A 102,500-nucleotide genomic window follows, 5' to 3' on the forward strand; every position below is an offset into this window, starting at 1 on the left:
TATATCATATATATAATATAATGTATTATACTGTATATCATATATATAATATAATGTATTATACTGTATATCAAAGCTACATTTGCAGTCTCTCCTAGTACCTTAAAGGTATAATCCATCATTATTATTATTATTATTATTATCTTGCTGAAAGCAACATGAATAAGTGCCAACAACCTCAACTATTTCATCATTTCCACTGAAATGTCTTTTTGCATTCTAGTAGCACCTGTCAATATACAGTAAGTACAGTATTTACTTTATTGATCAAGTAGCACCTGTCAATATACAGTAAGTACAGTATCTACTTTATTGATCAAGTAGCACCTGTCACGTACAGTAAGTACAGTAGCTACTTTATTGATCAAGCATTGCCAGAGTCTCTTGAGGTCTCAAACAAATCCACTTTGACTTTGAATTGTTGAGAGAAGGAAGAGAAGAGAAAGAGCTTTGAAAGTAAATGTTTGTTGTTGTTGTTGTTGAAAGTCAATAAGAAATAAAGTCTGAGCCCAAAGAGGAGTTTGTTGTTTTGCTTAGTGACCTAGTAAATGTCATCTGACCTAGTAAATGTCATCTGACCTTGTTTGTCCTTGACCTGCACCTGGCCAACAGCTGTTCTCACTGTTGCAGACTCCGACTTTAAGGCCTTCACCAGCTGACCTGACCTCGCCTCACCTTGGCCACCTGGGTAAAGTGCACACCTTTCTTGCCTCTGCTTCTCACTCACACATGGCCTTTCTGCTCCTGCAGGTCAGAGGTCATTACCCATGATGCACCATGTTACACCAGTGCAGTGTTTATGTCCGTGAAGGAGGGGAAATGACTTTACGCATCTCTGAATCTTATTTTGTGAGAGAAATAAAACCTTGTACAGGCTGTGAGAAAATGATCAACTAGTAAGAGAACATATTGTAACTCCAGGGAAATAAAGTATTTCCTTCAGACTTGGACCGTCTTCTTGTCCTCTTTGTTGAGAACAGACACGTCACCATCATGTCTGTGTGGAGTTGAACTTCCTGTCCACGACTCTTATTTTGTAGCTGTACTTCCCCTGCCTGTCAACCGAGTACTAGTTCCTGCACCTGTCACTGATTGGCACAGTTGTGTCTTGGTTGCCAATCAGTCTCCTGGTTCAGTCCGGCTCTGTCAGGAAGCTCCGACGCCTCCAGTGGGTCCAACACCACCTCTGCATCCAGTGGGTCCTCTGATGACGCCACCTTAAGGTCCGACGCATCCAGTGGGTCCAACACCACCTCTGCTTCCAGTGGGTCCTCTGATGACGCCACCTTAAGGTCCAACGCCTCCAGTGGGTCCAACACCACCTCTGCTTCCAGTGGGTCCTCTGATGACGCCACCTTAAGGTCCGACGCCTCCAGTGGGTCCAACACCACCTCTGCTTCCAGTGGGTCCTCTGATGACGGCACCTTAAGGTCCGACGCCTCCAGTGGGTCCAACACCACCTCTGCTTCCGGTGGGTCCTCTGATGACGCCACCTTAAGGTCCGACGCCTCCAGTGGGTCCAACACCACCTTCACCTCCTCCCCAGCAGCACCTTCGCCAGCCGCAGAGGCGCCCGTGCTCCTCGTCCTGGTTGGCGCTCAGACGGCCTGCAGGCCAGCAGCAACTACCACCTGGGACTTGCGTGGACTCCTGCAGCTGCTCCTGCACTGGCCTGAATCCCCCTGGGCAGCTGCAGCGGCACTGGACTCCTCCTCGCTGGCTTCGGGGTCACCGGCCAAGGAACGTTTTTTGTGCTCTTAACCATCTCCATCACGGGACATAATTTGTTGAAATTGGTAAGTGCGTCTCTGACTAAATGGCCATGACCTGTGGGGTTCCTCAGGGCTCGAGTCTGGTACCCCCGTAATTCAACTTGTACATTCTGCCACTACACAGCTTTGATGTGTCCTAGCACAACTATGCAGACGACATTCAGATCTACTGACACCTAGATCGAGATTGTTAAATGACCAGGAGGTGGTTGATCAACAATTTATTACCGTCCAACATAAAACAGTCAAGAAAACTCTTTAAAGCACCATAGGGGTATTGGACCACGAGCGCCCCCTAGAGGTTCCCCAATTTTTTTTATTTCTCAGCTGTGGTCTGTATGGGCCGCAGTGGGACTCAGTTGTGCTGTAATACACTTTTCCACCACTTGTGGCAGTAATGACAATATCAAACAAACAGAAGAAGTTAGAAGAGAAAGTCAGAGAGAAGTTTAAGCGCAAAAAAATATGACTAAATTAGAGAAGCTGTATTTTTATTTCCACTTTAATTTAATTACGGTTTATTTATGGATGTATTATTAACTTTATATTTTTAGCATCAAAATGTACATTTATTTGTCATCATTGTATGTTTGATTAGAATTTATTTTTCTTAATCAGCCTGACCTAATCCTTGATAATTAACACAAGCTCTCATATCATGTAACCGTCATGATCCGTGGTCGGATCATGTTTTGTGTTATCGGTTTGTTTTGGACTCCTTTTAGTTCCTGGTTATGCACTTCCTGAGTTTAGTCACCATGGTTACTTATGATTTTCACCTGCCTTTTCGCGCACCTGTTGCTCATCAGAGACTCTATTTAGTTCTGCCTTTTCCGGTCACTCGGTGTAGCTTCTTCATTGTTTGCGCCACACCTATGCCACGTAAGTTTTGTTTATTCCATGTCCTAGTCTATGCTAAGTCTTAGCTTCATGTGTTTTAGGCACGCTTGCCTTTTTGTTGTTTTGCCTGCATTTTGGTAGTTTGGTGATTGATGTTGAATAAACCATATCCTACCTTCACGCTGTCGTCCGGAGCCGTCCATTGTTGCATTGAGAGAACGAACCGCAGCAAGCGTAAACCTCTCCATGACAGTAACAAGGTTGTAAACTTATTTATAATTATTGAATAGGTTAAAAAATCTGCTAAATCATTGTTAATGTTTGAGCGGGCCCCGGGTTCCTGTGTAGTGGACGTGTAGTGCTGCTCGACTAAGCTACTGAAAAAAGACTCAAAAATAATTTTTGCTGCGTCACATCACAACATTTATTTCTCAAGTCAAAAATACATTTTTTATAGCCATTTTATCTTTTTGCTACATGAAATAAATCTGGGAGGAGTATTTACATGAATGATGTTCAAAGTACTCCAGGGACACAAACATGGACACAATCCCAACTTGACAACCCACACAAGACAAAAAAGCAAAGTTGTGTCTCTTTTACGGCTTGTGACCTTTTGACACGTTTATTCAGGTTGGGGCCAAACATTTAACAGATGAAAATGTAAATGATAAGGTGTGGCGTTCAAGTGACGATTCACTGCGGCAAAGCCTTCAAGATGGCGTTCACCTCCTCGGCCACGGCTGTCAGCGCAAACTCAAACTGGTCCTGAGTGGGAGAAGACACCATGAGAAGGAGATCTGGATTGGCACCTACTGGTACTGGTACCTTGGTGCGGACAAGGCCCGGTCTCTGGTCTCTGATGTGCTCCAGTGTGGCAGCAATGTCGATCTCCTTCACGCCTAAAAACAGCAGCAGCAATATTTCATCACATTTCATATTTCATCACATTTACACCGCATGATTCTGACAAAGGTCAGAACGCATGTCCGGCCCCTAGCACGTCATGGGGGCCCAAAGAGGAAAACACTCAACTGTGCCAGACTCTCCAGCATCGACAACTTCAGTCGCTCCCTAGCTGAGAAGCTGGAAAACATTGAGCGGCTGATCACCTCAGAGTATGGATGAGAAGTGGACCTCTCTACCCACCATCCTCTTTGACACTGCAGCCCGAGCCATTGGTTTCAAAACCAAGAAACACCAGGACTGGTTTGACCAGAATGCTGGAGAGATCTCCACCCTCCTGGACAGAATGCATAAGGCACACAGAGCCACCCTGAACAACCCACAATCCCAATCCCATAAAAAGCAATGGCAAGCCCTTCTTTCTGAGGCCCAAACAACTCTCAGAAAACTGCAAGATGAGTGGTGGATCTCAAAGGCCAATGAAATCCATGTCTCACGCTGATAGAAATGACATGCACAGTTTCAGATGCAGTGAAAACCATCTACGGCCCCAGAAACTTCTCCCTGGCACCTGTTAGATCTGCTGATGGAACATCTCTAAATCAAGGATCAGGCTATGATAGTGGAGCGGTGGGCTGAACATTTTAACACCGTGCTCAACCAGCCCACCCCAGTGGACCCAACTGTCCTTGCAGAGCTCCCTGAACATCCTAGCTTGCCAGATCTCGACCTCCCCCCAACCTTCAAAGAAATCCTGCATGCGGTCAAAACCCTGAAAAACAATAAATCCCCTGGACCTGACAGCATCCCGGCTGAACTTCTCAAGGATGGAGGCTACCTCTGAACATTGACACTGCATCTCTACATGTCAGAGGTGTGGAGACGAGAGTGTGTCCTGCAACAGTGGAAAGATGCCAACATTGTGACCATCTACAAGAACAAAGGAGACACATCCATCTGCTCTAATAGTAAGGGTATCTCTCTGTTGGCCATTGCTGGAAAAGTCCTTGCCATGGTCATGCTCCTCAGACTCATCCCCGCAATATCAGAACGGGTCACCCCAGAGTCGCAGTGTGGTTTTCGGAAGGACAGGGGGACAGTTGACATGATCTTTGTGACACGTCAGCTCCAAGAGAAATGCCGGGAGCAGCACAAGGACTTGTTCATTGCCTTTGTTGACCATTCAAAGGCATTTGACACAGTGAACAGGGACCTACTGTGGCAAGTCCTGAAGAGATTCGGGTGCCCACCCAAGTTTCTCACCATCCTTGCGCAGTTCCATTCTGGGATGATGGCCCGAGTGGTAGTGGGAAGACACAGCTCAGAGCACTTTGGTGTGAAAACTGGAGTGAGGCAGGGCTGTGTGCTGGCTCCAGTTCTCTTCGACATCCTACTCGTCTGTGTCACAACACTGCTACGCAGGAGGAACAGGCTGGAGTTACCATAGACTTCAAGGCTTGATGGTAGCCTGTTTAACAATAGGAGGCTACAGGCTGACCTCGGAGACCATCATTGAGCTGCAATACGCCGATGACTGTGCCCTGGTTGCCCATACACCAGAGGCTCTGCAAAACATCCTCTCTGCAGTTGTAAGTGCATATACCAGACTGGGACTGACAATCAGAAGACAGAGATACTCTGTCAGTCCAGTGCTGACCTCCCACAATAACCCTCACAGCAGTGGGGTAACAGCTGCTCACGGTGCCCACCTTCAAATACCTGGGGAGCATAATGTCTGACACCTGCTCAATGGATGACTAGATCCAGAACCGCCTCAAGCAAGCATCTGCATCTTTTGGTCGTCTAAAGAGAAGGGTTTTTCAGAACAGCAACTTCAAACTCCACACCAAAGTGCTGGTCTACAGAGCAGTATGCATCACTGCGTTACTGTACGGATGTGAGGCATGGACTATTGAGAAGCCTGGAGACTTTCCATGTAAGATGTCTCCAGAAGATCCTTGGCATCACATGGAAGGACAGAGTGCCGCACACAGAAGTGCTAGAGAGGGCAAGCAGCTGCAGCGTGGAGTCCATCATGACCCAACATCAACTCAGGTGGTTGGGGCATGTCATCCGAATGCCCAGCCATAGACTCCCACGCAGAATCCTCTATGGTCAGTTACACCTAGGCCAACGCAGTGCTGGTGGGCAGAAGAAGCGGTTCAAAGAATGAAAACCACCCTGGAGAGATGCCAGATCAACACCTCTTCACTGAAGGAACTTGCTTCCTGCCGAGACCTCTGGCGCTCCCACTCCTCACAGGGAGTGGATTACAGGTAAAAGCCAGTAAATTAGAATATTTTGAAAAACTTGATTTATTTCAGTAATTGCATTCAAAAGGTGTAACTTGTACATTATATTTATTCATTGCACACAGACTGATGCATTCAAATGTTTATTTCATTTAATTTTGATGATTTGAAGTGGCAACAAATGAAAATCCAAAATTCCGTGTGTCACAAAATTAGAATATTACTTAAGGCTAATACAAAAAAGGGATTTTTAGAAATGTTGGCCAACTGAAAAGTATGAAAATGAAAAATATGAGCATGTACAATACTCAATACTTGGTTGGAGCTCCTTTTGCCTCAATTACTGCGTTAATGCGGCGTGGCATGGAGTCGATGAGTTTCTGGCACTGCTCAGGTGTTATGAGAGCCCAGGTTGCTCTGATAGTGGCCTTCAACTCTTCTGCGTTTTTGGGGCTGGCATTCTGCATCTTCCTTTTCACAATACCCCACAGATTTTCTATGGGGCTAAGGTCAGGGGAGTTGGCGGGCCAATTTAGAACAGAAATACCATGGTCCGTAAACCAGGCACGGGTAGATTTTGCGCTGTGTGCAGGCGCCAAGTCCTGTTGGAACTTGAAATCTCCATCTCCATAGAGCAGGTCAGCAGCAGGAAGCATGAAGTGCTCTAAAACTTGCTGGTAGACGGCTGCGTTGACCCTGGATCTCAGGAAACAGAGTGGACCGACACCAGCAGATGACATGGCACCCCAAACCATCACTGATGGTGGAAACTTTACACTAGACTTCAGGCAACGTGGATCCTGTGCCTCTCCTGTCTTCCTCCAGACTCTGGGACCTCGATTTCCAAAGGAAATGCAAAATTTGCATGGTTGGGTGATGGTTTGGGGTGCCATGTCATCTGCTGGTGTCGGTCCACTCTGTTTCCTGAGATCCAGGGTCAACGCAGCCGTCTACCAGCAAGTTTTAGAGCACTTCATGCTTCCTGCTGCTGACCTGCTCTATGGAGATGGAGATTTCAAGTTCCAACAGGACTTGGCGCCTGCACACAGCGCAAAATCTACCCGTGCCTGGTTTACGGACCATGGTATTTCTGTTCTAAATTGGCCCGCCAACTCCCCTGACCTTAGCCCCATAGAAAATCTGTGGGGTATTGTGAAAAGGAAGATGCAGAATGCCAGACCCAAAAACGCAGAAGAGTTGAAGGCCACTATCAGAGCAACCTGGGCTCTCATAACACCTGAGCAGTGCCAGAAACTCATCGACTCCATGCCACGCCGCATTAACGCAGTAATTGAGGCAAAAGGAGCTCCAACCAAGTATTGAGTATTGTACATGCTCATATTTTTCATTTTCATACTTTTCAGTTGGCCAACATTTCTAAAAATCCCTTTTTTGTATTAGCCTTAAGTAATATTCTAATTTTGTGACACACGGAATTTTGGATTTTCATTTGTTGCCACTTCAAATCATCAAAATTAAATGAAATAAACATTTGAATGCATCAGTCTGTGTGCAATGAATAAATATAATGTACAAGTTACACCTTTTGAATGCAATTACTGAAATAAATCAAGTTTTTCAAAACATTCTAATTTACTGGCTTTTACCTGTATATGGAGGAACAGCGCACACAACACCGTGCGAAGAGGCATGCTCACCAACCCCACCCCGCTTCACTTGCCCGGTCTCTAACCACATCTGTGGATCCAGCCAAGCCACCCCTGCTCCCACCAGCACCCGCTTCACTTTCCCGGTCTCTAACCACATCTGTGGATCCAGGATCGGACTGTTTAGACGTCAACAGACTCACAAATAAAAGAAGATGGTCATCATCAAATCGATGGACAACCATAAACAAGTAAGTGTGTGTGTGTGTGTGTGTGTGTGTGTGTGTGTGTGTGTGTGTGTGTGTGTGTGTGTGTGTGTGAGACTCACATTTGGCCATGCGGTTGAGCACCATGTCAATGAGGATGTAAGTGCCAGTCCTGCCAGTGCCGTCGCTGTGGTTAGCACACAACACACAACATGTGTTACATACAGTAAAAGTACAGTTGTATGCTTCCTCTCATTCCTGTGAGAATCCTGCCTATGACTGACGCATTTAGGTGTGGGACTCGTCTTTGTCTTATCAGGTCGGTAGCGCATTCTTCATGTATTCTACACTCACGCTTTAAAGGGGAACTGCACTTTTTTTTTGAGGATTTTGCCTGTCGTTCACAATCTTTATGAGAGACAAGAACACACTTTTTTTAAAGGATTTTAAAAATGAGAAAATCGAGAATCGATTCGGAATCAAATTGTCACCCCAGGAATCGGATTGAATTGTTAGGTGCCCAGAGATTCAACCCCTTAAAGTAAATGCTGTAGAGATGCGCGGATAGGCAAATATTTCATCCGCAACCGCATCAGAAAGTCGTCAACCATCCGCCATCCACCCGATGTAACGTTTGAATAGAACTGCATCCGCCCGCCATCCGCCCGCACCCGCCCGTTATATCTAATATAGACGATGCAAGGCATTAGTGAGGCACCTGCCAACTACTCCGGTTTTCCCGTAATTCGTACGGTTTTCATCAACCTATTCCGGGTTACGGGTGCAGTGATATAAAATACGGTTTTTCATTAATTAAAAAAAAAAAACTACGCGAATTGCACCTTGTGCAGACAAGATTTTTCGATCGGACACGGAGGAATTAGCGATGTAAAAGACCACGTTGGGACAAAAAAACACAAGTCTAATGCGGTTGCTAGCGATACAAGTGGAAAACTTTCAACGTTTTTCGTCGCCCAAACAGATTCTTTGGATGTGATGAATGCCGAAGTTTTATTTACGGAGGCAATAATTGAGCATGGACTTCCAATCGCACTGGCTGATCACATGGGACAGTTAAATGTTTGTAATGCAACCTTTAAAAATCATTACGCGGTGATCGCGGTCCCAAAAATAAACTTTTCTTGCATGATAATGTCCAGAAAAACTCGCTTTATATTACTATAGAGTCCTTTTAACGAATGAGTTTGATGGTTTATCACAAACCTTAAATGAAAGAAGTCCTTTGTTCGCACCATGCACCATGTTCGATGTCCCGGTTTTATGACTGTCGTAGACGTACACAGCGTCGCAGCTCTTGCAACTCACGTAGCCAGCATTGCTGTCATCCTGATTTACAACCTCATAAAAACGAGTCCACGCTGAACTTTTCTGGCCTTTTTTTCCCCTGGTCTTTAGTATTCCCTTTTTTTAGTTTGTCGCGTACCACGTTTGCTGCCGGTGTTGCCATTTTTTCTTTTCTTCTTCTGATGTGGCGTGCTGCAGGTGCCTGCTGATAAATAATTGCCTGTTTCAAAGAGTGCTGCTCGTTTTTCGTATGTGGCTAATAGAGATGCGCGGTTTGCGGACACAACCGCGGAGTCCGCAGATTATCCGCGGATCGGGCGGATGAAATTAAAAAAACTAAGATTTTATCCACTCGCGGGTCGGGTCGGGCGGATTAATTTTTTTTTTTTTTTTTTTTTTTGCGGGTGGCAGTTAAACCAATTCGGTACATAGTTAAATGTTGTTACCCACATACGAAAAACGAGCAGGCACCTGCAGCATATGCCACAACAGAAGAAGAAAAAAGAAAAGAGATGGACACTTTTACGGAGCGGAGAAGGGACGCCTCGCCGGGGTCCGGGACCGAGGCCCCTTCCCCCGAGAGGGCCCCACCGGGAGCCGTAGCTGAGGCGATCCGCGAGAAGGGCCCGACGCACGTCCAGGGTCACTACCGCGCCCACCGCACCGACACCCCGCCTCGTCCGCTTTCGCCGCGGCCGGCGTCACGCGCAGCAGGTAAGCAGCTTACCTGCCCGCCACCCCCGTGGCCGGGGGCTCGTAACATGGGTCACTCCGCGCGCTCCGCCCGCGCAGCTTACCTGCTTGCCACCCCTGTGGCCGGGGGCGCGTAACAGGGGTCACTCCGCGCGTAGTGCGCTCATGAAAGGGGTGGGGCTCACCCTGGTTGATATAGAGAGCAGGACGGTGGCCATGGAAGTTGGAACCCGCTAAGGAGTGTGTAACAACCCACCTGCCGAATCAACTAGCCCTGAAAATGAATGGCGCTGGAGCGTGGGCCCATATCTGGCCGTCGCCGGCAGCGAGACGCGCTTGGAGGTGCGCTCAGCGCGGCTCCCATATGATTGCGCACTGGTGTGCGTCTGGGTCGTGACAGCGTGGCACGTGAATGTCTGTGCTGCATTGGATCAGTCTCCTTTCTTTAACAGGCAAAAGCTTTATAACCTCACCATACCTGCCAACTTTTAAATCAGAAAAACCTAGTAGCCAGGGTCCAAGGGCCGCAGGCCCCGGTAGGTCCAGGACAAAGTCCTGGTGGAGGGTTCAGGGCTTCGCCCCCCGACGCAAAATGACTATTAGCATTCAGACAGGTTAAAATGTTGCTAAAACCATCACTTTTCTATCAGTCACAGTGACTTTTCAAAACAAAAATATTACAGCAAAAATCATATGGGTTGATTGACATGTTTATTCTGTAAGCTAACTTCAATAGTTTGAAATTATTTTGACAGTTAATGCCAGTTATCCTGTCAACCTTTCACAAGACTTCAATTTGTTAATTGAAAGTATAAATAGTATAAACACTTTTTACAGTATGTCGTGCTGTGAAATACAGCCGACAGGATTGTGCATGCATGGTGCAGGAGAACAAAGGACTTCTTTTATTTAAGGTTTGTGATAAACCATCAAACTCATTCGTTAAAAGGACTCTATAGTAATATAAAGCGAATTTTTCTGGACATTATCATGCAAGAAAAGTTTATTTTTGGGACCGCGATCACCGCGTAATGATTTTTAAAGGTTGCATTACAAACATTTAACTGTCCCATGTGATCAGCCAGTGCGATTGGAAGTCCATGCTCAATTATTGCCTCCGTAAATAAAACTTCGGCATTTATCACATCCAAAGAATCTGTTTGGGCGACGAAAAACGTTGAAAGTTTTCCACTTGTATCGCTAGCAACGGCATTAGACTTGTGTTTTTTTGTCCCAACGTGGTCTTTTACATCGCTAATTCCTCCGTGTCCGATCGAAAAATCTTGTCTGCACAAGGTGCAATTCGCGTAGTTTTCACCCTTTTTTTTATTTTTTTATTAATATTAGATATATAACAACGGGCGGATGGTGGGCGGGTGCAGTTCTGATCAAACGTTACATCGGGTGGATGGCGGATGGTTGACGACTTTCTGACGCGGTTGCGGATGAAATAATTGCCTATCCGCGCATCTCTAGTGGCTAACAACATTTAACTATGTATATATATTTCCCAATTGGTTTAACTGCCACCCGCAAAAAAAAAAAAAATTAAATAAAAAATATCTCATTAATCCGCCCGACCCGACCCGCGGCGCGGAGAAAATCTTATTTATTTAAATTTCATCCGCCCGATCCGCGGATAATCCGCCGAATCCGCGGTTGTGTCCGCAAACCGCGCATCTCCAAAATGCTGCTAAAAACTGTTTTTTTTTATGCAGACTTTGAAGGAAATGGGCAGGTGTACCTAATGTTGTGACCGGGTGAATCTATAAAATGTTTATTTTTGACAATTTCTGGGGAAAAAAATATAGTGGTGACCAGGGCCGGCCCGTGGCATAGGCCGTATAGGCAAATGCTAAGGGCGCCGTCCATCAGGGGGCGCCACGCCAGTGCCACAAATGTTGGAGGAAAAAAAAAAAAAAAAAGTTGTTACTATTATTTCTAAATACAAAAAATAATCCCACGTTAATTAAAATGCAAAGTAAAGCCTATTTAATAGAAATATTATTTGTTACAACATTACGCCCCCCCCTCCCCCCGCACGGTGCGCCCCCTCCCTTCCCGTATCATGACTCTTTTTGGACGTCACCACATCAAAAAATCAACACAAGATGTCAAAACTGTCAGGTGCCCAGGGAAGAAAAAAGAGAAAAGAAGAGGAGGAGAAACGAGAAAAAGACAGAGGTAGCAGGTAGGTAACGTTAGCCTACATGAAATTATTTGTCCGTTACAGAATGTGATAGTAACCTGGCTTTTTAGCATTAAGCTAATGTTACATGATTCGGCAATTGCTAATCAATAAATAGCTAGTTCTGTTTTAACGTCGGGTTAATATTGTGGAGGGGGCTAAATTGTTATGGAAAATAATAATGTAACGTTAGGTAATTACAGTACTCCCACCTTACATTCCTCAGGGACATTTGTATTAGATCTTTTAAGCAGGTGTTTTTTGTTTACATTGTTATTGCCTTCTGGTTAGCTAATGTTTGCCCTGCAGGTAATCGTCACTTTTCCACCCCTTTATATATTAGGTATAGTTGCAAGTAAAAAAAAAGGTCAAAGACAAAGCTATTCGGGTTCTTGTGAGTATATACACTTCACTGCCGATGTGGGGGGGGGGGGGCGCCACCTAAAATCTTGCCTAGGGCGCCAGATTGGTTAGGACGACATCAAGATATATATTTGAACATGGTACATTTTTAAAAGTACAATAGTACAATAATAATTATTTATAATGCACTTTTCGTTTGACATCAAATCTCAAAGTGCTAAATATCAATAGACGTAACAAATAAAAGAAGAATTGGATACAAGTCTGAATACTTTTGGAGAGGGTGGGGCGTGGTTTCATTTGCAGTCTGGGAACGCCTCACAGGCGGCACAAAAAATGAATGAATGAATGAATCGTTTGTCCACCGAGACATGCGTCGCACATTTGGCTCCATCCAAAGGTTTGCAAACTGAGACGTTCCCAAATTTGTAAATGGAGGTTGCACCGTATACTAACGCTGCCTGAGGCTCAGCCAATCAGTGGCCACGATACTGAACAGCGCGCCAATTCTTCTTTTCACTTGATTTAGACATTTGTGTGCTTACTTTAGACCAGGAGTGTCCAATATATATATATATATATATATATATATATATATATATATATATATATATGATTACATAGTATTATAATAATATAATAGTTATATAATTAATAATATAATTGGATATTAAGAGTATGTGAAAGTTGGACCTTGTTTACTTCCGTGACGACCTGCTTAAAGTTTTGTAATCAATCAAACATATCAGGCAGCTAAAATGTGCCAAACATGGATAAGTGCATTTTGCATTTTTCCCATCATGCATTGTAATGGGTGTAGTTTATGCTGATTGTGGATCAATGAGCACGATGTGTTGTGTGTGTGACCGTGTTTGTTGATGTTTTTGTGCTGGTTATTATTTTCTTTTTTTTTTTTGCACCATGACTAGGGAAGGTTGTTTGGATAGGGCCATACAAGTAATGTTAATATAATGGCCACCCCACTTGAGCTACTTTTGCTGGGGACAAGATGGCAGACACCAAATTGCTTATTAGACTGGTGTGACTCGCGGGCCAAATTTATAGACATTGTTTGAATACGGCTCATTTAGGCCCAAGACATTGAAGAATGAAAAAGTAGTTTGATGAGGATTTTCTGGTGAAAAGTGATGTTACCTGCAGTGGACTATGATTGGACAGGAGCGTCCTCGGTAGCATTTGTTCACCTTCCTGAAAAGCAGAAGCCAGAGCAAATAGGAGCAGGAGAGAAAAAGTCAACATGAAAAGAATAGACTTTAACAAGGGGATGTGATGGAATGGCGGGACATGAAGGAGGCGGGACTTAAGGGAGAAGATGTGGTCCCTCCTGCAGTAGCCAGTCACACCTGCCAATGCTCATTTTTGTGACTATGCAACTGGAGGCAGAGTACTAGCTGCAAACCACAAAAATGACACTGGGAGATGCTGGAGTGTCCACTGGGACAGAGGGAGGGAGAGAGAGAGGGAGTGGGCGGGCGAGCGAGCGATGGACGACACAGATAATAATGAAGCTGTCCATCTTGACCATGGACCAGTCTTTTCAGCCACGTGGAAGCATGGACATTGTTGTATTTCCATAAAGAAATCCACAGAGGCGCAACAATTCAGAGTTATAAAAGCATGTTGCTTAAACGCTCATGCTAATTAGCTCGTGGCCAACCACTCCAAAGCAGCAGGTGATTTTTTTTCAGATTGGAACAAGAATGTAACATATTTAGTCAAAATAACAATATTTAGTCAAAATAACAATATTTAGTCAAAATAATAATACTTAGTCAAAATAACAATAGTTAGTCAAAATAACAATATTTAGTAAAATAACATATTTAGTCAAAATAACAATACTTAGTCAAAATAACAATATTTAGTCAAAATAACATTTAGTAAAAATAATATTTAGTCAAAATAACATACTTAGTCAAAATAACAATATTTAGTCAAAATAACATATTTAGTCAAAATAACAATATTTAGTCAAAATAATAATACTTAGTCATAATAACAATAGTTAGTCAAAATAACAATATTTAGTCAAAATAACATATTTAGTCAAAATAACAATATTTAGTCAAAATAACAATATATAGTCAAAATAACAATACTTAGTCAAAATAACAATATTTAGTCAAAATAACATTTAGTAAAAATAATATTTAGTCAAAATAACATAGTCAAAATAACAATATTTAGTCAAAATAACATATTTAGTCAAAATAACATATTTAGTCAAAATAACAATATTTAGTCAAAATAACATTTGGTCAAAATAATATTTAGTCAAAATAACATACTTAGTCAAAATAACAACATTTAGTCAAAATAACATTTAGTCAAAATAACAATATTTAGTCAAAATAACAATACTTAGTCAAAATAACAATATTTAGTCTAAATAACAATATTTAGTCTAAATAACAATACTTAGTCAAAATAACATATTTAGTCAAAATAACATTTAGTCAAAATAATATTTAGTCAAAATAATATTTAGTCAAAATAACAACATTTAGTCAAAATAACATTTAGTCAAAATAACATTTAGTAAAAATAACATACTTAGTCAAAATAACAATATTTAGTCAAAATAACATATTTAGTCAAAATAACAATATTTAGTCAAAATAAAATTTGGTCAAAATAATATTTAGTCAAAATAACATACTTAGTCAAAATAACAATATTTAGTCAAATAACATATTTAGTCAAAATAACATTTAGTCAAAATAATATTTAGTCAAAATAACATACTTAGTCAAAATAACAACATTTAGTCAAAATAACATTTAGTCAAAATAACAATATTTAGTCAAAATAACAATACTTAGTCAAAATAACAATATTTAGTCAAAATAACATTTAGTAAAAATAATATTTAGTCAAAATAACATACTTAGTCAAAATAACAATATTTAGTCAAAATAACATATTTAGTCAAAATAACAATATTTAGTCAAAATAACATTTGGTCAAAATAATATTTAGTCAAAATAACATACTTAGTCAAAATAACAACATTTAGTCAAAATAACATTTAGTCAAAATAACAATATTTAGTCAAAATAACAATACTTAGTCAAAATAACAATATTTAGTCTAAATAACAATATTTAGTCTAAATAACAATACTTAGTCAAAATAACATATTTAGTCAAAATAACAATATTTAGTCAAAATAACATTTAGTCAAAATAACAATATTTAGTCAAAATAACAATACCTAGTCAAAATAACAATATTTAGTCAAAATAACATTTAGTCAAAATAATATTTAGTTAAAATAACATATTTAGTCAAAATAACAATATTTAGTCAAAATAACATTTAGTCAAAATAATATTTAGTCAAAATAACAATATTTAGTCAAAATTAACAATATTCAGTCAAAATAATATTTAGTCAAAATAACATTTAGTAAAAATAACATCCATCCATCCATTTTCTACCGCTTGTCCCTTTTGGGGTCGCGGGGGGTGCTGGAGCCTATCTCAGCTGCATTTGGGCGGAAGGCGGGGTACACCCTGGACAAGTCACCACCTCATACTTTATGTGGAATATTGCTGTGTTGATGTACTTTATGTGGAATATTGTTGTGTTGATGTACTTTATGTGAAATATTGTTGTGTTGAGGTACTTTATGTGGAATATTGTTGTGTGGATGTGCTTTATGTGAAATATTGTTGTGTTGATGTGCTTTATGTGGAATATTGTTATGTTGATGTACTTCATGTGGAATATTGTTGTGTTGATGTACTTTATGTGGAATATTGTTATGTTGATGTACTTTATGTGGAATATTGTTGTGTTGATGTGCTTTATGTGGAATATTGTTGTGTTGATGTGCTTTATGTGGAATATTGTTGTGTTGATGTGCTTTATGTGAAATATTGTTGTGTTGATGTACTTTTTGTGGACTATTGTTGTGTTGATGTACTTTATGCGGAATATTGTTGTGTTGATGTACTTAATGTGGAATATTTTTGTGTTGATGTACTTTATGTGGAATATTGTTGTGTTGGTGTACTTTGTGTGGAATATTGTTGTGTTGATGTGCTTTATGTGGAATGTTGTTGTGTTGATGTGCTTTATGTGGAATATTGTTGTGTTGATGTGCTTTATGTGGAATATTGTTGTGTTGATGTGTTTTATGTGGAATATTGTTGTGTTGATGTACTTTATGTGGAATATTGTTGTGTTGATGTACTTTATGTGGAATGTTGTTGTGTTAATGTACATTTATGTGGAATATCGTTGTGTTGATGTGCTTTATGTGGAATGTTGTTGTGTTGATGTGCTTTATGTGGACTATTGTTGTGTTGATGTGCTTTATGTGGAATATTGTTGTGTTGGTGTGCTTTATGTGCAATATTGTTGTGTTGGTGTGCTTTATGTGGAATATTGTTGTGTTGATGTACTTTATGTGGAATATTGTTGTGTTGATGTGCTTTATGTGGAATATTGTTGTGTTGATGTGCTTTATGTGCAATATTGTTGTGTTGGTGTGCTTTATGTGGAATATTGTTGTGTTGATGTACTTTATGTGGAATATTGTTGTGTTGACGTGCTTTATGTGGAATATTGTTGTGTTGATGTGCTTTATGTGCAATATTGTTGTGTTGGTGTGCTTTATGTGGAATATTGTTGTGTTGATGTACTTTATGTGGAATATTGTTGTGTTGACGTGCTTTATGTGGAATATTGTTGTGTTGATGTGCTTTATGTGGAATATTGTTGTGTTGATGTACTTTATGTGGAATATTGTTGTGTTGATGTACTTTGTGTGGAATATTGTTGTGTTGATGTGCTTTATGTGGAATGTTGTTGTGTTGATGTGCTTTATGTGGAATATTGTTGTGTTGATGTGCTTTATGTGGAATATTGTTGTGTTGATGTGTTTTATGTGGAATATTGTTGTGTTGATGTACTTTATGTGGAATATTGTTGTGTTGATGTACTTTATGTGGAATGTTGTTGTGTTAATGTACATTTATGTGGAATATCGTTGTGTTGATGTGCTTTATGTGGAATGTTGTTGTGTTGATGTGCTTTATGTGGACTATTGTTGTGTTGATGTGCTTTATGTGGAATATTGTTGTGTTGGTGTGCTTTATGTGCAATATTGTTGTGTTGGTGTGCTTTATGTGGAATATTGTTGTGTTGATGTACTTTATGTGGAATATTGTTGTGTTGATGTGCTTTATGTGGAATATTGTTGTGTTGATGTGCTTTATGTGCAATATTGTTGTGTTGGTGTGCTTTATGTGGAATATTGTTGTGTTGATGTACTTTATGTGGAATATTGTTGTGTTGACGTGCTTTATGTGGAATATTGTTGTGTTGATGTGCTTTATGTGCAATATTGTTGTGTTGGTGTGCTTTATGTGGAATATTGTTGTGTTGATGTACTTTATGTGGAATATTGTTGTGTTGACGTGCTTTATGTGGAATATTGTTGTGTTGATGTGCTTTATGTGGAATATTGTTGTGTTGATGTACTTTATGTGGAATATTGTTGTGTTGATGTACTTTGTGTGGAATATTGTTGTGTTGATGTGCTTTATGTGGAATGTTGTTGTGTTGATGTGCTTTATGTGGAATGTTGTTGTGTTGATGTGCTTTATGTGGAATATTGTTGTGTTGATGTGCTTTATGTGGAATATTGTTGTGTTGATGTGTTTTATGTGGAATATTGTTGTGTTGATGTACTTTATGTGGAATATTGTTGTGTTGATGTACTTTATGTGGAATGTTGTTGTGTTAATGTACATTTATGTGGAATATCGTTGTGTTGATGTGCTTTATGTGGAATGTTGTTGTGTTGATGTGCTTTATGTGGACTATTGTTGTGTTGATGTGCTTTATGTGGAATATTGTTGTGTTGGTGTGCTTTATGTGCAATATTGTTGTGTTGGTGTGCTTTATGTGGAATATTGTTGTGTTGATGTACTTTATGTGGAATATTGTTGTGTTGACGTGCTTTATGTGGAATATTGTTGTGTTGATGTGCTTTATGTGCAATATTGTTGTGTTGGTGTGCTTTATGTGGAATATTGTTGTGTTGATGTACTTTATGTGGAATATTGTTGTGTTGACGTGCTTTATGTGGAATATTGTTGTGTTGATGTGCTTTATGTGCAATATTGTTGTGTTGGTGTGCTTTATGTGGAATATTGTTGTGTTGCTGTACTTTATGTGGAATATTGTTGTGTTGACGTGCTTTATGTGGAATATTGTTGTGTTGATGTGCTTTATGTGGAATATTGTTGTGTTGATGTACTTTATGTGGAATATTGTTGTGTTGATGTACTTTGTGTGGAATATTGTTGTGTTGATGTGCTTTATGTGGAATATTGTTGTGTTGATGTACTTTATGTGGAATATTGTTGTGTTGATGTGCTTTATGTGGAATATTGTTGTGTTGATGTGCTTTATGTGGAATGTTGTTGTGTTGATGTGCTTTATGTGGACTATTGTTGTGTTGATGTGCTTTATGTGGAATATTGTTGTGTTGGTGTGCTTTATGTGCAATATTGTTGTGTTGGTGTGCTTTATGTGGAATATTGTTGTGTTGATGTACTTTATGTGGAATATTGTTGTGTTGACGTGCTTTATGTGGAATATTGTTGTGTTGATGTGCTTTATGTGCAATATTGTTGTGTTGGTGTGCTTTATGTGGAATATTGTTGTGTTGATGTACTTTATGTGGAATATTGTTGTGTTGACGTGCTTTATGTGGAATATTGTTGTGTTGATGTGCTTTATGTGCAATATTGTTGTGTTGGTGTGCTTTATGTGGAATATTGTTGTGTTGATGTACTTTATGTGGAATATTGTTGTGTTGACGTGCTTTATGTGGAATATTGTTGTGTTGATGTGCTTTATGTGGAATATTGTTGTGTTGATGTACTTTATGTGGAATATTGTTGTGTTGATGTGCTTTGTGTGGAATATTGTTGTGTTGATGTGCTTTATGTGGAATATTGTTGTGTTGATGTACTTTATGCGGAATATTGTTGTGTGGATGTGCTTTATGTGGAATGCTGTCTTGTTGATGTACTTTATGTGGAATAATGTTGTGTTGATGTGCTTTATGTGGAATATTGTTGTGTTGATGTGCTTTATGTGGAATATTGTTGTGTTGATGTGCTTTATTTGGAATATTGTTGTGTTGATGTGCTTTATGTGGAATATTGTTGTGTTGATGTGCTTTATGTGGAATATTGTTGTGTTGATGTGCTTTATGTGGAATATTGTTGTGTTGATGTACTTTATGTGGAATGCTGTCTTGTTGATGTACTTTATGTGGAATAATGTTGTGTTGATGTGCTTTATGTGGAATATTGTTGTGTTGATGTGCTTTATGTGGAATATTGTTGTGTTGATGTGCTTTATTTGGAATATTGTTGTGTTGATGTGCTTTATGTGGAATATTGTTGTGTTGATGTACTTTATGTGGAATATTGTTGTTGTTTCCCACCTGCGGAAGTCCAGCAGGGGGCGTGTGGAGGTGGGTATGCCGTCAGCTGGCCAGCTCAGGAAGTGGAATTGGGTCAGGGTTCTAGTTTCTTGTGTCTGCAGGTTCTTGAGGTAGAAGCTGCGCACCAGGAAGTCCTTGCACCAGATATGCTCTGACACCAGGTTGACCTGGAGGAGGAATAACCGGACGGGAAGGTCAGAACAACTGACTCAAGTCTCACTTTGCACTCTCACACACATTTTGAATCGTCCAATCAGCAGCCAGGGCACATTCACGGCCTCACAGACGGCCAACAATCATAGAACTCTTTAAAAGTGCTCAAGTATCTTCTAACTGGTCTTTTATTTGCTATAATTATTATATTACAACTTTTCAACACAGGTTGGAAAAACTCTCTCTGGTTGCAAAAAGCAGTTTTAAAAATGAATTCCTACAAAAATAAATATTTATATTTATTTTATCCAATGAACTCACCAAGATTGGGAGAGTTCTCATAATTGGTGCCGTGACCCGGATTCTTTGACTGGCTTGCCGTGTATTTTTTTTCTGTTTTTTTTAAATTATTATTTAGAATGGAGATGAATAAGAATGGAATGTGAATAAATGTTTTTGTGCAGCCTTAAAGATAAGAACTAGGGTTAGGGTTAGGGTTTGGAATTGCCCACAAACCCTCTACATCCCACTTCAACGGGCCGGCACATCGCTCGCCACCCATTGCTCCGACACTCCTTCACAAGCTGAGAGTACTTTGCGCTCTTCCTCTCATTGGCCTCCTCCATACGGTCCTTCCAAGGCACTGTGAGCTCCAGGAGGATTACCTGCTTGGAGGCCACTGAGGTAAGCACAATATCTGGCCTTAGTGTTGCTTTGGCAACCACGTCAGGGAACTTCAACTGCTTGCCCAGATCAACTGACAGCTCCCAGTCGCGTGCTGTTGCCAACAGACCAGAAGAGGTGTTCCGGGCAGCCGGTGTTGACTTCTCCCCAGCTCTGATGAAAGCGGTGCTCTTCACTGGGCGGAAGCTCTTGCTGTGACTGACTCCCCTGCAGATGGTATCGGCTATGGCTTTCAGGACCTGGTCATGTCGCCAGCGGTACTGCTCTTCACCCAGGGCTTTTGGACAACAGCATAGGATGTGCTCCAAGGTTCCTCTCCTCTGGCAGAGAAAGCACGCTGGTGTCTTCACCTTCCCCCAGGTGAAGAGGTTGGATGGACTTGGCAGCACGTCGTAGACCGCCTGGATCAAGAACTTTATCCGATGGGGTTCTGCTTTCCAGAGCTCGGTCCATGTGACCTTGCGCTCTGCTGCTTGTTCCCATCTGGTCCAGGCTCCCTGTTGCCGCATTCCCGCCATCTGGCAGGCTCGCCTTTCCTCAACTCCTGCTCGCACCTCCTCGAGGATCAGTGACCTCTTCTCTTTCCCCTGCGCCTTATCATAGCAAGGTGTTCTTCTGCTACCTAAGCCAGATCTCCCCTGCGCCACTGTTCCCACCAACACCCTTTGCCGTAGCCTTGCCTCTGCGACATCCACAGCCTCGGAAGCTATCCACTTCTACCCCGTTCTGACTTCAATCCCAGCCTGGGCAACCTTTGGGTCACTGGACTCCCGATATTGTAGGAGCTCCCTGGACCATGTCACCATGAACTCCTCGCTCAGGCTGCTGATGGGGAGCTTCAGCTTGTTATTGTGCCAGTATAGAGCAATGCTGCTCAGGCTTCGCGGCAGTCCCAGCCACCTGCGCAGGAACCTACTGACCCTCATCTCAAAGCCTTCCACCGTTGAAATGGGGACTTCGTAGACCATGAGGGGCCAGAGGATCCGAGGGAGAATCCCGTGCTGGTAAATCCAGGCCTTGAACTTGCCAGGAAGGCCAGACTTGTCCACCACGGTCAACCAGGTCTCCAGGTCTTGGTTGGTCGATTTTGTGGAGGCTGCGTCTCTCAGGCTGCAATTGAACACCTTTCCCAAGCTCTTCACAGGTTCTTCGGTGAGTGATGGTATTTTGGTGGTGCCAAGTGAGAAGCAGAACTTGCCAGTAACCTTCCCTTTCTTTAGCACAAGGGAACTCGACTTGGCCGGCTTGAAGCTCATGCGAGCCCAGGAAATCACCTCCTGAAGGCCAGTCAAGATCCACCTGCAGCCTGGGACAGATGTAGTGGTCACTGTCAGGTCGTCCATGAAGGCTCGGATGGGTGGCTGTCGGACTCCAGACATGGAGAGGGTCCCTTTGCACTGAACTTCCGCAGACTTCACCAGCATGTTCAAGGCGAGTGCAAAGAGGATGACTGAGATTGTACAGCCAGTGATGATCCCATTTTCAAGCCTGTGCCAGTCGGAGGTTGTTTTTCCGGAGGAGACTCTCCGAAGGAGACTCTCATTCTGGCATAGTAGTCCAGAATGAGGTCTCTCAACTTCTTTGGGATGTGATGCCGGTTCAGTGCCTCTTCGACCAGCTTGTGGGGTATGGATCCATAGGCATTTGCGAGGTCCAGCCACAGAACAGCCAAGTCCCCCTTGTTCTCCCTGGCTTCCCTGATGAGCTGAGTGACCACAACTGTGTGCTCCAGACATCCAGATACCTCTGGGATCCCTCCTATCTGGACTGATGTATCAATGTAGGAGTTCGTCAGGAGGTAGTCTGGCAATGAGGCTTAAGAAGATCTTCCCTTGAACACTCAGCAACGAGATGGTTCGGAACTGGTTGATGCTCTGAGACTTCTCCTCCTTTGGGATCCACACACCCTCTGCCTGTCTCCACTGGTCTGCTACCTTGCCCCTCCTCCAGATCACCTTCAGGATTTTCCAGAGTCTGCGGAGTAGTCTTGGACAGTTCTTATAGACCTTGTAAAGTACTCCACTGGGCCCTGGAGCAGAGCTCATCCTTGCCCTTCGGACCACCTCCTGGATCTCCTTACAGCCAGGCTCCTTCCCATCGAAGTCTAGCGTTGGTGTTGGTGGATTGATCAAGGACCTGCAGGGGCCTAGGTCTTGCTCTCTACATCCATCGCTGTAGGTTTGCTTGAGGTGGTGGTCGACCTCAGCTTTGGAGCAGGCCAGTTTACCGCTTCACTTCTGTCCTAGCAGCTGTTTTGTGACTTCAAATGGATTTGCCAGAAAGGCAGCTCTCCTCCTGGACCTTTCCTTCCTCCTCCTTCTATGCCACTCCGGTCTTCTCAAGGTCATCAGCTTCTTGCGGATTATACAACGTAGCTCCGCAAGAGGCCCCCTATCCTCTTCACTTGCAACCTTGAACTGCTGCCTTAAACTCTTCAGTTCCTGCCTGAGCTGCTGGATTTTACTCGCTCTATTGTTCATGATGTAGGGGGGCTTCGCCGCCCGCTTCTCCTCAAGTCCAAACCGCTCTGCAGCGAGGCTGATGATGATCGTGGTCATCGTCTTGAGGCGTCGATCAGCTTCCCCTTTGGCTGTTGTTTCCAAGATGGTATCAGCATCTTCATCAAACTGGAGCTACTCTTTCTCCTTGCTAGCTTGGGACCACTTTACCCGACGATGTTCTGATGTCCTGTGTGCATCTGGTGGTTGCATCACCTGGAGGCTCCGGGCACTGTGGGGTGACTCCGGGCCTGGCTCCTCCTGCGCCTCACCAGGTGTAGTTCCTGTGCGCTGTGATTCTACCACCTTCTGCATACACTTCATCCTGGCCTGGTGGATCCGCAGGCCATGTCGGTTCTTGCATACCTTCCCACATATGCATTCCATAGTCATTGTCGTGTTTCCATTGCAATATGTCGTCGTCCTTTGATCCGTCCAGTTGGACTCTCTTCCGCCCCCCTTCTCGGGAATCCCTGGGTGTATATTTCCTGTAGGTCGATTCGTAGCTTGTTGTGGGTTCCTTCCTCGCAGAAGGTGCAGCTCGGGATGCTACCCCTCATAGCCCCGGTGCCGTCTTTCCGGGCTGTCCGCTGTCTCTCCAGCTGTCATGTCTATGTATATATGTACAGTATATATGTATATATACACGTGTATATATGTATGTTTATGTGTATATATATATATGTGTACAGTATGTATGTATATGTGTATATACACACACGTATATATATATATATATATATATATATATATATATATATATATATATATATATACACACACACAACTTGGAACAATTGCCAGTTTAAAAAAATGCAATACCAGAGTTTGACACCAGGGGGAGACATTTTACCAAAGAACATCATGACTATTTAGGTGCCACCATGTGGTGCATTAAAGTGCAGGAAACACACCTCATAGATGTAGTACAGGGAGGAACCCTCGTCAGGCCAGTACCTGGCACTTTGTTTCTGTCCGTCCTCCACCAAAGCGGACATCATCACGATCACCGTGCAGCCGTTCTCCCACACCATCTGCAGAGTGGTGACAAATAGCCCATATAGAGCATTATAGCCCATATAGAGCATTAATATCCCATAATGGCATATAGAGCATAATATCCCATAATGGCATATAGAGCATAATAGCCCATAATGGCATATAGAGCATTATAGTCCATAATGACATATAGAGCATAATAGCCCATAATGGCATATAGAGCATAATAACCCATAATGGCATATAGGGCATAATAACCCATATTGGCATATAGAGCATAATAACCCATAATGGCATATAGGGCATAATAACCCATATTGGCATATAGAGCATAATAACCCATAATGGCATATAGGGCATAATAACCCATAATGGCATATAGAGCATAATAACCCATAATGGTATATAGGGCATAATAACCCATAATGGCATATAGAGCATAATAACCCATAATGGCATATAGGGCATAATAACCCTTATAGAGTATATAGAGCATAATAACCCATATTGGCATATAGAGCATAATAACCCATAATGGCATATAGGGCATAATAACCCATATTGGCATATAGAGCATTATAACCCATAATGGCATATAGGGCATAATAACCCATATTGGCATATAGGGCATAATAACCCATAATGGCATATAGAGCATAATAACCCATAATGGCATATAGGGCATAATAACCCATATTGGCATATAGAGCATAATAACCCATAATGGCATATAGGGAATAATAACCCATAATGGCATATAGAGCATAATAACCCATAATGGCATATAGGGCATAATAACCCATAATGGCATATAGAGCATAATAACCCATAATGGCATATAGGGCATAATAACCCATATTGGCATATAGAGCATAATAACCCATATTGGCATATAGAGCATAATAACCCATAATGGCATAAAGGGCATAATAACCCATATTGGCATATAGAGCATAATAACCCATAATGGCATATAGGGAATAATAACCCATAATGGCATATAGAGCATAATAACCCATAATGGCATATAGGGCATAATAACCCATAATGGCATATAGAGCATAATAACCCATAATGGCATATAGGGAATAATAACCCATAATGGCATATAGAGCATAATAACCCATAATGGCATATAGGGCATAATAACCCATAATGGCATATAAAGCATAATAACCCATAATGGCATATAGGGCATAATAACCCATATTGGCATATAGAGCATAATAACCCATAATGGCATATAGGGCATAATAACCCATATTGGCATATAGAGCATAATAACCCATAATGGCATATAGGGAATAATAACCCATAATGGCATATAGAGCATAATAACCCATAATGGCATATAGGGCATAATAACCCACAATGGCATATAGAGCATAATAACCCATAATGGCATATAGGGCATAATAACCCATATTGGCATATAGAGCATAATAACCCATAATGGCATATAGAGCATAATAACCCATAATGGCATATAGGGCATAATAACCCATATTGGCATATAGAGCATAATAACCCATAATGGCATATAGGGAATAATAACCCATAATGGCATATAGAGCATAATAACCCATAATGGCATATAGAGCATAATAACCCATAATGGCATATAGGGCATAATAACCCTTATAGAGTATATAGAGCATAATAACCCATAATGGCATATAGGGCATAATAACCCATATTGGCATATAGAGCATAATAACCCATAATGGCATATAGGGAATAATAACCCATAATGGCATATAGAGCATAATAACCCATAATGGCATATAGAGCATAATAACCCATAATGGCATATAGGGCATAATAACCCATAATGGCATATAGGGCATAATAACCCATATTGGCATATAGAGCATAATAACCCATAATGGCATATAGGGCATAATAACCCATATTGGCATATAGAGCATAATAACCCATAATGGCATATAGGGCATAATAACCCATAATGGCATATAGGGCATAATAACCCATATTGGCATATAGAGCATAATAACCCATAATGGCATATAGGGCATAATAACCCATATTGGCATATAGAGCATAATAACCCATAATGGCATATAGGGCATAATAACCCATATTGGCATATAGAGCATAATAACCCATAATGGCATATAGGGCATAATAACCCATAATGGCATATAGAGCATAATAACCCATAATGGCATATAGGGCATAATAACCCTTATAGAGTATATAGAGCATAATAACCCATATTGGCATATAGAGCATAATAACCCATAATGGCATATAGGGCATAATAACCCATAATGGCATATAGAGCATAATAACCCATAATGGCATATAGGGCATAATAACCCATAATGGCATATAGGGCATAATAACCCATAATGGCATATAGAGCATAATAACCCATAATGGCATATAGGGCATAATAACCCATATTGGCATATAGAGCATAATAACCCATAATGGCATATAGGGCATAATAACCCATATTGACATATAGAGCATAATAACCCATATTGGCATATAGAGCATAATAACCCATAATGGCATATAGGGCATAATAACCCATATTGGCATATAGAGCATAATAACCCATAATGGCATATAGGGAATAATAACCCATATTGGCATATAGAGCATAATAACCCATAATGGCATATAGGGCATAATAACCCATAATGGCATATAGGGCATAATAACCCATAATGGCATATAGGGCATAATAACCCATAATGGCATATAGGGCATAATAACCCATATTGGCATATAGAGCATAATAACCCATAATGGCATATAGGGCATAATAACCCATATTGGCATATAGAGCATAATAACCCATAATGGCATATAGGGCATAATAACCCTTATAGAGTATATAGAGCATCATATCCCATATAGAGCATATAGAGCATAATGGCATGTAGAGCAGACTTGAATGGTATGATGGGGTCTAAAAGGTGTGTCCTGACTGACCTGCCAGAAGTCTGCCACGGTGTGAGTCAGAGGTCCCTGGGTGGCGATGTAAGATGGCTGCCGAGGGTCATGGTCAAACTGCAGGTGGGAAAATGAGATCAATGTTATATTGGAAGGAGACTAGTAGATTATATTAGAAGGAGACTAGTAGATTATATTGGAAGGAGACCAGTAGATTATATTGGAAGGAGACTAGTAGACATTGGGATGGAAAGTTCCAGAGTCCTGGACGTGGTCATCACTCATCAATTCCTAGTCTGCATGCAAGTATTTACCACAAAGCTGGCGTTGATGTAATCTTGTTTTTTGGGGTTGACGTCCTTTTTCAGCTTCACCCGTGAGTGATCATCTGGGGACAAACAGATTAAAATACAAAAAGGTTTCTTCTATTTTCAATTTGTCGCACTTTTATTATTTCATTATTTTTATCTTGTAATTTTACTTTTTATCCGAACCCTTTCACGTATTTCTTCTTTAGTTTATGCATTGTTTATGTTCTTTGTTTTTTAAAGGTGCTATATAAATAAATACATTGTTGTAAACGTGCTATATAAATAAATACATTGTTGTAAATGTGCTATATAAATAAATACATTGTTGTAAACGTGCTATATATAAATAAATAAATTGTTGTAAATGTGCTATATATTGTTTTTAATATTGTTTTTAATGTTGTTGTGCAGCACTTTGGAAACATTGTTGTTGTTTAAATGTGCTATATAAATAAAGTGGATTGGATTGGATTGGATGTATAAATAAATTGTTGTAAACGTGCTATATAAATAAATTGTTGTAAACGTGCTATATAAATAAATTGCTGTAAACGTGCTATATAAATAAATAAATTGTTGTAAACGTGCTATATAAATAAATACGTTGTTGTAAACGTGTTATATAAATAGAATAAATTGTTGTAAACGTGCTATATAAATAAATAGTTGTCAACGTGCTATATAAATAAATACATTGTTGTAAACGTGCTATATAAATAAATTGTTGTAAACGTGCTTTATAAATAAATAACTTGTTGTAAACGTGCTATATAAATAAATACATTGTTGTAAACCTGCTACATAAATAAATTGTTGTAAACGTGCTATATAAATAAATACATTGTTGTAAACGTGCTACATGAATAAATACATTGTTGTAAACGTGCTACATGAATAAATACATTGTTGTAAACGTGCTGTATAAATAAATAAATAGTTGTAAACGTGCTACATAAATAAATTGTTGTAAACGTGCTATATAAATAAATACATTGTTGTAAACGTGCTATATAAATAAATTGTTGTAAATGTGTTATATAAATAAAAAGATTGTTGTAAACGTGCTATATAAATAAATAGTTGTAAACGTGCTTTATAAATAAATAACTTGTTGTAAACGTGCTATATAAATAAATAAATAGTTGTAAACGTGCTTTATAAATAAATAACTTGTAAACGTGCTATATAAATAAATACATTGTTGTAAACCTGCTACATAAATAAATTGTTGTAAACGTGCTGTATAAATAAATTGTTGTAAACGTTCTATATAAATAAATAAATTGTTGTAAATGTGCTATATAAATAAATTGTTGTAAACGTTCTATATAAATAAATACATTGTTGTAAACGTGCTATATAAATAAATACATTGTTGTAAACGTGCTATATAAAAAACAATTGTTGTAAACGTGCTAAATAAATAAATTGTTGTAAACTTGCTATATAAATAAATAAATTGTTGTAAACGTGCTATGTAAATAAATAAATTGTAAACTTGCTACATAAATAAATTGTTGTATAGGTGCTGTATAAATAAATTGTTGTAAACATGCTAAATAAATAAATAAATTGTTGTAAACGTGCTATATAAATAAATAAATAGTTGTAAACGTGCAATATAAATAAATTGTTGTAAACGTGCTATTTAAATAAATACATTGTTGTAAACTTGCTATATAAATAAATAAATTGTTGTAAACGTGCTACATATATAAATAAATTGTTGTCAATGTGCTACATAAATAAATAAATTGTTGTAAATGTGCTATATAAATAAATTGTTGTAAACGTGCTATATAAATAAATTGTTGTAAACGTGCTATATAAATAAATAAATTGTTGTAAACGTGCTATATAAATAAATAAATTGTTGTAAACGTGCTGTATAAATAAATAACTTGTTGTAAATGTGCTATTTAAATACATTGTTGTAAACTTGCTATATAAATAAATAAATTGTTGTAAACGTGCTACATATATAAATAAATTGTTGTCAACGTGCTACATAAATAAATAAATTGTTGTAAATGTGCTATATAAATAAATTGTTGTAAACGTGCTATATAAATAAATTGTTGTAAATGTGCTATATAAATAAATAACTTGTTGTAAACGTGCTATATAAAAAATACATTGTTGTAAACGTGCTGTATAAATAAATAAATTGTTGTAAACGTGCTTTATAAAAAAATACATTGTTGTAAACGTGCTATATAAATCAATCAATTGTTGTAAACATGCTACATAAATAAATAAATTGTTGTAAACGTGCTATGTAAATAAATAAATTGTTGTAAATGTGCTACATAAATAAATACATTGTTGTAAACGTGCTATATAAATAAATAAATTGTTGTAAATGTGCTTTATAAATAAATAAATTGTTGTAAACGTGCTACATAAAAAAATAGTTGTAAACGTGCTACATAAATAAATAGTTGTAAACGTGCTTTATCTGTTGTAAACGTGCTATATAAATAAATAAATTGTTGTACACATGTTACATAAATAAATATATTGTTGTTAACGTGCTTTATAAATAAATACATTTTTGTAAATGTGTTATGTAAATAAATTGTTGTAAACGTGCTAAATAAATAAATAAATTGTTGTAAACGTGCTATATAAATAAATACATTGTTGTAAATGTGCTATATAAATAAATAAATCGTTGTAAACGTGCTATGTAAATAAATAAATTGTTGTAAATGTGCTATATAAATAAATACATTGTTGGAAACGTGCTATATAAATAAATAACTTGTTGTAAATGTGCTACATAAATACATTGTTGTAAAGGTGCTACATAAATAAATAAATTGTTGTAAATGTGCTACATAAATAAATAAATTGTTGTAAACGTGTTATATAAATAAATACATTTTTGTAAACGTGTTATATAAATAAATTGTTGTAAACGTGCTAAATAAATAAATAGTTGTAAACATGCTATTTAAATAAATAAATAGTTGTAAACGTGCTATATAAATAAATAAATAGTTGTAAATGTGCTATATAAATAAAAAAATTGTTGTAAACATGCTATATAAATAAATACATTTTTGTAAACGTGCTATATAAATAAATAGTTGTAAACGTGCTATATAAATAAATACATTTTTGTAAACGTGCTATATAAATAAATAAACAGTTGTAAACGTGCTATATAAATAAATAAATAGTTGTAAACGTGCTATATAAATAAATAAATAGTTGTAAATGTGCTATGTAAATAAATAAATTGTTGTAAACGTGCAATATAAATAAATAAATTGTTGTAAACGTGCTATACAAACAAATGGTTGTAAACGTGCTATATAAATAAATAAATGTTTGTAAACGTGCTATATAAATAAATAAATAATTGTAAACGTGCTATATAAATAAATACAATGCTGTAAACGTGCTATATAAATAAATAAATTGTAAACGTGCTATATAAATAAATACATTGTAAACGTGCTATATAAATAAATACATTGTTGTAAAATGGACATGCTTTTGTCATGGTGGGTTTCGACCTATTCTATTGTCTAAGGCAGGGGTCCCCAAACTTTTTGACTCGGGGGGCCGCATTGGGTTAAAAAAAATTTGGCCGGGGGCCAGGCTGTATATATATATATATATATATATATATATATATATATATATATATATATATATATATATATATATATATATATATAGATATATATATATTGTCTTTATAATCCGTTTTGTCATTTAACATCAATTAACATTGATGTTCATCAACATTTAACATTGTCACATTATCGATGGGGAAATTAATTTTTAGACAATATGATTTGCCTGAGCGGCTAGGAGACACCGAGAGTAACAAACGGTAGAAAATGGATTAGAAAGGACAGATTTAAAACGATGAGGTGGCGACTTGTCCAGGGTGTACACCGCCTTCCGCCCGATTGTAGCTGAGATAGGCTCTAGCGCCCCCCGCGACCCCAAAGGGAATAAGCAGTAGAAAATGGATGGATGGATGGATTTTAAAAAAATAAAATAAATAAATAAAAATAAAAAAATTCTTGGGACTTCCTGTGGTACATATATAAATAAATTATTGTCAACGTGCTACATAAATAAATAAATTGTTGTAAACGTGCTATATAAATAAATAACTTGTTGTAATAAATAATAAATAAGTAAACATGCTATATAAATAAATACATTTTTGTAAATGTGCTATATAAATACATAAATAGTTGTAAACGTGCTATATAAATAAATACATTTTTGTAAACGTGCTATATAAATAAATAAATAGTTGTAAACGTGCTATATAAATAAATAAATAGTTGTAAATGTGCTATGTAAATAAATAAATTGTTGCAAACGTGCAATATAAATAAATAAATTGTTGTAAACGTGCAATATAAATAAATAAATTGTTGTAAACGTGCTATACAAACAAATGGTTGTAAACGTGCTATATAAATAAATAAATGTTTGTAAACGTGCTATATAAATAAATAAATAATTGTAAACGTGCTATATAAATAAATACAATGTTGTAAACGTGCTATATAAATAAATAAATTGTAAACGTGCTATATAAATAAATACATTGTTGTAAAATGGACATGCTTTTGTCATGGTGGGTTTCGACCTATTCTATTGTCTAAGGCAGAGGTCCCCAAACTTTTTGACTCGGGGGGCCGCATTGGGTTAAAAAAAATTTGGCCGGGGGCCAGGCTGTATATATATATATATATATATATATATATATATATATATATATATATATATATATATATATATATATATATATATATTGTCTTTATAATCCGTTTTGTCATTTAACATCAATTAACATTGATGTTCATCAACATTTAACATTGTCACATTATCGATGGGGAAATTAATTTTTAGACAATATGATTTGCCTGAGCGGCTAGGAGACACCGAGAGTAACAAACGGTAGAAAATGGATTAGAAAGGACAGATTTAAAAAAAATAAAATAAATAAATAAAAATAAAAAAATTCTTGGGACTTCCTGTGGGCCGGATTTTGGATGCTGGGGGTCCGGATCCGGCCCGCGGGCCGTAGTTTGGGTACCCCTGGTGTAAGGTAATAAAATGACTAAGTTGACTAAAACCATGAATGAAATAAGGCGTGTGCAGAGTCAAGAAGGAAGAAATGGAGGAACTGACATGGCAGCGATTCTGCTTGTCTGTTTTTGTCCACGTTGGCGGGAGTTTGTGCCAGCGCCACTGAACTGGGCTCGGCCTGGTAGGAGCACAGGGCCTCCCACTCCTTCTGGAGGCGGTCCTTGTTACGAAGGTGGTCCTCCATGTAGGTCTGCCGGGTCACAAGACGTTAATGCTTCCTTCCGGCCTCGGCGCCGACGGCTCCACTCACCAGAATCATGTGACCGGTGGAGATGTCCATGTTGGACTGGGCGGGCTCCTCGCTCCAGGACGGCGTGGAGCTGTGCGTGGACGAGGGACTGTGCTGCGGCCCGTCGCTGAACTGGGACGAGACGCTGCTCACGCGGGACGTGTCCGTTCCTCGCCGACCGCCGGCGGCGCCGCTTGCCACCCCGCTGGTGCCGGCGCCCACGCAGTCCTGGCGGCACAGAGAGGATTTGGACGCCATGTGCTGGCGACATAGCTCCTGGGTGTGCCACACAGACAGAGGACATCAAAATAAATCAATAGCAGGAGCTCCTTGGAAAGTGGGTGTGGCTTCTAGAAAATGCCGCAAAGTGGATAATCACGTCTCCCTAAAGGACTCAGTGATGACTCGGCTCTCATCTGGTTTGGTACTTTGTACTTGCTTTAAGACCATGACACGCCGTGATGTCGCATTGCAAACAAACACTTCTCCACAAAGACTTCAAGGCTTCCTTTTTCCTACCATTCAGTCCTTACCTTTTTTTTATGGAGCACGACTGCAGCATAACACACCGTGTCGCCTGCGACAGGAACTAAAAAAACAAATACTAGAGTCCGTGAACATTGCGCCAAAGTACGGATTTTGCCTGGTTTTCTGCATGTAAAACTGTAATTATTGTCCACAACAGGGGTCGCCAACCCCTTCGTCTTTGGGACCCTAACCGTCGATGGAGAGAATATTAGAAACAAAAAGTATTCTTATGAGATCTGGAGAATGACCGACAGACCCACAAACAGCCTCTGGTCTCGCAAACGCACACAAATCATGGCACAGCGACAATGCAGTCAGGCTGACTGTTTACACACTTTGGACATTTTCGAGCATCCAACTTCAAACAACTCTTCCCTCGACCATCATCGCTCGCCTGCGACAGGAACTAACAAGCCAAATACTAGAGTCCGTGAACATTGATCCAAAGTACGGATTTTGCATGGTTTTTTGCATGTAAAACTAAGTATTGTCTCCAACAGGGGTCGCCAACCCCTCCATCTTAGGACCCTAACCGTCGATGTAGAGAATATTAGAAACAAAAAGTATTCTTATGAGATCTGGAGAATGACCGACAGACCCACAAACAGCCTCTGGTCTCGCAAACGCACATAAATCATGGCACTGCAAGAATGAAGTCAGGCTGACTATTTACACACTTTGGACATTTTCTAGCATCCAACATCAAACAACTCTTCCCTCGACCATCATCGCTCGCCTGCGACAGGAACTAACAAGCCAAATACTAGAGTCCGTGAACATTGCTCCAAAGTACGGATTTTGCATGGTTTTTTGCATGTAAAACTGTAATTATTGTCTCCAACAGGGGTCGCCAACCCCTCCATCTTAGGACCCTAACCGTCGATGGAGAGAATATTAAAAACAAAAAGTATTCTTATGAGATCTGGAGAATGACCGACAGACCCACAAACAGCCTCTGGTCTTGCAAACGCACACAAATCATGGCACTGCAACAATGCAGTCAGGCTGACTGTTGCAATACGTCGGGCATTTTGTAGCATCCAACTTCAAACGACTCTTCCCTCGACCATCATCGCTCGCCTGCGACAGGAACCAACAAGACAAATACTAGAGTCCGTGAACATTGATCCAAAGTACGGATTTTGCCTGGTTTTCTGCATGTAAAACTGTAATTATTGTCCACAACAGGGGTCGCCAACCCCCTTCGTCTTTGGGACCCTAACCGTCGATGGAGAGAATATTAGAAACAAAAAGTATTCTTATGAGATCTGGAGAATGACCAACAGACCCACAAACAGCCTCTGGTCTCGCAAACGCACACAAATCATGGCACTGCAACAATGCAGTCAGGCTGACTGTTTACACACTTTGGACATTTTCTAGCATCCAACATCAAACAACTCTTCCCTCGACCATCATCGCTCGCCTGCGACAGGAACTAACAAGACAAATACTAGAGTCCGTGAACACTGATCCAAAGTACGGATTTTGCCTGGTTTTCTGCATGTAAAACTGTAATTATTGTCCACAACAGGGGTCGCCAACCCCTTCGTCTTTGGGACCCTAACAGTCGATGGAGAGAATATTAGAAACAAAAAGTATTCTTATGAGATCTGGAGAATGACCAACAGACCCACAAACAGCCTCTGGTCTTGCAAACGCACACAAATCATGGCACTGCAACAATGCAGTCAGGCTGACTGTTTACACACTTTGGACATTTTCTAGCATCCAACATCAAACAGCTCTTCCCTCAACCATCATCGCTCGCCTGCGACAGGAACCAACAAGACAAATACTAGAGTCCGTGAACATTGCTCCAAAGTACGGATTTTGCCTGGTTTTCTGCATGTAAAACTGTAATTATTGTCCACAACAGGGGTTGCCAACCCCTCCATCTTAGGACCCTAACAGTCGATGGAGAGAATATTAGAAACAAAAAGTATTCTTATGAGATCTGGAGAATGACCGACAGACCCACAAACAGCCTCTGGTCTTGCAAACGCACACAAATCATGGCACTGCAACAATGCAGTCAGGCTGACTGTTTACACACTTTGGACATTTTCTAGCATCCAACATCAAACAACTCTTCCCTTGACCATCATCGCTCGCCTGCGACAGGAACTAACAAGACAAATACTAGAGTCCGTGAACATTGCTCCAAAGTACGGATTTTGCCTGGTTTTCTGCATGTAAAACTTAGTATTGTCCCCAACAGGGGTCGCCAACCCCTCCATCTTAGGACCCTAACAGTCGATGGAGAGAATATTAGAAACAAAAAGTATTCTTATGAGATCTGGAGAATGACCAACAGACCCACAAACAGCCTCTGGTCTTGCAAACGCACACAAATCATGGCACTGCAACAATGCAGTCAGGCTGACTGTTGCAATACGTCGGGCATTTTGTAGCATCCAACTTCAAACAACTCTTCCCTCGACCATCATCGCTCGCCTGCGACAGGAACCAACAAGACAAATACTAGAGTCCGTGAACATTGATCCAAAGTACGGATTTTGCCTGGTTTTCTGCATGTAAAACTGTAATTATTGTCCACAACAGGGGTCGCCAACCCCTTCGTCTTTGGGACCCTAACCGTCGATGGAGAGAATATTAGAAACAAAAAGTATTCTTATGAGATCTGGAGAATGACCGACAGACCCACAAACAGCCTCTGGTCTTGCAAACGCACACAAATCATGGCACAGCAACAATGCAGTCAGGCTGATTGTTGCAATACGTTGGGCATTTTGTAGCATCCAACATCAAAAAACTCTTCCCTCAACCATCATCGCTCGCCTGCAACAGGAACTAACAAGACAAATACTAGAGTCCGTGAACATTGCTCCAAAGTACGGATTTTGCATGGTTTTTTGCATGTAAAACTAAGTATTGTCTCCAACAGGGGTCGCCAACCCCTCTGTCTTAGGACCCTAACAGTCGATGGAGAGAATATTAGAAACAAAAAGTATTCTTATGAGATCTGGAGAATGACCGACAGACCCACAAACAGCCTCTGGTCTTGCAAACGCACACAAATCATGGCACTGCAACAATGCAGTCAGGCTGATTGTTGCAATACGTTGGGCATTTTGTAGCATCCAACTTCAAATGACTCTTCCCTCGACCATCATCGCTCGCCTGCGACAGGAACCAACAAGACAAATACTAGAGTCCGTGAACATTGATCCAAAGTACGGATTTTGCATGGTTTTTTGCATGTAAAACTTAGTATTGTCCCCAACAGGGGTCGCCAACCCCTCCATCTTAGGACCCTAACAGTCGATGGAGAGAATATTAGAAACAAAAAGTATTCTTATGAGATCTGGAGAATGACCAACAGACCCACAAACAGCCTCTGGTCTCGCAAACGCACACAAATCATGGCACTGCAACAATGCAGTCAGGCTGACTGTTTACACACTTTGGACATTTTCTAACATCCAACATCAAACAACTCTTCCCTCGACCATCATCGCTCGCCTGCGACAGGAACTAACAAGACAAATACTAGAGTCCGTGAACATTGCTCCAAAGTACGGATTTTGCCTGGTTTTCTGCATGTAAAACTGTAATTATTGTCCACAACAGGGGTCGCCAACCCCTCCGTCTTTGGGACCCTAACAGTCGATTTAGAAAATATTAGGGAAAAAAAGGTATTATGAGATCAGTGACACCCGGAGAATGACCAACAGACCCACAAACAGCCTCTCGACACTGTGGCCACACCCCCGCTGGTCTCGCAAACGCACCTTGCGTGAGGCGCACACAAATCATGGCACTGCAACAATGCAGTCAGGCTGACTGTTCACACACGTCGGGCATTTAGCATCCAACATCAAACAACTCTTCCCTCGCCTGCGACAGGAACTAACAAGCCAAATACTAGAGTCCGTGAACATTGCTCCAAAGTATGGATTTTGTGTTGATGCCATCCATCCAGACCAGCTAAAGAAGGTCTTCCCCTTTTTATTACCCAGCTGATTTCACTACATAAGACAACCACGTGACTCGTATGTAGTGTCGGAGGCAGATATTTACATATATCCGTATTTAAGTATTACTTCTTTAATTTCATAATCATATTACAAAACAGCTAGTGTTTTTCTTCCAATTGTGGTATTTTGGTTGTCTGCAAATACTGTGTGCTAACCTTGAGTGTGGAATGTAAGAAAGAGAGATACTCCTTCCTCTTATCTATTCTTATGTCCAGGTGCGGAGGACAATGGGCATGTGTTTGGGCTGGAGGGACAAGACTGTGAGGGTGGGAGGGAGAGAGACTTGATAGAGGAGAGGGTTTTTCATTGTAGGGGGCAGACCATCTTAGCAGCGCGATTGAATATTCTATGTTGGACTGGTCTCAGTATATTTGCAAAGCTTTGCAAATATATTACAAAATACCTATTCTGTCTCTGGTGGGTCTTCTACTCAGCTTTAAGTGTCGTAAAGAGCTTGGGAGCGACCTGCGACTTGAATTCCCTGGGAGGAACAACTGGTCCAAACGCAACAGTAGGATGAACTAATCTACTACAGCACTGGGACTATTCAATGTGCGGCACAGGGGCCTTCTGTGGCCCTCGGCACATTACATAAAAACACCAAAAGGGGACAAGCGGTAGAAAATGGATGGACGGCAACAACTAGCATTAACTATGGCATAGAACAAACACGAAACTGTGGCATGAAACAACTAGCATTAACTATGGCATAGGACAAACACGAAACTGTGGCATGAAACAACTAGCATTAACTATGGCATAGGACAAACACAAAACTGTGGCATGAAACAACTAGCATTAACTATGGCATAGAACAAACAGGAAACTGTGGCATGAAACAACTAGCATTAACTATGGCATAGGACAAACACAAAACTGTGGCATGAAACAACTAGCATTAACTATGGCATAGAACAAACACAAAACTGTGGCATGAAACAACTAGCATTAACCATGGCATAGAACAAACACGAAACTGTGGCATGAAACAACTAGCATTAACCATGGCATAGAACAAACACGAAACTGTGGCATGAAACAACTAGCATTAACTATGGCATAGAACAAACACGAAACTGTGGCATGAAACAACTAGCATTAACTATGGCATAGGACAAACACAAAACTGTGGCATGAAACAACTAGCATTAACTATGGCATAGAACAAACAGGAAACTGTGGCATGAAACAACTAGCATTAACTATGGCATAGGACAAACACAAAACTGTGGCATGAAACAACTAGCATTAACTATGGCATAGAACAAACACAAAACTGTGGCATGAAACAACTAGCATTAACTATGGCATAGAACAAATAGGAAACTGTGGCATGAAACCAATAATGACGCCAGCACGACTGACTGGCAAAGGCAGGCTTAAATAGTCCTCTGATTAGAAGCAGGTCTGGTCCTGATCACCCGAAACAAACTCAGGTGTCAAACAGGAACTAAAAGAGTCCAAAACGAACAGAACAGAACAAAAACATGATCCGGACCACGGATCATGACAAATACAATAGCCAATGGACAGCTCTTATCTGAAAACCCTCTTAAGTGGAGGTAGCACTGTAATGACTCTTGCATTGTGAGCAACGTCACCTTACCTGATAGTCAAAGTGTGTTTCGGCTCCTCCCTCTGGCCCCAGACCAAGCTTGCCATTGGCCAGGTGGTGAGCGTAGTGTCTGAGGCAGGCGAAGGCCACCGCCACCATCAGCACCCCTCCCACCGCTGCCATGGAAACCAGCGTGATGACCGTCCCACTGGACCCCTGGGAAACCCTGGTCACCTGAGGGAGACCCCGTGCATTTGTCCTCTGGAAGGAAGGAAAACAAGAAGGGAGAATGATAGTAGACAAAGACCACACGACATCATCCTCTCACTGAGGCCCCTCCCCCTTTTAGGGACAAGCAGCAAAAAGGTCACTCTTGTCACTATTTACTTAACACAAGGCAGCGTTCTATAATCCTATTAAAGGGCAACTACACATTTTTAAGATGCTTGTTTATCATTTAAAAGAACACATGGGTTTTTTTCTTTTTGTATGCATTCTAACTCGTAAACACATGCTAACAAGAGTCAGCTAAAAAAGGTGGTAATGGGAGCGCTCTACAAAAACTTCAATGTTTTATATACACACTAAATATATATGTAATGTAGTAACATTCATAATAACATGTAATTTATGCATGATGTAAGTATATATGTCATGTAGTAACATTCATAATAACATATAATATATACATGATGTAAGTATATATGTAGTATCTAGTAACATTCATAATAACAAGTAATATATACATGATGTAAGTATATATGTCATTTAGTAACATTCATAATAACATGTAATATATGCATGATGTAAGTATATATGTCATGTAGTAACATTCATAATAACATGTAATATATACATGATGTAAGTATATATGTAGTATCTAGTAACATTCATAATAACAAGTAATATATACATGATGTAAGTATATATGTCATGTAGTAACATTCATAATAACATGTAATATATACATGCTGTAAGTATATGTGTAGTATCTAGTAACATTCATAATAACAAGTAATATATACATGATGTAAGTATATATGTCATGTAGTAACATTCATTATAACATGTAATATATACATGATGTAAATATATATGTCATGTAGTAACATTCATAATAACATATAATACATACATGATGTAAGTATATATGTCATGTAGTAACATTCATAATAACATGTAATATATACATGATGTAAGTATATATGTCATGTAGTAACATTCATAATAACATGTAATATATACATGATGTAAGTATATGTCATATAGTAACATTCATAATAACATGTAATATATACATGATGTAAGTATATATGTCATGTAGTAACATTCATAATAACATATAATATATACATGATGTAAGTATATATGTCATGTAGTAACATTCATAATAATATGTAATATATACATGATGTAAGTATACATGTCATGTAGTAACATTCATAATAACATGTAATATATACATGATGTAAGTATATATGTCATGTAGTAACATTCATAATAACATGTAATATATACATGATGTAAGTATATATGTCATGTAGTAACATTCATAATAACATGTAATATATACATGATGTAAGTATATATGTAGTGTAGTAACATGCATAATATGTAATATATACATGATGTAAGTATATATGTCATGTAGTAACATTCATAATAACATGTAATATATACATGATGTAAGTATATATGTCATGTAGTAACATTCATAATAACATGTAATATATGCATGATGTAAGTATATATGTCATGTAGTAACATTCATAATAACATGTAATATATGCATGATGTAAGTATATATATGTCATGTAGTAACATTCATAATAACATGTAATATATACATGATGTAAGTATATATGTAGTATCTAGTAACATTCATAATAACAAGTAATATATACATGATGTAAGTATATATGTCATGTAGTAACATTCATAATAACATGTAATATATACATGATGTAAGTAGATATGTCATGTAGTAACATTCATTATAACATGTAATATATACATGATGTAAGTATGTATGTCATGTAGTAACATTCATAATAACATGTAATATATACATGATGTAAGTATATATGTCATATAGTAACATTCATAATAACATGTGATATATACATGATGTAAGTATATATGTAGTGTAGTAACATGCATAATATGTAATATATACATGATGTAAGTATATATGTCATGTAGTAACATTCATAATAACATGTAATATATACATGATGTAAGTATATATGTAGTATCTAGTAACATTCATAATAACATGTAACATATACATGATGTAAGTATATATGTCATGTAGTAACATTCATAATAACATGTAATATATACATGATGTAAGTATATATGTCATGTAGTAACATTCATAATAACATGTGATATATACATGATGTAAGTATATATGTCATGTAGTAACATTCATAATAACATGTAATATATACATGATGTAAGTATATATGTCATGTAGTAACATTCATAATAACATGTAATGTATACATGATGTAAGTATATATGTCATGTAGTAACATTCATAATAACATGTAATATATACATGATGTAAGTATATATGTCATGCAGTAACATTCATAATAACATGTAATATATACATGATGTAAGTATATATGTAGTATCTAGTAACATTCATAATAACAAGTAATATATACATGATGTAAGTATATATGTCATGTAGTAACATTCATAATAACATGTAATATATACATTATGTAAGTATGTATGTCATGTAGTAACATTCATAATAACATGTAATATATACATGATGTAAGTATATATGTAGTATCTAGCAACATTCATAATAACATGTAATATATACATGATGTAAGTATATATGTCATGAAGTAACATTCATAATAACATGTAATATATACATGATGTAAGTATATATGTAGTATCTTGTAACATTCATAATAACATGTAATATATACATGATGTAAGTATATGTCATATAGTAACATTCATAATAACATGTAATGTATACATGATGTAAGTATATATGTCATGTAGTAACATTCATAATAACATATAATATATACATGATGTAAGTATATATGTCATGTAGTAACATTCATAATAACATGTAATACATACATGATGTAAGTATATATGTCATGTAGTAACATTCATAATAACATGTAATATATACATGATGTAAGTATATATGTCATGTAGTAACATTCATAATAACATGTAATATATACAAAATGTAAGTACATATGTCATGTAGTACCATTCATAATAACATGTAATATATACATGATGTAAGTAGATATGTAGTATCTAGTAACATTCATAATAACATGTAATATATACATGATGTAAATATATATGTCATGTAGTAACATTCATAATAACATGTAATATATGCATGATGTAAGTATATATGTCATGTAGTAACATTCATAATAACAAGTAATATATACATGATGTAAGTATATATGTCATGTAGTAACATTCATAATAACATGTAATATGTAAGTATTAATTTCACAGACTTATCACAATGTTCACAACAACAATAACAAGACTACTAATTATGGCAGACTTAACAGTATTAATAATTTTTTAGGAGTAATCTAGTGAATTACTTTTAGGTCCATTATGATGCTGTTAGCGATAGCTTGATGTAACGTGGCACGCTACTTTTGATGTGGTTTTATGTGGACAACAAGACAGCCTCATAAGTGCAGCAAGTTCAATGCAGGAAATATCATTTTACTGGCGACAGCAACCAGCAGTATCGCACTAAAATGAACTTGATATCACACAGGAAGAGGCAACATCACACTGTGACACAGCAGACAACAACAACATACGCACACGTACACGATGGGAATATTGGACAACAAATCAATGAGTGAAGTGACAAAACTGGCCATCCAAACAATACCCCGTTTGTTGACAAGAAGACATGGCAGCCATGGAAGTACATTCAGTCTCTTTATCTAGCAGAGAAAACACAATCTGGGGAAAAGGTTAAAAAAAAGCCAACACAATACCGCTGCTAACAGCTAAAGCTCCATTGAAACATTCGATGATGTCAACCGTCACTTGGCAACAAGCCCCGCCTTTTAAAATCACAGACACAGACAAACTGTATGGAACGTCTATCAACTGCCTTTGTTTTGTTTTTTAAGTAACACGTTAATTACTTAATAATTCCAGTAGTAATTCAGTTACTTTTTTGCTAATATATAACTTTTTCAAAGTAACTTTTTAGAAAACTGTTCATGAGAGACAACTAAGACTACTTTGATGATCCAGAAACTTCTATTTTTGAGGCTGAATATAAAGAGGATGATGTACAAGTTTTAGAAGCTAAACAGATGCAGCTTGAGTCAAACACTAAGCATCATGTAGCAGTATTGCTAAGTGCTAAACAAGATATACAAACATAATAAAACAACCACTTACTGTACAATGTCTGCTCTCACTGGGATAAAGACTGATGGCATGTTTATATCTTCCACTTTACAGCAACAATTCACTCACGAATGGTTAGTGGGGTTTTTTTTTTCCTGTTTTTCTGACCATCTCCGGGTCTAAGTTGGATGTCAAAGTTGACCAACTTGTGGGATTATGTCCACAACCTTCTACTATCTATCATCTAGAATTAACTTTCGCCAACTCAGAGGCCATGCAGCAGCTCAATATGTCAATATAGCAACATAAGCTAGGTGATTACTCTGTGATTACGACTTTACTAAAAATAGTCTGTCTGTGTTAGCACTTATAATAACAATATTGCTAATACTTGTTAATATTCAGGTCACCACATGTAAATGGAGAATTGTTGCTGCTTTTTGGATGTTTTTAGAGAGTTTAATGGGCACAATACTACTCCCTTTAGCTGCGTTGTTAGCCACCTCATACTAGCCATATTTTACGACTTACAATGCATAAAAGAATGTGATATAGATATGATATTGATAGGAGAATACACCATGTCCACATATAGATATGATATTGATTGGAGAATACACAATGTCCACATATAGATATGATATTGATTGGAGAATACACCATGTCCACATATAGGTATGATATTGATAGGAGAATACACCATGTCCACATATAGATATGATATTGATTGGAGAATACACCATGTCCACATATAGATATGATATTGATTGGAGAATACACCATGTCCACATATAGATATGATATTGATTGGAGAATACACCATGTCCACATATAGATATGATATTGATTGGAGAATACACCATGTCCACATATAGATATGATATTGATTGGAGAATACACCATGGCCACATATAGATATGATATTGATTGGAGAATACACCATGTCCACATATAGATATGATATTGATTGGAGAATACACCATGTCCACATATAGATATGATATTGATTGGAGAATACACCATGTCCACATATAGATATGATATTGATTGGAGAATACACCATGTCCACATATAGATATGATATTGATTGGAGAATACACCATGTCCACATATAGATATGATATTGATTGGAGAATACACCATGTCCACATATAGATATGATATTGATTGGAGAATACACCATGTCCACATATAGATATGATATTGATTGGAGAATACACCATGGCCACATATAGATATGATATTGATTGGAGAATACACCATGTCCACATATAGATATGATATTGATTGGAGAATACACCATGTCCACATATAGATATGATATTGATTGGAGAATACACCATGTCCACATATAGATATGATATTGATTGGAGAATACACCATGTCCACATATAGATATGATATTGATTGGAGAATACACCATGTCCACATATAGATATGATACTGATTGGAGAATACACCATGTCCACATATAGATATGATACTGATTGGAGAATACACCATGTCCACATTTAGATATGATACTGATTGGAGAATACACCATGTCCACATATAGATATGATATTGATTGGAGAATACACCATGTCCACATATAGATATGATATTGATTGGAGAATACACCATGGCCACATATAGATATGATATTGATTGGAAAATACACCATGTCCACATATAGATATGATATTGATTGGAGAATACACCATGTCCACATATAGATATGATATTGATAGGAGAATACACCATGTCCACATATAGATATGATATTGATAGGAGAATACACCACGTCCACATATAGATATGATATTGATTGGAGAATACACCATGTCCACATATAGATATGATATTGATTGGAGAATACACCATGTCCACATATAGATATGATATTGATTGGAGAATACACCATGGCCACATATAGATATGATATTGATTGGAGAATACACCATGTCCACATATAGATATGATATTGATTGGAGAATACACCATGTCCACATATAGATATGATATTGATTGGAGAATACACCATGTCCACATATAGATATGATATTGATTGGAGAATACACCATGTCCACATATAGATATGATATTGATTGGAGAATACACCATGTCCACATATAGATATGATACTGATTGGAGAATACACCATGTCCACATATAGATATGATACTGATTGGAGAATACACCATGTCCACATATAGATATGATATTGATTGGAGAATACACCATGTCCACATATAGATATGATATTGATTGGAGAATACACCATGTCCACATATAGATATGATATTGATAGGAGAATACACCACGTCCACATATAGATATGATATTGATTGGAGAATACACCACGTCCACATATAGATATGATATTGATTGGAGAATACACCATGTCCACATATAGATATGATATTGATAGGAGAATACACCATGTCCACATATAGATATGATATTGATAGGAGAATACACCACGTCCACATATAGATATGATATTGATTGGAGAATACACCATGTCCACATATAGATATGATATTGATTGGAGAATACACCATGTCCACATATAGATATGATATTGATTGGAGAATACACCATGTCCACATATAGATATGATATTGATTGGAGAATACACCATGTCCACATATAGATATGATATTGATTGGAGAATACACCATGTCCACATATAGATATGATATTGATTGGAGAATACACCATGTCTACATATAGATATGATATTGATTGGAGAATACACCATGTCCACATATAGATATGATATTGATTGGAGAATACACCATGTCTACATATAGATATGATATTGATTGGAGAATACACCATGTCCACATATAGATATGATATTGATTGGAGAATACACCATGTCTACATATAGATATGATATTGATTGGAGAATACACCATGTCCACATATAGATATGATATTGATTGGAGAATACACCATGTCTACATATAGATATGATATTGAAATGACATGTTGATTATTTAAGGAAGGAAACATGTCATGACAGGGGAGGACTCAGGCAAAGGTGGTGTGTGGGAACAGGTTGACGACACCTGTTGTCATAGCACCTGTTGTCATAGCACCTGGGGTCTGGGCGCCACAGTGGGGGGAGGAGACAAATCACCATGGCAACAAGTAAGACGGTGCTTGATGGCTTCTGCCTCACACACACAATACGAGGTGGGCTGCATCTTCATTACTCTTGCATTTTCACTTTCATCCAACTCAAAGTGTACACATGCTGCTGTATATGTATATATATATATATATATATATATATATATATATATACATATATATATATATATATATATATATATATATATATATATATATATATATATATATATATATATATATATATATATATATATATATATATATATATATATATATATATGTATGTGTGGGAAAAAAATCACAAGACTATTTCATCTCTACAGGCCTGTTTCATGAGGGGGGGTTCCCTCAATCATCAGGAGATTTTAATGGGAGCATTCACATACCATGGTTTATATAGGGCACAGAGTGGGTGGGTACAGGCTGGCGTAGGGGCGTGGTGATTGGCTCATGTGTTACCTAGGAGGTGTTTCCGTCTGTGGCGGCATGCTGTTACAATTTCGCTGCGCTTGTTGAGGGATGACAGGTCTGGACGGTAAATAATAAACAGTTTCTCTTTCAAGCATAGGTTGCATCTTTTATTACCACTATTGTAAGGTGTGCTGGATGCAAGAATTTGCCATGTTATTGAATATTCAACATTATTGTCTTTGAGGTCCCAAATGTGTTTGCTGAGTTCTGTGGTATTTCGCAGGTTTTGGTTCCTGAAAGAAGCCTTGTGATTGTTCCATCTGGTTTTGAATTCTCCCTCGGTTAATCCTACATATGTGTCGGATGTGTTAATGTCCTTGCGTACTACCTTAGATTGGTAGACAACTGATGTTTGTAAGCACCCCCCGTTGAGAGGGCAATCAGGTTTCTTTCGACAGTTACAGCCTTTGTTGGTTTTGGAGTCGCTCTGTCCGGGGGCCGACGGCTCATTTGCAATTGTTTTGTTGTGGTTTGAGATGATTTGTCGTATATTGTTCATGCAGCTGTAGCTCAATTTAATGTTGTTCTTGTTGAATACTTTTCTTAGGGTGTTGTCTTTGGGAAAGTGTTTGTCAATCAGATTGAGGAATTTGTGTCCAATGTTCGTTGAGACGTTTTTGCTGTATGGGGGGTTGTACCAGATGATGTCGTTTCGTTTTCTGTTCTTTTTTGGCTGGTTTCCTGGCGTGGGTTCATAGGTGAGGGTGAAATCGTATCCGCTTTCATCAAGGGCTTTTTGGTACGGGGGGGTTGCTTGGTCAAATTCAGCTTTGCTAGATGACAGCATCGATAGCCTTTTATTAATTCCGGTAGGTATTCTTTTCGTGGTGGTGGGTGGGTGTTTGCTGTCATGGTGCACGTATTGGAGTGTTGTGTTGGGTTTCGTGAATGGTTGGTAGCTGTTATTTCTCAGGTTGAAAGTGACGTCAAGGAAGTTGACGGTTTGCTTGTTGGCTTCAATCGTGATCCGTAGGCCGTTCTCTTTGAAAATTTGGCATATGCGCTTCTTGGTATCCTCGCTGCTCCTTGTTGGGAGTTTCCTCCTCTCCCAGCTCGCTAGCCTCAATCTGAACCTTGGTATTTACCGTGATGACGGACTGGCAGTGTGTCGCGCCTCGCCAAGGAGCAGCGAGGATACCAAGAAGCGCATATGCCAAATTTTCAAAGAGAACGGCCTACGGATCATGATTGAAGCCAACAAGCAAACCGTCAACTGCCTTGACGTCACTTTCAACCTGAGAAATAACAGCTACCAACCATTCACGAAACCCAACACAACACTCCAATACGTGCACCATGACAGCAACCACCCACCCACCACCACGAAAAGAATACCTACCGGAATTAATAAAAGGCTATCGATGCTGTCATCTAGCAAAGCTGAATTTGACCAAGCAACCCCCCCGTACCAAAAAGCCCTTGATGAAAGCGGATACGATTTCACCCTCACCTATGAACCCACGCCAGGAAACCAGCCAAAAAAGAACAGAAAACGAAACGACATCATCTGGTACAACCCCCCATACAGCAAAAACGTCTCAACTAACATTGGACACAAATTCCTCAATCTGATTGACAAACACTTTCCCAAAGACAACACCCTAAGAAAAGTATTCAACAAGAACAACATTAAATTGAGCTACAGCTGTATGAACAATAGATGACAAATCATCTCAAACCACAACAAAACAATTGCAAATGAGCCGTCGGCCCCCGGACAGAGCGACTCCAAAACCAACAAAGGCTGTAACTGTCGAAAGAAACCTGATTGCCCTCTCAACTGGGGGTGCTTACAAACATCAGTTGTCTACCAATCTAAGGTAATACGCAAGGACATTAACACATCCGACACATATGTAGGATTAACCGAGGGAGAATTCAAAACCAGATGGAACAATCACAAGCCTTCTTTCAGGGACCAAAACCTGCGGAATACCACAGAACTCAGCAAACACATTTGGGACCTCAAAGACAATAATGTTGAATATTCAATAACATGGCAAATTCTTGCATCCAGCACACCTTACAATAGTGGTAATAAAAGATGCAACCTATGCTTGAAAGAGAAACTGTTTATTATATACCGTCCAGACCTGTCATCCCTCAACAAGCGCAGCGAAATTGTAACAGCATGCCGCCACAGACGGAAACACCTCCTAGGTAACACATGAGCCAATCACCACGCCCCTACGCCAGCCTGTACCCACCCACTCTGTGCCCTATACAAACCATGGTATGTGAATGCTCCCATTAAAATCTCCTGATGATTGAGGGAACCCCCCCTCATGAAACAGGCCTGTAGAGATGAAATAGTCTTGTGATTTTTTTCCCCACACATACATATATTGCGCTCTACTACGGTATCGAGCACTATTTTTTGGATCACCTTATTAAGACATATATATATATATATATATATATATATATATATATATATATATATATAGATATATATAGTTAAAAAATACATTTGCATGTCTTCCCGGGTCCCATTGCCATTACAGTCGTGCCTTGTTTATCCCTGTTAATTGGTTCCGGACATGGCCGCGATGAATGAATTTCCGCGAAGTAGGAATCATTCATTATAAACACAATATGTCCATAGCTTGAGCATGGAAAAATGTGTTTACGACCTCCAATATGAGTTTTTCCAACGGTATGAGAGCCCTGTGGACACGGAGTGTGGATCTTTGGGTCCTTAACGATCGGATCCGATTCCCATTCCTGTGGTGACGATTCCATTCAGAGTCATTTCTCGATTCAACACGAGTCGCGATTCAAACCGGTTCTTGCAATGAATTATTTGGTGTAATGATTATAATGAAACTATGAAGCTCCTCTGGTGGCATGGCCTGAAACATCTTTTAAAATATGAATTCTTATTGAATTTTTTCATTCAATTTTGGAAAATTATGAATCTATTTCAAATAAATAAGAATCGCAAGTTGGATGTGAATAAAATATGTTATGCATCCCTAATGTTTAGTCATTTTTACATCAGATATAGTAACACCATGTGGCTGAGCCAATCAGTGGCCTCGATACTGAACAGTCGGCAGACAGATTCTTGCAATGTTAAATTATTTGGTATAATAATTAGAATGAAACTTGTTGTTGCAAGTTAGAAAATATTACTCTGGTTGCATGGACATGGCCTAAAAACAAGCTGATTTTAATGGTTTTTTTTTTAAAACAAGCATTTTTCTTTAATCGATTTTTGAAAATGATGATTTGATTCAGAATCGGGATGAATAAGAATCAGGAGGCCACGCCCCCTCCAGCTCCATGCGGACCTGAGTGAGGACAGCCTTTTTTTTTTATGACAGGAGGACAACAGGGTGACAAGAACTAAATCAGGGGTGCTCACACTTTTTCTGCAGGCAAGCTACTTTTCAATTGATCAAGTCGTGGGGATCTACCTCATTCATATATATCATTTATATTCACTTATTTTTTTAAACATATGTTTTTGTTAACAAGTTAAAGGTGTTTAATGATAATACAAGCATGTTTAACACATATAGTTAATATTGTTAATAAGTTAAAGGTGTTTAATGATAATACAAGAATGTTTAACACATAGTTAATATTGTTAACAAGTTAAAGGTGTTTAAAGATAATACAAGCATGTTTAACACTTTTAGTTAATATTGGTAATAAGTTAAAGGTGTTTAAAGATAATACAGGCATGTTTAACACATATAGTTAATATTGTTAATAAGTTAAAAGTGTTTAAAGATAATACAAGCATGTTTAACACTTTTAGTTAATATTGGTAATAAGTTAAAGGTGTTTAAAGATAATACAAGCATGTTTAACACATATAGTTAATATTGTTAACAAGTTAAAGGTGTTTAAAGATAATGCAAGCATGTTTAACACATATAGTTAATATTGTTAATAGGTTAAAGGTGTTTAATGATAATACAAGAATGTTTAACACATAGTTAATATTGTTAACAAGTTAAAGGTGTTTAAAGATAATACAAGCATGTTTAACACTTTTAGTTAATATTGGTAATAAGTTAAAGGTGTTTAAAGATAATACAAGCATGTTTAACACATATAGTTAATATTGTTAACAAGTTAAAGGTGTTTAAAGATAATGCAAGCATGTTTAACACATATAGTTAATATTGTTAACAAGTTAAAGGTGTTTAAAGATAATACAAGCATGTTTAACACATATAGTTAATATTGTTAACAAGTTAAGGTGTTTAAAGATAATACAAGCATGTTTAACACTTTTAGTTAATATTGGTAATAAGTTATAGGTGTTTAATGATAATACAAGCATGTTTAACACATATAGTTAATATTGTTAAAAAATTAAAGGTTTTTAATGAAAATACAAGTTTGTTTAATACATATAGTTAATATTGTTAACAAGTTAAAGGTGATTAATGATCATACAAGCATGTTTAACACATATAGTTAATATTGTTAAGTTAAAGGTGTTTAAAGATAATGCAAACATGTTTAACACATATAGTTAATATTGTTAACAAGTTAAAGGTGTTTAATTTATGTGGGCTTTGTACCGAGGATGTCGTTGTGGCTTGTGCAGCCCTTTGAGACACTTGTGATTTAGGGCTATATAAATAAAGATTGATTGATTGATTGATTGATTAATGATAATACAAGAATGTTTAACACATAGTTAATATTGTTAACAAGTTAAAGGTGTTTAAAGATAATACAAGCATGTTTAACACTTTTAGTTAATATTGGTAATAAGTTAAAGGTGTTTAAAGATAATACAAGCATGTTTAACACATATAGTTAATATTGTTAATAGGTTAAAGGTGTTTAATGATAATACAAGAATGTTTAACACATATAGTTAATATTGTTAACAAGTTAAAGGTGTTTAAAGATAATGCAAGCATGTTTAACACATATAGTTAATATTGTTAAGTTAAAGGTGTTTAAAGATAATGCAAACATGTTTAACACATATAGTTAATATTGTTAACAAGTTAAAGATGTTTAGTGATAATGCAAGCATGTTTAACACATATAGTTAATATTGTTAATAAGTTAAAGGTGTTTAATGATAATACAAGAATGTTTAACACATATAGTTAATATTGTTAACAAGTTAAAGGTGTTTAAAGATAATACAAGCATGTTTAACACTTTTAGTTAATATTGGTAATAAGTTAAAGGTGTTTAAAGATAATACAAGCATGTTTAACACATATAGTTAATATTGTTAACAAGTTAAAGGTGTTTAAAGATAATACAAGCATGTTTAACACATATAGTTAATATTGTTAATAGTGTTTAAAGATAATACAAGCATGTTTAACACTTATAGTTAATATTGTTAACAAGTTAAGGTGTTTAAAGATAATACAGGCATGTTTAACACATATAGTTAATATTGTTAATAAGTTAAAAGTGTTTAGAGATAATACAAGCATGTGTAACACATATAGATTCCTTTCTTTCATGAAGACAAGAATATAAGTTGGTGTATTACCTGATTCTGATGACTTGCATTGATTGGAATCAGACAGTGGTGCTGATAAGGTCCACATTTTCGAATGGAGGAGAAAAAAAGTCCTCCTTTCTGTCCAATACCACATGAAAGTGGTTGGTTTTTGGCATTTTATTTATCCAGCTTCCGTACTCCTTTGTATACACTTTACAAGAAATACATTGTCGGCAAACTCCGTAGCTTGCTAGCTTGTGCACGCCGGCTTTCTGAGACTCTTATTTTGGTAGCGCAGGCAGGATGAAGCAGAGCTTTTATTGTGCAACTGTGCAGTCGGTCTTTGGAGTTTTGACGACAGGTACGGCGCCAGAGTCTGTTGAAATAAAGTGTTTCTCGCCTTCCAGTCGGTAATTTGAATGAGCTGGCAGCAGCCAGCGTCATCTCAGAAGACCCTCGGGTGCCGTGAATGTCAATCAAGTGACGAAAGTGACGTCATTTATGATCGCTCATTTTTAGGACTATTTTTTTAATGCCTGGCTGGTGATCGACTGACACACCCTCCGAGATCGACCGGTAGCTCGCGATCGACGTAATGAGCACCCCTGAACTAAATCATCCAGACTAGAAATAAATTCTATTATTATGTTTATCTTACCTAAAAATAAATATATTTATTAATTACAAAAAAAAACTAAATACATGTTTACTATATTTTGCTAAAAACATCCAAATTAATTGTGTTTTTATTTGTATTTTTTCTGACTCCTTATTACATCCAGCCATAGAATCATACATTAAAATAAACATTAATTTAAAATTATCATAATAATTCATTTATAATGACCATATTTAATTATTAAAAATAATTGCTTGTTTATCAACAACTTTAGCATTTTATTCATTACATTTTGAAGCTCTCAGAAGCCAAGTTATGTTATATTCCTTAAGATTTATTTATGCAAGTTTGAAGTATCAATTATCTAAACACAGATTTGTTTGCATATTTTCAGGATGTAGATATATATATATATATATATAAGATTGCCCCCTCAACGGGGGGTGCTTACAAACATCAGTTGTCTACCAATCTAAGGTAATACGCAAGGACATTAACACATCCGACACATATGTAGGATTAACCGAGGGAGAATTCAAAACCAGATGGAACAATCACAAGGCTTCTTTCAGGAACCAAAACCTGCGAAATACCACAGAACTCAGCAAACACATTTGGGACCTCAAAGACAATAATGTTGAATATTCAATAACATGGCAAATTCTTGCATCCAGCACACCTTACAATAGTGGTAATAAAAGATGCAACCTATGCTTGAAAGAGAAGCTGTTTATTATTTACCGTCCAGACCTGTCATCCCTCAACAAGCGCAGCGAAATTGTAACAGCATGCCGCCACAGACGGAAACACCTCCTAGGTAACACATGAGCCAATCACCACGCCCCTACGCCAGCCTGTACCCACCCACTCTGTGCCCTATATAAACCATGGTATGTGAATGCTCCCATTAAAATCTCCTGATGATTGAGGGAACCCCCCCTCATGAAACAGGCCTGTAGAGATGAAATAGTCTTGTGATTTTTTTTCACACACATACATATATATATATATATATATATACATATATATATGTATGTATGTATATGTATGTATATATATGTATATATATATATATATATATATATATATATATGTATATATATATATATATGTATATATATTTCATATATATATATATATATATATATATATATATATATATATAAATGTATGTACTGTATGTATGTGTATATATATATATATATATATATATATATATATATATATATATATATATATATATATATATATATATATATATATATATATATATATATATATATATATATATGAAATACTTGACTTGGTGAATTCTAGCTGTCAATATACACCTCCCCTCTTAACCACGCCCCCGCCCACAACCACGCCCCAGTCCCACCCCCGACCACGCCCCCCTTCCTTAATAATATATTTTAAAATATATATATATACATATATATATATATATATATACATATATATATATATATATATATATACATATATATATGTATGTATGTATATGTATGTATATATATGTATATATATATATATATATATATATATATATATATATATATATGTATATATATATATATATGTATATATATTTCATATATATATATATATATATATATATATATATATATATATATAAATGTATGTACTGTATGTATGTGTATATATATATATATATATATATATATATATATATATATATATATATATATATATATATGAAATACTTGACTTGGTGAATTCTAGCTGTCAATATACACCTCCCCTCTTAACCACGCCCCCGCCCACAACCACGCCCCAGTCCCACCCCCGACCACGCCCCCCACCCCCACCCCCCCACCTTCCGAAATCGGAGGTCTCAAGGTTGGCAAGTATGATTGAGAACCCCCCAAAAAAATTGTACAATATGTTTAAAAAATCTCTGAGGTGGTCAAAGCCAGACTATTTAAAGTGAAATGTGGCAAGGGACGACTGTGTATTCCTATCAGTGATGGAGCAGTAAGAGGCTAGGAATACATTTGGGGTCAAATTTGGTAGGAAGTGACTTGTCTTACAACCAGCCTTTGTTCTGCTAAGAAGAGACACAAACATGGTAACTCTCACACATTATTATTATTATTATTATTATTATTATTAGGGCCCGCATGGCCCATTGTATAAGGACTCCCAAAGGGAGTCCTTATACAATGGGCCATAAGGACCTATTTAATTTGTAAGGTTTTATTCTTTATTCTTTATTCTTCCGCCGCCACATTAAACTGTAATTTGACCCACTTAACATGCTTCAAAACTCACCATATTTGACCCACACATCAGGACCTGTGACAATGACCTTTTTTTTAAAAACCAAACCTCAAAACTCAAAATTGCGCTCTAGCGCCCCCTAGGAAAAAAAAAAACTAGACTGCCTATATCTCCCACTAGGAAGATCAGAGAGACATGAAACAAAAACCTGTATGTAGGTCTGACTTAGACCTAGTTTTCATAATTGTATATCATCGGGCAAAAATCAACAGGAAGTTGGCAATTCCCCCTTCAAGACAAAAAAGTACTAAAAACAGTCACTTTTGCCTCTTTGAGCTGTAATTTGACCCCCTTAACATGCTTCAAAACTCACCAAACTGAACACACACATCAGGACTGGCAAAAATTGCGATCTAATAAAAAAACCTAACCCCAAATCTCAAAATTGTGCTCTAGCGCAATTTTTTTAATGAAACGCACAAAAAACTGCACCTCGGATGAAAAAACTGACAAAACTGCCTGTAACTCCCACTGGGAAGGTCGGAGAGACATGAAACAAAAACCTCTATGTAGGGCTCACTTAGACCTACATTTCATAATTCGACAACCCCCAGCAAAAATCAACAGGAAGTTTGCTATTCCCCCTTCAAAACAAATTTTTTGTAAAAACCGGTCACCTTCCTTCAAAAACTATCTCCTCTGAGCGCGTTTGTCGTTTCGGCTTCAAACTAACACAGGAGAGAGATTAAACCCTTGTGTATAAAAATAGGGCCCTGCAATGAGGTGGCGACTTGTCCAGGGTGTACCCCGCCTTCCGCCCGATTGTAGCTGAGATAGGCTCCAGCGCCCCCCGCGACCCCAAAGGGAATAAGCGGTAGAAAATGGATGGATGGATGGATGTATAAAATAGCAGAACAGCGTTTTAATACCTGCTCCGGTTTTGATTTTATGACCCTTCAAAGACCCGCTGCGCTGATGCTGCTGCGCTGCTGTTTTTTTAAGATGGCTGCTTAAAAGCAGGAAGCACCAGCGTGCCCACACAATGCAGACAAGGTAGGTACACTAGACAAAAGTCTTGGGACACTTATGACTAAAAGTAGACAAAAGTATTGGGACACTTATGACTACCACCGGACAAAAGTATTGGGACACTTAGGACTACCACCGGACAAAAGTATTGGGACACTTAGGACGACAACTGGACAAAAGTATTGGGACACTTGGGACTAAAGCTTAACAAAAGTATTGGGACACTTGGGACTAAAACTTGCCAAAAGTATTGGGACACTTAGGACTACCACTGGACAAAAGTATTGGGACACTTACGCTTAAACTGGACAAAAGTATTGGGACACTTAGGACTAAATTTGACAAAAGTATTGGGACACTTACAACTACAACTGGACTAATGTATTGGGACACTTAGGACTAACACTGGACAAAAGTATTGGGACACTTAGGACTAAAACTGGACAAAAGTTTTGGGACACTTGGGACTAAAACTTGACAAAAGTATTGGGACACTTGGGACTAAAACTTGACAAAAGTTTTGGGCACTTACGACTACACCTGGACAAAAATATTGGGACACTTAGGACTAACACTTGACAAAAGTATTGGGCCACTTGGGACTAAAACTTGACAAAAGTATTAGAACTCAGAGGACTACCACTGGACAAAAGTATTGGGACGCTTACACTGGACAATAGTATTTGGACACTTACACTGGACAAAAGTATTGGGACTTTTAGGACTACAACTTGACAAAAGTATTGGGACACTTATGACTACCACCGGACAAAAGTATTGGGACACTTAGGACGACAACTGGACAAAAGTATTGGGACACTTGGGACTAAAGCTTAACAAAAGTATTGGGACACTTGGGACTAAAACTTGCCAAAAGTATTGGGACACTTAGGACTACCACTGGACAAAAGTATTGGGACACTTACACTTAAACTGGACAAAAGTATTGGGACACTTAGGACTAAATTTGACAAAAGTATTGGGACACTTACAACTACAACTGGACTAATGTATTGGGACACTTAGGACTAACACTGGACAAAAGTATTGGGACACTTAGGACTAAAACTGGACAAAAGTTTTGGGACACTTGGGACTAAAACTTGACAAAAGTATTGGGACACTTGGGACTAAAACTTGACAAAAGTTTTGGGCACTTACGACTACACCTGGACAAAAATATTGGGACACTTAGGACTAACACTTGACAAAAGTATTGGGCCACTTGGGACTAAAACTTGACAAAAGTATTGGAACTCAGAGGACTACCACTGGACAAAAGTATTGGGACGCTTACACTGGACAATAGTATTTGGACACTTACACTGGACAAAAGTATTGGGACTTTTAGGACTACAACTTGACAAAAGTATTGGGACACTTAGGACTACCACCGGACAAAAGTATTGGTACACTTAGGACGACAACTGGACAAAAGTATTGGGACACTTGGGACTAAAGCTTAACAAAAGTATTGGGACACTTGGGACTAAAACTTGCCAAAAGTATTGGGACACTTAGGACTACCACTGGACAAAAGCATTGGGACACTTACGCTTAAACTGGACAAAAGTATTGGGACACTTAGGACTAAATTTGACAAAAGTATTGGGACACTTACAACTACAACTGGACTAATGTATTGGGACACTTAGGACTAACACTGGACAAAAGTATTGAGACACTTAGGACTAAAACTGGACAAAAGTTTTGGGACACTTGGGACTAAAACTTGACAAAAGTATTGGGACACTTGGGACTAAAACTTGCCAAAAGTATTGGGACACTTAGGACTACCACTGGACAAAAGTATTGGGACACTTACGCTTAAACTGGCCAAAAGTATTGGGACACTTAGGACTAAATTTGACAAAAGTATTGGGACACTTACAACTACAACTGGACTAATGTATTGGGACACTTAGGACTAACACTGGACAAAAGTATTGGGACACTTAGGACTAAAACTGGACAAAAGTTTTGGGACACTTGGGACTAAAACTTGACAAAAGTATTGGGACACTTGGGACTAAAACTTGACAAAAGTTTTGGGCACTTACGACTACACCTGGACAAAAATATTGGGACACTTAGGACTAACACTTGACAAAAGTATTGGGCCACTTGGGACTAAAACTTGACAAAAGTATTGGAACTCAGAGGACTACCACTGGACAAAAGTATTGGGACGCTTACACTGGACAATAGTATTTGGACACTTACACTGGACAAAAGTATTGGGACTTTTAGGACTACAACTTGACAAAAGTATTGGGACACTTAGGACTAAAACTGGACAAACGTTTTGGGACACTAAGGACTAAAACTGGACAAAAGTATTGGGACACTTAGGACTACAACTTGACAAAAGTATTGGGACACTTGACTACAACTTGACATAAGTATTGGGACACTTAAGACTAAAACTGGACAAAAGTATTGGGACACTTACGACGTATTCTGGACAAAAGTATTGGGGCACTTCGCACCAAAAGTAGACTAAAGTATTGGGACACTTAAGACTACCACTGGACAAAAGTATTAGGACACTTACACTGGACAAACGTATTGGGACACTTGGGACTAAAACTTGACATAAGTATTGGGACACTTAGGACGACAACTGGACAAAAGTATTGGGACACTTGGGACTAAAGCTTAACAAAAGTATTGGGACACTTGGGACTAAAACTTGCCAAAAGTATTGGGACACTTAGGACTACCACTGGACAAAAGTATTGGGACACTTACGCTTAAACTGGCCAAAAGTATTGGGACACTTAGGACTAAATTTGACAAAAGTATTGGGACACTTACAACTACAACTGGACTAATGTATTGGGACACTTAGGACTAACACTGGACAAAAGTATTGGGACACTTAGGACTAAAACTGGACAAAAGTTTTGGGACACTTGGGACTAAAACTTGACAAAAGTATTGGGACACTTGGGACTAAAACTTGACAAAAGTTTTGGGCACTTACGACTACACCTGGACAAAAATATTGGGACACTTAGGACTAACACTTGACAAAAGTATTGGGCCACTTGGGACTAAAACTTGACAAAAGTATTGGAACTCAGAGGACTACCACTGGACAAAAGTATTGGGACGCTTACACTGGACAATAGTATTTGGACACTTAAACTGGACAAAAGTATTGGGACTTTTAGGACTACAACTTGACAAAAGTATTGGGACACTTAGGACTAAAACTGGACAAACGTTTTGGGACACTAAGGACTAAAACTGGACAAAAGTATTGGGACACTTAGGACTACAACTTGACAAAAGTATTGGGACACTTGACTACAACTTGACATAAGTATTGGGACACTTAAGACTAAAACTGGACAAAAGTATTGGGACACTTACGACGTATTCTGGACAAAAGTATTGGGGCACTTCGCACGAAAAGTAGACTAAAGTATTGGGACACTTAAGACTACCACTGGACAAAAGTATTAGGACACTTACACTGGACAAACGTATTGGGACACTTGGGACTAAAACTTGACATAAGTATTGGGATACTTAGGACGACAACTGGACAAAAGTATTGGGACACTTGGGACTAAAGCTTAACAAAAGTATTGGGACACTTGGGACTAAAACTTGCCAAAAGTATTGGGACACTTAGGACTACCACTGGACAAAAGTATTGGGACACTTACGCTTAAACTGGACAAAAGTATTGGGACACTTAGGACTAAATTTGACAAAAGTATTGGGACACTTACAACTACAACTGGACTAATGTATTGGGACACTTAGGACTAACACTGGACAAAAGTATTGGGACACTTAGGACTAAAACTGGACAAAAGTATTGGGACACTTGGGACTAAAACTTGACAAAAGTATTGGGACACTTGGGACTAAAACTTGACAAAAGTTTTGGGCACTTACGACTACACCTGGACAAAAATATTGGGACACTTAGGACTAACACTTGACAAAAGTATTGGGCCACTTGGGACTAAAACTTGACAAAAGTATTGGAACTCAGAGGACTACCACTGGACAAAAGTATTGGGACGCTTACACTGGACAATAGTATTTGGACACTTACACTGGACAAAAGTATTGGGACTTTTAGGACTACAACTTGACAAAAGTATTGGGACACTTAGGACTACCACCGGACAAAAGTATTGGTACACTTAGGACGACAACTGGACAAAAGTATTGGGACACTTGGGACTAAAGCTTAACAAAAGTATTGGGACACTTGGGACTAAAACTTGCCAAAAGTATTGGGACACTTAGGACTACCACTGGACAAAAGTATTGGGACACTTACGCTTAAACTGGACAAAAGTATTGGGACACTTAGGACTAAATTTGACAAAAGTATTGGGACACTTACGACGTATTCTGGACAAAAGTATTGGGGCACTTAGGACTAAAACTGGACAAAAGTTTTGGGACACTTGGGACTAAAACTTGACAAAAGTATTGGGACACTTGGGACTAAAACTTGACAAAAGTTTTGGGCACTTACGACTACACCTGGACAAAAATATTGGGACACTTAGGACTAACACTTGACAAAAGTATTGGGCCACTTGGGACTAAAACTTGACAAAAGTATTGGAACTCAGAGGACTACCACTGGACAAAAGTATTGGGACGCTTACACTGGACAATAGTATTTGGACACTTACACTGGACAAAAGTATTGGGACTTTTAGGACTACAACTTGACAAAAGTATTGGGACACTTAGGACTAAAACTGGACAAACGTTTTGGGACACTAAGGACTAAAACTGGACAAAAGTATTGGGACACTTAGGACTACAACTTGACAAAAGTATTGGGACACTTGACTACAACTTGACATAAGTATTGGGACACTTAAGACTAAAACTGGACAAAAGTATTGGGACACTTACGACGTATTCTGGACAAAAGTATTGGGGCACTTCGCACCAAAAGTAGACTAAAGTATTGGGACACTTAAGACTACCACTGGACAAAAGTATTAGGACACTTACACTGGACAAACGTATTGGGACACTTGGGACTAAAACTTGACATAAGTATTGGGACACTTAGGACTAGCACCTGCCAAATACGCGGGCCCGACCAATGCTGCTTGCAGCTTTAATTATTATTATTATTATTATTATTATTAACAATGTCATGAAGTACCAGCCTGGAGACAGGGGCGTATAGTTAACTTTCAGTTTCAGTAGCTACTAAAATTCATTACATTCATTAATTGACATTTCACAGGCGTGTGTTCACGGACAAGTGATGGCGTGATCTTTGTAACATGCAGAACCTTCTAGAAAAGCCATGCTAGATGCGCGTGTGTATGTGTTTATGTATGGTACCTCTCCCACGCCACTCTGAACGATCTTCAGGGTCGTCTCAGACTCCAGGAAGTTCTTTTCAGATACTGTGGTGAAGAAAGAAACAACAAGTGTGTTGCTGTTGAATCACGACACAAAATAGATGTGGGGAAACAAAACCAAAAAAATACACATTTACAGTATACAAATATATATATATATATATATATATATATATATATATATATATATATATATATATATATATATATATATATATATATATATATATATATATATATATATATATATATATATATACACACACACACAGGTAAAAGCCAGTAAATTAGAATATTTTTGAAAAACTTGATTTATTTCAGTAATTGCATTCAAAAGGTGTAACTTGTACATTATATTTATTCATTGCACACAGACTGATGCATTCAAATGTTTATTTCATTTAATTTTGATGATTTGAAGTGGCAACAAATGAAAATCCAAAATTCCGTGTGTCACAAAATTAGAATATTACTTAAGGCTAATACAAAAAAGGGATTTTTTTTTTAGAAATGTTGGCCAACTGAAAAGTATGAAAATGAAAAATATGAGCATGTACAATACTCAATGCTTGGTCGGAGCTCCTTTTGCCTCAATTACTGCGTTAATGCGGCGTGGCATGGAGTCGATGAGTTTCTGGCACTGCTCAGGTGTTATGAGAGCCCAGGTTGCTCTGATAGTGGCCTTCAACTCTTCTGCGTTTTTGGGTCTGGCATTCTGCATCTTCCTTTTCACAATACCCCACAGATTTTCTATGGGGCTAAGGTCAGGGGAGTTGGCGGGCCAATTTAGAACAGAAATACCATGGTCCGTAAACCAGGCACGGGTAGATTTTGCGCTGTGTGCAGGCGCCAAGTCCTGTTGGAACTTGAAATCTCCATCTCCATAGAGCAGGTCAGCAGCAGGAAGCATGAAGTGCTATAAAACTTGCTGATAGACGGCTGTGTTGACCCTGGATCTCAGGAAACAGAGTGGACCGACACCAGCAGATGACATGGCACCCCAAACCATCACCCAGCCACGCAAATTTTGCATTTCCTTTGGAAATCGAGGTCCCAGAGTCTGGAGGAAGACAGGAGAGGCACAGGATCCACGTTGCCTGAAGTCTAGTGTAAAGTTTCCACCATCAGTGATGGTTTGGGGTGCCATGTCATCTGCTGGTGTCGGTCCACTCTGTTTCCTGAGATCCAGGGTCAACGCAGCCGTCTACCAGCAAGTTTTAGAGCACTTCATGCTTCCTGCTGCTGACCTGCTCTATGGAGATGGAGATTTCAAGTTCCAACAGGACTTGGCGCCTGCACACAGCGCAAAATCTACCCGTGCCTGGTTTACGGACCATGGTATTTCTGTTCTAAATTGGCCCGCCAACTCCCCTGACCTTAGCCCCATAGAAAATCTGTGGGGTATTGTGAAAAGGAAGATGCAGAATGCCAGACCCAAAAACGCAGAAGAGTTGAAGGCCACTATCAGAGCAACCCGGGCTCTCATAACACCTGAGCAGTGCCAGAAACTCATCGACTCCATGCCACGCCGCATTAACGCAGTAATTGAGGCAAAAGGAGCTCCAACCAAGTATTGAGTATTGTACATGCTCATATTTTTCATTTTCATACTTTTCAGTTGGCCAACATTTCTAAAAATCCCTTTTTTGTATTAGCCTTAAGTAATATTCTAATTTTGTGACACACGGAATTTTGGATTTTCATTTGTTGCCACTTCAAATCATCAAAATTAAATGAAATAAACATTTGAATGCATCAGTCTGTGTGCAATGAATAAATATAATGTACAAGTTACACCTTTTGAATGCAATTACTGAAATAAATCAACTTTTTCAAAATATTCTAATTTACTGGCTTTTACCTGTATATACATATGCATCTCCTCCTAACTGTCAGGACGTGGACTATGGAGTGGTTGTTTTCCCGAGATGCAAGTGAACTTGGACCGGACATGGCGTGAGGATAATGACATCTTTTATTTTTACACTAACAAAAAGGAACAAACAAAAGGCGCTCACAGCGGAGGTACAAAACGTGGCTATGAAAATAAAACACTCGCACAAAGGCAGAACTATGGAAAAAAACAAAACTTGCAAACTATGGCCTGAATAAAGAGAACTTACTTGGAACGAGAAAAGGACATGAAAAAGAGCAGCATGGATATCGACAAGGGTGTGTGGAGAGTGATGTCGCCAGAAAGACAGCCTGGCAACTCGAAGCTTAAATAATAGTGACATGATTAGTGACAGCAGGTGCGTGACTCAAAATGGGAAAACGTGAGACAGGTGCGTGACATGAGGATGTGAACCAGGTGAAACTAATGGTTGCTATGGTGACAAAGCAAGGGAGTGAAACCAGCAACTAAAAAGTGTCCAAAAACCAAGCAAAACATAACTAAACAAAACATGATCACAGACATGACACTAACTATACAAATGCACATATTGCTCGTCCCCTTAAAAAGGGTGGAGGGGTCGCACTAATATACAATGAAAACTTGAACCTTACCCCTAACCTAAGTAATACATATAAAACATTTGAGGTGCTTACTATGAGGTCTGTCACACCACTGCCTCTCTACCTGGCTGTTATCTACCGCCCCCCCTGGGCCCTATTCGGACTTTATCAGCGAATTCTCAGAGTTTGTCGCAGATCTAGTGACACACGCTGACAATATAATTATAATGGGGGACTTTAATATCCATATGAATACCCTATCAGACCTGCCGTGCGTGGTGCTCCAGATTATAATTGATAGCTGTGGTCTTAGACAAATAATAAATGAACCCACGCATTGCAACGGTAATACAATAGATCTAGTCAGGGGTGTCACCACCTCCAAAGTTATGGTACTCCCGTATACTAAAGTAATGTCCGATCATTACCTTGTAAAATTCGAAGTTGTGACTCATTGTCAACAAGCTAATAATAATAATAACTGCTATAGCAGCCGCAAAATTAATGCTGCTACAACGATGACTCTTGCTGACCTACTGCCTTCGGTAATGGCACCATTCCCAAAATATGTGGGCTCTATTGATAACCTCACTAACAACTTTGACAATGCCCAGCGCGAAACCATTGATAGTATAGCACAGCTAAAGCCAAAAAGGGCCCCTAAAAGGCGCACCCCATGGTTTACAGAAGAAACTAGAGCTCATAAATTATCATGTAGAAAGCTGGAACACAAACGGCGCGCGGCTAAACTAGAGGTTTTCCATCAAGCATGGAGTGATATTTTAATCACTCAAGCATGCTTACCTTAGCTAAAGCTAAATATTACTCAAATCTCATCCACCGCAACAAAAACGATCCTAAATATTTGTTCAGTACAGTAGCATTGCCAACCCAACAAGGGACTCCTCCCAATAGCTCCACCCACTCGGCAGATGACCTTATGAATTTCTTTAATAAGAAAATTGAAGTCATTAGAAAGGAGATTAAAGCTACAACTGGGTTCTATTAACACAGATACGACTGTATATACGACGGATATTGCCCTCCAACATAGTCTCTCTCTTTTTGATGAAATAACATTAGAGGAATTATTACGGCGTGTAAGTGGGATAAAACAATCAACATGTTTACTTGACCCACTTCCTGGGAAACTTATCAAGGACCATCAGTGCTAAATATTATAAACTTATGTTTGATTGATGCTGTATAATGACTATGATCATGTGTATCTAGTGTATGTATCAAAGAATAGTAATGGAAGTGTAGATAGATAGATAGATAGATGGATAGATGGATAGATAGATAGATAGATAGATAGATAGATAGATAGATAGATAGATAGATAGATAGATAGATAGATAGATAGATAGATAGATAGATAGATAGATAGTACTTTATTGATTCCATCAGGAGAGTTCCCTCAGGAAAATTAAAATATATTAAAATCCCCCATTATAATTATATTGTCGGCGTATTTATGTGTACTTATTTCTATGATTTAAGTGTTCTTCCAATGTGACATTGAGTGCACTTGTTATGTTTATTTCTTGACACAGGACAAGATATTGTAGTGAAAAGGTTTCATTCGATGTTTGTCTCACCTGCTTTTGCAGCCACCTGTGCAGCGCTCACGTTGTGTGGGTTCTGGCGGAGGCGGAAGGTCAGCGCAGGTCCCACCACGCTAGTGACACAGGGGCGGTGAGGACAGCAGTCATGTGGGTGTGGTCATGATGATGATGATGCTCCCTTATGTTGATGAAGCTGCTGCTTGTCAGTTATGTGGGTGTGGTCATGATGATGATGATGATGCTACCTTATGTTGATGAAGCTGCTGCTTGTCAGGTGGATCTTCTCAGCCAGGAGCTCCAACAGTTTCACGCCATCGTACCAACTCAGAGGACTGCCAGGGAAAACATCTTTTTACAGACTGGTAGATGACCACAATGTAGTCCACCTTTGATGCTAGATGACCACAATGTAGTCCACCTTTGATGCTAGATGACCACAATGTAGTCCACCTTTGATACTAGATGACCACAATGTAGTCCACCTTTGATACTAGATGACCACAATGTAGTCCACCTTTGATGCTAGATGACCACAATGTAGTCCACCTTTGATACTAGATGACCACAATGTAGTCCACCTTTGAAGCTAGATGACCACAATGTAGTCCACCTTTGATGCTAGATGACCACAATGTAGTCCACCTTTGATACTAGATGACCACAATGTAGCCCAACTTTGATACTAGATGACCACAATGTAGTCCACCTTTGATACAAGGTGACCACAATGTAGTCCACCTTTGATACTAGATGACCACAATGTAGTCCACAGACATCTTTGATTTTTCCAACAAGTCCTCTCTGGTCCTGACCTCTGGTTGGTGACGATGTAGCCATACTCCTCCTTGGCTCCTGGTCCATCAAGACCTGCTGCTTCCTGTGGGGCTCCTAGTCCGGAAGGAGACTGTGAGGGTGGGGGTCTAGAAGGTGTAGTTCCAGGTTCCAGGGGCTGAGGGGTGTCAGGAACCTTGAGAACAGGAGCAGGTTTCTCCACCTTCCTGGGAACGTTTAGCAGCTGCATCTACTCAAGAGAATCACAGGACACGTGTCAGCTGTGACACCTTCTATGGCCAGTCACGTCATTTCCAGTGGCCTGTCACATCATTTATGTGGCCTGTCACATCATTTATGTGACCTGTATCATAATTTATGTGGCCTGTCACATCATTTATTTGGCCTGTTACATCATTTAAGTGGCCTGTCACATCATTTCAAGTGGCTTGTCACATAATTTATGTGGCCTGTCACATCATTTACGTGGCCTGTCACATTCTTTATGTGGCTTGTCACATCATTTATGTGGCCTGTCACATCATTTATGTGGCCTGTCACATCATTTAAGTGGCCTGTCACAACATTATGTAACCTGTCACATCATTTATGTGGCCTGTCACAACATTATGTAACCTGTCACATAATTTATGTGACCTGTCACATCATTTATGTGGCCTGTCACATTCTTTATGTGGCTTGTCACATCATTTATGTGGCCTGTCACATCATTTATGTGGCCTGTCACATCATTTAAGTGGCCTGTCACAACATTATGTAACCTGTCACATCATTTATGTGGCCTGTCACAACATTATGTAACCTGTCACATAATTTATGTGACCTGTCACATCATTTATGTGGCCTGTCACATCATTTAAGTGGCCTGTCACATCATTTAAGTGGCCTGTCACATCATTTAAGTGGCCTGTCACATCATTTAACTGGCCTGTCACATCATATATGTGGCCTGTCACATCATTTAAGTGGCCTGTCACATCATTTAAGTGGCCTGTCACATCATTTAAGTGGCCTGTCACGTCATTTATGTGGCCTGTCACGTCAATTATGTGGCCTGTCACGTCAATTATGTGGCCTGTCACGTCATTTATGTGACCTGTCACATTATTTATGTGGCCTGTCACATCATTTATTTGGCCTGTTACATCATTTAGGTGGCCTGTCACATCATTTCAAGTGGCTTGTCACATAATTTATGTGGCCTGTCACATCATTTACGTGGCCTGTCACATTCTTTATGTGGCTTGTCACATCATTTATGTGGCCTGTCACATCATTTATGTGGCCTGTCACATCATTTAAGTGGCCTGTCACAACATTATGTAACCTGTCACATCATTTATGTGGCCTGTCACAACATTATGTAACCTGTCACATAATTTATGTGACCTGTCACATCATTTATGTGGCCTGTCACATCATTTAAGTGGCCTGTCACATCATTTAAGTGGCCTGTCACATCATTTAAGTGGCCTGTCACATCATTTAAGTGGCCTGTCACATCATATATGTGGCCTGTCACATCATTTAAGTGGCCTGTCACATCATTTAAGTGGCCTGTCACATCATTTAAGTGGCCTGTCACGTCATTTATGTGGCCTGTCACGTCAATTATGTGGCCTGTCACGTCAATTATGTGGCCTGTCACGTCATTTATGTGACCTGTCACATTATTTAAGTGGCCTGTCACATCATTTATTTGGCCTGTCACATCATTTCAAGTGGCTTGTCACATAATTTATGTGGCCTGTCACATCATTTACGTGGCCTGTCACATTCTTTATGTGGCTTGTCACATCATTTATGTGGCCTGTCACATCATTTATGTGGCCTGTCACATCATTTAAGTGGCCTGTCACAACATTATGTAACCTGTCACATCATTTATGTGGCCTGTCACAACATTATGTAACCTGTCACATAATTTATGTGACCTGTCACGTCATTTATGTGGCCTGTCACATCATTTAAGTGGCCTGTCACATCATTTAAGTGGCCTGTCACATCATTTAAGTGGCCTGTCACATCATTTAAGTGGCCTGTCACATCATAAATGTGGCCTGTCACATCATTTATGTGGCCTGTCACATCATTTATGTGGCCTGTAACATCATTATTTATGTGGCCTGTAACTTCATTTATGTGGTCTGTCACGTCATTTCCAGTGGCCTGTAACATCCTTTATGTGGCCTGTCACATCATTTATGTGGCCTGTCACATCATTTAAGTGGCCTGTCACAACATTATGTAACCTGTCACGTCATTTATGTGGCCTGTCACGTCATTTATGTGACCTGTCACGTCATTTATGTGGCCTGTCACCTTATATACGTGGCCTGTTACATCATATATGTGGCCTGTCACATCATTTATGTGGCTTGTCACATCATTTATGTGGCCTGTCAAATCATTTATTTGGCCTGTTACATCATTTAAGTGGCCTGTCACATCATTTCAAGTGGCTTGTCACATCATTTATGTGGCCTGTCACATCATTTATGTGGCCTGTCACATCCTTTATGTGGCTTGTCACATCATTTACGTGGCCTGTCACATCATTTATGTGGCCTGTCAGATAATTTTAACTGCCCTGTCACATCATTTAAGTGGCCTGTCACAACATTATGTAACCTGTCACATCATTTATGTGGCCTGTCACAACATTATGTAACCTGTCACATCATTTATGTGACCTGTCACGTCATTTACGTGGCCTGTCACATCATTTATGTGGCCTGTCACCTTATATGTGGCCTGTTACATCATATATGTGGCCTGTCACATCATTTACGTGGCTTGTCACATCATTTACGTGGCCTGTCACATCATTTATTTGGCCTGCCACATAATTTAAGTAGCCTGTCACATCATTTCAAGTAGACTGTCACATCCTTTATGTGGCTTGTCACATCATTTACGTGGCCTGTCACATGATTTATGTGGCCTGTCACATCATTTAAGTGGCCTGTCACATCATTTAAGTGGCCTGTCACAACATTATGTAACCTGTCACATCATTTATGTGGCCTGTCACATCATTTATGTGACCTGTCACGTCATTTATGTGGCCTGTCACCTTATATATGTGGCCTGTTAAATCATATATGTGGCCTGTTACATCATTTGTGTGGCTTGTCACATCATTTATGTGGCCTGTCAAATCATTTATTTGGCCTGTTACATCATTTAAGTGGCCTGTCACATCATTTCAAGTGGCTTGTCACATCATTTACGTGGCCTGTCACATTATTTACGTGGCTTGTCACATCCTTTATGCGGCTTGTTACATCATTTATGTGGCCTGTCACATCATTTATGTGACCTGTCACATCATTTATGTGGCCTGTCACATCATATATGTGGCCTGTCACATCATATATGTGGCCTGTCACATCATTTAAGTGGCCTGTCACATCATTTAAGTGGCCTGTCACAACATTATGTAACCTGTCACATCAATTATGTGGCCTGTCACGTCATTTATGTGACCTGTCACGTCATTTATGTGGCCTGTCACATCATTTAAGTGGCCTGTCACATCATTTAAGTGGCCTGTCACATCATTTAAGTGGCCTGTCACATCATTTATGTGACCTGTCACATCATTTACGTGGCCTGTCACATCATATGTGGCCTGTCAGATCATTTTTGTGGCCTGTCACGTCAATGATGTGGCCTGTCATGTCATTTATGTGACCTGTCACATCATTTATGTGGCCTGTCACATCATTTAAGTGGCCTGTCACATCATTTAAGTGGCCTGTCACATCATTTAGTGGCCTGTCACGTCAATTATGTGGCCTGTCACGTCATTTATGTGACCTGTCACATTATTTATGTGGCCTGTCACATCATATATGTGGCCTGTTACATCATATATGTGGCCTGTCACATAATTTTAGTGGCCTGTCACATCATTTAAGTGGCCTGTCACATCATTTAAGTAGCCTGTCACAACATTATGTAACCTGTCACGTCATTTAAGTGGCCTGTCATGTCATTTATGTGACCTGTCACATCATTTATGTGGCCTGTCACCTTATATATACGTGGCCTGTTACATCATATATGTGGCCTGTCACATCATTTATGTGGCTTGTCACATCATTTATGTGGCCTGTCACATCATTTAGTGGCCTGTCACGTCAATTATGTGGCCTGTCACGTCAATTATGTGGCCTGTCACATCCTTTATGTGGCTTGTCACATCATTTATGTCGCCTGTCACATCCTTTATGTGGCCTGTCACATCATTTAAGTGGCCTGTCACATCATTTAAGTGGCCTGTCACAACATTATGTAACCTGTCACGTCCTTTATGTGGCCTGTCACGTCATTTATGTGACCTGTCACGTCATTTACTTGCCCTGTCACCTTATATAGGTGGCCTGTTAAATCATATATGTGGCCTGTCACATCATTTATGTGGCTTGTCACATCATTTACGTGGCCTGTCAAATCATTTATTTGGCCTGTTACATCATATATGTGGCCTGTCACATCATTTATGTGGCTTGTCACATCATTTATGTGGCCTGTCAAATCATTTATTTGGCCTGTTACATCATTTAAGTGGCCTGTCACATCATTTCAAGTGGCTTGTCACATCATTTATGTGGCCTGTCAGATCATTTATGTCGCCTGTCACATCATTTATGTGGCCTGTCACATCATTTAAGTGGCCTGTCACATCATTTCAAGTGGACTGTCACATCCTTTATGTGGCTTGTCACATCATTTATGTGGCCTGTCACATCATTTCAAGTGGCCTGTCACATCCTTTATGTGGCCTCATTTCACGTGGTTCTGCCACATCCTTTTATGTGTTCTTGCCACATCATTTTATGTGTTTATGCCACATCATTTTACGTGGTTCCGCCACATCATTTAAAGGGACCGCCACTTCAATAATGTGGCTCGTCATGAAAATTACCTTGGCCTGCCACATCATTTAAGTAGCCCGCCACTTCATTTTACCGTGGTCCTGCCACATTCATTTTACGTGGTTCTTCTCCATCACATTATGTGGTTCCGCCACATCATTTAAATGAACCGCCACTTCAATAACGAGGCTGGTTACAACATTTATGGTGGCCCGCCACGTCGTAATATTATGTAAACAAGCAACAAGCATTTTTCATTGTGGAGGGGGCGTGGTCCACTGGTCACTTGCGGGCAGGGCAGGTGCTGGAACAAGTTATCTAATCAAAGTCTCTTTATTAGCAGCGTTGGTGACCACAGGAAGGGGCTAAAAAAAGCCAGAGGGAAGACGGAAGGCGGGAGAGAGAGAAGGAGAAAGACTTTTGGACTTTGGAAAATAAAACCTTGGTCAACGTTTGTCGGTCCTGAGAAGAACCCTAAGACAGAGACTGTCACATTCATGTCCTGCTATGAAAGATAAATCCTTCAACATCAGTTGACTTAAGAGTAGGAAGATCCACCTTCCAGGTGACTCACCTCCTTGAGCGTGACCAGGTCCTTCTCATTGGGACCTGCAGAGAGACACACATCATCCGTTAACTGGCATGTCATGTCCTGAGTCCACACCTTCACTACTCTGGTGGTGATGAAACCCTACCTGGAGTCTTGTCCTGGGCCTGCAGGAGCTGCAGTATCAGGGCGAGTTTGTAAAGTTGCCCTTGACTCAGTTCTTTGGGGTCCACTCCGTACCTCTGAAGGACGCCCGACATCCTCTGCAGCAAACCACCTGACACGGGAATCACAAGTTACCTTTTTACACTTACTGGTCTGTATCCAGCGCTATACTTACAGCGTAAACACTTTGTAGGGCTCAACAAAAGAAAAGTCTGGCAAAGACTACTTCCTGGCCAGGGCAACACACTATACACATCATGCCAAGTCTAGTGTAGAACACAGCACAGTACTTGTATCTATACACTCCTAGTGTTGATATCGTGCACAGATTGACACTCCTAGTGTTGATATCGTGCACAGATTGACACTCCTAGTGTTGATATCGTTAACAGATTCACACTCCTAGTGTTGCTATTGTGCACAGATTGACACTCCTAGTGTTGATATCGTTAACAGATTCACACTCCTAGTGTTGATATCGTGCACAGATTGACACTCCTAGTGTTGATATCGTGCACGGATTCACACTCCTAGTGTTGATATCGTTAACAGATTCACACTCCTAGTGTTGATATTGTGCACAGATTGACACTCCTAGTGTTGATATCGTTAACAGATTCACACTCCTAGTGTTGATATCGTGCACAGATTGACACTCCTAGTGTTGATATCGTTAACAGATTCACACTCCTAGTGTTGATATCGTGCACGGATTCACACTCCTAGTGTTGATATCGTTAACAGATTCACACTCCTATCGTGAAAGTGTCATTAGCGCTCTCAATAACTGAAACAGTTACAGTTCATGCCTGTCATCGGTGTCGGTATCGGCCCATCCCACTCATGGATAATGGTAATCGGCAGCATAAAACTGGGATCTACAGGAGATGTTTCCTCACCAGACTGAGAAACCTTCTTGTCTTGTTGTCTGTCCACAGTACCGAGTCTCTCCTCCAGGGCGTAATCCTCGCCGTAGTCCACTGGTATCGCCATGTGCAGGTCGTCGTAGTAAGGCAGACCTGTGAGGATGTCAGGCGATATCGTCACGTCGACACGTATCGTCACACTTGCTGTTGTGCATCCCTCACCCGGGGGAGCCATGGGGGCGGAGCCACGATGGCGGTACGAGGGCGGCGCAGAAGACAAATAGAGCGACAACGCCTCCTGAAGCATCTGCCTGTCTCGCCCTCTCTGATTGGCTGGCGACCAGGAGGGGGCGGGGCGGGCGTAGCTCTCGGCTTCATCCTGAAGTCTGTGCTGGGAGTGGAAGCACGTCTGGTCTTTACAAGGAGACGATCTGCTCCCAAGTGCTACCTATAAACTCAGCAACTTACTGCGTCATCAGGCAGGATTAAAACTAACCCGGACTTTCTTCTCTTCAGGGCGTACTTACCTGGTGGTAGTTGTACGGGTGGATGGAGGCTGGCTGCAGGTGTAGTGGAGAGCGAGGGGGTTCCACAATCATGTAGTCCACATAGTTGGCGGCAGGAGGACCGGACCCGGACTTGGAGACCTGGTGCTGGTGCTGGGGTCTGCACACGCCATGTAAGGACAAGCGGTGGCAGATCAAGTCAAAAAGGTTTGTGCTGCAAACATTTCTGGTTGAACTATTCTAGTTCATTGTCCCATTTAAAGCAGCAGTTCCATTGGCAGCAAAACAGGCCCAGTGAAACGACCGGGTCGCATAGTGATGCGGGTGTGGTTCTCCCAAGGATGCAGACGGCTTCGGACACAGCTTGCAGGTGGGAAAATAATTTATTGAAAATATAAATCGTACGGGGAACGAACAAAAGACGTGCAGGCAAAATGGCATAGCGTGAAAAGCTAGCGGGAATCTAAGTTGTCGTTATCAGTTGTATGGGAACAAACTGAAATGAAGTGACAGATCGTCACAGGACCCCCCCCTCAAGGAACAGATTCCAGATGTTCCCTGGAAACAAGAACGGAAATAAGTCCAAAAATTAAGGGAGGGCGGAGGGAGGATATGGCGGAGGGTCGCCAGGCCAAGTGTCCCCGCAGCCAGCGAGGGAGAGTCAGGTGGCGGCGACGCGTTGAACGCCGCTGCCACTGGCGAGGTGGACGACCACGGAACGGCCACATTAGTGGCCGACAAGGAGGAGGTCGCGCAGCTGGCGGCGACGAGGATGACAGCGTCGTCGGTGGATCCTCTGCCGACGATGAAGATGGCGGCACCGTGCAGAGTCCCGCCGGTGACGCGGAAGACCTCCGCGCCGTGCGAAGGCGTGCAAGAGATGATGTCATCGTGGGCGGAGTCGTCGACAATGATGACACTGAAGATGGCGGCGCCATGCAAAAGCCCGCCGGAGATGTGGTCGTGGGTGGATCCGCTGCCGACCAGGAAGATGGCGGTGTCGTGCGGAGTCCCACCGGTGACGCGGAAGATGTCCGCGCAGTGCGAAGGCGCGCCAGAGACGATGAAGGTGGCGGCGCCGTGGAAAGAGACGATGATGTCTCCGTGGGAGGAGACGATGGCGGGGATGACAGCGGCGTGTGCTTGGCTGCACTGCTGCTGGTAGTAGCCCCCCCTCCACTAGGCGGATGCCAGACGCCGTCCACCACTGGGAGAAGGAGTTCTGGGTCGGAAGGAAGGGGGCCAGGAGGAGGGATAAAGATACGTCCCTCGCCGAGTCCCAGCAGGAGGCCAGGAAGGACATCACGGTGGGCTCCACCGGAGCCTTCGCCGGACTGGCAGGATGAGCGGGTGCTGGAAGGGATAGCAGCCGTGGTGCAGCTGCTGGAAGCTGCCTTGGAGCAGGAACAGGTGCCGGGGCACTCAGCCGGTGTTGGTCGTCGTGGCGCCGCGACCGGCGTGCGACGCGGGGCTGCGACTGGCGTGCGACGCGGTGTGGGAACCGGTGGTCGACGCGCTGGCACAGGGGATTGCCGTGGAGCCGGGACAGGATGCACAGCAGGCGACGGGGAAGATGGCGGCCGTGGCCGCGCCGGTCGGAGATCCGGAACCGGCGGCCGAGCCGGGAAGAGCGAAGGCGGCGGTGGCCTAGCCGGTCGGAGAGCCGGAGCCGGCGGCCGAGCCGGGAGGAGCGAAGGCGGCGGTGGCCTCGCCGGTCGGAGAGCCGGAACCGGCGGTCGAGGCGGAGAGGGAAGGTCCGAGCCTGCTGTGGGCTGGGACCGCACAAACCTGGCTTTTAAGTCCTCCAAAAATTGTGCGGTCCAGAAGGTCGGCTGTGCATCGCCGACAGGGGTTCTCGCAAGGACACAATCTTCTGGCTCGACGATACTGTGAGGAACTCGCATGGCTGCCGTTTGTGTGACCCCAAGATGCAAGAACCAGGATGAGGATGAGCAGGTAAGATGATTTTAATAATAAAACAACAGAGAAATGTAGCAGTCTTGCCTACAACAGTTCCAAACATAGTCTATCGTCGAGCACTGAGGAGTGCTCGAGTGAAAACATAAATAGGCATATGCTGATTGGCAGCAGGTGTGGACCGGCTGCCAATCACCGGCAGGTGAGGAGAAAACAGTGCTCAGCGGAACCAACAGGAAATATAACAAAATAAGAGCACTGACAGGAAGTAAATACAAAAACATGGAAACAAACCGAAATGAAGTGACAGATCGTCACACCCAGAACATAATACTACCACCACCATGCTTGACGGTAGGCATGGTGTTCCTGGGATTAAAGGCCTCACCTTTTCTCCTCCAAACATATTGGGGTCACAACTTACTGCAGGGTTCGTTCCCCCAGGATGCAGACGGACCACTCTGGACAAGGCGTGCGGGTAGGAACATGATTTAATCCTCAAAACACGTATCAAAAACAGAAAACAAGTAGAAGATCGCACGTGAAGCTAAGGTACAAACTAGCACCGGAAGCATAAATTAGAAGCCAAGAAACATCAACGTAGCCTGTTACATATAGCAAACAAGGAACCCAGGACGAGTGTGTTAGTGCCGACCACTGACCAGAGGCAGGTGAACCCAATTAATCCCCATGGAAACTAAAACAAACCCAGAGGTGCACAAACAGGAACTAAGGGAGTCCAAAACTAACAGAAAATAACAAAACATGATCCGGGCCACGGATCATGACACATTTTTGTTTCATCTGACATCACATGGACAAAGATAAGACCTTCTGGAGGGAAGTTCTGTGGTCAGATGAAACAAAAATGGAGCTGTTACCCAGCAATATGTTTGGAGGAGAAAAGGTGAGGCCTTTAATCCCAGGAACACCACTCCTACCGTCAAGCATGGTGGTGGTAGTATTATGCTCTGGGCCTGTTTTGCTGCCGATGGAACTGCTGCTCTAAATGGGACAATGAAAAAGGAGGATTAGCTCCAAATTGTTCAGGACAAGCTAAAATCATCAGCCCGGAGGTTGGGTCTTGGGCGCAGTTGGGTGTTCCAACAGGACAATGACATCAAAAGTGGTAAAAGAATGGCTAAATCAGGCTAGAATGAAGGTTTTAGAATGGCCTTCCCAAAGTCCTGACTTAAAGGTGTGGACAATGCTGAAGAAACAAGTCCATGTCAGAAAAGCAACACATTTAGCTGAAGGTTGGATGGTTGACAGGTTGGATGGTGTGCACTGGGAGTCTTAGGACTTGGACAGAACTTACAGAGCAGACTGTGAAGAGGAGTTTGGTTTGTTTGACTGGACGACGTGTGGAACTCTCTTCAGTTCCTTGGACAAAATGTACTGCGTGATGTCGTCCTGCCAGGAAAGACCTGCAGGGACAGACAGGTAGGAAGTCAGCCATGCTTCCTTACAGGTGACCCATGAGGATTTAGAACACTTCTTAACGTCTTAACCCTGGAGGTTGTGGTCCAGTATGTAATACACTTCCCCACCATGGGCGGCAGTAATGACAACCTCAAACAAACAGAAGAAGTCTGGAGCTGAAGTCAGGGAGAAGTTTCTGAAGCGCAAAAATGATGACTAAAGTGGTGGAGCTTTATTTTCAGTTACACTTTAATTTCATCCATCCATCCATCCATCTTCTTCCGCTTATCCGAGGTCGGGTCGCGGGGGCAGCAGCCTAAGCAGGGAAGCCCAGACTTCCCTCTCCCCAGCCACTTCGTCCAGCTCCTCCCGGGGGATCCCGAGGCGTTCCCAGGCCAGCCGGGAGACATAGTCTTCCCAACGTGTCCTGGGTCTTCCTCGTGGCCTCCTACCGGTCGGACATGCCCTAAACACCTCCTTAGGGAGGCGCTCGGGTGGCATCCTGACCAGATGCCCGAACCACCTCATCTGGCTCCTCTCCATGTGGAGGAGCAGCGGCTTTACTTTGAGCTCCTCCCGGATGGCAGAGCTTCTCACCCTATCTCTAAGGGAGAGCCCCGCCACCCGGCGGAGGAAACTCATTTCGGCCGCTTGTACCAGCGATCTTGTCCTTTCGGTCATAACCCAAAGCTCATGACCATAGGTGAGGATGGGAACGTAGATCGACCGGTAAATTGAGAGCTTTGCCTTCCGGCTCAGCTCCTTCTTCACCACAACGGATCGATACAGCGTCCGCATTACTGAAGACGCCGCACCGATCCGCCTGTCGATCTCACCATCCACTCTTCCCTCACTCGTGAACAAGACTCCGATGTACTTGAACTCCTCCACTTGGGGCAAGATCTCCTCCCCAACCCGGAGATAGCACTCCACCCTTTTCCGGGCGAGAACCATGGACTCGGACTTGGAGGTGCTGATTCTCATCCCAGTCGCTTCACACTCAGCTGCGAACCGATCCAGTGAGAGCTGAAGATCCTGGCCAGATGAAGCTATCAGGACCAAATCATCTGCAAAAAGCAGAGACCTAATCCTGCAGCCACCAAACCGGATCCCCTCAACGCCTTGACTGCGCCTAGAAATTCTGTCCATAAACGTTATGAACAGAATCGGTGACAAAGGGCAGCCTTGGCGGAGTCCAACCCTCACCGGAAACGTGTCCGACTTACTGCCGGCAATGCGGACCAAGCTCTGACACTGATCATTAATTTAATTTAATTAATTTAATTTAATTTCATGTTATGGATAATTTATTTAAGGAACATATATTATTATTTAGTTAGTTAGTTAGTTAGAATGGATGGAGAACAAACCCACGGACAACATCCCTGGCCAGGCCCTCAGGGTGTGTTCATCAGAGCTGGCTGACATATACAACTTGTCACTAGCACAAGCTGTTGTGCCCACCTGCTTCAAGACCACCACCATCGTGCCCCTGCCAAAGAAAAACACTGAGACCTGTCTGAATGACTATCGCCCTGTTGCACTCACCCCCAATAGTGGTGAAGTGCTTCGAGAGGATAGTCATGTCACACATCAAGAAGACCATCCCAGACACACTGGACCCTCTACAGTTTGCCTACCGGCAGAACCGGTCCACTGAGGATGCAGTCAACACCGTCATCCACACCACCCTCACCCACTTAGAGGGCAAGGACACCTATGCCAGGCTATTATTCATCGACTACAGCTCTGTTTTTAACACGGTCATCCCACAAAAACTCACTGCTAAACTCCTCACTGTTGGTCTGACACCGGCTCCCCGTCTCTCACAAACCGGCCCCAGTCAGTCAGAATCGGCAACCAGACATCAGGCACAAAGGTTCTAAGCATAGGGACCCCCCAAGGCTGCGTGCTGAGCCCCCTATTGTACACACGACTGTGTGGCCTCCCAGAACAACACCAGTACCATCAAGTTTGCAGATGATACTACGGTCGTCGGACTGATCACCGGGGGAGCTGAGGCAGCGTACAGAAGGGAGGTAGCGGAACTGGTGGCCTGTTGTCAGGATAATAATCTCTCCTTGAACACAGACAAGACCAAGGAGATGATTATTGACCCACGGAGAAGGAGTGCACAGTACACACCTCTGTACATAGGGGGGGACAAAGGTGGACAGGGTGAAAACCTTTAAGTTCCTCGGGACCCACATCAGCGAGGACCTCACCTGGGATCACAACACCCAACAAACAATAAAGAAAGCCCAGCAGCGACTGTACTTCCTAGGAAGGCTGAGAAAATTTGGCATGCCACCCAAAATTCTCAGCAACTTCTATAGAAGTACGGTTGAGAGTGTCCTCACCAGCTCAATCGCGGTCTGGTATGGAAACTGCACTGCTAAGGACAGGAAGGTGAGTGATTAAAACTGCTCAGTACATATCAGGAGCAGCCTTCCCCTCACTACAGGACATGTACTCTACCAGGGCCACCAGGAGAGCACACGACATCATAAAGGACAGTACACAGTCTCTTCAGCCTCCTACCATCAGGCAGACGATACAGGAGCCTGAAATCCAGGACTACGAGACTGACAAACAGTTTCTACCCACAGGCCATCAGGCTTGTGAATGCTAACTTGTGAATGCTAACTTGTGAATGCTAGCTCCCGCCCGTTTTACTTTTGTCTTTTTGAACAAAAGACAGCTACCATGACCAGGATAACACTCACAATTAGAAGTTTTAATGTGGTGATCATTACTATCATTCAGTGTTTTTATCACCAACCTTGGAGCATGAGCTGTTTGAGGACTTCCTGCATCCTCTTCAGTACAGGAACTGTCACCTGGTACTGGACCCGGTCCTGCTTGGAACTCCGACACTGACCAAACAGCCCGTCTGGTGAGCACACACATTTGTCAAATACAGCATTGCCGTGTGCACGCTGTATGGAAACATGCAGTGGTACTTTTCTCCTGCATGACTCATAGCCCCGCCCACACCTTTCTCCTGCATGACTCATAGCTCCGCCCACACCTTTCATCCTGATTGCTTCGCAGCAGCCCTTTCGCTTTTTTTCTTGCTGCTGCAATCACCATGGCAACAACAACCAATACCACACCATTAAGAACATTAAATACTATATACAATGACAAAAATGGATTTAAAAAAAATACAACATTAAAATCAATAAATACACAATTAAAAAAAGACACAATTAGGAAAAATAAAAAGGTACACAATTAAAAAAAATTAATAAAATCAAATAATACTCAAAATAGAACATTATTTTTTTATTACAATTATATTTATTATTACAAAAATATGCACTAAAAAATACAAAATTTTAAAATTACACAATAAAAAAATACAAATTAAAAAAACAAAACACACAAATGAAAAATAGACAATTAAAACATAAAAAAAATAAAAATACACAATTAAAGAATACACAAAATATAAAATTCACAATTAAAAACTGTGCAATAAAAAATACAAAATTGAAAAAATACACAATCAAAAAATACAAATTAAAAAAACAAAACACACAATTAAGAAAAATAGAAAATAAAAAAATACACAATTAAAAAATAGAAAACAAAAAATACACATTTAAAAAATACACAATCAAAAAATACACAAAATATAAAATGCACAATTAATAAAATATGCAATTAAGAGTACAAAATTGAAAAAATACACAATCCAAAAAATACAAATTAAAAAAAAACAAGACACACAATTAAGAAAAATACAAAATTTTAAAAATACACAATTAAAAAAATGGACAATTAAAAATGCACAATTAAAAAAAATACACAATCAAAAAATACCCAAAATATAAAATACACAATTAAAAACAGATGCAGTTAAAAATACAAAATTAAAAGAATACACAATCAGGCAAATTAAAAAAAAACAAGACACACGATTAAGAAAAATACAAAATTAAAAAAATACACAAATAAAAAATAGACAATAAAAAATAGACAATTAAAAAGATACACAATTTTAAAAATACACAATTAAAAATTACACAAAATATAAAATGCACAATTAAAAAAATATGCAGTTAAAAATACAAAATTGAAAAAATACACAATCAAAAAAAACAAATAAAAAAAAACAAGAGACACAATTAAAAAAAATACAAAAAAAAATACACAATTAAAAAATGGACAATTAAAAATACACAATTAAAAAAATACACGATCCAAAAATACCCAAAATAGAAAATACACAATTAAAAATACAACATTGAAAGAATACACAATCAAAAAAATACAAATTAAAAAAATACACAATAAAAAAAAGACAATAAAAAATAGACAATTAAAAGGTACACAATTTAAAAAATACACGATTAAACTATATGCAAAATATGAAATACACAATAAAAAATAGACAATGAAAAAAATTAACAATAAAAAATAGACAATTAAAAAGGCACACAATTAAAAAAGTAAAAAATTTACATTTGAAAATACACAAGAAATAGACAATTAAAAAACACACGATCAAAAAATCGACAATTAAAAAATACACAATTGAAAAAAATACATAAATAAAATAATACAATATGAAAAAAATACACAATTAAAAAAAACAAGAAAATATTTCAAATAAAGAAAATAGACAATGGAATAAAATTTACACAGTAGTGGTGTAGCAAAGATACACAGTAGTGGTGTGGCATAGATACACAGTAGTGGTGTGTATCTATGTTATGTTACATGTCAATGATACAGATGTGAGTGGGACTAAAGCCAGAGGAGGTTTTGCTGCACTGATGAGTCACTGCAGTCTTCCAGTGCGCACACACACACACACACACACACACACACACACACACACACACACACACACACACACACACACACACACACACGCACACACACAATTGTTACTTTGTTAAATGAACCTGATTTTGGTTAGCCAGTAATTTCACTTTCAAGTGCGAAACAAACAGACGCTCGCTGCTTTTTGTCCGAGGCAAGCAGAGAAGGATCCTGAAGAAAGATCCTACAGGTGGTGAGTTATCACCTGCTACCTGCTGCTTGTTTGAGCACACTCCTTCAGTCACACGCAGGATTCTCACAGGAATGAGGCCAAAACACAACCTTACCTGGTGTAAATATACAAATGAATAATACAGTTTCTCGCTACGTCGCGCTTCACCACATCATGATTTGTTCTTTATAGTTCATTTAGTGAATACAAAAACAGTAAATACACAATTAAAAGAATACACAATAATAAATACACAATTAAAAAATATATATATAAAAAAAAAACACACAGTTAAATTAACAAAATACACATTTAAAAAGTAGACAATAAAAAATACAGTATTAAAAAGGTACACAGTTTAAAAAATATATGATTAAAAAATACACAAGTAAAAAAATAAACAATAAAAATATACAATTAAAAAGGTACACGAAAAGGTACACGATTAAAAAAAACACACAATTAAAAAATACACTAAATATAAAAGACACAATAAAAATACGCAATTAAAAAATACATAATGAAAAAATAGACAATTAAAAATAGACGATTAAAAAAAAATACACAATTAAAACGTAGACCATAAAAAATACACAATAAAAAAATTACAATTAAAAAACACACAATTAAGAAAAATACAAAATTAAGAAATACACAATTAAAAATAGACAATAACAAATACACAATTAAAAAATAAAAAATTCACGATTAAAAAATGCACAAAACATGAAATACACAATAAAAAATAGACAATTTAAAAAATACACAATAAAAAATAGACAATTAAAAAAATAAACAATAAAAAAACCACAATGAAAAAGGTACACAATTAAAAAGGATCAAATAGATGCAACATATTATTGAAGAAGGGTCATTAAGAATGTCCAAGACCACCCGAGCAAAAATGCCAAACGCTAGCGGCAAAGCTAGCATGGACTGCCTCACACCACAAGGTCAAAGTTCACTCTCAGCATGTTGGAGCAAGTCGGAGGTGAATGGAGAAAGCTCAATTTTGTGGCAGCACAGGAGAAAGTTCAAGTGAAAAGTTGGACTATGTTGCTCATAACTGTGGTGCGTTCAAGGACCCTCGATTACAGTTAGAAACAGAGGTGTCACTCGGTTTTAAAAACAGGGAGTTTTTTTGCTCTAATAGTAATAATAATAATAATATAGTTATGATAATAAAGATGATGTATTATTATAACATCTCTAGGTGAAACTCTGAAGTCAATCAAAACTTTTTTTTTGGAAAAAACAATAAACAATAATATATACATCATGTATATATTACATGTTATTATGAATGTTACTAGATACTACATATATACTTACATCATGTATATATTACATGTTATTATGAATGTTACTAGATACTACATATATACTTACATCATGTATATATTACATGTTATTATGAATGTTACTACATGACATATATACTTACATCATGTATATATTACATGTTATTATGAATGTTACTACATGACATATATACTTACATCATGTATATATTACATGTTATTATAAATGTTACATGACATATATACTTACATCATGTATATATTACATGTTATTATGAATGTTACTACATGACATATATACTTACATCATGTATATATTTCATGTTATTATGAATGTTACTACATGACATATATACTTACATCATGTATATATTACATGTTATTATGAATGTTACTACATGACATATACTTACATCATGTATATATTACATGTTATTATGAATGTTACTAGATACTACATATATACTTACATCATGTATATATTACATGCTATAATGAATGTTACTACATGACATATATACTTACATCATGTATATATTACATGTTATTATGAATGTTACTACATGACATATATACTTACATCATGTATATATTACATGTTATTATGAATGTTACTAGATACTACATATATACTTACATCATGTATATATTACATGTTATTATGAATGTTACTAGATACTACATATATACTTACATCATGTATATATTACATGTTATTATGAATGTTACTACATGACATATATACTTACATCATGTATATATTACATGTTATTATGAATGTTACTAGATACTACATATATACTTACATCATGTATATATTACATGTTATTATGAATGTTACTACATGACATATATACTTACATCATGTATATATTACATGTTATTATAAATGTTACATTACATATATACTTACATCATGTATATATTACATGTTATTATGAATGTTACTACATGACATATATACTTACATCATGTATATATTACATGTTATTATGAATGTTACTACACAACATATATACTTACATCATGTATATATTACATGTTATTATGAATGTTACTACATGACATATATACTTACATCATGTATATATTACATGTTATTATGAATGTTACTACATGACATATATACTTACATCATGTATATATTACATGTTATTATGAATGTTACTACATGACATATATACTTACATCATGTATATATTACATGTTATTATGAATGATACTAGATACTACATATATACTTACATCATGTATATATTACATGTTATTATGAATGTTACTACATGACATATATACTTACATCTTGTGTATATTACATGTTATTATGAATGTTACTAGATACTACATATATACTTACATCATGTATATATTACATGTTATTATGAATATTTCTACATGACATATATACTTAGAGTGTGTATATAAAACATTGATGGATGTTTTGCCAAGTATGTTGTTAGTCAGAGGGGGTGCAAGTATGTTGACAAGAAGAAGAAATACACTTGTGTATATTTGCTTTCAGACTATGTCAATATATCTCTGATATATATATATTGATATTAGTAGGTCTTCATCACAGATGTTATAATATGAATACAAGAGGACTGAATGTGTTGTATTGGGCTGTGTGCGTAAGTGCAATTCCCAGCTAGACGTGCGTATGCGAGTGACTCATCACCGTGTTCACACAACAACTGTGGGGGTGTGGACCCCGCTGTGATGTCAGGGTTGCCATGGAGACAGCAGAGCAAGGAGGCGGGGTCTGGGATGATGAAGCGGAAGGTGAGGGTGGGGACACTTTTCTTCTACTGGCCTTTTTTCTAATACATCATATAGGAATATTGTGTGTGCGTGTGTGTGTGTGTGTGTGTGTGTGTGTGTGTGTGTGTGTGTGTGTGTGTGTGTGTGTGTGTGTGTGTGTGTGTGTGTGTGTGTGTGCTTACCGTCAGAGCACAACTGATCTCTGGAGCACACTTTTCTCTCAAACAGGCAACCTGATGGCAGACAAACACATGAATATAAACACACATTAGTGACAATACACACTTTAGTTTGCTGTCATGTGGACACAACTCATGTACACACCCCGTTTCCATATGAGTTGGGAAATTGTGTTAGATGTAAATATAAACGGAATACAATGATTTGCAAATCCTTTTCAAGCCATATTCAGTTGAATATGCTACAAAGACAACATATTTGATGTTCAAACTCATAAACTTTATTTTTTTTTTTGCAAATAATCATTAACTTTAGAATTTGATGGCAGCAACACGTGACAAAGAAGTTGGGAAAGGTGGCAATAAATACTGATAAAGTTGAGGAATGCTCATCAAACACTTATTTGGAACATCCCACAGGTGAGCAGGCTAATTGGGAACAGGTGGGTGCCATGATTGGGTATAAAAGTAGATTCCATGAAATGCTCAGTCATTCACAAACAAGGATGGGGCGAGGGTCACCACTTTGTCAACAAATGCCTGAGCAAATTGTTGAACAGTTTAAGAAAAACCTTTCTCAAGCAGCTATTGCAAGGAATTTAGGGATTTTACCATCTACGCTCTGTAATATCATCAAAGGGTTCAGAGAATCTGGAGAAATCACTGCACGTAAGCAGCTAAGCCCGTGACCTTCCATCCCTCAGGCTGTACTGCATCAAAAAGCCACATCAGTGTGTAAAGGATATCACCACATGGGCTCAGGAACACTTCAGAAACCCACTGTCAGTAACTACAGTTGGTGGCTACATCTGTAAGTGCAAGTTAAAACTCTCCTATGCAAGGCGAAAACCGTTTATCAACAACACCCAGAAACGCCGTCGGCTTCGCTGGGCCTGAGCTCATCTAAGATGGACTGATACCAAGTGGAAAAGTGTTCTGTGGTCTGACGAGTCCACATTTCAAATTGTTTTTGGAAACTGTGGACGTCGTGTCCTCCGGACCAAAGAGGAAAAGAACCATCCGGATTGTTCTAGGCGCAAAGTGTAAAAGGCAGCATGTGTGATGGTATGGGGGTGTATTAGTGCCCAAGACATGGGTAACTTACACATCTGTGAAGGCACCATTAATGCTGAAAGGTACATACAGCTTTTGGAGCAACATATGTTGCCATCCAAGCAACGTTACCATGGACGCCCCTGCTTATTGCAGCAAGACAATGCCAAGCCACGTGTTACATCTGTCATGTCTGTGTAATCATGTTTTGTTTTAAGTCATGTTTTGTTTAGTTTCTGGCTTTTCACTCCCTTGTCTTGTTTGCATGGTTACCCATTAGTTTCACCTGTTCCACGTTTGGACTCATTGTGCACTCTTGTTTGTCACCATAGCAACCATTAGTTTTCACCTGTCACGTCACGTACCCGTTTCACGTTTTGAGTCACGCACCTGCTTTCACTAATCATGTCCATAGTATTCAAGTTCATTCTTTTCAGTTTGTCGTTCTGACGACCTCACCACATTTATGCTCTGTCCATGCCTGGCACTTCTTCCCATGTCCATTCTTCATGCAACTATTTTTTGTCTAAGCCAAGTAAGTTTTTGTTCCATGTTTATAGTCTTTTTGTTTTTCATAGTTTGTTCTCCGCCACTGTGCGTGCTTTTCATTTGTACTTTTTTGCTATAGTCAATGCGATACCAAGTAGTTACAGGATCATACATTGGTCATACCAGTACTTTTTAGAGGCGGTATAGTACTGAATATGATTGATTCGTATGGCGGTACTATACTAGTACCAAGTATTTTGAGTCACGAGAGAAAAGCGCTATATAAATACAAATATAAATATAAATATAAATATAAATATCTTCACTAACTTTGAATGACTTCTGGTTATTTGGATCATTTTTGTATGAAAGGCATCAAAGCTGCTTTTTCTTTTCCTTCTTCATTCTTTTTTCGTATTTTGCTTCTAATTTTTATTTTGCATCCTTATTTATTTATTTAATCCCGCCTCTCTTTTTCTGTATTTTTGCTTCTCGTGTTTTTTTTTTATTTTTTATTTTGCTTGTAATTTTGCGGGAAGAAGACCTGGGGCTGGTGTGCACCCGGCAGGTAGAGCACTGACGCGGCAGGTAATGTGCAGCTCTCTGCTCTCCAGATAAATATCTTTTTTTTTTAATTCTCTCTTCTTTTTGTCTGGCTTGTCAATCTAAAGGCACAACATTTGATCCGGGGGTGACCGTTTGATTCCAGACAAGTCTCCGTTCAAATGGACTCTCAGAATGTAATATTTGGTGTAAAACTTCTAATAAAACGTTTTGGTTGAAGGGTTAGAAAAGCTCCTTCATGTCTTTTTAAAAACAGATTCTTCCTAAAGAAAACAAAAGTTTAGTTTAAAATCGGGATGAATAGGAATCTGAATTTGGATGTGAAATGATGTTTTTGTCCATAGCAAAGCACATACATATGATGACATACAACTGGAGACTTGCAACGAGGGTGTTGTTGCAGTCGTCCAAAGTCAACAAGAAGAAGAAGGGAGTTTGTTGTGTCAATCCAAGTCACAATCTTTGTTTGCGAGGGGAAATAACATGTGCTTTTCACTCTAAATCGTCTATGACTGGTCCTCAAATTCATCCTGTCAGGTCTGATGTCATCCACATCACAAGAGTGTCCACAGTTCTTCCTCATCCTCCAATCATTGGTGGCAGCTTTGGGCTACTTTGAGGACTTCCTGTTTGTGGACCAACCAGAGTAAGGCTTACTCCCAATCAGCAGATGTCCCAATAGGTGATATCGTCACGTCCTCCACTTTTGCATCAGCTCTGGCCCAGCGAAGCGTTTCTGGGTGTTGTTGATAAATGTCTGTGGCTTTGCATAGTAGACTTTTAACTTGCACTTACAGATGTAGCGACCAACTGTAGTTACTGAGAGTGGTTTTCTCAAGTGTTCCTGAGCCCATGTGGTGATATCCTTTACACACGGATGTGGCTTTTTTTTTGATGCAGTACCGTGCCATTATTGTGAAGGAGCTGAAGTAGTAATGCAGTAATATTGTGTATATGTATTTGTATAAATGGGAAGACCAGACGACTGACACAGCTCTTGTGTTGGATCTAAATATCAACGGTATCGATTGCAAAGTCGGTATCAGTATCAGGCCAATACTGGTTTGGAGAGATGGCTTTTTTCCAGTTCTGGGTGTTGTTGATAAATGGCTGTGGCTTTGCATAGTGGAGTTTTAACTTGCACTTACAGATGCAGCGACCAACTGTAGTTACTGACAGTGGTTTTCTGAAGTGTTCCCGAGCCCATGTGGTGATATCCTTTACACACTGATGTGGCTTTTTGATGCAGTACCGCCTGAGGGATCCAAGGTCACGGGCAATCAATGTTGGTTTTCGGCCTTTTCAGAGTATAAATGGAAGCTTTTTTCTCATCGAATAATCGATTTAATCGATTAGAAAAAATCTAAATCAGCATATTTAAAATTCCGGCCATACATTTTAATATTTTCATTAAATACACTAATTAAACGATTAATCAAAACAACATAATATAAATGGAAGTTGTTTTCCCTAATAGAATAATCGATTTAATCGATTAATTGTTGCAGCCTTGCAAAGACTAAATCAGCATATTTCCAATTCTGGGCATATATTTTAATATTTTCAAGAAATCCAGTAATTAAACAATTAATCAAAGTAACTGAATATAAATCGAATATTTTTTTCTAATTGAATAATCGATTAAATCGATTAATCGTTGTGGCCATACAAAAACTAAATTGGTGTATTTAAAGCTCCGGGCATATACAGTATTTTAATATGTTCATCAACTACACTCCATAAACAGTTTTTCAAAGCATCAGAGTATAAAATGCAAGCTTTTTTCCTCATCGAATAATCGATTTAATCGATTTAATCAATTAATCGTTGCGGCCAAGCAAAAACTAAATCAGCATATTTAAAATTCCGGCCATACATTTTAATATCTTCATTAAATACACTAATTAAACGATTAATCAAAACAACATAATATAAATGGAAGTTTTTTCCCCCTAATAGAATAATCGATTTAATCGATTTAATCGATTAATCGTTGCAGCCTCACAAAGACTAAATCAGCATATTTTAAATTCCGGGCATGTATTTTAATATTTTCAATAAATGCAGCAATTAAACAATTCATCAAAGTAACATAATATAAATAAAAGAGTTTTTTCTAATTGAATAATCGATTAAATCGATTAATCGTTGTGACCATAGACAAACTATATTAGTGTATTTAAAGCCCTGGGCATATATTTTAATATTTTCATCAACTACACTCCATAAACATGAAATATCTTGTCTTTGCAGTCTATTCAACGTGACAACTTCACTGCTTTTGGGGTTTGCACGTCAAAATCAACACATCTGGCATCTGCTTCAGTTCGACACATTTATGCCTTTATTGTGAAGGAGCTGAAGTAGTAATGCAGTAATATTGTGTATATGTATTTGTATAAATGGGAAGACCAGACGACTGACACAGCTCTTGTGTTGGATCTAAATATCAACGGTATCGATTGCAAAGTCGGTATCAGTATCAGGCCAATACTAGTTTGGGGAGATGGCTTTTTTCCAGTTCTGGGTGTTGTTGATAAATGGCTGTGGCTTTGCATAGTGGAGCTTTAACTTGCACTTACAGATGTAGCGACCAACTGTAGTTACTGACAGTGGTTTTCTGAAGTGTTCCTGAGCCCATGTGGTGATATCCTTTACACATGTAAAGGATTTTGTGTTTAATTTCCCCAAATATATTTGAGTGTATATATTATTTATAAGTTCTTGGACTTTAGGGGCCACAAGATGAAGGATTTTTTTTAAATGTGAGCCAATGTAGCTGAAATACATCTGCCCACTGTGATCATGTTACTATCTCATCTTCTTGTATTCATGTTTTCACAAATAAGTTTGTTGTTAAAAATATATTTTTGTTTGCCTTCAATCGGTGTTTTATTCTGATTATCAGCTTGATCAACACGTTAATGACAACAATTATTTCATGTTTCAAATAACAAGTATCAGAAGGACTTGTCTAGCGATCATTTTAGTAACTGACCAATCCATCCATGACTTTGTTCCATTCATCGAGTAATCCCATAAACACACTCGGAAATAGTTTGAATATTTTTGTTTAATTTTTTCCTAATAAATGCACATCAGCAACATTGAAATGACAACAAAAGTGCAATCATTAAAAAAATACAAACAAAAAGTTTGGGTATATTTAAAGTTCCCGGCACGTCTTTTATTATTTTCATTAAACGATTATTCACAGCAACAGCATATACATAGAAGCTTTTTCTAATCGACTGATTAATTAAATCGATTAATCGTTGTGACCATGCAAAAACTGTTTTGGCGTATTTAAAGTTGCAGGCATTTATTTTTTTATTGCTATATTAGTCTATTTATACCTGCATTGTCCTTTCCATCCTTACACTTTCCATCATTGTAACCGAGCTACTGTGTTGAACAATTTCCCTTGTGGATCATTCAAGTTTGTCTAAGTCTAACATGTCTAATGTCTATTTTAAATCATTACTCATTAAACGATTAATCAAAGCGACAGAATATAAATAGAAGTATTTTTTTCTAAAAGAATAATCGATAGACTCAATTAATTGTTGCGGCCATACAAAAACTAAATCAGCATAAGGCATACATTTGAATATTTTCAATAATTACATTCATTAAACGATTAATCAAAGTAACAGAATATAAATGGAAGATATGTTTCTAATTGAATAATCGATTAATATCTTCATTAAATACACTAATTAAACGATTAATCAAAACAACATAATATAAATGGAAGTTTTTTTCCCTAATAGAATAATCGATTTAATCGATTAATTGTTGCAGCCTTGCAAAGACTAAATCAGCATATTTCCAATTCTGGGCATATATTTTAATATTTTCAAGAAATACAGTAATTAAACAATTAATCAAAGTAACTGAATATAAATCGAATATTTTTTTCTAATTGAATAATCGATTAAATCGATTAATCGTTGTGGCCATACAAAAACTAAATTGGTGTATTTAAAGCTCCGGGCATATACAGTATTTTAATATGTTCATCAACTACACTCCATAAACAGTTTTTCAAAGCATCAGAGTATAAAATGCAAGCTTTTTTCCTCATCGAATAATCAATTTAATCAATTAATCGTTGCGGCCATGCAAAAACTAAATCAGCATATTTAAAATTCCGGCCATACATTTTAATATCTTCATTAAATACACTAATTAAATGATTAATCAAAACAACATAATTTAAATGGAAGTTGTTTTCCCTAATAGAATAATCGATTTGATCGATTAATTGTTGCAGCCTTGCAAAGACTAAATCAGCATATTTCCAATTCTGGGCATATATTTTAATATTTTCAAGAAATACAGTAATTAAACAATTAATCAAAGTAAGTGAATATAAATCGAATATTTTTTTCTAATTGAATAATCGATTAAATCGATTAATCGTTGTGGCCATACAAAAACTAAATTGGTGTATTTAAAGCTCCGGGCATATACAGTATTTTAATATGTTCATCAACTACACTCCATAAACAGTTTTTCAAAGCATCAGAGTATAAAATGCAAGCTTTTTTCCTCATCGAATAATCGATTTAATCAATTAATCGTTGCGGCCATGCAAAAACTAAATCAGCATATTTAAAATTCCGGCCATACATTTTAATATCTTCATTAAATACACTAATTAAATGATTAATCAAAACAACATAATTTAAATGGAAGTTGTTTTCCCTAATAGAATAATCGATTTGATCGATTAATTGTTGCAGCCTTGCAAAGACTAAATCAGCATATTTCCAATTCTGGGCATATATTTTAATATTTTCAAGAAATACAGTAATTAAACAATTAATCAAAGTAAGTGAATATAAATCGAATATTTTTTTCTAATTGAATAATCGATTAAATCGATTAATCGTTGTGGCCATACAAAAACTAAATTGGTGTATTTAAAGCTCCGGGCATATACAGTATTTTAATATGTTCATCAACTACACTCCATAAACAGTTTTTCAAAGCATCAGAGTATAAAATGCAAGCTTTTTTCCTCATCGAATAATCGATTTAATCAATTAATCGTTGCGGCCATGCAAAAACTAAATCAGCATATTTAAAATTCCGGCCATACATTTTAATATTTTCTTTAAATACACTAATTAAACGATTAATCAAAACAACATAATATAAATGGAAGTTGTTTTCCCTAATAGAATAATCGATTTAATCAATTAATTGTTGCAGCCTTGCAAAGACTAAATCAGCATATTTCCAATTCTGGGCATATATTTTAATATTTTCAAGAAATCCAGTAATTAAACAATTAATCAAAGTAACTGAATATAAATCGAATATTTTTTTCTAATTGAATAATCGATTAAATCGATTAATCGTTGTGGCCATACAAAAACTAAATTGGTGTATTTAAAGCTCTGGGCATATACAGTATTTTAATATGTTCATCAACTACACTCCATAAACAGTTTTTCAAAGCATCAGAGTATAAAATGCAAGCTTTTTTCCTCATCGAATAATCGATTTAATCAATTAATCGTTGCGGCCATGCAAAAACTAAATCAGCATATTTAAAATTCCGGCCATACATTTTAATATCTTCATTAAATACACTAATTAAATGATTAATCAAAACAACATAATTTAAATGGAAGTTGTTTTCCCTAATAGAATAATCGATTTAATCGATTAATTGTTGCAGCCTTGCAAAGACTAAATCAGCATATTTCCAATTCTGGGCATATATTTTAATATTTTCAAGAAATACAGTAATTAAACAATTAATCAAAGTAACTGAATATAAATCGAATTTTTTTTTCTAATTGAATAATCGATTAAATCGATTAATCGTTGTGGCCATACAAAAACTAAATTGGTGTATTTAAAGCTTCGGGCATATACAGTATTTTAATATGTTCATCAACTACACTCCATAAACAGTTTTTCAAAGCATCAGAGTATAAAATGCAAGCTTTTTTCCTCATCGAATAATCGATTTAATCAATTAATTGTTGCGGCCATGCAAAAACTAAATCAGCATATTTAAAATTCCGGCCATACATTTTAATATTTTCTTTAAATACACTAATTAAACGATTAATCAAAACAACATAATATAAATGGAAGTTGTTTTCCCTAATAGAATAATCGATTTAATCAATTAATTGTTGCAGCCTTGCAAAGACTAAATCAGCATATTTCCAATTCTGGGCATATATTTTAATATTTTCAAGAAATACAGTAATTAAACAATTAATCAAAGTAACTGAATATAAATCGAATATTTTTTTCTAATTGAATAATCGATTAAATCGATTAATCGTTGTGGCCATACAAAAACTAAATTGGTGTATTTAAAGCTTCGGGCATATACAGTATTTTAATATGTTCATCAACTACACTCCATAAACAGTTTTTCAAAGCATCAGAGTATAAAATGCAAGCTTTTTTCCTCATCGAATAATCGATTTAATCAATTAATCGTTGCGGCCATGCAAAAACTATATCAGCATATTTAAAATTCCGGCCATACATTTTAATATTTTCTTTAAATACACTAATTAAACGATTAATCAAAACAACATAATATAAATGGAAGTTGTTTTCCCTAATAGAATAATCGATTTAATCGATTAATTGTTGCAGCCTTGCAAAGACTAAATCAGCATATTTCCAATTCTGGGCATATATTTTAATATTTTCAAGAAATACAGTAATTAAACAATTAATCAAAGTAACTGAATATAAATCGAATATTTTTTTCTAATTGAATAATCGATTAAATCGATTAATCGTTGTGGCCATACAAAACCTAAATTGGTGTATTTAAAGCTCCGGGCATATACAGTATTTTAATATGTTCATCAACTACACTCCATAAACAGTTTTTCAAAGCATCAGAGTATAAAATGCAAGCTTTTTTCCTCATCGAATAATCGATTTAATCAATTAATCGTTGCGGCCATGCAAAAACTAAATCAGCATATTTAAAATTCCGGCCATACATTTTAATATTTTCTTTAAATACACTAATTAAACGATTAATCAAAACAACATAATATAAATGGAAGTTGTTTTCCCTAATAGAATAATCGATTTAATCGATTAATTGTTGCAGCCTTGCAAAGACTAAATCAGCATATTTCCAATTCTGGGCATATATTTTAATATTTTCAAGAAATACAGTAATTAAACAATTAATCAAAGTAACTGAATATAAATCGAATATTTTTTTCTAATTGAATAATCGATTAAATCGATTAATCGTTGTGGCCATACAAAAACTAAATTGGTGTATTTAAAGCTCCGGGCATATACAGTATTTTAATATGTTCATCAACTACACTCCATAAACAGTTTTTCAAAGCATCAGAGTATAAAATGCAAGCTTTTTTCCCCAACGAATAATCGATTTAATCAATTAATCGTTGCGGCCATGCAAAAACTAAATCACCATATTTAAAATTCCGGCCATACATTTTAATATATTCATTAAATACACTAATTAAACGATTAATCAAAACAACATAATATAAATGGAAGTTGTTTTCCCTAATAGAATAATCGATTTAATCGATTAATTGTTGCAGCCTTGCAAAGACTAAATCAGCATATTTCCAATTCTGAGCATATATTTTAATATTTTCAAGAAATACAGTAATTAAACAATTAATCAAAGTAACTGAATATAAATCGAATATTTTTTTCTAATTGAATAATCGATTAAATCAATTAATCGTTGTGGCCATACAAAAACTAAATTGGTGTATTTAAAGCTTCGGGCATATACAGTATTTTAATATGTTCATCAACTACACTCCATAAACAGTTTTTCAAAGCATCAGAATATAAAATGCAAGCTTTTTTCCTCATCGAATAATCGATTTAATCAATTAATCGTTGCGGCCATGCAAAAACTAAATCAGCATATTTAAAATTCCGGCCATACATTTTAATATCTTCATTAAATACACTAATTAAACGATTAATCAAAACAACATAATATAAATGGAAGTTTTCTTCCCTAATAGAATAATCAATTTAATCGATTAATCGTTGCAGCCTCACAAAGACTAAATCAGCATATTTTAAATTCCGGGCATATATTTTAATATTTTCAATAAATGCAGCAATTAAACAACTAATCAAAGTAACATAATATAAATAAAATAGTTTTTTCTAATTGAATAATTGATTAAATCGATTAATCGTTGTGACCATAGACAAACTAAATTAGTGTATTCAAAGCCCGGGGCATATATTTTAATATTTTCATCAACTACACTCCATAAACAGTTTTTCAAAGTAACAGACTATAAATGGAAGCGTTTTTCTCATCAAATAATCGATTTAATTGATTAATCGTTGTGGCCATACAAAAACTAAATTAGCTTGTTTAAAATTCCGGGCATATATTTTTCTATTTTAATTAAATACACTAATTAAATGATTAATCAAAACAACATAATATAAATGGAAGTTGTTTTCCCTAATAGAATAATCGATTTAATCGATTAATTGTTGCAGCCTTGCAAAGACTAAATCAGCATATTTCCAATTCTGGGCATATATTTTAATATTTTCAAGAAATCCAGTAATTAAACAATTAATCAAAGTAACTGAATATAAATCGAATATTTTTTTCTAATTGAATAATCGATTAAATCGATTAATCGTTGTGGCCATACAAAAACTAAATTGGTGTATTTAAAGCTTCGGGCATATACAGTATTTTAATATGTTCATCAACTACACTCCATAAACAGTTTTTCAAAGCAACAGAGTATAAATGGAAGCTTTTTTCCCTCATCGAATAATCGATTTAATCGATTAATCGTTGCAGCCATACAAAAACTAAATCAGTATATTTAAAATTCCGGGCATATATTTTTCTATTTTAATTAAATACACTAATTAAACGATTAATCCAAAAAACATAATATAAATGGAAGTTGTTTTCCCTAATAGAATAATCGATTTAATCGATTAATTGTTGCAGCCTTGCAAAGACTAAATCAGCATATTTCCAATTCTGGGCATATATTTTAATATTTTCAAGAAATCCAGTAATTAAACAATTAATCAAAGTAACTGAATATAAATCGAATATTTTTTTCTAATTGAATAATCGATTAAATCGATTAATCGTTGTGGCCATACAAAAACTAAATTGGTGTATTTAAAGCTTCGGGCATATACAGTATTTTAATATGTTCATCAACTACACTCCATAAACAGTTTTTCAAAGCAACAGAGTATAAATGGAAGCTTTTTTCCCTCATCGAATAATCGATTTAATCGATTAATCGTTGCAGCCATACAAAAACTAAATCAGTATATTTAAAATTCCGGGCATATATTTTTCTATTTTAATTAAATACACTAATTAAACGATTAATCCAAAAAACATAACATAAATGGAAGTTGTTTTCCCTAATAGAATAATCGATTTAATCGATTAATTGTTGCAGCCTTACAAAGACTAAATCAGCATATTTCCAATTCTGGGCATATATTTTAATACCAATATCAAATTTTATTTCAATACTTTTCTAAATAAAGGGGAGCACCAAAAATGTCATTATTGTCTTCATTGTAACAACAAATGAAACATATGTTAATTATTGTCATTTAGTCCTTCAATAAAATACTAGACAACTTGTCTTTTAGTAGTAAGTAAACAAACAAAGACTCCTAATTAGTCTATGCAGTAACATATTGTGTCATTTATGCACCTATTATTTTCTACACATTATGAGGGACAAACTGTAAAAAATGGATTATTAATCCACTTGTTCATTTACTGTTAATATCTGCTTATTTTCTCTTTTAACATGTTCTATCTACACTTCTGTTAAAATGTAATAATCACTTATTCTTCTCTTCTTTCATACTTGACATTAGTTTTGGACGATACCACACATTTAGGTATGGATGTGATACCAAGTAGTTACAGGATCATACATTGGTCATATTCAAAGTCCAGGGACATATTTACTGACTTTATAAACATAATATGAATTGGAAAAAAAAGGAAAAAAGATTTTGTGATTATAAAAAAAATATGGATGTAATCATAGTAGTATCGACTAGATACGCTCTTGTACTTGGTATCATTACAGTGGATGTCAGGTGTAGATCCACCCATGGCGTTTGTTTACATTGTGAGCTATTGTATCCCCCTACGGTGTGTAGTGAAGCATGTTTAGATATTCCTCCTCCTCCAGTGATAACGCTACTTTTAAACTTACTTTATTCGTCGCCATGGAGGCCAGGATTAGTGATTTAGAAGAGGCTAAAACACTGTGGATGGATGTTAGCCATGCCTTAAAGCACCTCTTCCTAAAGGGTGTTTCAGTGTTATAACTTCACCTTTATCTGGACTTTTTTACACCAAAATGCGTCCATTCTCCCTTTTCTGTCTACACGCTGTGTCTGCTTGTAAGTACTCTGTGTGTGTGCGCTGCCCAACATGCTCCTCTGCTCCTAAAAAGCAGCAATGTCACCACGAGACGACGACGAGGGGGCGGTGGGGGTGGAGGAGCGGTACTTTTTAGAGGCGGTATAGTACCGAATAGTATTCATTAGTATGGAGGTACTATACTAGTACAGGGTATACTGTACAACCCTAGCACACATACATATATATATATATATATATATAATTTTAGATTGATGAGAGACAAAAACATGATCATATGATATCAAAAATATATAATTGATGAGAATATGTTGAAGTCTTTGCTTTTTTTTATGTATTTATTTTTTTTGCTCTTTTATTGCAATGACGTAACAAACGTGTAGAACAATAACACAACATCTCCCCCGTTCAACACGAGTAGAAGTCAACACACTGCAAGACATCATGATACCAAGCCATCGTCTTACCGTATCTGTCGGCCAGCCCGGGCTGCAGGAGCAGGCTGAGCAGCGCGAGCCTCCAGGCTCCTGAATGCAGCATGGTGCGTTCACGTGTCACGGGCCAACGCTAATCCTTATCATGTCTCACAGAAGCGTCACGGGTGGGGGGGAAAGATGACGTCTGGTGATGGACGGCGGCTCGACGCGAGGAAAAAAAAGGTCCTTTCTCACGGGGCGGGGCGTGAGGAGGAGGAGGAGGAGGAGGAGGAGGAGGAAGAGGAAGGGGGCGTGGCTAGCAGCACCGTTGCCGGAAATGAGGTCAAAGCAAATAGGCGCCAATCCAGCTGCACGTGCGTCATGGAGAGGATACACCTGTACGTCATACTTTCAACTTCTTTAAGTCGGGGTCCACGTTAATCAATTCAACAGAGCATGGGTTTTGCGCCTCCATTTTTTCATCCTCAGGCATATTGTATGCCTGAAAACCAGAGGTGTGGACTCGAGTCACATGACTTGGACTCGAGTCATGAATTTGATGACTTTAGACTCGACTTGACAAAATGTAAAAAAGACTTGCAACTCGACTTAGACTTTAACATCAATGACTTGTGACTTCACTTGGACTTGAGCCTTTTGAATTGACATGACTTGACACGACTTGCTACTTTCCCCAAAACCCAAAGATGAAAAAGTTATTCGGGAGCGCTCCGTATTTTTCATTGTGTACTTGTCTATCAGCGTTGCGTGTGTCAGCTGGTGTGCTCTCAGTACAACAGCCAATCAAATTACATCTACTTTGTTTTCATCACACAGCATTCATCCAATCAAATTGCAGGACAACCAACGAAGAAGACATGTCCAAACCACACGCCAGTGAACAAAAAATGATACCTAAAATCATTTTGTTTGGGTATAAAAATGACGAGGTGGTCAACACAAAACGGTTTGCAGTATGCAACACATGCGGTTCCAAAATGACTGATGGAGAGGCAACAACTTCCAACTTCGTCCGGCATTTGAAGTTGCACAAAGAACGGTAAGTTTTGAATGTAAGATAACGTTTATTGGCTAAGTAACGTGACTTTTATTTGCTGTGTAGTTAAATCAGTGAGGCTGTAAACTCACTGCTAACGTTATTGCAAACATGGGAATCTGTTGCAGTTCACTACCTTATTCATACGTTTTGTTCAGTGATTTTTTTTAAGCAGGGTTACGTTAGTCAATATATCACACGTAACGTTAGACGGCGGTCAGCAGCACCGCGTATTTTAGCCACCTAAAAAAAAAGACAAAAATAGTAAAATAAAGGTCAGTTAAAATGTATACTATATTATGAATATGTGTACCGTTTTAGCTAGCTTTCTGACATACTGTTGGTTGTTTACCTCAGTGGTCCCCAACCACCAGGCCGCGGCCCGGTACTGGTCCGTGGATCGATTGGTATCGGGCCGCACAAGAATTTTTTCTTTTTTTTTTCTTTTTTTAATTAAATCAACATAAAAAACACAAGATACACTTACAAGTAGTGCACCAACCCAAAACAACTCTCTCCCCCCTTTTGTTCTGGGCATTGAACATGAAGACTCTTCCTTCACTGTTCCGAGTGGCCATGAGAGTCTTGGCAGTGCCTGCCTCCAGTGCTCCAGTGGAGCGAGTTTTCAGCCATGGTGGCATCATACTACGCCCCCATCGTGCACAAATGACTGACAGACTCTTGGCTAATTTGGTCTTTTGCAAATGCAATGCAGCATAGGGCCCTGACACATAAAAAGTACAACTTTTTTGTTATGTTCACGTATATGTCATGTTTTTTCAATGTTAACACTTTTGTACAAATAAGTACATTTGCACTTTATTTTTCAATGTGTTTGTTCTGTAAAGGAATGAGTTAATGTTTAAAATGACTGGTTAATAGTGCTATTATAAAGTGCAATGTCAGCACAATTTTCTTTCCTGCAATTTAAAATGCACTTGTTTTAATAAATAAATACAGCGTTTGAAAAGCATACACAATCTGTGTTAATATATTAGTCTGTGGTTAAAAGGACTTGAAAGGACTCGAAACTCAAAATGCAGGACTTAGGACTTGACTTGAGACTTTCCAGTCTTGACTTTGGACTTGACTCGGGGCTTGCCTGTCTTGACTCGGACTTGAGGGCAAAGACTTGAGACTTACTTGTGACTTGCAAAACAATGACTTGGTCCCACCTCTGCTGAAAACTTATCTCAAAGGCGTCCCCGCAATCCGACTCGTTCCAGGAGGATTGACATTGACAGCCTTTATGCAAATATTGACATGGATGAGGGTTTTCAGGCTGTCAAAAATGTATTTTACAGGTACTATGGACTGGACTCTCACTATTATGTTAGATCCACTATGGACTGGACTCTCACACTATTATGTTAGATCCACTATGGACTGGACTCTCACTATTATGTTAGATCCACTATGGACTGGACTCTCACACTATTATGTTAGATCCACTATGGACTGGACTCTTACTATTATGTTAGATCCACTATGGACTGGACTCTCACACTATTATGTTAGATCCACTATGGACTGGACTCTCACACTATTATGTTAGATCCACTATGGACTGGACTCTCACACTATTATGTTAGATCCACTATGGACTGGACTCTCACACTATTATGTTAGATCCACTATGGACTGGACTCTCACTATTATGTTAGATCCACTATGGACTGGACTCTCACACTATTATGTTAGATCCACTATGGACTGGACTCTCACACTATTATGTTAGATCCACTATGGACTGGACTCTCACTATTATGTTAGATCCACTATGGACTGGACTCTTACTATTATGTTAGATCCACTATGGACTGGACTCTCACACTAATATGTTAAATCCACTATGGACTGGACTCTCACTATTGTGTTAGATCCACTATGGACTGGACTCTCACTATTATGTTAGATCCACTATGGACTGGACTCTCACACTATTATGTTAGATCCACTATGGACTGGACTCTCACACTATTATGTTAGATCCACTATGGACTGGACTCTCAAACTATTATGTTGGATCCACTATGGACTGGACTCTTACTATTATGTTAGATCCACTATGGACTGGACTCTTACTATTGTGTTGGATCCACTATGGACTGGACTCTCACTATTATGTTAGATCCACTATGGACTGGACTCTTACTATTATGTTAGATCCACTATGGACTGGACTCTCACTATTATGTTAGATCCACTATGGACTGGACTCTCACACTATTATGTTAGATCCACTATGGACTGGACTCTCACTATTATGTTAGATCCACTATGGACTGGACTCTCACTTTATTAAGCCCAGAAGGGAACTCTTACAGTTCTTTCAAATGAATTTCATACCTGCCAACTTTTGAAATCAGAAAAACCTAGTAGCCAGGGTCCAAGGGGCCACAGGCCCCGGTAGGTCCAGGACAAAGTCCTGGTGGAGGGTTCAGGGCTTCGCCCCCCGACGCAAAATGATTATTAGCATTCAGACAGGTTAAAATGTTGCTAAAACCATCACTTTTCTATCAGTCACAGTGACTTTTCTAAACAAAAATATTACAGCAAAAATCATATGGGTTGATTGACATGTTTATTCTGTAAGCTAACTTCAATAGTTTGAAATGATTTTGACAGTTAATGCCAGTTATCCTGTCAACCTTTCACAAGACTTCAATTTGTTCATTGAAAGTATAAACACTTTTTACAGTAAACAAATGGTAAAACAGTACTAAACAATTCCATAAAAAAAAAAATTTGGTGTCATTATTAACTTTCTGTCCAAGCTTGTATAATCTACTGCCTTGTTCAATTGTAAAAAATATTCTGTGCCTAAAATTCACATTTCTATCACAATTATCATACTGTAAACATGGCAAGCTAACTTCATTAAAATCAATAGTCCTGTCAATAGCATGGAATTACAATTCAAATGTAGTTTTTTTGTAAGCCTTTCAAAAGAATTCAAAATATGACAAATTCATGAAAATGAATTGAAGCCATCAGACACTTGAAAAGTGGCACATCACATCTCTAATGTAATCATTTGAACTTTTCAACAGAAATAGCACTGCAAAAATATTAAGGACATACTTCTGTATTTTGGTAGTTATGCTGTCAACATTTAACAAGATTTCTTCAACTTGGACTTGAAAGCATAAATAGTATAAACACTTTTAACAATATAGCAGTACTCAACAATTCCAATAGATAACATTGGTGTCATTACCTTTTTGTTTGCTCAATTATTGCCTCCGTAAATAAAACTTTGGCATTTATCACATCCAAAGAATCTGTTTGGGCGACGAAAAACATTGAAAGTTTTCCACTTTTGACAAGAACAAGAAAGTTTGATCATATTACGCCTATACTGTATATACCTTTATATACATATATACATATATATATACCTATACTGGCTCACCTGCACTGGCTTCCTGTGCACTTAAGATGTGACTTTAAGGTTTTACTACTTACGTATAAAATACTACACGGTCTAGCTCCGTCCTATCTTGTCGATTGCATTGTACCATATGTCCCGGCAAGAAATCTGCGTTCAAAGAACTCCGGCTTATTAGTGATTCCCAGAGCCCAAAAAAAGTCTGCGGGCTATAGAGCGTTTTCTATTGGGGCTCCAGTACTATGGAATGCCCTCCCGGTAACAATTAGAGATGCTACCTCAGTAGAAGCATTTAAGTCCCATCTTAAAACTCATTTGTATACTCTAGCCTGTAAATAGCCCCCCTGTTAGACCAGTTGATCTGCCGTTTCTTTTCTTTTCTCCTCTGCTCCCCTTTTCCTTGAGGGGGGGGGGGGGGGGGGGGGGGGCACAGGTCCGGTGGCC

At 38.3% G+C, this 102,500-nt stretch overlaps 2 protein-coding genes across 6 annotated transcripts in view; one reads left to right on the plus strand and one right to left on the minus strand.

Annotated features, from left to right (window-relative positions):
• Nucleotides 1-948, plus strand: part of dnajb2 (DnaJ heat shock protein family (Hsp40) member B2) — a 59,088-nt gene extending 58,140 nt beyond the window's left edge. For 2 of the 3 annotated variants that reach the window (XM_061971817.1, XM_061971818.1), the window contains 2 exons: nucleotides 631-688; nucleotides 751-948. In XM_061971817.1, coding sequence (XP_061827801.1) covers nucleotides 631-659 — 29 coding nt within the window. In that variant the 3' untranslated portion in view covers nucleotides 660-688; nucleotides 751-948. Of the gene's footprint in view, nucleotides 1-630; nucleotides 694-750 lie in introns of all 3 variants that reach the window. The other variant, XM_061971819.1, reaches the window with a different exon arrangement.
• A 2,060-nt stretch (nucleotides 949-3,008) lies between these two features.
• On the minus strand, nucleotides 3,009-97,859 carry ptprna (protein tyrosine phosphatase receptor type Na). Of its 3 annotated transcripts, none has more exons than XM_061971816.1 (24): nucleotides 97,660-97,859; nucleotides 84,679-84,729; nucleotides 79,212-79,322; nucleotides 76,326-76,434; nucleotides 73,112-73,250; nucleotides 72,807-72,975; nucleotides 72,618-72,737; nucleotides 71,702-71,830; nucleotides 71,581-71,615; nucleotides 66,144-66,352; nucleotides 65,577-65,663; nucleotides 65,365-65,444; nucleotides 61,287-61,351; nucleotides 38,686-38,895; nucleotides 32,572-32,826; nucleotides 32,364-32,511; nucleotides 27,198-27,271; nucleotides 26,923-27,000; nucleotides 23,874-23,993; nucleotides 19,625-19,791; nucleotides 13,288-13,341; nucleotides 7,706-7,770; nucleotides 3,441-3,514; nucleotides 3,009-3,380 (listed from the first exon to the last, which is right to left on the minus strand). In XM_061971816.1, the coding sequence occupies exons 1-24, from the start codon at nucleotides 97,730-97,732 to the stop codon at nucleotides 3,309-3,311; spliced, it is 2,694 nt and encodes an 897-aa protein (XP_061827800.1). In that variant the 5' UTR covers nucleotides 97,733-97,859; the 3' UTR covers nucleotides 3,009-3,308. The 3 variants fall into 3 exon arrangements, with proteins under 3 accessions (XP_061827800.1, XP_061827799.1, XP_061827798.1); XM_061971815.1 differs by having other exon boundaries at nucleotides 32,572-32,778; nucleotides 72,807-73,032; XM_061971814.1 differs by having other exon boundaries at nucleotides 72,807-73,032.
• Between the last annotated feature and the right edge of the window lie 4,641 nt (nucleotides 97,860-102,500).

The sequence above is a fragment of the Nerophis lumbriciformis genome, linkage group LG13 (genome assembly GCF_033978685.3).
Source record: "Nerophis lumbriciformis linkage group LG13, RoL_Nlum_v2.1, whole genome shotgun sequence".
NCBI lineage: Eukaryota > Metazoa > Chordata > Actinopteri > Syngnathiformes > Syngnathidae > Nerophis > Nerophis lumbriciformis.

Bases quoted from the DNA above. Each gene is read 5' to 3' on its own strand.
- ptprna (XM_061971814.1), bottom strand. From the start codon at position 97,732: ATGCTGCATTCAGGAGCCTGGAGGCTCGCGCTGCTCAGCCTGCTCCTG. The intron at 23,994-26,922 runs GTCAGTCAGGAC...ACCACTCTGCAG, and splicing joins CCGTGGCAGACTTCTGGCAG to ATGGTGTGGGAGAACGGCTG. The intron at 7,771-13,287 runs GTAACATCACTT...TGCTAACCACAG, and splicing joins CCAATCATAGTCCACTGCAG to CGACGGCACTGGCAGGACTG.